General features: G+C 41.4%; 2 protein-coding genes and 2 pseudogenes across 5 annotated transcripts; all 4 read right to left on the reverse strand.

Moving 5' to 3' along the window:
* Window positions 1-29,510: 29,510 nt before the first annotated feature.
* On the reverse strand, window positions 29,511-31,259 carry LOC118884657 (annotated as a pseudogene).
* Window positions 31,260-38,971: 7,712 nt separating this feature from the next.
* Window positions 38,972-54,313, reverse strand: LOC118884653 (zinc finger protein 233-like). Of its 4 annotated transcripts, none has more exons than XM_036832373.1 (5): window positions 54,236-54,313; window positions 46,072-46,386; window positions 43,365-43,491; window positions 42,733-42,828; window positions 38,972-41,400 (listed from the first exon to the last, which is right to left on the reverse strand). In XM_036832373.1, the coding sequence occupies exons 3-5, from the start codon at window positions 43,396-43,398 to the stop codon at window positions 39,527-39,529; spliced, it is 2,004 nt and encodes a 667-aa protein (XP_036688268.1). In that variant the 5' UTR covers window positions 43,399-43,491; window positions 46,072-46,386; window positions 54,236-54,313; the 3' UTR covers window positions 38,972-39,526. The 4 variants fall into 4 exon arrangements, with proteins under 4 accessions (XP_036688268.1, XP_036688267.1, XP_036688270.1 ...); XM_036832372.1 differs by having other exon boundaries at window positions 38,988-41,400; window positions 46,325-46,386; window positions 54,236-54,304; XM_036832375.1 differs by lacking the exon at window positions 43,365-43,491 and having other exon boundaries at window positions 38,988-41,400; window positions 46,325-46,386; window positions 54,236-54,301.
* Window positions 54,314-56,964: 2,651 nt separating this feature from the next.
* LOC118884660 (zinc finger protein 226-like) lies at window positions 56,965-98,293 on the reverse strand. The gene is given in 7 exon segments (XM_036832386.1): window positions 56,965-58,984; window positions 88,309-89,671; window positions 89,674-90,351; window positions 93,591-93,717; window positions 95,389-95,434; window positions 97,522-97,572; window positions 98,048-98,293. Coding segments are annotated over 7 exon segments (3,726 nt in total). The 5' UTR covers window positions 98,083-98,293; the 3' UTR covers window positions 56,965-57,558.
* A 7,350-nt stretch (window positions 98,294-105,643) lies between these two features.
* On the reverse strand, window positions 105,644-120,975 carry LOC118884659 (annotated as a pseudogene).
* Between the last annotated feature and the right edge of the window lie 4,656 nt (window positions 120,976-125,631).

The following is a 125,631-nucleotide window of genomic DNA, read 5'->3' on the forward strand; positions in this document are numbered from 1 at the left end:
AACGGCCCATAAGGCATGCTGACGCATAGATAGTGGCGCATAGATAGTGGCGCATAGATAGTGGCGACAGAATTATGTGGAAATACAAGGTTTACTGATTTGTTGTCTGGTATTCGTTCCGTACTAAACCTATATATACATTCATGCTCTTTGAATAAACTTGCCTTGCAACCATCCGTTGTCTTGGCCCTTCTGACCCCATACTGGTGCTTTTCAGTTCCTTACCCCTCACCGCCAGGAACTTCTAGCTTTCTGCAGCCGGTCTGCGGCAGATGGACCTATAGAATCTGTCATACAGAGTGAAGTAAGTCAGAAAGAGAAAAACAAATACCATATGCTAAGGCATATATATGGAATCTAAAAAAAAAAATGGTACTGATGAACCTAGTTGCGGGGCAGGAATAAAGAGGTAGACATAGAGAATGGACTTGATGCCATGGGGTGGGAGGGCAAAGCTGGGGTGAAGTGAGAGTAGCATCGACGTATATACACTACCGAATGTAAAATAGTTGGCTGGTGGAAAGCAGCAGCATAGCACAGGGAGATTGGCTTCGTGCTTTGTGATGACCTAGAGCGGTGGGATAGGGAGGCTCAAGAGGGAGGGGATATGGGGACATATGTATGCATATGGCTGATTTGCTTTGTTATACAGCAGAAACTAACACGATATTGTGAAGCAATTATACTCCAATAATGATCCATCAAAAAATATATATATGGAAATATTAGGACCCAAACAGTGCCAAACCTGACCCTGATCTCACAGAAACATCTAAAAACTTACTACCTGGTAACTGAGTGTATGTTAAGACTCTCCCACAGGACCGGAAGCCATTAAGTGCGATCTGGACGGGGCTACACCAAGTCCTGTTGACCATCCCCATGGCGGCAAAAGTCCAAGGCTTCACCCCTTGGATTCACATATCCAGACTGAAAGCAGCTCCTCCCCCTGAAGAACGAAACCCCCAGGAGGTAGAAAAATTGCCGGACCCAACGTCTAGCTGCGGAACTCTGGAAGGTCTTCGCTTCCTTTTCAAAAAAGGACCAGGTGATGTCTCCTCCTTGCTTTCTGGATCTTGAGAAACTGATTTACAACTGTTTCATTTTCCTTGTTATTTTCTGGGCCATTTCATTTCTGCTTGCACTTATCACCCTCCCTTGCAGTGCGGTTCCCTAGTATTCCAGGGACTGCCTAGCTAGGATGGCACGGATCTAACGCCAATAACCTCACTTCCTTCTAATACTAATGTACACTTTAAGATAGCTACTAAATCTGCTCTTTCCATTGACCCCTATACACCAGCTTTCAATTTCCCCTTTTGGACTTGATTTCTACTGGGCGTTGCTGAAAGACATAAATTCCCAAGAGTCTCGGTTACACTTAACGGCCCCCAAATTATCAGAGACAATACATATTACAATTATCGTGGGACAGAATCCTCCAAGGGGACTTCCAAGATTATACACCACAACAGGCCCATTGCCTTTTAAACCTAGGCCCTCTGGGTACATGAACTCACCATTCCCACAGTTGGCAGAAGCAACAGGCCTACTGTACCTCCTGACTTTTCTCGTTGTGCTTGCCCTTCTCCTATTCTGCATATCGTCATAAAATGAATTCGCACACTGTCTCTTACTTCCCTAATGTGGCATTTCTTCTTACAGTTACTGGACTTTGCTCTTTTCCCTTCATTTCTCCATATCCCCGTCATCTGCTGACACCATAAATCAAGTCGCAAAATTAACTAATAAAACCAACTGTTGGATATGCCCCAGGGGAACTCAAAACTTAGAGGAACTCTACTTATTGGCCCTCCCTACCTCCATCAAACAGTTGTATAATCTATTAGGCCAATATTATGGGATGGATTACCTTTTGTACGGAGGCCAAAGGCAGGTAGAACCTGAGGCTTTTGGCACAGGTCTAGTTGTCTGTGTAGGTACAGTTTCCAGGCCCTTAGGAAAGGCACAGCTCTGTTTCCAAAACCTACATGGATGGGGGGACCCATTTTGGGCTGGCTAAATGACTCTTTGTAATTACACTCTTAGTTTTAATCAGACTAGCCTGGAATGGGACCCCTGGTCAGAGGAAGATGAATATGATGTACACAAAGGTAATTTCACTTTATGTTGGGGAAATTCAAGGAAAAATGTGACTAAGAAATATATTAATGAAGACCATATCCCCATAAACAGCTCGGGAACTAAATAGGTGGGGATCGGTGTGACCACCGGACACTTACTTAGTTTAACCTCCCGACAAGATTCTCCTCCAAAATATAACATAATTCAGCTAATATTCAGAAATTTGTTATGCCAATTCCCCGGTCACACTCATCAGTCAGAGCCTGGATTCTCCCCTTCAAGTATAGATGATTACTTCCACAGAGTTTGGCCTTCCCAATATAATCCCAGGCCATGGGACCCCAGTCTATTTCCAGAGGAAAACTTCCAAAAGGTCAGGGCCTGGCTCTGGGGACCCACAACGGGGGTATCCTTGAGGTGCACTGGATTTTCATTTCTATGTGGTAACGGGGTCTATCTAGATCTTCCCACACTTTGGAGGGGCTCCTGCACAATTATTGCTGTGGTCCCAGAGGTGACCATTATGACTACAAAGGATTTAGCTTCCTCAGGAGGCATTCCCAACCTTGGGTCCTTCCTCAAGGAGGCCTTAAGACCTGTCTGGGAGAGACAAAAATGAACCACTGATTGAAGGGGACATGCTTATGATAACCCAATTCTTGATCAGCCTGAAATAATACACAGTGTCTTTAGAGGGCTCTCCTGGTTTGTAGGCATACCCCTTAGAGAGGAGCGTTCTCCACCCCACCATCATGGTCCAGGAACCTTGGAAGGCTACGGTAGCAGCCACCAAGGAACAGCAGTCAGCCCTAGGCTCTCTGGCCAAAGTGGTTTTACAAAATAGGAGGGCCCTTAGTGTCATAACAGCTGAGACGGGGGGTGTCTGTGCCCTACTAAATGAGACAGGCTGCTTCTATATTAATACCTCTGGCCAGGTTGAAGACAACCTTCAGATTCTAAAGAAAGACATCAAATTAATAGAAGATTTAAAAGAGACAGCAGGACAGGGCCCCAAGCTGGCTTTCCAGCCTCCTCTCCTCTATGGGGATCCAGATATGTACATGGCTATTGCTCTTGTTGGGACCATTAATCCTGATAGCCTTTGTTTTGTTGTTTGACCCCTGCATTATTAACACATTGTCTAGGTTCATCTCCCAACAGGTTCAAAAGATTCAATTCCAGATGGTGCTACAACAAGGGTACCAGCCAGTTGGCACGTGGACTACGTTGGAACAGGCTGCCTTTTCATTCCAAGGGCTCTCATCTCCCTGTGTAAATACACCCTGACAGGGAGCGGGCACTGGGACCCAGGGCCCCACGATGCCCCCGTCCAGCAGGAAGAAGCTAGGAATGGTCATCGCCCCTTTCCCCAGTGACCTGGGTTCCTATGGCCCAAGACGGGGATAGGTAGATAGTTAGTCATGAGCGGGGTGTTAAGGGGCCAAAGATTTGGCCCATAAATAAAAAGAGAGGGAAATGTGGAGCCCTATATCGAGGGCACAGGACAAAAATCTCCGGAATTAACCGAGCCCCCATAGCAACTGTTGCCATGGGCTCTCCTGACCTAAACTGGACAGCCCCCGACTCCATATCAGGTAAAATATTCACCATGTAGCATCCTGACCAATCACCTAATGCCATCCTGGCAGCAGGAGTTTTGTCTTGACGCTATAAAAGTTGGCTACCAGCCCACAAAGGGGATCGGCTCTCCCTGGTCTATCAGGAGGTCGGCCCGCTGTATTTGCAGCACCCCTCACTAACTCTGCTCTTTGTTCCCAATAAACTCACTCTCATCTAAAAATACTTTGTGTCTGGAAATTCTTCCAACCCGCGCACGGACCACAACAACAATCTCTCTAAAGAATGAAATGCTTAGGTATAAATCTAACAACATGTATAGAATTTGTGTGCCAAACATTACAAAGTACTGATAGAATGAAACCAAAGAACACCTAAATAACTGAAGAGATATACAGTGTTCATGAATTAGAATACGCAACACAGTAAATGTGTCAATTATCCCCAAATTGATTTACAGATTTAATGCAATATTAGTCAAAGTTCTAGCAGCATTTTTGTAGATATAGACTAGCTCATTCTAAAATTTATACAGAAAAGCAAAGGAACTTAAATAGACCCAAATTTTATTTTAAAAGAAGAATAAATTGGAAGAATCATAATACTTGATGTTGAGAGATATTCTAAAGCTACAGTAGTCAAGAATATGGTGATAGTGAAGGGACAGATACATAGATTAGTGGAAAATAGAAAGTCCAGAAATGTATGCATATATATATGGCAAATTAACTTTGACAAAGATGCAAAAGGAAGGACATTCTTTCAACAAATGGTGTTTGAACAATTGACCCTCTGTGTGCAAAATGAAATGAGCCTTAACCTAAACATACACCTTATGCAAAAATTAGCAGTTATTTATAGATCTGACTACAAAATGCAAAACTACAAAAATTTTAAAAGAAGACATAAGAAGATATATGTATATGTATAACTGATTCACTTTGCTGTATGCCTGAAACCAACACAACATTGTAAATCAACTATACTCCAATAAATTTTTTTTTAATGAAGAAAAAATATAAAAAGAAAACATAAGAGAAAATCTTTGGAACCTGAGGTTAAGCAAAGAGTTCTTAGACTTGACACCAAAAGTGCAATCCATACAAAAACACATTAATAAATTCAACCTTATCCAATTTTAAAACTTACGTAAAAGACCATATTAAGAGAATGAAAGAAAATGAGCTATAGACAGGAATATTTGCAAATCACATATTCAAAAAAATCTTCTCTCCATAATATATAAAGAACTTTCAAAACTCAACAAAAAGAACTTTAAAACTCAACAGAAACAACACAACTGAAAATTGGAGGGGGGAAGGGAGGGTGGGACGAATTGGGAGATTAGGATTGACATATATACACTACCATGTGTAAAGTAGATAGCTAGTGGGAACATGCTATAAAGCACAGGAAGCTCAGCTCGGTGCTCTGTGATGACCTAGATGTGTGGGATGGCAGCAGGAAGGGAGGTCCAAGAGGAGGGGATATAGGTACACATATAGCTGATTCACTTCATTTTACAAGAGAAACTAACAACATTGTAAAGAAATTACACTCCAATAAAAAAAAAAGACATCAACATACACTTCCCCAAGGCAGATATAATGATGACAAATAAGTACAAGAAAATATATACAACATCATTAGCAATTAAGGAAATTACAAGTTAAACCACAATTAGACTCCACTACACACCTATTAGAATGCCTTAAATAAAAAATAGGAACAATATCAAGCTGTCATGAGGTCCCAGAGCAACTGGAACTCTCATATATTGCTGGCAGGTGGCGGGGGGAATGCAAAAGGGTACAGACACTTTGCTGGAAAACAATTTGAAAATTTATAACAAAATTAAAAATACTCTTGAGTACTCTTCTCAGCAGTCTTCCCTCAAGAAATGAGAACTTATGCTCATACTAAAACCTGTACATGAATGTTTATACCAGCGTTATTCATAATTTTCAATACCTGGAAATAACCCAAATGCCCTTCAATGGGAGGATGGATTAATAAACTGCAGTACATCCACACAATGGAATACCACTCAGCAATAAAAAGGAACCAACCATTGATATACACAACAACTCTGATGAATCTTAAAGACAGTACCTTAAATGAAAGAACCCAGTCACATAGCGTTAAGTACTATATGATTTCATTTATATGGCATTCTCTAAAAAACAATACGAGGCTTCTCTGGTGGCGCAGTGGCTAAGAATCCACCTGCCAATGCACGGGACATGGGTTCGAGCCCTGGTCTGGGAAGATCCCACATGCCGCAGAGCAACTAAGCCCGTATGCCACAACTACTGAGCCTGCTCTCTAGAGCCCGCAAGCCACAACTACTGAGCCCACATGCCACAACTACTGAAGCCCACGTGCCTAGAGCCCGTGCTCCGCAACAAGAGAAGCCACCACAATGAGAAGCCCACGCACTGCAATGAACAGTAGCCCCCACTTGCCTCAACTAGAGAAAGCCTGCACGCAGCAATGAAGACCCAACACAGCCAAAAATAAATAAATAAAATAAAAAAACAATACCACGGTGATAGAGAGCATATCATTGGTTTTGAGGGGTTATCAATGTGGTGAGGAGTGGCTATAAAGAGATAGCATGAGGAAGTTTTTGGTGTGAAGGAAACGTTTTGTATCCTGAAGTACAATGATGGTTACACAAATCTATACATGTGTTAAAATTCACAGAATTAAACACCAAAGTTAAAAAGGTCATTTTTATTGTATGATAATTTTTAAGTAAACTTTGAAGAAATGAATTGACTATTTGAAGCAGAAATATTTTTTGAAATTTATTACATATGTAGGGTAAAATGTATAATGATAGCACAAAAGACAGAAGGCAGAAACTAGAAGTGTAGAGTTGTAGTGATCTGACATTGTACTTTAAGCAGTATAGTATTGCTTTAAGGTAGATTATAATGTTGTAAACTGTGTATTGTAAAAAGAAGTATAAAAGCAAAACAAAGGGGTATAACTAATAAGTCAATAATGGAGATAAAATGGAATCATAAAAATACTCAAGCCAACAGAAAACAGGAAAAAAGGAAAGAAGAACACATGAAATATAAAGCAGGTAGGAAGATGCTAGATTTAAATCCAAACATGTAAATAGTCATATTACGTGTAAAAGGTCTAAACACCCAATTAAAAGGCAAAGATTCTAATATTGTATTTAAAAACAAAGCAAGCCCCAACTGTATGTTGTATACAAAAAACCTATTTTAAATATAAAGATACAGGTAGGAAAAATAAAAGAATAGAAAGAGACATGTCATACAAATGCTAGTCCAAAAAAGCTAGTGTGTCTATATTATTATAAGAGTAGACTTTAGAACAAGAAATATTAACAGGTATAAATAAAGGTATTCCACAATGATAAAGGGGTAACTTTATCAAGAAGACATGACAATTGCAAATTTGTATACATCTAATAAGGTGCTTCAAAATACATGAAGCAATAAAGACTTAAACATAAGACATAACACCATAAAATTCCTAGAAGAGAACATAGACAAAACATTCTCTGACATAAATCGTACCAATGTTTTCTTAGGTCAGTCTTCCAAGGCAATAGAAATAAAAACAAAAATAAACAAATGGGACCTAATCAAACTTACAAGCTTTTACATAGCAAAGGAAACCATAAAGAAAAAAAAAAGACAACCTATGGAATGGGAGAAAATATTTGCAAATGATGTAACTGACAAGGGTCTCCAAAATATATAAACAGCTCACACAAGTCAACAACAACAAAAAAACAAACAACCCAATCGAAAAATGAGCAGAAGACCTTAATAGACATTTCTCCAAAGAAGACATACAGATGGACATTAGGCACATGAAAATATGCTCAACATCAGTAATTATTAAAGAAATGCAAATCAAAACTACAATGAGGTACCACCTCACACGGGTCAGAATGGCCATCACTAAAAAGTCTACAGAGGGGATGGAGTCAAGACAGCAGACTAGGAGGACGTGGACTTTGCATCTCTGCACAACTAGGGCACCTACCAGGCACTGGTGGGGGACCATGGACACCTAAGGGGATGGGAGGAACCCCCAAGCAACCAGGTAGGACATGACAGGGAGGAAGGGAGAGGAGTGGAGGCAGGACAGGAGTGGCACCCCTGAGGGACGGCTGGGGGAGTGGAGGGGTTCCCACGCCCAGAGGGGCCCACCCATGGTTAAGGGATCAACTGGGACAGGGGAGACCCTCGGGAGAGCAGAGGATGGGAAGGGAACATGGCCAGTGTTTACCCTGCCCACTTGGGCCCCGGGAGCCTGCTGAGGTCCAGGCAAATCCTCTGCTCTGAGGCTCCCTCCAGCTGCGCTGAACCTAAGCCCCTCCCCCACACCCCACCCAGGGCCTTACCTCTAAACTCCACACTCCTGAGGCCCCCCATGGGCGTGCTGCCTTTCCTGGCCACAGGGGTCCTGAGCCTAAGCACTGTCCCTGCCCTAAGCCCCGCCCCCTCCTAAGCCCTGTGTAAGCTCCACCCCACCCCACAGCCAAGGCCTTTTCCAGCCTTTTTTTCTTTGCGGTTGTGGTTGTTTTACCTTCTTGTTGTTTCATTTATGTATTTTTCCTAATACATTTTTTATTTTTCTAATTTTATTTCTTATTCTTTGTTATTGGACTGCTCCTTTTTCTTTCTTTTCTTTTGCTGTGCCACACGGCTTGCAGGATCTTGGTTCCCAGGCTGGGGGTCAAGCCTGAGCTCCTGTGGTGGGAGCACCAAGTCCAAACTGCTGGACCAACAGAGAACCTCAGACCCCAGGGAATGTTAATTGGAGTGAGGTCTCCCGGAGGTCCTCATCTCAGCACCAAGACTTGACTCTACTCAACTGCCTGCAAACTCCAGTGCTGGACGCCTCAGGCCATACAACCAGTAAGACAGGAATACAGCCCCACCCATCAAAAAAAATGAGACCACAAAAAAATATCTTACAGACGAAGGAGCAAGGTAAAAACCTACAGGACCAAATAAATAAAGAGGAAATAGGCAACCTACCTGAAAAAGAATTCAGAGTAATGATAGTAAAGATGATCCAAAATCTCAGAAATAGAATGGAGGCACGGATCGAGAAAATACAAGACATGTTTAACAAAGACCTAGAAGAACTAAAGAGCAAACACACAGTGATAAACAACACAATAACTGAAATGAAAAATACACCAGAAGGAATCAATAGTAGAATACCTGAGGCAGAAGAACAAATAAATGAGCTGGAAGATAGAATGGTGGAAATTACTGCCGAGGAGCAGAATAAAGAAAAAAGAATGAAAAGAATTGAGGACAGTCTCAGAGACATCTGGGACAACAATAAATGCACCAACATTCGAATTATAGGGGTCCCAGAAGAAGAGAAAAAAAAGGGGCTGAGAAAATATTTGAAGAAATTATAGTCAAAAACTTCCCTAACATGGGAAAGGAAATAACCACCCAAGTCCAGGAAGCACAGAGAGTCCCATACAGGATAAAACCTAGGAGAAACACACCAAGACACATATCAATCAAACTAACAAAAATTAAATTCAAAGAAAAAAATATTCAAAGCAGCAAGGGAAAAATCAACAAATAACATACAAGGGAATCCCCATAAGGTTATCAGCTGATTTTTCAGCAGAAACTCTGCAGGCCAGAAGGGAGTGGCAGGATATATTTAAAGTGATGAAAGGGAAAAATCTACTACCAAGATTTCTCTACCCAGCAAGGATCTCATTCAGATTTGACAGAGAAATCAAAAGCTTTACAGACAAGCAAAAGCTAAGAGAATTCAGCACCACAAAACCAGCTTTACAACAAATGCTAAAGGAACTTCTCTAGGTGGGAAACACAAGAGAAGAAAAAGACCCACAAAAACAAACCCAAATCAATTAAGAAAATGGTAACAGGAACATACATTATCAATAATCATCTTGAATGTAAATGGATTAAATGCTTCACCCAAAAGACACAGTATGGCTGAATGGATACAAAAGCAAGACCTGTATATATGCTGTCTACAAGAGACCCACATCAGACCTAGGGACACATACATACTGAAAGTGAGGGGATGGAAAAATATATTCCATGCAAATGAAAGTCACAAGAAAACTGGAGTAGCAATACTTGTATCAGATAAAATAGACTTTAAAATAAAGACTGTTACAAGACATAAGGAAGGACACTACATAATGATCAAGGGATCAGTCCAAGAAGAAAACATAAAAATTATAAATATTTATGCACCCAACATAGGAGCACCTCAATACATAAGGCAAATGCTAACAGCCATAAAAAGGGAAATCGACAGTAACACAGTAATAGTGGGGGACTTTAACACCCCACTTACACCAATGGACAGATCATCCAAACAGAAAATAAATAAGGAAACACAAGCTTTAAATGACACAATATCAATTAATTGATATTTATAGGACATTCCACCTGAAAGTGGAAGAATACATTTTCTTTTCAAGTGCACATGGAACATCCTCCAGGATAGATCACATCTTGGGTCACAAATCAAGCCTTGGAAAATTTAAGAAAGTTGATATCATATCCAACATCTTTTCCAACCACAACACTATGAGATTAGAAATCAATCACAGGCAAAAAACTGTAAAAAACACAAACACATGGAGGCTAAACAGTGCTCTGCTAAATAACCAAGAGATCACTGAGGAAATCAAAGAAGAAATTTTAAAAAAATACCTAGAAACAAATGACAATGAAAACATGATGATCCAAAACCTATGGGACACAGCAAAAACTGTTCTAAGAGGGAAGTCTATAGCAATTCAACCTCACCCTAAGAAACAAGAAAAACCTCAATCTAACCTTACACCTAAAACAACCAGAAAAAGAACAAAGAAAACCCAAAATTAGTAGAAGGAAAGAAATCATGAAGATCAGAGCAGAAACAAATGAAATAGAAAAGAAGAAAACAATAGCAATGATCAATAAAACTAAAAGTTGGTTCTTTGAGAAGATAAACAAAATTGATAAACCTTTAGCCAGACTCATAAGAAAAAAAAGAAGACTCAAATCAATAAAATTAGAAATGACAAAGGAGAAATTACAACTGACACCACAGAAATACAAAGGATCATAAGAGACTACTACAAGCAACTATATGCCAATACAACGGACAACCTGGAAGAAATGGACAAATTCTTGGAAAGGTACAACTTTCCAAGACTGAACCAGGAAGAATTAGAAAATATAAACAGACCAATGAAATTGAAACTGTAATTAAAAATCTTCCAACCAACAAAAGTCCAGGACCGATGGCTTCACAGGTGAATTCTATCAAACATTTAGAGAAGAGTTAACACCTATCTTTCTCAAACTCTTGCAAAAAAGTGCAGAGGGAGGAACACTCCCAAACTCGTTCTATGAGACCACCATCACCCTGATACAAAAACCAGACAAAAAATATCACAAAAAAAGAAAATTACAGACCAAATCACTGATGAACATAGACACAAAAATCCTCAACAAAATACTAGCAAACTGAATCCAACAACACATTAAAAAGATCATACAGGGACTTCCCTTGTGGCACAGTGGTTAAGAATCCGCCTGCCAATGCAGGGGACACAGGTTCAATCCCTGGTCCGGGAAGATCCCACATGCCGTGGAGCAACTAATCCCGTGCGCCACAACTACTGAGCCCGTGCTCTAGAGCTCGTGAGCCACAACTACTGAGCCCACGTGCTCCAACTACTGAAGCCTGCACACCTAGAGCCTGTGCTCTGCAACAAGAGAAGCCACCACAATGAGATGCCCATGCACCACAAGGAAGAGCAGTCTCAGCTCGCTGCAACTAGAGAAGCCTGTGCACAGCAACAAAGACCAACACAGCCAAAAATAAAATTAATTAATTAAAAAGAAATTTAGTAACCATTTCTCTCGTTAAAATAATTCACCATGTTAATAAGAGACTAAAAAAAATGACCATATGGCCGTTTCAATAGCTATACGAAAAGTATTTGACAAAACTGAACACCGATTCATGATTAACACTCTCAATAAACTACGAATAGAAAGGCAACTTCCTCAAACTGATAAACGATATCTATAAGAACACTACAGCTAGCATCATATTTAATATTGAAAGAATGAATACTTTTATGATGTCCAATCTCACTACTTCTATTCAATGTTGGACTGAAGGTCCAAGTTAGTGCAAAAACTAATAGGTGTACAAATTGGAAAGAAAGAAAACTACTTACAGATGACATGATCATGTTTTAAAATACAGTGTGTTAATAGAAAAGTTGAAGTACAGTAAGGCCAACAGATCAGGAGAAAATTGCCATTGAAAAAATATAGACAATTAACATCTTGGTGTGTTTCTTGGGTCAAGGTGTTAGGTATGGCAGTTGTGCTCTTGGAGGATACGAACTGATAGTTGGGTAAAGTATATGTAAAGATTCGTGATGTTTGTGTGCAACTGAGGAGAAGGTTTGTGTGCAACCTATTTCTGTTGCAAATAGGTTTTAAACCATATGGCCTGATTTGAGTGTATGTCGTTAACACATTATTGACTGGGGGATTTTTGCAGAAACTAATGCCTGTGGCCGTAATAGGTCTCTGGTCAAAAATGTGTTAATAGGGTGTCAGGTCATTTGCCAATTGAAATATCCAGCATTAGCCTGTAGGCAGGTCCTCTAATTTGACCAATTACTGTGGTACTTTGACCTCAAGGGCAAAGGATTTGTTGGTGGTAGGCAAGCTGGCAAGGTCTTTGGATCATAGGGCCTGTATCAACAAAACTTGATGGCATGCAGGCCTCAGCATTTGTCATGTGTGGTTGAAACAATGGCTTCCTTGGAGGGTTTGAGTCTCTTGACTGCAAACCAATGAAAGCACCCAAACCCACAGTAACCAGACCAACAGTCAACAGTAGGGTGTGCAGCTGCACTTGAGAGGCTGTGTCGTATGATGCTGAGTTTCCTTGGCACATGTAACTATCAAGGAAGGTTTGTCTGGCTTCATCATTATCTGATACGGTGTTGTTATGGGTGGAATTGTGTTCACCCCCTTCCCAACAAAGTCCTATGTTGAAGTCCCAACATCCAGTACCTCAGAATGTGACCCTCTTTGGAGAGAAGGTCTTTAAAGAGGTGATTATGTTAAAATGAGGTCTTTGGTGGGCGTGGGGGTCTGAATACAATATGACTGGTATCCTTATAAGGGGAGGAAATTTAGACACACACAGAGACACCAGGTATGCATCACACAAAGAAAAGGCCATGTGAGGACAGAGCAAGACGGGGCCAACTGCAAGGCAGAGGGAGACGTCCCAGAAGAAAACAGACCTGCTGACACCTTGATCTTGGACTTCTAGCACCCAGAACTGGGATAAGATAAATCTGTTGTCTAAGCCACCCAGTTTATGGTATTTTGTTAATGATAGCCACAGTAAATTAATAGTGTTGAATAAATTATGTCCAAACGTGATTTTTTTTTTTTAATGTACTAAGTGGAGTTTTCTATCGCCCTTTTTTGGTAGTCCACCCTGTCTGTGGGGATGGCCCTGGAATACTAATTTAATTTCCTGAAGAGGACTGGAGGGAGAGCACAAATTATCAACCCCTTATAACCAGAACATTTAGCAAAGTTTTGGGGTGGTGGAATTTTAGGCTCAAATGGGTCGCAGGAGAGTATGCACCCTCAATCCGGTTTCCAGCCCTTATTGGGTGGGGGGGGGCAAGATAAAACATTTATAAAGACAGGGGGTGATATTATTAAAGGGCCTCATATATAATGAGTCTTTATATACATGGAGGTCAGACACAACCCACTTTTTTTTTTTTTTTTGCCACCACACAGCATATAAGATCTTAGTTCCCGGACCACAGATTGAACCCATGCCCCCTGCAGTGGAAGTGTGGAGTCTTAACTACTGGACTGCCAGGGAAGTCCCCATAACACACTTTAAATATGGGAAAGGGCGCCGAGAAAGGTTTTTAATGTTGGTGTGAATCAGCCAAGGAGCTCTGAATTAAGATAAAGTAAGGTCTGGGACAAGACAGAGACCCATTTATGAATCCATTTGCTGAACTGGAATTTGAAAAGGAGTTGTTTGAGGTGACCTTTCTGTTTTTTAATTAAATGGGCTACCTGGGACCCATCAGGGACATGAGTTCCATTGAATGCCTTTTCCAAGAGCTAGCAATGTGTATTTTGGAAAGTGAAATGTGTGTCTTGGTTACTATCAGTAAGTTCTATAATTCTGAAGATAAAGAGTGCCCTGGCAAGGCCCTGTATCGTGGCTTTAGTGTATGTAGAGACACGTGTGATTCGATTTATGTCCTGGGCATCTGTAAGGCAAGAGATTCTCAGAGTCCTTTACCCTAGAGCAAACAATTTTTAGGCAGTGGTCCAGCAGTTTGATAAATGTGAAGATGGTTCCATTTGTTGGCCAGGGCATCCAGCACTGAGAAGACTGCCTGAAGTTTGACCAAGTGTGTTGATGCTTGGGTCCCATCCTTCATCAGGGACTTCCTGGCTAAGGGATGGAAAGCAGCAGCATCGCCCTGAGCTCCATCACGTGGGTGGTGGCAGCACCCTCACGTAGTCCACCATCTCCCACTGCTGTTCACTCAGTTCATCCCAAGGCAGCCAAGGGATCTGGCAGGTGATGGAGGATAGGGTAGGTCACCCCCTCCTATAGGTGCAATATGACAGAAGACTATCATTTGTATCCTATATAATACACTAACCAAACTTAAAGGAGACTAGACCTATGTAAATGGAGAGATGTCATTTTTCTTGGATAAGACAGATTGTTAAAATGTCAATTCTCCCTAGATTGATCTATAGCTGTGACACAGTCACCTTCAAAATCTCCTCTGGCTTTCCTGTAGATATTGACAAGTGGATTCTAGAATTTACATGGAAAAATTGGGACTTCCCTGGTGGTCCAGTGGTTAAGACTCTGCCCTTCTACTGCAGGGGGCACCGGTTCCATCCCTGTTCAGGGAACTAAGATCTCACATGCCATGGGGTGCGGCCCATAAAAAAAGGCTGTTGATTGTTGATTCATAAACACACAAGCCCAAGCTATGTAGAGGGCAATGCTGGGTGACCCATTTATAGAAAAGACCACATCATTTACTAAATAAATAAATAGGGCTTCCATGGTGGCACAGTGGATAAGAATCCACCTGCCAATGCAGGGGACATGGATTCGAGCCCTAGTCCATGAAGATCCCACATGCCGCAGAGCAACTGAGCCGATGTGCCACAACTACTGAGCCTGCGCTCTAGAGCCTGTGAGCCACAACTACCGAGCCCGAGTGCCACAACTACTGAAACCCGCACACCTAGAGCCCATGCTCTGCAACGAGAAGCCACCACAATGAGAGGCCCGTGCACCGCAACAAAGAGTAGCCCACGTTTGCCGCAACTAGAGAAAAGCCCCTGCGCAGCAACGAAGACCCAACACAGCCAAAAATAAATAAAAATAAAAATAAAAATTTTTTTAAATAAATAAAAATTTATGTGGAAAAATCATAGGATTTAGAACATCTCTAACAATTTTTAAAAAGAAAATTAGAAGACACACTGCTTAATTTCAGGACTTACTTTAAAGCTATGGCAATCAAGACAGGTTGATATTAGGATGGAAATAGACATATAGCTCAATGAAACAGAGTAGAAAATCCATTAACTAGTATCACATATATACTGTCAGTTAATTTTTGACAAAAGTACCAAGGTAATTCAATGGAGAAAGTTGTTTTTCAACAAATGTTACTGGAATAATTGGACAACCTTATGTTAAAATATATGAGCCTTGATCCTTTGTACCATATTTACAAATTTACTCAGAATGTATCATAGACCTACATGTAAAACGGGAGCTATAAAGCTTATAACATAGAAGAAAACCTTGATGAACATGGGTTAGTCAGATTTCTTATACTGGACACAGAAAGGATGAAGTCAAAAGACACTCAATAAGCTTGATAAATTCTATTTCATTAAAGATACTATTTCAAAGTTTAAAAGTTAAGATGCATAATGAGAAATATTTATAAGACATAAATCTGATGAAGGACTTGTACCCAGAATATACAAGGAACTCTTGCAATTCAATGAAGACAAATAATCCATTTTTTTTAATGGAAAAAATATTTGAACATTTTCAAAAGACACAGGAATGGCCAATAAGCACATGAATGTGCTCAACATCATTAGTCAATAAGGAAATGCAAATTAAAACCACAGTAGTATACTACTACACACCTATTAGAATGGATCAAATTGGAAGGGTGGGAGGGAGGGAGGGAGGAAAGAAGGAAGGACAGTTTATTATCAAGTTGACTAAAAAGTACCCTAAAACCCGGCAATCTCACTCCTAGGTAGTTACCCAAAAGAAATGAAAACACACATCCAAAAATCTGTATGCAATGTTTATAGCAGCTTTATTCATAAGTGCCAACTGAAAGCTCCATCAGCTGGTTAATAAACAAATTGAGATAAATCCATACCATAAATTTAATCCATACCATACTATGAAATAGAATTTTAAGAGGAATGAATATTAATGAAATATTGATGAATACCATTTATGTTAAATGTAGTAAGTCATACTTGAAAGTATAATTCAATTATGACATTTCAATTGTTTGATTCAGTTCATGTGACATTATAAAGATATGAATCATCTGGAAACCTCAAATGTTTGTATTGTAAGTGGTACAACTTTGGGGGGAAAAGGTCTGGCCGTTTTTTAAAAACCTTAATATACTATCTCTCCCGTGGCCCAGTGATTACCCTCCTGGGTGTTGATCTAGGATAAATGAAAACATAAATCCACGAAAATACTTATACAGAAACATTCAGCAAACATGGTAGAGTTAAGGACCTCTGAAAGTTCACTCTACGTAAAAGTAATGAAAAAATTGGCAGCTACAGAATTGACTTTTTTCCCAGAACTCTGGAAATTAACTAAAGGCTTGCAGCAGCCCAGGTGTATTTAGTCAAGAAAAAACAGCTGAATCTCAGTAAGAAGAGCAAGGTCTGTGGTTTTAACTTAGCTTAGGCCCATCTCCCATTCCCCAGCTCAGCAGTAGCCTTGGAAGCTGAGAGACTGCATTTCCATTACTGGAGGAAGCAGAGTAGACCTAGGGCTCTTTCATATCCTCCTTCCCAAATTATTATTGGGTCAATTGGTTGATTCCCTTGAAGGTCCACCCCATGCAATGTTTTCACATCATGGTGGTCTGAGGCAGTTCAGCTGGGGCAGATAATGAACCAATCACAAAGCTTAAAAGGAAAAGCTGAGGAGTGAAATATCCCTTAGGTGCTCCTGTCAACCAAAAAATAATGCAGGAATCTGCAAATAAGTAAAGAGTTTATTTGGCATCTTTAAGAACTGCAATGTGGGAGACACAGATTCAGGCAACCACGAAAGAGTGTTCCAAGGAAGAGAAAGAGTCATGGGCTTATAAAGACAAAAAGCTACGAAGGTTGTTAACAAGTTGCTGGGTGACTTGCAGCGATATGGATGCAAGTAGAGATGATCATACTAAGTGAAGTAAGTCAGAAAGAGAAAGACAAATACCATATGATGTCACTTCTATGTGGAATCTAAAATATGATACAAACTAATCTACGAAACAGAAACAGACTCATAGACATAGAGAACAGACTTGTGGTTGCCAAGGGGGACTTGGTTGAGGGAAGGAAAGATTGGGAGCTTGGGATTAGCAGATGCAAACGATTATATATAGGATAGATAAACAAGGTCCTACTGTATAGCACAGAGAACTATTTTCAATATCCTATGATAAACCATAATGGAAAAGAATATGAAAAAGAATGTATATATATATATATGTATAGCTGATTCACTTTGCTGTACAGCAGAAACTAACGCAACTTTGTAAATCAACTATACTTCAGTTTTAAAAAAAAATGGAGAAAAAAACGTTGCTGGGTGAGAACTGCAGTGGATTCTGACGTGAGTCAGAAAATATTTGTTCTTAGGAATCATGAGGTGATTTTTTTTTTTAGTGTAAGCGTTGGTAAGTCGACAGGCATGAATTTCTGGCAGAGGTTCTAGATAGCTGCATCAGATCAAAAGGTCAGATTCCAACCAGGCTGAGATGTGCTTATGACTTATGTCACTTTCTCAATGGCCTCCTGGCTCTATTTTAGCGAGTGCTCTTAGCAATACCAACTCCATTTTTTTTTTCCTGGCTGCGTTGGGTCTTTGTTGCTGTACGCAGGCTTTCTCTAGTTGAGGCGAGTGGGGGCTACTCTTCATTGCGGTGCGCAGGCTTCTCATTGCGTCGGCTTCTCTTGTTGTGGAGCACGGACTCTAGACTCACAGGCTTCAGTAGTTGTGGCACGTGGGCTCAGTAGTTGTGGCTCACGGGCTCTAGAGCACAGGCTCAGTAGTTGTGGTGCACGGGCTTAGTTGCTCTGTGGCATGTGGCATCTTCCCGGACCAGGGCTCAAACCCGTGTCCCCTGCATTGGCAGGCAGATTCTTAACGACTGCACTGCCAGGGAAGTCCCAAAGTCGCTGTTTTCTGATATTAGTAATGAACACTCCAGCTCTCAGTTACTGTTTGCACGATGTCTTTTCCCATCCTTTCACTTTCAGCCTATTTGTGTCCTTTGAAGTGTGAAAGGAAAATTAAAATGGAGTTGGGGGACTTCCCTGGTGGTGCAGTGGTTGAGAATCCGCCTGCCAATGCAGGGGACACGGGTTTGAGCCCTGGTCCAGGAAGATCCCACATGCTGTGGAGCAACTAAGCCTGTGCGCCACAACTACTGAGCCTGCGCTCTGGAGCCCATGAGCCACAACTACTGAGCCCACGTGCCACAACTACTGAAGCCCACGCGCCTAGAGCCCGTGCTCTGCAATAAGAGAAGCCACCGCAATGAGAAGCCCGCACACCAACGAAGAGTAGCCCCCGCTCACCTCAACTAGAGAAAGCCTGCACATAGCAAAGACCCAATGCAGCCAAATTAATTAAACAAAAAAAAAAAAGAAAACACCGGCTTTGACAAAAATTGTTACCAGACACAGAGAAGGACATTTTATAATGATAAAAGGGACAATCCAACAGATTTTTCAACTTTACTGTTTGCAAACTGTAGTAAAATGAAAAAGGGAGACCCAAGAGACATAGAAAATAACAACGAAATCAAAGAGACATCACATCTAACTACAACAGCAAAAACCCAGAATAGGCAAATCTATTTTATGATGAATAATACATCAGAACAGTGTTTAGTCTGGTTATGCAGGAGAGGAGCATGAGGGAAGAGCCTGGGAAGGGGCATTACAAACTCCCTGGGATAATTCTTTATACTGCTAGGGGCTCCAATTGACTGCACACATATTCAGATTTTGGAACTCAATGAATAGTTCACTTAAGATATGTGCATTTTGATGTATGTCAGTTTTACCTCAAAAGAAAAAATATCCATACACAAATATTGAACTCTTGTTAATGATACGGATACTGAAATACTTGGGAGGAAATATCTTCAACTTACTTTGAAATGCATCAACATAAGATGTTTGAAGGTTAGAATACTCACACTTTCTGATCAAAACTTCAAAGCAACAGCAGCCAAGATAATGTGTTGGGGCTTCCCTGGTGGCGCAGTGGTTGAGAATCTGCCTGCCAATGCAGGGGACACGGGTTCGAGCCCTGGTCTGGGAAGATCCCACATGCCGCAGAGCAACTAGGCCCGTGAGCCACAATTACTGAGCCTGCGTGTCTGGAGCCTGTGCTCCACAACAAGAGAGGCCGCGATAATGAGAGGCCTGCGCACCGCGATGAAGAGTGGTCCCCACTTGCCACAACTAGAGAAAGCCCTCGCACAGAAACGAAGACCCAACACAGCCATAAATAAATTAAATAAATAAAAATAAATAAATAATTTAAAAAGGAAAAAAAAACTTCGCATTTCATTTAAAAAAAAAAAAAGATAATGTGGTACTGGCATAACGATGGATATATAGATCAATGGGATGGAATTCAGAGTCCAGAGATAAAACCTTATGTCTGTGGTCAACTGGTTTTCAAACAAGGGTGCCACAATCATTCAATGGGGAAAGAAAAATCTTTTCAACAAATAGTGCTGGACAACTGGATAGCCACGTGTAAAAGAATGAAACTAGATACTTACTTCCGATTTTATACAAAATTAGCTCAAAATTGACCTAAGACCTACATGTGAGAGTTAAAGCTAGAAGTATTTCCAAAGAAAACAGGTGAATACGCAAGACCTCGGATTTGGGAATGGATTCTTAGAACATGAGCAACAACGAAAAATGATACCTTGGATTTCATCAGAATTAAACATTTTTGTGCAAAAGACATTATGAAGAAAATGGAAAGACAACATACAGAATGGGAGAAAATATTTGCAAATCATGTATCTGATAAGGGACTAGTATCTAGAACATATGAGGTACTCTTACAACTCAATAATACAAAGTCAAATAACTCAGTTTTAAAATGAGCAGATTAGTTGTTAGGAAAAGGCAGATCAAAACCACAAATACCACCTTCACACCCACTAGAATAGCTAGAATGAAAAAAAAAGTCAAGTAATAACCAGTGTTGGCAAAGATGTGGAGAAATTGGAAACATGGCTTGCAGGATTGTAAAATGGTGCAGCCACTTTGGAAAAGAGTCTGGCAGCTTCTCAAACATTTAAACATAGTTACTACAATGTCAGGGACTATTTATGTCTATTCACTGTTCTATTCTCAGCCCCTAGTAGCATTCTGGAAAATAGAGTAGGCAAATAATAAATATCTGTGGATGAAATAGCTAAAGGAATGAATCTCTCCATATTTCCATATTCTCATTTTCTAAAACTTTGGTTATCTTTGATCACCTTTTCATATGACAATGGTTTTATTATATTGTTTTCTATATAGAAAATGAAAAAGTACTTTTTCTTTTCTGTAATCTAGTTATTCAATTTATTTTTCCTATTGCTAGTTTATAAAAAGTTTATTTGGGCTCCACAACTTGTTTTAGTAATGTCATATAAACTTTTAGGATCGTTGCCAAATTCAGGAAGTCCCCTACCAAGTTTCTTTCATGTATGAGGTGCAAGATTACAAGGTATCTGAAGATCTCTTGTTCAGCGACAAACCTTAAAAACTCTGCATTGTCAACATTCATTAACAGTTTGCAGAGGGAGAGTTCCTGGAAACCATTCCTACACTGAGACAACAGGCAATAACTTAATTATATATAAAAGTGATTGCAAACCACATAAATACATATCACTAAATCCAAAAATAAATAAATAAATAAACATAGAGTTACTAGATGATGCAGCAACTCTACTTCTACCCAAGAGACATGTCCAAGACAAACAAAAACATATGCACATAAAAACTTGTATACAGAGGTTTACAGTAGCATTATACATAGCAGCCAGAAGGTGGAAACAATCCAAACCGATGAATTAAGCAAAATGTGCTACATCCATAAATGGAATATTATTCAGTCATAAAAAGGGACGGAGTAGTGATACATGCCACACATGGATAAACCTTGAAAGCATTACACCAAATCACAGAGGCCAGTCATAAAAAGACTACATAGGGCTTCCCTGGTGGCGCAGTGGTTGAGAGTCTGCCTGCTAATGCAGGGGACACGGGTTCGAGCCCTGGTCTGGGAAGATCCCACATGCTGCAGAGCAGCTAGGCCCGTGAGCCACAATTACTGAGCCTGCGCGTCTGGAGCCTGTGCTCCGCAACAAGAGAGGCCGCGGGTGGTGAGAGGCCCGCGCGCCGCGATGAGGAGTGGCCCCCGCTTGCCACAACTAGAGAAAGCCCTCGCACAGAAAGGAAGACCCAACACAGCCATAAATAAATAAATAAATAATTTAAAAAAAAAAGAAGACTACATATTATATGATTCCATTTTTACGAGGGATGGAGGGGTATAGTAGCTAAAAGGTATAGTGTTAATTTGAGGTGATGAAAATGTTCTAAGATTAACTGTGGTGATAGTTGCACATATCTGTGCTTATATTAAAAACTTTTGAATTTTACACTTTAAGTGGATTTATTATACAGTATGTGAATTGTATCTCAATCAAGCAGTTATAAAAAGTAAGTAGAGAAAGCACTATTCAAAATCATTTTCTATTATTGCAAATATAGTTAGGAATGCCTATTTTAAGAAGAGCATTGAAAACAACTGGTTTGGGAGAGGGATAAATTGGGAGTATGCGATTAACAGATGCACTCTACCATATAGAAAATAGCTGAACAACAAAGATTTACTGTATAGCACAGGGAACTATATTCAATATCTTGCAATAAACTATAATGAAAAAGAATTGAAAAAAGAATATAGATATATACATATGCATAACTGAGTCAGTTTGCTGTACACCTGAAACAATATTGTATATCAACTATACTTCGATAACAAATAAATAAATAAAAATTCAAGTCAGAAAACAACTGGTTTGTAAGGCAAGTAGTAAATGTAGAAATTTTTAAATTCACTTCTACACTATTATTTGGGAAACAAAAATGAGAACAAACAAAACGAACAAATGAAATTGCATCATAAAAGGCAAATGCCCGGTGCATCACAAATACTAAATATTTGGTATCGTCTTTCACCCTCCAAGAAATCAGAAAAGACGCGGCCACTCACTGCAAAACAAGATACGAAAACGCAACTCACCTGGAACTTGGTGGTTTTCTCCTTTCTCTGGGGAAGGGCAGAATCACGAGAAGACAGAGCTGGAGAAAGGAAAGGAAGTCGTAAGAAAAAAGGCAGGAATCCCCTAGGCTGCTTGGCATCTTTGTGAAAATTACAGGAAGGTTCCCCTTCCACCGAGCAGACACAGCCCCTGGTGAGCAGAGTGTGGGCTGGGGTCCTGCAGCCTCTAGCTCACCTTCGACAAGCACCATCAGTGCCAACAGCTGGTCCTCAGAGCGCCCAGGCCAGCCGTCCCACCCCAGGAAATGTGGGGCAGGGGAGGCAATAGAATATATTTTGGGGCTGGGGCCAAAAATGCCCACGTTCAGGGGACTTCCCTGGCTGTCCAGTGGTTAAAACTTCACCTTCCAATGCAGGGGGTGTGGGTTCAATCCCTGGTCAGGGAGCTAATATCCCACACACCTCGTGGCCAAAAAACCAAAACATAAAACAGAAGCAATATTGTAACAAATTCAATAAAGACTTTAAAAATGGTCCACATCTTCAAAAAAAACAAAACAAGAAACAAAAACCAAAAAAACCTCAAAATGCCCGAGTTCAAATCATGGCCGCGCTACTCACTGGTCAAGTAATTGGTTTATGTTAATTCGTCATCTGCGAGTTGAGGATTCCAACAGAGCCTACCTCTCAGGATAGTTGTGAGGATTAACATGTGGGCAGGTGCAAAGCTGTTCTAATTCTACTCGGGGGACCCCCTTTCCTGGTAGCTTCATAGAAGCAGATGCTATTTCTGCATGGTAAAGCTGTCTTTGCCAATGTGCTTGTCAGACACCCGAACATCAGACTGTAATCTTTGAAAAGTGTGAAATTCTGGCTAGCAGCTTTACTTATTTGTTGCTTAGTAATTTTTTTGATGTTCATATTTGTTTTATAAAAAGGAATCATTGTGGGAATTCCCTGGCGGTCCAGTGGTTAGGACTCTGAACTTTCATTGCCAAGGGCCTGGGTTCGACCCCTGCTCAGTGCAAAAAAAAAAAAAAAAAAAAAGAATCATTGCTGGTGAATTTTCTTCCTGAAGCCAGAAAAGGCTCAATGACACATCCCTCTCCTATGTTCATGGACTAATGGACCTCTGACATATCTTAATCTGTCGTGTTAAAACAAAAACATTGCTAGTCTCTGTTTCATTTAATGGTACTTGAGTAGTGATGACAAAACCCAACCCACATAGTTGTTCTGGAGATTTTGTGAGCTTATCTATGCGAGGCTCAGTGCCTGGCACATTAGATAAATTCTCAATAACTAATGAGGATCAGGATGACTTTTGCTCCCATTTAATAGATAGGAAGGCTGAGGTTCAATGAGAGTAAGGCACCCGGGTCACAGAGTTGACAATAGGCAGTGGCTGGGCCTGAATCCAGCTCTGACTCAAAAGCCCGTGCTCTTCACCATGTCTCCGTGCTGCTCTAAAGACAAACACAAGACAAGAAGGGGGGAATTCTCATGGAATCAGGAAAGGACAGTCGAGGAGTGGATTCATTTCCTATGGCTGCTGTGGAAAATTATCACAAACTAGCTTTAAACAACACAAATGTGTTCTCTTACAGTTCTGGAGGTCAGAGATCCAAAGCGAGTATGGCTAAAATCAAGGTGTTGGGCAGGGCTGATCCTGGGGGGCTCCAGGGAAGGAGCCGTTCGTTCCTTGCCTCTTCCAGCTTCTAGAGGCGGCTTGTGACCCCTCCCACCATCCTCAAAGCCAGCTGCATGGAATGTTCTCTCTAACAGCCTGCCTTCCTCTTATAAGCCTCTTGTGATTACATTGGGTCCACCTGGATCATCCAAGATCATCTCCCCATCTCAAGACATTGATTACACCTGCAAAGTCCCTCTTGCCATATAAGGGAACATATGCATAGGTTCTGGGGATCAGGATGTGGGTGTCTTTGTGGGGGGCACTACTCAGCCATCCCCAGGGAGTGAAGGACAGACCCACGGAAGAGGGAGAAAGCTCCTGCTGACATAGGATCTGCTTGCCGGAGAGTATAACGCAGGGAGGAGCGTGGTTTCTGGAGCCACATCGCTGAGGGTTTAACACGGACTCGTTACCTCTCTGTGCCTCATCTGTGTGAAAGGAAGATCGTAACCTCCTCGCAGGGTCATCAGGAGGCACAATGCTGTGAATACACATAAAACACAGCACCGGGCCACGCACAGTGTAAGCATTTGAGACACGTTCCCTATTCTCGTTAACATCTCCCCTTACTGGGAGAAGCGTCCCCTCACAACACCTAACTTCTCTGTGCCTCAACGACCATCAGAAGCCCTCCTCCCAGTAACGGGCAGTTGCATGGAGATCTGACAATTCTGGGGGTTTAGTGGGAAAACCTCACTGGACCAAATAAGGGTTTGGTTCACCTGGCTCGGTTTTGTCCGTGACGTCCAGCAGGGTCCCTTTTCTAGACCCGACTTTCCAGACTTGGCCTTTCCTGAGTCCTCAAGTCCTCACACTCCTTTACGTGGGCCATTGTTTCCACCCGGAAGACCCTCTTTCCCTTTATTTTCCTGGAAAACTTTCATGTGCCCTTAAAAACCTACTCAGCTGTTGCCTTCAGGAAGCCCTCCATCACCCTCCAGGGATATCTTATTTTATTTATTTATTTTTAAATTTATTATCATTATTATTTTTTTGGCTGTGCCCCGAGGCATGCGGGATCTTAGTTCCCCCGCCAGGGATCCAACCCCCGCCCCCTGCAGTGGAAGCACGGAGTCTTAACCACTGGACCGCCAGGGAAATCCCATCCAGGGATATTTGATTAATTAACTTCCTGTGTTGCCTGAGAGGTGATCAGTTCTTACTCAGCTTCGTATCGCCAGTCCCCAAGATAAAAGGGTGGAATCCACAATGAATGGACGAGTGAATGAACCCACAAGTGAACAGGGGAGCTGTGGCCCGGGTGAGAGTTGAGGTTCCCCAGTCAGAGGATTTGGAGAACCGCAGTTTTATTTTCTGGGTTTCTTACCGTATCTACTGTTCTCAAGCATCTCGAGGACATCCGTGGGATGTCTTTGAAGGCAATAAACATTTCTCGTTGAAGCCCTGACTTGGCCACCGGCTCCTCCCCCACAAAGTTCCTGCCAGCCTTTCTTACCCCGCCTTAGAAAAGCCCTTTTCTGTTTAAATTTGAGACACTTGCAGATTTCTGAAATCGGAGTGTTCTCCCTACCACAAGTCCTTTTTTTTTTTAACATCTTTATTGGAGTATAATTGCTTTACATTGTTGTGTTAGTTTCTGCCGTATAACTAACTGAATCAGCTCTACGTATACATATATCCCCGTATGTCTTCCCTCTTGCGTCTCCCTCCCACCCTCCCTATCTCACCCCTCTAGGTGGTCACAGAGCACCGAGCTGATCTCCCTGTGCTATGCGGCTGCTTCCCACTAGCTACCTATTTTACATTTGGTAGTGTATATATGCAAGTCCTTTTGAATGAAATCTGTCCTTATTGAGGTTCAGATGTGTTTTGATTTGACAGGCAGGGCTCAAAAGTGATGAATGCTATCAGAGTGTGGATAAGCAGCTTAGTTTCAGACGGTCTCATCTGGCGATAAGCCTTTCCTGTGGGTGTTTCCATGTGACCCAGTGGGTCCAGCAGCTTCCATGATATTTTTTTCACTTTCTTTTTAAAAAGAAATAAGATATATTTGACTTACAACACTGTGTAGATTTAAGGTGTACAACAGATTGGTTGGATACACTTATATTGCAAAATGATTGCCCTTGTGGTGTTAGTTAATACCTCTATCACGTCACATAATTATTTCTTCTAGTGGTGGGAACAATTAATGTTTATAATACAGTTTTGTTGTCTATAATCACTATATCATGTATTAGGTCTCCAGGACTTATTTATTACTAGTTATATGTACCCTTAAACAATATCTCTCCCATATCCTCCACCCCCCAGCCCCTGGTAACCACCATTTTACTCTGTTTTTATAATTTGGGGTTTTTGTTATTTTTAATTTTTTTTAAGGTGGGGGGGCAGGGTCTTATTTAAACTTATCTGAACTTTTTAATGACCTGTCTAATCAATTTTTTCCATTTTCCTTTTTTAAATTTAATTTAAATAATTTTTTATTGCGGTATAGTTGATTTACAGTATTATATTAGTTTCAGGTGTACAACATAGTGATTCAAAATTTTTATAGATTATATTCCATCTATAGTTATTATAAAATATTGGCTATATTCCCTATGCTGTACAATATATCCTTGTGGCATGTTTATTTTATACATAATCGTTTGAACCTCTTAATGCCCTACCCCTATTTGGCCTCTCCCCCTTCCCTCTCCCCACTGGTAACCACTAGTTCGTTCTCTATATCTGTGATTCTGTTTCCTTTTTGTTATATTCACTACTTTGTTTTACTTGTTAGATTCCACATATACATGACAACATACAGTATTTGTCTTTCTCTGTCTGACTTATCTCGCTTAGCATAATGCCCCCCAAGTCCATCCATGTTGTCCCAAATGGAAGAATTTCCTTTTCTCTCATGACTGAATAACATTCCATTGTACACATAACACCACATCATCTTTATCCATTCATTCACTGACAGACACTTAGGTTGTTTCCATATCTTGGCTGTTGTGAATAACGCTGCAATGAACATGGAAGTACAGGTGTCTCTTCAGTAACCTGTCTTCATTTCCTTTGGATCTGTGCCCAGAAGTGGGAGCACCCATGCTGTTTTGTCACAGTTTAGGGTCCCCCTAGAGGGGTGTCCTAAGTCTGCCACAGTTGCATAGTCTGAGGCAGTTTTTTGAGTGAAGAAATTCCATCCCATTTCAATTAAGCACAGCACGTGCTGGGGCTGAAACACTCAGGTAGGTAGTCTCGGGTTTCAGCTCAGAGGCAGGTCCAGGCAGATAGCATCTGTGATTTCAGGATTCCCAAAAAAGCCAGCTGCTTTTCTTTGGCAGCAGCAAAGCCGAGACTCAGTAGGGCCAGACAGCTATGTTCTAAGTCCAGGTAAGGCTTTCCTGAACCCCTTCCTCTTTGTCGTTCTTAAGAGTCCAAACTGACCCTCTAGAAAACATGCACACCAGGCTGGAGACGCATCAGCCTCTCAGGGTCAGACATCTGATTTCCCAAGAGCCCAGTAGCAACTGAAAACGGCTTTTGAAATCTCCGAAAAGTGTATCTCCATCTGGAGATTGCCTCCCTTTTCATGTTGTCTCCTTTTTTCCCCAGAGGTTCCTATAGGCAAGACACATCTCTGTTCTTCAAACTCAGAGATTAAGTTTCAACCTGCCCACTGGCAGCAGAAATCCAGGGCGCTGTGGCCCCTGACACTTTTTCTTTGCAGCTTTCCCTGACTGAGATGATCCCACATCTAGGTGTAATAGCCAAAATACAAACCCACGCTTTTAAAAGTTTCCCTCTTTCCCCCTCAAACCCCTAAGCAATAAATTCAGCACTTACAAGGTTAACATTACAGTTGGGGGTTGAAGGGAGGGACGCTGTGCCAACTCTGTGAAGTTATCAAGGAAGCTAAGCATTTTCCTCCTAGGCCCTCTTTTTTTCTCTGGTTTATCTGAAGTTTTGTTCCTTGGGGTGAAGTCTGGAGAAAACCAGTCTGACACAGTTAATTCCCTAGCAACAACTGTGACAACACGTGTGAAGTGTGTCCACCAGGAAAGCCCATCAGACACACATTGCCCAAGCTTCCCACTGTAGGCTGGTCATGCAGTCACGCTCTGCCGAGCACGAACTCAAATTCCCGGCGCCCAGAAGGAAAGCAGGTGTTCAGCATAAGCCACATTATTTGTACAAACAGTCAAGGCACAGTGAATCCCCATTAGCAGGAAATGGTGAGGGAACCCTACCAAAATCCAAGTTCCCAGATGTCGTTCATGACCTCGAAACAGGCCTTTCTACAGACAGTGGTCTCAGACCTGCTATTAACTCTTTTCCGCAGAGGAGCTCTTTGCTGGGAAGGGAGAAAACAGAATGCACCTGTGGTTTGGGATTAACGTTGGAGGTACTGGTGTCAATTTATGCTTTTCAATATATACAGTTGACCCTTGAACAACTTGGGGTTAGGAGCGCTGATGCTCCACTCAGTCAAAAATCTGAGTATAACTTATAGCTGGCCCTCCATATCCACAGGCCCTCCATATCGGAAGTTCCCCATCTGTGGATTCAACCAACTGTGGATTGTGTATTACTGTACTACTTACTATTTTTTTTCATTAATGACTAAATGGCCACATTTAATTCCAGGTAAATGTTAGAACCTCTTGGATTACAACTATAAATACATTTTTTTAATAAAAAGGAACACACAGAAATAACTATCAACAGTGTCTGAGAACAGAGACTAAGTCAATGTACGTTGCATGTATTGCAGGCAAGACAGAGGCATTTTTTTTAAAGCTTTTGCAGACTTCAAACAATCTTAAAAGAAATATGCAGGCCTTTACAAGATTTGACTTGCTGAAATCAAAACACCTTCCACTCATGAAAAGTCATAAGACTTCAGCTTTTAAAGAAAATAATAAAATAAAAAGAACAGTTCCAGCCTTAGACCAAAAAGACCTGGAGGAGTATGATAATTAGATTAAACAAGCATGGTCAGGCTTGGCACCTGAATGTACTTAAGAGCAAACGCTCAAAGGGGGTGGGGAGGAGAACGATCTATTTGGTAACAAAGGTGTATTATATATACTGTGATATAAAAAAGGTATGGTGAAAATGTACCTTTTACTAAAGCTTATACAAGTTCCTTGGTCCATAAAAACTATGTTAGATTTTCATCTTCTAGTTTGATTACCTTTTACTCCAGCCACATCTCTATTTCTTGCCCATTTAAACAAAACCAAACACAAACCAACTAAACAAAAATAACAGCTGAAAAAAATCAATTTCCAAAAGTTTGTACATTTTGATGTTTTTTTTTGTTTGTTTTACTGTGGCTTCTGCACTTCAAATCAGCTCTTGCAGGTAATGGGCTTTTTGAATAGTATCACCGAGTATGAAAAGTTTTCCCAAGAAACCACAAAAGATTGTTCATTTTTTTATTTCTTTCTTTTGTCAACATTTTGCTGCACTCAAGTCAGTGTACGTCCTAGCAAAAAGACGGTAGTTAGGACACAACTGTTGCTGTAGATGATGTGACATTGGTTGAATTTGTGCTGACATTTGTGTAATTCCCCTCGCTGTTTGTGTTTGACTCATTAGGGGGCACTTGGCTGGAGCTGGCTCGAAGGATTGCTCCTGCCGCACTGCAATGTGGCCGTGGCGCCAGTTCTGGGGTGTAGGGCCCCGGTTCTGGGGTGTTGGTGGAATAAATGATTTCATCATTACGGACCAAAGTCACTGGAACCTGGACTGGCTGCCAGACCCCTCTCCAGCCTTCTCAGAATGCAGAAATGTCTGGGACAGCACAGAGCATACTCTCTCCACATCTGTACATAGTTTCAGCTTCTACATCCCCAAACCACACTCGTAAATTTGGAGTGAAATTCTGTCCTGTAAGTTCAAGCATTGCTACGTCCCCACCGCCATTCACCTGAAGACTGTCTACAACAGGCACGGGTATGACTGGGGCAAGGACAGGGCCCATCGCCTCGTAAAATGTATACTCTGCCTTATTCGTACTAATGATTGTCCAGGAAGCGCCATCATTTATCATCTCTTTATTTGGCTCTTTTGGGCATGGAGTGGCCTGAAACTGAATTATTCTTTCTTGAGAAAGGCACAAGTACATTCTTTCTGTATCCTTAAGGTAAAATGCACATTTATGGAGCTGTGACACAGGATCATCTGCATCCAGTAATGCGGTCTGCTTATCAACTTTCCTAATTATCAATCTTGGGAGTGCCATGCCAGTAACTGAACACACAAGTTTGACTGTTTGTCCATAACAGATGTATCCCTCGCGGTCTGTGAATTCTTCACCTTCTGATTCATCATCATCTAAGAGATGAATGTAAAATGCTCCCCACTGCTGAGAACCGGCATGGAAATTACCTCCTTCTACATGCAAGTATCTGGTACTAACTGTCTGGGATCGAAGTCAATTAAACAGAGCCACCTTTGTTCCTGAGGCAATGTATAAGTCAGCATTTTCAATGACTGCTTCTTTTTGGAAGGTTTGGAGATGACTTTTATCCGCTTGCTGAGGAACACACCAAAGTCATCACTATTGCCATGGAACATGTTTACAGACAGCATGAAGTGCTTCCTCTTGTCTGAATCAGATATATACAATGTTTTGGCCGTGCAATAGTTCTTTCCTTCCAAGTTCAGCTGCTGCATTTCTTGGTCACTATTTCCTATTCCAGTAAATGCACATGGTTGAGACTCTTGTTCAGAACAACCATCGCGTTCCATTTGTTCTTTTTTTTTTTTTCTTCCATCCACTGCCCATAAGATACACATAAGGAGGAGGCAGAAAAACCTTTTTTCATTTCCATATGACTTCTGTGCAACTTCTGCATGAAGAATAAGTACTGTTTGATCCCCTCGCTCTTTTAAATAATTTCGCATAGCTTCCCTAGTAAGTCGTTTAGATGGAGGCCACTCACCAAATTTTCTTTTAATCCACGCCATGGTACTTCAAGAACATGTTAAGGTAAGCCACAGGCTGGAACACTTCGATGCCCCTCAAAACACCTCAGCCGGTGTATCTGTATCATTCTTCTTTCCTTTTGAGATAATAATGGTTCCGAAGAACTATAATGCTTCCATTTGAATGATAGTTTCATAATTTTAATGACTCATTAACATAACAAAAGACACCTTTACCACTCAGGAAGTTCCATGGGTTTTAGGAGCTGTGAGCCAGGAACCTGTCACATCAGGCGCCATCTTCCACAAACTCTCGCCAAAACTCCAACCCTCCTGTGCTATTTACTATTGAAAAAAATCCACGTGTAAGTGGACCCATGCAGTCCAAACCCAAGTTCAAGGGTCAACTGTATGAAGAAATATAGAAAAAAAAATGTGTATTGGGACTTTCCTGGCGGCCCAGTGGTTAAGACTCCTTGCTTCCACTGCAGGGGGCACAGGTTCGACCCCTGGTTGGGGAACTAAGATCCTGCATGCTGTGCAGCATGGCCAAAAACAAACAAACAAAAATGTGTAAACACAATCACACACTCATCCCCTGCCAGTTCTGGGTATGAGAGAGCCCGGGAGCTGTGACTCTACAGTAATGAGTACACCTAGTACCCATATTTTGGCCTCTAATCACCATTCCCCACTACACAGAAGAAGGCTTCCTTGTTAAAAGGAGGGGCTAAGTTGGAGAAGGTCATTTCGAGGATGTGACCACTGGTTGACCCATGAGTTGGACTTGGGCAATTGGAGGCTCCTTGCCCCCTCCCCTGTCTTTGGAATATGCAGTCCACTTGCCCCCTCCCCACTAGAAGCTGCCTCCAGGACACAGCCTTGAGACAGTAAGATGTTGTTAAGACCATCTGGATTGAATACATGACTGAACCCAGTTACGGCCTCTATATAAACTTTTAAGATTCTGGCAGGTGGGTGCAGAGACCTATTTGTCTTGCAGTCACCAAAGACAAGCCTTGTATGTGAGTTCCCTTATTAACCCTGCCACCTCCCAACCTGAAGTGATCTGCCTCTTTCTTCGGTCTCTCCCTGCCCTCTGTGTCTGGGGCTCCTGTTTCAGATTTCACATAGGAGACTCCCGAGGGTGCAAATCAACAGGCTGGGAAAGTACAAGGTGAGCCTCACATGTCTTGTGCCAGAAAGTAAGGGGGTGATTAAAGAATGATGGGGACAAATCAAAAGGACACAGAAGCCAGCCTAAAGGGTTCCCATGGCCAAATCTGGGTTAATTTAAGGATCAAAACAAGTGACAGAAACTGATCATAACACACTGAATAGATTAGAAATCCAGGAGTCTAGATTATATTAATAAATCAGTTAATGAGAGTTTAATGAAAAGCAGATATTTTCATGAACTCAAAGTACCACTCCACACACTACTTCCTGATTATAATGGAAAAAACTAGTAACTTTACAGTGAAAGGTCTAGCAGACATCATATGGGTCCAGTAATCAAAATTAACATCACCACAAATGGGATAAATAAAACTGTATGCCAAAAGAGCACATCATCACTTCTGTGATATTCTGGCCAAAGATGCATAAGCTGAATCTAATCACGAGGAAATATCAGACAAGTCCAAATTAAGGGATGTTCTACACAAGAACAAAAATAACTAGCATGTAATCTTCTAAAGTGTCAAGCTCATGGAAGTCTGAGAAACTATTCCATACTGAAGGAGCCTAAGGTGCTATGATGACTAAACACATTGTGTGATCCTAGATTGGATAATTTTGCTATAAAGGACATTGTTGAGGCAATTGATGAAATGTGAATGGAATATGTGGATTAGATGGTAGTAATGTACAAATATTAATCTCCTGATTTTGGTTGTTATAAAATGATTGTGTAGAAAAATATCCATATTTGTAATAATATACACAGAAGTATCCAGGGGTGATGGGGCATCATGCTAGTCTCAGAGTTCAGGGAAGGAAAATCCTTTGTTACTGTACTTGTAACTTTTATGTAAGTTTGAAAATAATTGTTTCAAAAATTTAAGGGGGGGATTGTAGAGTTACCTTCCTGTGTAATTATGAAATCAGCTGCTACTAAGACTTTTGTACTGGTTAGGATAGACTTATCTTAATACTTCAGATAATCCCTGAAATCTCAGTGGCTTAGTGCAAAAAAGATTTCTCACTCAAGTGATGTCTAAAAGAGGTCAGGCAGTCCTTCATCTTGTAGCTACATAATATGGAACAGGTGGCACCCATAATTCATGGCTAGAGATCACTGTGGAAGAGGAAGGAGTCACTTGGAATATTTTTATGGGCAATGCCAGGAAGTGGTGCACATAATTTTTGTCCTCACTCCATTGGCCAGAATTCAATCATATGGCTCCAATCCATATTGGAGGATGTGAACGTAGTCTTCTTGTGTGCCCATAAAGAGAAAACAGTGTGTTGACCATATAGCAGTGTTTCTGTGATACTCTTAAAACATCACTTCGATAAACTTTCTCTCATGTGGTGGAGACTAATGAATTTAAGGGCCTACACATTGATTAAAGTTCTCACCACATTTTATTTATTTTATGAATACACTCTCTGATAACTTGTATGACCTGACATTAGAAAAAGAACATTAGGTTATTTTTCTAATACGGTCTTTTTAATAAATCTGAAGACTCACCCCAATTACAATTTTCTTCCTGTGTAGAAGGTATGATAGCAGTTTGAGCATTGACGATAGCCATGGCTACAACCATCACATTTATGGATTTTGTTCTGCATAGATGTTTAATGATTGGGGAGACCAGAGGTATCTCTGGAATCCTTGCCATGCATGATACCAATAGAGTCCATCAACAGTGTAGGAAAACTGATGTCTTCCAAGGGTGGAGTGCTAACTGTAGCCCTTCCTGTAGCACGACCTACATGGATTGGACATAAATAAGTGTGCATGCTGTTTACTAAGACTTGAGGTGCAAATGAGGCCCCTACAACACTGTGCTATATTGTCTGTTGGTCACATGACATCATCACTTCTTTTTACGACTGAATCTGTTAAGGGCGCCTGTATTAAAAGAGAAGACAGGAACAGCATAGCTCAGAATCCCCTTCCCCAGATGTTTCTTGGTTATAGTTGACCATTGAAAACGCACTCACGTGAGACTTAGGAAGCATAGGAAGAAAAGGCATTATTCTCTGGAGGCAATTGCAGGAGGAATCGTGGACAGGCATGAGCTTCCAAGCATCCAAGTGAGCTTCTTAAAAATCATACAGGGAATTCCCTGGTGGTTCAGTGGTTAGGAGTCTGTGCTTTCACTGTTGAGGGCCCGGGTTCAATCCCTGGTTGGGGAGCTAAGATCCCACAAGCCTCGCGGTGTGGCCAAAAAAAAAAAAAAGAATCATCCATATTGATGCTGCTCTGAGTGCAACTGCTGTGTATGCTGAGCCACAGCTGTCATGCCAGCCAGGTGCAAAGCCAGCTTAGCTACTGAGGCTATTCTAGACCACAGCTTAGTTCCTTTTTCAGGCGCATTTGCTTTTGCTTTTTGTTGAATGATTCCAATTATAAATAAAGCTTTTAATACTTAAAAAAATATATCACCCATATTGGTACTATAGACTGAGATAGCTTGTGGGGCTTTCCACATCTTCAGCAGCTTCAGAGAAAATCCCTGAGTATCACTCATGTTGCTGCTGTAGACTGAGATTCTTGAGATTGGCAGCAGCTTCTAAGAAAGCTCTTGAGAACCCAGTTTGGCGCTGCAGGCTGGTGTTGGCTTTCCTGATCAACGTTCCCTTAGCTCTTCCAAACGTGTGCGTGCCTCTTATTGCCTATATTAAAAGCATTCATGCCTGCAGAAACTAACACAACGTTGTAAGTCCACTATACTCCAATAAGAATTATTATTCCATGGGAATTTCCTGGTGGTCCAGTGGTTAGGGTTCCGTGCTTCCACTGCAGGGGGCACGAGTTTGATCCCCGGTTGAGGAACTAAGATCTAGCATGCCATGCGGCAGGGCAAAAAATATATATATTACTCCCCACCCCTCTCCCTCCCACCCCCCAAAAAAAGCATTCATGCCTAGAATATACAGAGTGGCATCTGGTTCTCTACTGAACCCTGACAGGTCAATTACTGACCATATGTATAGAATTTCTGTCCTCTTGTGCAGACTCTGATGAGTAAGAAGGTCTGAACTATTATTCAAAATAATAAACTCTTCACATGTATATGGTTTTCTTTTCCTCATGCACCTCTGATGAATAAGATGAGCTTCACATGAAGTCCTAAGTATCTTTTTCCTATGTATGGAAGCTTCTCTCCCATGTGGGTTCTGAGATGGACACGAAGATCTGAACTCCAAATAAGCCCTTACTCCATTCATCCCATTCATGGCTGTTTTCATTCTTATCACATTCATTATATTTACAGGATTCATCCCCTGAGAGAACACTCAGATGAGTGTGAAAACTCAGCTATATGCAAAAATCCTTTCCACACACATAGCACTTGTAGGGCTTCTCCTCCTTATGGACTCCAGTGAATATGAAGGTATTTGCTCTCTCTGAAGCTCTTTCCACTGCTATTCACAGTAAGTCCTCCCTCCTGAGTGAAAACTAAGTGGACTTGAGGAATATCACTTGAACTGAACTTGAAGAAACACTTTGCAGTCTCACCTCATTTTAGGATTTCTCTCCAATGTTCACCCTCTAGTGGACATGATGAGAGTTCTGGGCAAATCCCTCTCCACATTCCTCACTTGTTTAGAATTTCTTTCCTATACCCCTGAAACACAAATAAGTGACCTAAAGCCAAATCTCTTACCATGCACACTATACCTGTAAAACTATTATTCCCATGTGAACTCAATGACGGCTGTAAGAGATGACTCCCTCCTAAAGCCCTTACCACATTTATACTGTTTTCTCCCTGAGAGAACAAATTGATGTCTGGGAATATATGAGCTGATCAAAATCATACCAACTATGTTCTCTGATCATAATGGAATCAAACTAGAAATTAAACTAAGAAACAAAACAGACAACTCTCCAAACATTTGGAAATGGAATGAAAATAAAAATACAACATATTCAAATCTAGGGGTGCTGAAAGGGAAATTCATGCCACTAAATGTTTACCTTAGTAAAGAGGAAAGGTCTCAAAACAATAGTCAAAATCCCACTCAGATAACTAGGAAAAGAGCAAAATAAATCAAAAGCAAGCACAAGAAAGGAAATAATAAAGAGCAGAAATAAGTACAATTAAAAACAGAAAAATAACGGAAAATCAATGAAACAGAAAGCCGATTCTTTGAAAAGATCCATAAAATTGATAAGCTTCTAGCAAGACAAAGACATTACCAATATCAAGGATAAAATGGGGGATATAATTACAGATGTTGCAGCCAATAAAAACTTAATAAAGGACTTCTATGAACAACTCTATCCAGGTAAATTCAACAACTTAAGAGAAATAGACCAACTCTTTGAAAACCAAACTACCCAAATTCACCCAATATGAAATAATCTCAATAGTCCTATAACTATTGAAGAAATGTAATCCATAATTTTAAAACTTCCAAAAAAAGAAATCTCTAAGCCCAGATAGTTTCACTGGAGAATTCTACTAAACATTTGAAGAAGCATCAGCACCAATTATACACAATCTCTTCCAGAAAATAGAAGCCAATATTATCCTGATACCAAAATTAGAGACAGTACAAAAGAAAGGAAGAAAGAACGAAAGGAAGGAAGAAAGAAAGAAAGAAAGAAAAGAGTTTATTTAGTCTGTAGCTAAGTGAAAACTTGAAGCAATCATAGAAATGTGACTGTTAATTATGTTAGGTGTGATAATAGCTTTCTGATTTTGTAAAAAATAGTCTATATTTAAGAGATGCCTATAGGTGTAAGAGATGCCATCAGGGATTTGCTTTAAATTATTTCAGCATGTAAGATAAAAAGGAAAAAGGGATAGATTAAGCAAATGTGGCAAAATCTTGACCATTGTTAAATTTGGGTGATGAGTATTTTCTCTTTTTGATTATTTTGGACGTTTTTCATAATTAAGAATTAAAATCTTGAATTTTTAAAGCCTGAATTTTACCAACACTGCTACTTGTGTGAACTAGGGCAATGGTTTAACCCTTCCTCATGTTACAATGGGAATAATATCACTTACCTCACTGAGGCTTCAACCTAGTAGGAATGGTGATCTTGAAGTATCCCTCAACGGATGTTAAGCTCTCTTTGTAAGAGTCATATCCCTTCTGAGAATGGACAAGATGTTTAACCAAGAAAGGAAATACTACTTCCTGGAATTTACTGAACTATCCTCCTTCTGGAAAAGGAGAAGGCAAATATGACAGAAGAGCCCATAATACTAGGTCAGTGGGGCTGAATGGAGAGCTGAATTCCCACTCCCCACCTCCCCACCTCACTCCCACCACCCACAGAGGTGAGGCAGTCCTAGGCAGTGCTCTAGGCTGAATGGGGACAGCTGAACTTTCAGCAGCAAGGAGGTAGAGGCAGTTGGCCCTCTGCCACCCCCCACCAGCTCCCCCGCTCCCACACACACAGTGTCAAAAGGGCCCAGAGGGAAGGTGAACTTCCATTCCCATTTGGACCTGTGTACTACACCTAAACAGGTGACTTCCTGCCAAAAAGATCAAATGGGATCCAAAGTCTTGCAACATTGTACCCCAAATATCCAGGATACAATAAAAAAAAAAAATCACCCATTATACCAAGAGCTAGAACAATCAGAACTTGAATGAGAAAAAACAATCAACAGACATCAATACCAAGACAATTTAGATGTTGGGATTATCTGAAAAGGGTTTTGAAGTAATTACATAATCCTCCTTTTTGTCTCAGCTAGTTTGAGTTGGGTTTTCTATTTCTTACAACTGAGAACATCCTAACGGTTATAAACATCCATGAGCTCCGGTAGCCTACCCCAGTGTCTGGTGTTGGCCCTGGATTTCTGATGGTAACATGAAACTTGAGATACCATAGAACTTAAGTAACCAGTGTCCTGGAAGGTAAGGTCCAGAAGAAAAAAAAAATGTGGGAACAACAAGGTCCTACAGTATATAGCACAGGGAACTCTACTCAATATTCTGTAATAACCTATAATGGAAAAGAATCTGAAAAAGAATATATATATATATATATGAATTACTTTGCTGTGCAGTTGAAACTAACACAACATTGCAAATCAGCTATACTCCAAAAAAACAAAGCAAAACAGCTGTGGGAAACTGTCCACTACCTCCAGTAAATATACACCTGAGTAAACCGTTCAACCAAGCAAACTTGAAAAATACAGAAGCACCTGAGAAGCATGGGGTGCTGTCCAAAATGCTCTGTGCCTTAACAGCTCAGTTCAACATCCAAAATGCATATTATAATATGTTCCCCCTTCTTTGTAGACCCCTTGCCAGGAAGCTTTATGGAATGAAAACCAAGTTTCTCTTTTTCCATTCAGTCTGTTCCTGTCACCAAAGACCCAACAAAAGAAAAATAGTGAAACTTACACCATACACAACTGATGGTACACTGTCCAGAGAAAGTCTTAAATGATGTGATAAAAAATCGAGCCCTGGGCTTCCCTGGTGGTGCAGTGGTTGAGAATCTGCCTGCCAATGCAGGGGACACGGGTTCGAGCCCAGGTCTGGGAAGATCCCACGTGCCGCGGAGCAACTAGGACCGTGAGCCACAACTACTGAGCCTGCGCGTCTGGAGCCTGTGCTCCGCAACAAGAGAGGCCGCGATAGTGAGAGGCCCGCGCACCACAATGAAGAGTGGCCCCCGCTTGCCGCAACTAGAGAAAGCCCTTGCACAGAAACGAAGACCCAACACAGCCAAAAATAAATAAATAAATAAATAAAAATTAAAAAAAAAAAGCAAGGAAGAAGAGTATTACTGAGTTAAAAAAAAAATCGAGTCCTTTACTGCTTGAAAAGTGAAGCTGAGGAGGACAGGAGCCAATGGCAAAAATCTAACACTCAAATTGTAGACTGCATGATTTAACATATTTTTATTAAATTATCATTTCCTTGAATTAATTTTTAAGGCTTCTTCCAAGAATCCTTTTCCTAGTACAATTTATCGTGACTACTTGGGATTGAGCTCACTAACATTTTCAAATGTTTGTCCTATTCCTCTCCTTCAAGTGAGACAAAGTCCAGGGCACCTGCTCTGTTCGGCACTGGTTCCAGGTCACGGTCATACAAGCAGTAAACAGACTTCCTGCCCCCATGGAGCTTATATTCTAGTGGACATGGATTTTGTCATGTCCATCATTATACTTTTCCTAAAGTCCTGATGGTACTTCTCATTTTTAAAGCTTCTCCCCCGTGTAGATTCTATTGAATGTAAAGGTTCTGACTGAAATCTACTGCACCATCCTTACAAGGTTTCTCTGCTGTGCATTCTCTTGAGAATTGTGACATTTTTGGCTCTGCTGGACACACTGGCCATACTCATACAACAAACAGGTCTCCTCCAATGGAATTCGGATGACTGTAAAAAAAAAGCAGCTCCCTCTTGAATGCTTAAAATACAACATTTTATAAATAGCCCCTGTTGTGGGCGTTTTCTGATGAAAATGAGAAGTCTACATTCTGAAGAACACTTTTATCACACTCTCTGCGTGTACTGGATTGATCACCACTATGGACTCTCTGATGAACCTGAAGACATGAACTCTTGCTAAAGCCCTTACCACAGTCAAAACATTTGTAGGGTTTCTCTCCTGTATGGACCCTGCGATGGGCTTGAAGATGGGAGGTCTGACTGAAGCTCTTCCCACAAGTGCCACACTTATAGGGTTTCTCTCCCGTGTGGATCCTCTGATGAACGTGAAGGTACGAGTTCCAGATGAAGCCTTTCCCACATTCTTCACACTTGTAGGGTTTCTCCCCTGTATGGACTCTCTGATGGGCTTGAAGATGGGAGCTCCAACTGAAACCCTTCCCACACACATCGCACGTGTAGGGTTTCTCTCCGGTGTGGACCCGCTGGTGGTCTTGAAGATGTGAGCTCTGACTGAAGCCTTTCCCACATGTGTCACATCTGTAGGGCTTCTCTCCTGTGTGGACTCTCTGATGGGCCTGAAGATGGGAAATCTGACTGAAGTCCTTCCCACATGTGTCACATCTGTAGGGTTTCTCTCCCGTGTGGACTCTCTGATGGGCCTGAAGATGGGAATTCCGGCTGAAGTTCTTATCACACACATCACATTTGTAGGGTTTCTCGCCGGTGTGGATTCTCTGATGGGCTTGAAGGTTGGAGGCCTTACTGAAGTCTTTCCCACATACCTCACATTTATATGGTTTCTCTCCAGTGTGAACTCTCTGAAGAGGACCAGGGCTCTGACTGAATATCTTGTCACACGCCTTCCATTTGGACGTTTTGTCTTGAGGGTAGGCTGTCTGATGGGCTTGAATTTGTGATGTCTCATTGAAGCCTTTACCACACAGCTCACACTTCCAGGATTTCTCTCCAGTGTTGTCTACACAGTGACTGTTGAGGTCCAAGCTATGACTGGAGCCCTTCCCACACCTGCCACCCCTACACAGATTCTCCCCCGGGTGAATGGGCTCATGAGTGGGAAGGGAGGAGTTCTGATTGAAGCTCTCAGCAGCACACACCCCACATCTGTAGGGTTTCTCCCCTGGGTTGGCTCTCTGACGGGTCTGCGGATGTGAGCTCTGACCCAAGTCCACCCCACACTCATCATTCCCACTGCGTTTCCCTCCTCTGTGAACACTGTAATGAATGTGAAACACTGAGTTATACGTGGTGCCCTTCCCACACTCACTACACACATGGGGCTTCTCTCCTACATGCAACTGCTGATGAAGTTCCACATCATAGCCAAGGCTGACATCTTTTCCAGTCTCATCAGAGGTCTGCTCTCCTGAGTGGATGATGCTATGCTGGGATGTGTTCTTCACAAAGTCTTTTCCATGATTATTGTGGCCACAAGCCTTCTCGCTTTTGTGTACTTCCTGATTGCCATGGTGATGAGAGATCCTTCTCATGACACAGTGATCACACTGACACAGTTTATCTTTTATGTCAATTTGCTGACACCTACTCTGATAATTCTGTGACTCTCTCAGATACATTTTCCTCCAGAAATCCCAGGAGGTCTGAGTTGGAGACTCTTGATTTTTGATACTTGTGAAACTCTCCCCTTGAAGCTTTCCTATATAGTTCTCATCTTCAGGAACCTGAGTAGACTCTCCTGACCATGCCTCACAGGAGGAATCATCTTGTTTTGGCAACTTCTTGCCTTGCAGCTTTATCATTGAGTCCTGAGTTCTGGTTAATTTACTTGTAAACTGTTCCCATATCTGCCAGCACATAAGGCCTTCATGTAAAAGCTGTCTTAATCCTGCTTCTTGAAGAGTCTCTATCTCATTTTGGTTCCCGTGTCCTGGAAGGATAAAGAGAATTCAGAGATGAAAGTGAGGACAAGTTCAGGGACAAAAAAATATTTCACAGGTCGACCGTGCTGGGAGACCCTATTCAACCAGTGGAGAGTTCAGCTGGACTCTTAGTTTTTTCATGCTTACGGAAACAAAGAGCTGATAAGTAGCCTCCTATTCACTACGTGTTAATGAAACTCATTTAGAACTAATGTACGAGGTCAAAATTAGAAATACAGTGTTACAGAGCAGGGGACGTGCTCAGCAAAAGTGAAAAGAAAAGATTTGCAAAGGGAAACATCTCCTCTGTCCTGATAATGAACCCATCAGATGATAACTTTATTTCCTTAATTTAGCCATTATATGCACATGTTAATACATAAGCTAGATATGAGAGAATTCCTCTTTATTTCAATGATGTCCTAATATATAACATTCAACTTGTGAACATTATAACTGGGAATAAAAACTAGAAAACTTATTCCCTTAACTGACACATCCTATGGGAGTAAAAAATCCTATGATAATTATTGCCACTTAATTTGGCTGAATTTTCTGATAAGCCTGAATGGCTAATATTATCTTCCAGGTTTTGTAGATATGAATCTGCAAATACCAAAAGTTGCTGTGGTAGCCAGCATCCAAGACAGTCCCCAGGAGGTATCCACACCCTATTGAAGTCCCCTCCACAACCTTTCAGGATTGGCCTGCGAAGCCAACAGGATATGGCAGACGGAATGGTATGTCACTTCCAAGGTTATGTCATAAAAGACACTGTGATTTCTGCCTTCTACTCCCTTGGGTGTAATTAGCTTGGGGAAACCAGCTGCCACGTTTTGAGGACATTCAGGCAGCCCTAGGGAGAGGCCTGTTTGGCAAAGAACTGAGGCCTCCTGCCAACAGCCAGGGAAGAATTGAGGCCTCCTGTCAACAACCCTGTGAATGAGCCCATCTTGGAAGCACATCCCTTGAGGCCCGTCAAGCCTTCAGAGGATTGCAGCTCATGCAGACTCCTTGAGATCTTATGAGATCATGAGCCAGAACTACCCTGCTAAGCTGCCCCCAGATTCCTGACTCACAGAAACTATAATGCCTGTAGTTCTAAGCTGCAAAGTTTAAGAGCAATTTGTTATACAGCAATTGATGGCTAATACAATACAAGTACCATAGAAATCAAAATTAGATTAGACATTCATCAGAAGATTAACAGTGTTCTGAAATAATCCTTTCATCATACTGATATATTCTCCACTCATGAGCTGTCTGCAGGAGTGGACAGTGAGATCCACTTAGCACCATTCTCTGTGAGCTGCAAGGACTCAGACCTGCATGGTTCTCACCTGAACACCCAGCTCCTTGGGTTTCTGGCTCCATCACCCAAAGCTTCTCTTTTCTCCCCAGCTGTAGTATCATATCTAATTTGAAAGGCTGATATCCTGTGAAAAAGAAATGGCACATGTGTAAGGTGAGTACACTAAAGGCAAAATTTTTAATTCCAATGCTATAGTCTTTATGCACTATAAGTAGTATTTTTCCAAATTCTGATCGTGACCTGTTGTAATAAATACCTCTTATGCTGTGATCTGGTAGACAAATACACAGATGTACATCACCGAATCGAGGGATCGATGACTCGATCCTAACCACTATCTACTTTTATCACATCTCCTTTCCTGCCTTAACTCACAATTTCTGTTGCACTATATGCAGTTCCTGACAAGAAGCTATGCTATTCCATCCTATTTCATTAAATGAAATAATGATGCAATTTGCTAATTGACTTTAAAACCCCACCAAGATGTTGCAACTACAGTTTAAGAAAATAGACAAGGTAGAGACGAGATGTCCCACTGGGATGAGGAAATTCAGGCCCCCAGATTCAGGGAAGCATTTCAAGAGCCCCAAGTCTTAAATGTTTGAAACCAAGGCACTCCTGAGGGTTGACACTGAGTCACAGGGTGCCCGTCCTCACCCACTGAGACCAGGTTCTGGAAGTTCTCCAGCATCACGTCTCGGTACAGCTTCCTCTGGGTGGAGTCCAGCAGCCCCAGCTCCTCCTTGGTGAAGGTCACAGCCACGTCCTTGAAGGACACTGGCTCCTACGACATCAAGCACACACACAGCCTCAATCTTATGATCAGTGGCCACTGGGAGAGGGACGGCACTTAGTGGGTGGAGAGGGTGGGTGGGAAGTTGTTCTAGATCCTGGGAACCTTGAGTCTACCTTATGTAGTTTCCTCCTCTTCTCCATCATGCATGTTAATGCCACATGCTAAATATTGAAATATATTTATGATCATCGACTTTTTTTTTTTTTGGCCGTGCCTCGCGGCATGCAGGATGTGGGATCTTAGTTCCCTGACCAGGGATGGAACCTGTGCCCCCTGCAGTGGAAGTAAGGAGTCCTAACCACTGGACCGCTGGGGAATTCCCTTATGATAGTTGCTTTAAAATCCTGATCAAATGGATGAAACTTGAAGACATTATGCTAAGTGAAGCCAGGCAGTCACAAAAGGATTATGTGTATGATTCCACTTATATGAGATACCCAGAGTAGTCAAATATATAGAGACAGGAAGTAAAGTGATGTTTGCAAGAGATTGGGGGGTGTGGGGGGATAGGGAATTACTGTTTAATGGGTATGAAATTTCACTTTGAGAAGATGAAAAAAGTTCTGGAGGTGTGTGGTGGTGATGGTTGCACAACAGTGTGAATGTACTTAATACCACTGAACTGTACACTTAAAAATAGTTTGAATGGTAAATTTTATGTTATGTATATATATATTTTGAAATTATTTTATTTTAGGCTGCACTGGGTCTTAGTTGTGACACACGGGATCTTTAGTTGCGGCATGCAGGCTCTTAGTTGCAGCATGCAGGCAGGATCTGGTTCCCCGACCAGGGATTGAACCCGGGCCCCCTGCATTGGGAGCATGGAGTCTTATTCACTGGACCACCAGGAAAGTCCCTGTTATGTATATTTTCCCACAATAAAAAATGTCCATCAAGAGGTGAATGAATAACCAAATTGTGGTATATCCATACAATGAAATACTATGCAGCAATAAAAAGGAACAAACTGTTGACCTGTATTCAAAAACATTCTGATGAACAAATGAAGCCAGACACAAAAAGAGCATATACCGTATAATTCCATTAAGGTGAAACTCAAGAAACGATGAATCTGATCTGTAGTGACATAAAGTAAATCAGTTATTGCCTACAGTCAGGGATGTGGGATTGGGATTAACTGGGGCACCAGGTAACCTTTTTGGTGATGGAAATGGTCTACATCTAGATTGTGGCAGTGGTCACGTGGGTATGTATATTTGTCAAAATTGATCAAATACATTTATTATATGTATATTACATGTAAATTTTACCTCAAAATGATTTTAAAAGATACAATTAAGAAAACAAATTGACAAATCACAGAATGGGAAAAAATTACAGTACGTATATCTAACAAAGGGCTTGAACTCACAAAACATAAAGAACCCCTCAATAATAAAAAGTAGAAGCCACATTTTTAAATGGGCAAATGACTTTAACAAACTTTTTATAAAGGATATGCCAATTGCAAAAACCCATGAAAAAGTATTCAACGTCCTGTATCACGAGGGAAATACAAATTACAGTCATGGTGAGATGTCATTTCATTAGAATGGCTAAAATAAAAAAGATCTACAACACCAAATGACGGCAAAGAGGTAGAACAAACTGGAACTTTCATGCACCATTGATGAGTTGTTAAATGGTACAAGCACTGTGGAAAACAGTTTATATTCACCTACCACTTCTAGATGTTTACCCAAGAGATATGAAAACATATGTCCTCAAGACCTGCGCAGAATGCTCATGGGAGCTTTATGCATTAACAATTAAAAGCTGCAAACAACTCAAAGGTCCTTCAAAAGGATAAGCAAACTGATATATTCATAAAATGGAATATAATAAAAAGGAGTGAATTATTGACTCCTGCAACAGCACAGATGAATCTCAAAAACTTTATGCGGGGTGAAAGAAGCCAGACACAAGAGTACATACAGTATGATTTCACTGATTATATTTAATTTGAAAACAAGTAAATCTAGTGATATGATGACAGATCAGAACAGCAGATGCCTCCCAGGGGTAAGAAACTGTCTTGAAAGAGACATGAGAGAACTTTTGGGGGTAATGTAGGTAATGTAAATGTTCTACTTCTTGTTTTGTGTAGTGGGCTAATGCAATTATACAACTTGCAAAATGGGGTATACAACTGTCATTGACCTGTAATTTTTGTAAGTAAATTACATTCCATTTTTAAAAGCCCTATGCAAAAGTGTTATGAATCAAAGCAAAACTTATTCAGAGGTGCAGCAGTCTGTATGCTTAACTGTAGCTTCTGAAATGTTAGACAAAAAATAGAAACCCTTCTCAGACAATACATAGAAGAACGCTGAGTCATAAAAATTCAAGTGTTAACATTAAGTGAAAAAATAAAATTGAAAATTATACATATACTGTGATTATAATTATATTAAGTATAACTGATTTACAAGCAGTGTAGTAGTTTGGGTTTTTAAAATTTCTGCTATCCATGGATTTCTGTACTCTTATTTGTGAAATGAAGATGATAAAATAAAACAAACCAAAACCAAAAATAAAAACTAGAACCAATAAAAAAGCAAGTACCTGGGAATTCCCTGGTGGTCCAGTGGTTAGAACTCAGCATTTTTACTGCAGTGGGCTCGGGTTCGATCCTTGGTCAGGGAACTAAGATCTCGCAAGCACGCATGGCACGGCCAAAAAGAAAAAAAACAAAAAGGCAAGTACCTGGCATATAACGAACACGTTTTCTTCCCTTATCCTTCCCATGGGAGAGAAAAAGGATGTGTCTAATCTTTGAGAAAAGAGATGTAATTTTAAGAGATAAAAATCAACTCACCTGGAACTTGGTCATTTTCTCCAGCCCTTTCTGGGGAAGGGCAGAGTCCTGGGAAGACACAACTGGCAAAAGAGAAGGAAGCCATGAGACGTAGGTCCAAGCCCAAGTGGTGGCTCTGTGTGAATCACCAGCCCCCCAGCCAGGGGCTCCTGTGCAGTGAACAATCTGCTCAAGTCTAAGCAGTGAGGCTCACACAAGAGTCCCTTGTGGTGGCTCCCAGGGTTCAGGGTCATCATTCTTGCCCTGGGTATCAGGGGAAATGAAAGGCAGTGGAATGTACTGGTATGAGAGTGCACTCTGGGGCCAACAGGTCTGGGGTCAATCCTGGTACTGCTACTGTGACGTAATATACTGGTTTCCGCCCCCAGCTCCTGACACGGGGCTCCTGAAATCCTTGTAATTTCCTGGATGCTAGGAGTGTCTTTTGTTCTAATGAGGTGACTCTTGGGGGGCTCCTGGATGGGGACTGGTCAGCAGAAAGACCAAAGCTTGATTAGATGGCTTGGAATGTTCAGCCGCACCCCCTACTGTCCAGGGAGAGGAGAGGGGCTGGAAATGGAGCTAAGAGTTCATCATGCCCAAGTGAGGAAGCGTCCATAAAATCCCAATAGTATGGGATTCGCCTTATGTCATATCCTTTAACAAACTAGCAAATGTTAAGCGTTTCTCTGAGTTCTGTGAGCCGCACCAGCAAATAACTGACTCCAAAGTGGAAGAGTCTTGCAAACCTCTGATTTGCAGCCAAGTCAGACAGAAGTTGTGGGTAACCTGGGGGCCTTCTACTTGCAAACAGCATCTGAGGTGGGGGAGGGCGATCTCGTGGGACTGAGCCCTTAACCTATGGGATCTGAAGCTATCTCCAGGAAAAGAGTGTCCGAATTGAGCTAAGTTGTAGGGCACCCAGCTGGTAAAGTAGAATTGCTTGGCGTGGGGAAAAACCCACCCACATCTGGTGTCAGAAATGTTGTGAAGGTGCTAGGAGTGTGAGAATAGAGAGGGACACAGGAGGAAGACTGAATTGTTCTTACAGAGCTACTAACGCTGCTTAAGTTAATTAACCTCCCTCTGCCTCAAATCTGTCACCTGCAAAATGAGAACAGTTCTTCCTTACAGGATTGCTCAAATGTGCGAGTCAAACGTGTGAAGAGATGGAAACTTATAACTGATTCCACTTCAGAAAAGCAGGTAAATGTTATACATCATAAAACTGCTCTTGCAAATGTCCTTTGCCATCATTTCCAATAAAGGGGTCTTTTTAAAAAAATTTATTTTATTTATTTATTTTTGGCTGCATTGGGTCTTCATTGTGCTGTGCGGGCTTCTCATTGCAGTGGCTTCTCTTGTTGGGGAGCATGGGCTCCAGGTACGTAGGTTTCAGTAGTTGTGGTACATGGGCTCAGTAGTTGTGGCTCGCAGGCTCTAGAGCACAGGCTCAGTAGTTGTGGCACCTGGGCTTAGTTGCTCCGCGGCATGTGGGATCTTCCCGGACCAGGGCTTGAACCCGTGTCCCCTGCATTGGCAGGCGGATTCTTAACCGCTGCGCCACCAGGGAAGCCCCAAGGGGTCTTTTTTAACATCCAGATTTCAGAGACTGTACAATGCTTTGTCTTAAGAAATTCACCTTTATCTCTGACAAGTCCATAGTTCTGATTGGCTATATTACTTAATAATTTCTGGCCCTGTAATGATGGTTCATTGATACCAGTATCTGGTTTTGTAAAAGGTATAAATACTTGCGAATTTTCTTCATGCAGCCAGAAGAGTCTCAATGGCACATCCCCCTCTGCCATGCTGACTGTAGTAAAGAAAAACTATTTTAAAATATGACTGCTAGTTTTATTTTTTCATTTTAAACAAAAGTCCGACAGAATGTCTCAATGAACAATACTGTAGTGGCCATAACAGATCCTAATTTATAAGGGTGCTTTGGGGATTAAGTGAGCAAGTCCAAGAGCCCCGAATAGGCAAGTCCATCCAGACAGAGAGTAAATTAGTGGCTGCCAGGGGCTGGGAGGGCAGCAAGTGAGAAGTGACAGCTCAGGGGCACGGGGTTTCTTTTGGGGATGAGGAAAATGTTCTGCAATTAGCCGGTGGTGATGGCTGTACAACCTTGTGAATATCCTAAAAACCAGTGAGTTGTATACTTTAAGGGTGACTAAAGCAGACTTTAGTATACTAAAGGGTGACTCTTATGATATGTGAATTACATCTCAAGTTAAAAAATAGGGGGAAGAAAAGGCCTTGGCTCAGTGCCTGGCACATAATACAAGCTCTCAGTAAGTGATGGTATGATGATTATTGCTCCCATTTAATGGATGAGGAAGCTGAGGATTCACGAGATTAAGTTACTGATAATCACAGAGCTGGTGAGACCTGACTAACCTGAAATCCAACTCTGACTCCGGAGCCCATGCTCTTAATCCAGTCACTGTGTCTCTAATCACAAACACACAGAAGAGATGGGAGGGGTGTCCTTGGGGAGGAGAGAAAGGGGAGTTGGAAGGTACACACTCTGCTGAAAGTGACCTGCTGAGCACTCTTCTGACAGCTCTTTGCGTCTATTTCCACATCTATACAACGGGGATAAGGAGAATATCGAGCTCATAGGGGTGACAAGAGGTTTCAGTGAATACATGCAAATAAGCGTTAAATGCATGATAGCGCCTCATGTTCGTGGGTCCTGCTGCTTTAGGCAGAAGCACTCCTGTAGGGATAAGACCAATGTATCCGCTCCCCAAAGCTTGGAAGACAGATCATTCATAACCCCCAACTCGCTCGCGCTGGCCCTATACTTGCTGCACTCTGCTGCTCTGCTCTGCTCAGCAACACGGTTTTGCAAGCAGACCTGACATTTCGCCGTATTTAGGAGAAGAAAGCAAGTGGGGTCTGGGGTGCCTGGCTCAGCTCTGCTCACCTCTCACCCTTCAAATCCCAGTCCCCAGAAGTCTTCTATCGCCTGGGGGAGGTTGAGAGGATGGTGAGCGGTGAAGCATCTGTTTTGCTTCTGAGATGATTAACACACTTTTTTAATCCCAGCGCCTAGAATATAATGAGTGCTCAAAACACATGGAATCAAAGGATGACTGAAGACACACTTTGTTGGGCAAGGATCAGACTGGTCCATCTCAGAGGTTCCTCTGAGCTGTAAAATTCTGTGGCTGTTCCTGATTGGGAGGAGGAGAGGATGAATTGTATCTTCCAATTTTTTCCTCTGGGTTTCTTTTTTTTTTTTTGGCCATGCCGCACACCTTGCAGGATCTTAGTTCCCCACCAGGGATTGAACCCGTGCCCCGTGCAAGTGGAAGCGCGGAGTCCTAATCACTGGTTTTGCTCAAGCAACACTAAGGTCATCCTTAAAAGTAAAATACTCACAGACTTTCCTGGTGGTCCAGCGGTTAAGACTCTGTGCTCCCAATGCAGGGGGCCCAGGTTCGATCCCTGGTCAGGGAACTAGATCCCATGTGCCGCAACTAAGACCCAGCGCAGCCAAATAAATAAATAAAAAGTAAAATATTGATAAAAGGAATAATTATGGGCTCTGGATAAGGCAACCCCTATTGATTGATTGATTGATTGATTTAAAAACATTCATTCACTCAACATGATCAGGTATTTACTCAAATGTCATTGTCCTCAGAGTTCTTCCATGGACATGTTTTATATACTTTAAATCCCCTGCTCCACTGCTTCCCTTCTTCTCCAGTTCACTGCCCTTTTATTCGGGTCATCCCTCTCTATCTTATTAATGTACATCTTATTTTTTTGTTTTTTTTTGGTCCATGCCTCGCAGCATGTGGGATCTTAGTTCCCCAACCAGGGATCGAACCTGGGCTCCCTGCAGCAGAAGCACAGAGTCTTAACCACTGGACCGACAGGAAAGTCCCTAATGTACATTTTAGTTATTCATCTTGCTTATATCAATCCACGTTTTTGCAGTGTAGGCCGCATTGTTTTAGTCTCTTTCTCCAGTGCCTAGAACAGTTCATGGCATGAAGCAGGCACTCAACACAGATTTGTTTAAACAAACAAAAAAAGGTGAATGACTGAGGGGACTTCCCTGGTGGTCCAGGGGTTAGGACTCCGTGCTTCCATTACAGGAGGCGCGAGTTCGATCCCTGGTCAGGGAACTAAGATTCTGTCTGCCACGAGGGGCAGCCAAAAAAAAAAAAAAGGTGAATGACTGAATGAGTAGTTGATAAAGATACATCCTGTATTATATTAGCTGAGCGCTTCATTACTATTCACCAGGATCTTTCACTCATTCATTCATTCAACAAATACTTACTGATTATCTAGCATGTACCAGGCACAATTCTATATATTAAAGATACAGCAGTGGATAAAATCCCTGCTGTCATGAAGCTGATATTATAGTAGAGGATAGGTAATAAGCCAACCAACAGATAAGTATATAATGTGCAAGCCAGTGGTAGACACTGCTAAGAAAAATATGGCAGGGAAAACGGGGATGGAGAGAGATGGGTAGGTGCTATTTTAGGAAGGACGGTTTCAATTCTAGTGCTATAGTTCCTGGGTGAGTGACGTTGTGCAGATCAATTATCCTCTTGTGCCTCATTTGTAATAACATGGGGATAATAACAGGGATGTTTTGAGGAATAAATGAGTTAATACATGAAAAGCACTGGAAACTCTGCCTGAGTCGTAATAAGCTCCCAATAAACTCCACCAGGTTATTGTTATGACTTGGTGATGAATACAGAAATGGTGCATTACTCCTGGTTTGTTCTAAGTAAGTTTGTTTTAGGACATGAAAAGCATTACCAATAACTCTATATCAACTTGTAAATACTCTGAAAAGCTGTGGCTTCTGAGTATAGCCAAGAGTGAGTGAGATAAAGGAGAAGTAATACCTACGTGGATCGTTTTTATTGTTTTGTCACTTAATCCATTTTCAGGAATTCAAAAAACCATCTCTCAGAGCTGCAGGCCCCTGTAGCCATCTACCAACTGAACACCTGTACCAGCCACAAACACTTAACTGAATAACTTCTCTCTGTAAACCTTGTCACGGTGCTGGGCACACTGGAAAGAATACAACACAGTCCCCAAAACATAGGAATCAAGACCGATTGGAAACCATGAGCAAATTAAATTCCAAATGAGAAACAAAATCCATAACCTTCTTTAACTGCAACTCTTTCAGGGGGCCCCCTAGCTTTCTCACTAGCCACCATTCTCCTAGTTACTATGTGAAAACTTTGGAACTGTTAATGTCCTCTCTCTCTCTTGACCTCTATATATTTATGATAATCTAGTATAAATCGTCTTCACTCAAGGTCTGGATTTTGTATTAAAATACTCAAGCAAAAAAAAAAGGAGGGTGGATTATGTAAGATTGACAAACGGTATACAACAGTTGAAGGTTGACAAGGGTTGATGGCTATGTGAGAATTCATTATATTATTTCCTGTATGTTTGTGCTAGAAAATGTTCATAATTACAAGTTACCAAATATAAAAGTACTACAAGTATAATAAAATTTTTGAGAAGCATAGAAAGATATATATACAAAGAAATAACTAAAGAGAAATACATTAACATGTTATAGTTATCTCTACATTCTGGTTAATTATGGATAATTATTGGCTTTCTTCATCTATTTCTCGTATTTTCTATGAAGAGCACAAATTACTTCTATAATCAAAATATGAATGTGACATCATATAAAATTACAAGAAATTAATTAGGACTTCCCTGGTGGCGCAGTGGTTAAGAATCCGTCTGCCAATGCAGGAGACACAGGTTCGAGCCCTGGTCCGGGAAGATCCCACATGCCACGGAGCAACTCAGCCCATGAGCCACAACTACTGAGCCTGCGCTCTAGAGCCCGCGAGCCACAACTACTGAGCCCACGTGCCACAACTACTGAAGCCCATGCGCCTAGAGCCTGTGCTCCGCAACAAGAGAAGCCACTGCAGTGAGAAGCCCGCACACCGCAACAAAGAGTAGCCCCTGCTCGCTGCAACTAGGGAAAGTCTGCACACAGCAACAAAGACCCAACACAGCCATAAATAAATAAATAAAATAAATTTTTAAAAAAGAAATTAATTAAATGAGCACAGCCTTCAGGTCCCCTAAGGTCCTAAATTATTACCAAACGACCCTCCCTCCTTCATTCACAGGGGTTATTTACCACGTTAGGGCTGAAGGAGAGTGTTACCCAACCGACACGCAGCAAAGCCAGTCTACTGACACCAGGTGGTGGTGAAGGAAAGTACAGCATTTACTGCAGGATGCCAAGCAAGGAGAACAGGCAGCTCATGTTCAAAAGACCCAAACTCTCTGATAGATTTCAGTGAAGGTTTTTTAAAGACAGTGTGAGGGAGGGGGGTCACAGGTGTGTGATCAGCTCATGCACAATTCTCTGACTGGCTGATGGTGAGGTAACAGGGTGCTGTTTTGGGAATCTCAATCATCAACCTGGTTCCAACACATCTGGGATCTACCTGCTGGTGGTCAGCATGCAGTTAACTTCCTCCACCTGGTGGGGGGTTTAGTATCCGCAAAACAACTCAAGGATGTGGCTCAGGATATTATCTTTAGCTCTTGAGGAGGAACTAAAGGTCCTCCCTGACTTTGTTTTATGGCTAAACTATTATTTTTGTCTTGCTTGACTGTTTTCCTTTGTTTCTGCGTTTTCTCGCTTATCTGACTAAATTTGCTCTTTGGAACTCAGGGAAGGCCTAGGAGACTAAAGCTTTTTTATAAACAAGAGGTGAGGGACACACGGTGGGTAGGGGAGGTCTGTCCCCAGGAAGGCCCCAGAGTGTCCCGCTCAGTTTCAAGAGTATGGCTTAAAGGTCAAGAACGCAGGCTGCCTGGGTTCAAATTCCCAGTTCTGTCTCTTCTCTGTTGTTTGACTTTGAGAAAATTACTTAAATTCTTCACCTATCAATGTTCTCATCTGTAAAATACATATAATAACCACATCTTTGTCATGAAGATTAAGCTAATTAATGCATATAAAGGCTGTAGAAGAGTACCTGGCATTCACTATGTTAACAAATTATTATTACTCATTCATCAACACGTCTCATCCAACCTCCCATTTATTCTATAAACATTCGACATTTGCCCAGGAGTAAAAATCTGCTAATGAATGAAGGAAATCTGTTGCCCAACTGAGAGTAGAAATGACACAGCAGGATAAATTCTCTCACTTTGGGACAATGTTGCCAGGAGTCATGGGTCATTCCCTCCTCTCTGCAACCTCTTTGAGAAATCAGGGCCGGGAAAAGAAAGATATCATAATCGTGTCTCAGGTCCAGGATAAATCACAGCGGACATCCCCAGGCACCAGCTGGGGGTGAGACCCATTCCTTCCTTTAAAAAAGGTCGTGGGGTCATTAGGAATCCACGAAAAACCCCTCTTCCCGCAGGGGTCAGAGAAGAGCCAGTGGCTCTGCAGCTGGAGCTCAGAACCCACCGCGGGCTCACAGAGGCTTTCAAGGACTGAGCGCTTCTCGAAAGAAATAAGACTGAGAACGACCGACCGCCTTTTCGCAGGTGCCAGCAACCGGTTCTAAGCATTTTCACATCACGTAAATCTCACCACATGCTTACTAGGGAGGCACTACTATTAACTCCACTTTGCAGACGAGAAATGGAAAAGTGAAATAACTCTACGAAGAGTACATCCCGAAGTGACCGCAGAGCGTGCAGAAAGTAGGGGAGGCGAGGGAAACCGAGCGCCCGGAGACTCTCAAACCCGGAGATCGCGACCCCTGCCCGCCTACAACTCGGGTACGCGCGAAACGCCCCAAACACCGAGGTGACGAAAACCGTCGCCCCTGCCCTCCACGGCTTCCATTCCCCAGGGCGAGGGTGGCACCTGCGGATTCCACGCCCAGGCAGGCTCGGAAGAGACTCGGGTTCTAGGCACTGACTCACCTCCCAGCAGGTACTGATGACCGCGGCCTCTCACTCCTGTAGCGGAAGGGCCCGGACTACACGCCGCTCCTGGACCACACTTCCCAGAATCCCTCAGCGGAACAAGGGCTACACCTCCTCCCTTCGAGAGCGGAAGTGGCTCTGACTACCCGGCGCTGCGGGACTACACTCCCCAGAATCCTCGGCAAAGTAATGCCACGTTTTTTTTTTTTGTTTGCTTTGTTTTGTTTTTAAATATAAGCCGGTTCAGTTCGGTCAGTTTGGAGGCGCTATTACTGCTTGATCTTTTTCTTTTCCTTCCTTCCTTCTATTCTGGAGGGGTTTTTGTTGTTGTTGTTTTAATTACATTACTAATAAGTGCGACTGAAAAGTAAATGTGGCTGTATAGCAAAGAAAGGCGAGGAGAGGATCTCAAACTCGGTTTATTGCCTTCTTTACTCTCCTTGTGCCTGGATGCATGTAGACCCCTGACAATGTTTACCTGGCATGAGCTATTCATTCCAAGATGCTAAAGACTCACGAGAAGGAAAAGTAACCTTTGATCAAGCCACAAAATAAATAACGACTTTCCCACTTTTGTTGGTTTTAATTGCTCATTTTGAAATCTGGAGTTTTCCGGCAAACGAAAGAAGATGCATTAGCAAGAAGTGAAGGAAATACTGTACTTTGAAAAAGAAAAGTCTAGAATACAGGCATACCTTGGAGATATTTGGTGTTAGATTCCAGACCATTGCAATAAAGCAAATATCGAAATAAACTGAGTTCTATGAATTTTTCAGTTTCCCACTGCATATAAGTTATGTTTACACTATAATGTAATCTAAGTGTGCAATTACATTATGTTAAACAATAATGTACACAACTTAATATAAAAACAATGCTGTTGGAAAAATGGCACCAGTAGACTTGACACAGGTTTGCCACAAACCTTCAATTTGTAAAATTACCATAATAAATAAAATCACCATAAATACAATAGGAAAATAAGTAAATACAATAGAATGTTTTATTTTTCTTCAGGATGGTCTAAATCAATGAGCCACGATTATTTAAAAAGTAGGTGCGGAAGTGGGGTATCCTGCTCAGATAACGGTAACAAATTCAACTTTTTTCAGCTTTATGAGGTATAATTGACAAAATTGTAATATATTTAAAGTATATGTGATGAATTGATATACATATACATTGTGAAAGGACTCCCACAAGTGAATTAATTAACACATTCATCACTTCACATAGCTAACTCTTTTGGGGAGAGAGGAGTGAGAACCTTTAATATCTACTCTCTTAGCAAATTTAAACTATACAATACTGCATTATCAACTGTAGTCACCATAGATTAGATCCTCAGACCTTATTCATCTTAAAGCTGAAAGTTTGTACCCTTTTTATAACCAACCTCTCCCCATTCCCCAGGCAACCACCACCATCACACTAAATGTTTCTAAGTTTGACCTTTTTTTCCCCTTAGATTCCACATATAACTGATAACATGCATTATTTTTCTCTTATTTCATTTAGCATATGCCCTACAGTTTTATTCATGTTGTCACAAATATTTCTCCATATGTATTTCCTGTGTACCAGTGGTTAGAATTAGAGGTTCAATTTGATTCAGGTTTATTTTTTTTTGGAAAGCATACTTCATGGGTGGTTAGAATTAGAGGTTCAATTTGATTCAGGTTTATTTTTTTTTGGAAAGCATACTTCATGGGTGGTTCTGTTTGTGTCTCCTATTACCCTAACTGGAAGCTGCCAAGACACCTAAAAAGAGAGCAAGATGAGAAAATGTTTTCTATCAAATATCAAGACTCGTTGCAAAGCTATGGTAACTGAAGCAGTGTGGTATTGGTAAAATTATTGAAAAGTAGACCAATCAAAGGGAATTGAGAGTCAAGACATCCATCTAATCATATATAGATTACTGATTTTCTTCAAAAGTGGCACTGCAAAGTAGTGGGGAATAAGGGAAATGTTCAGTAACTGGTATAGGAACAACTGGATAGTCATATGGTGAATAATCAAATTATGTGGAAGGCAAACATAGACCTTTCTTTGAAGATTTGTTGATAAGTTGATTTTAATTCTATCACCTACCAAAAAAATAAAGAAATAGGAAAGAGAGAGGGAGGGAGGAGGGGGAGAGGGAGAGAGAGAGAGACAACTGCTAAAATTTGAATAAGGTCTGGAGGTTAGACGTTATGTATCAATATTCAATTTTCCTGAATGCTATACTTGCGCTGTAGATATGTAAGTAAATACCCTTGTTCTTACAGTATTACTTAAGTATTCAGATGCAAAGGCTAAGAGGTCTGGAACATACTCATGGTTAAAAAAAAAAGCATATGTCAGTATGTGTGTGCATATATACACGTTCACATACATTAAGAGAATGATGACTCAAACATGTTAACTGGTGAATCTGAGTACAGGGTACATGAGAGATTTTATATAATTTTTACAATATTTGGAAAGTTTTAATTATTTCAAAACAAGAAGTTTAAAGAAATGTAAAAATTTATGTCAAGCAAAATCCCATCATTTAGAGATAAGTAAAAATAAATATTTTTTTTTTTTTTTTTTTTTTAATGAGATCACACAAAAATCCCATGCTTTGTGTTTTTCCAGGTTAATGTATTCTGGACATCTTCCAACATCCATAGCAACAATTTGCACTGGATAAGTAAATCATAAAATACTTTGGCAACCCAACTGATTATTTCTCTGTTTGCTATTATAAACAATAATGCAATGAACATTCCTTTATATACATCTGTGGCAGATACGTATTTACTTCTGAAGATCAAAGGTTCATCTCTGGGGATCTATTCCTTAATTTTAATCCAATATATCATACGAAATAAAGCAATCATATTACAAATTCTTGGCTACAGGAAATTTTTAGTAATTTTATTCATTTCATTTTTCATAGTTTTACAGCTTTAGTAAAAATAACAGTCACTGTAAACAAGTATAAAATGGAAGTTGATGGAAAAATAACCCCAAAGCCCTCCTTGACATCCCCCCTCAAAAAAACCGAGTTAGTATACGGCAAATATCCTTTTCACACACTGTCTTTAGGCATATATTCACTTTGAGAGATCATTTATATCAAGTGGATCTTACCAAGAGGGTTACAACCTATTTCTCCCCTGTTACTATGTATGGTTCTATGTCACCATTTTAATGGATTTGCTGGGAAGATTCCATCTGAAGGAATCCCTTTCCACTCTCAATACTTCATAGAGTTTATCAGCAGCATTGACTCTCCAAAACCTTGAAGACGTGCATCCTGACTGAAGTCATTAACAGACCTCTCACTTTTAAAGACTCTTGCCAGTGTGGACTTTCTGATGGTATGTAAGCCGTGAACGGTGACTGAAGTCCTTACCACATATGTCACACTTGTATGGTTTTTCTCCTGTGTGGATCCTCTGGTGGGCTTGAAGCCGAGAACTCTGACTGAAGCCCTTCCCACACTCCTCACATTTAAACAGTTTCTCCCGAGTGTGAACACTCAGATGGACTCTAAGATTGGAGGGGAGACTGAAGGCCTTCCCACACTCCTCACACTTGTGGGGTTTCTCTCCTGTGTGGACCCTCTGGTGATGGCGAAGATTCAGGCTCCGCCCAAAGGCTTTCCCACACTCCTCACATTTGTAAGGCTTTTCACCAGTGTGGCCCCTCTGGTGGTATATAAACTGTGAACTGTAACGAAAGCCCTTTCCACACACGTCGCATCTGTAGGGCTTCTCCCCAGTATGGACCCTCTGATGGGACTGAAGACCAGAGGACTGGCTGAAGCCCTTCCCACAGACACTACACTTGTAGGGTTTCTCGCCCGTGTGGACTCTCTGATGGACCCGGAAATCTATGGCCTGACTGAAGCTCTTATCACATGCCTCACATTTGTAGGGTTTCTCTCCTGAGTGGACTCTCTGATGAGCGTGAAGGTTTGATCTCCAACTGAAGCCCTTCCCGCACTCCTCACATTTATACGGTTTTTCTCCAGTGTGAATGACTTGGTGCAGTTTAAGATTTGAACTGTAACTGAAGTCCTTACCGCACATGTCGCATCTGTAGGGCTTTTCCCCTGTGTGGACTCTCTGGTGGGTCTGAAGCTTTGATGACTGACTGAAGCCCTTCCCACATGTCTCGCATTTGTATCGTTTCTCCCCGGTGTGGACGTTCTGGTGGACTTGCAAATTGGAAGCCTGACTGAAGCCCTTCCCGCACTCCTTGCATTTGTAGGGTTTCTCTCCCGTGTGGACACGGAAGTGGATGTGAAGATCTGTGTTACGGGTGAAGCCCTTCCCGCACGCCTCACATCTGTACGGTTTCTCTCCAGTGTGGACCCTCCGGTGGCATATCAAAGGGGAATTGTGACTGAACCCCTTGCCGCAGACATCGCATTTGTAGGGTTTCTCCCCGGTGTGGACCCTCTGATGTATGTGATAATGCGCGGCCTGCGTGAAGCCCTTCCCACACTCCTCACACTTATAGGGTTTCTCACCCCTGTGGACCCTCTGGTGAACACGAAGGTTAACGCTCCAGCCGAAGCCCTTCCCGCACTCGTTGCACTTGTATGGTTTCTCTTCGGTGTGGACTCTCTGATGGCACTGAAAATTTGAACTTTGGCTAAAGCATTTACCGCACTCCTCGCATTTGTAAGGCTTCTCCCCTGTGTGTGTCCTGTAGTGGATGATAAGGCCTGTGCTGCTACTGAATCCCTTGCCACAACTGTCGCACCTATAGGACTTCTCTCCCGTGTGATTAGATTGACGGGGATGAAAGGAGTTCCTACTGAAACCATCGCCGGATTCACGACATTTATCAGCTTTCCCTCGCGGGTGAATTCTTTGATGACTTTGCAGATGGGAGCATTTCTCTCCCAGGAGAACCCTCGGATGAATTGGGAGCACTTCGCTATCACTGAAGCTTTTCCCACACTCTCTACAGGGATAGGGTGTCTCTCCTTTGCAGGGTTTCTGTTCTGTGTCAGTTTTAACAGGATCACTCAGGGGTGATTTCTTCATGAAGGCTTCACATATACGTGGGTTGTTTTTCCCATTCGTTTGCTTACCTCTACTCTGATTCCCTGACTCACTCACATATGTATTCCCACAGGAATCCTGGGTTCTCAAAATCAAAAACTCTTGATTTTCAAGGTAACTGGAACTATCGCCTTTGTGGTTCATCATATGGTTCTCATTTTCAGAAACCTGAAGAGAATCACCTTGTAGGAAATGGGAAGTCCTCCTCTGAAGACAGCACGTTGAATCACTTGCGACCTGTTTCCAGATTTGCCAGCAAGATGGCTCTTCACATGAAAGGTATTTTAATGTGACTTTTCCAAGAGTCTCCACCTCATGGGGATTCTTGCTGCCTAAAAGAAAAAGCAATATTCAGAGGTGAGGACAAGTAAATGCTTTGTTCAGAAACATCGGGATTTCACACTCAGGGATAAGGCCTTAAAAAACAGGGAAAGGGTCATGTCTGTACCACACCACTTATCCTTTTGTTATGCTTTTTCGTGTAAGTGGAAGCGAAGAACAGGGTCAAGAGACTCTTCTGTAAACGTGACCCATTTAGAACCACAGGTCTAACAGTTTAAGACCTGTAGGTTTGGAATCGGATGGCTGCAGGGCAACAAAGACAACCCACCTTCCAACCTACAGCAACGTCAGTTAAAAGCCTAATCACCTGTTCCTTAGCAGGCTTATGACAAGTGGGCTTCTACTGAATTAGGTTAGGAAAGCACAGACTGTAGGCATTAAACAGTATTTTAGGCCCTGGTAGAAATGATCTTCTAAGAGTAAATTTGGGAAGCGGTTGGGATAATAACATTCATTGTTCTAAGCCTGGGAGTGATTCTGGTCTCTGTAAAAAGAAGGGGGAAAGGGAAAACTAACCTTGGACAGCTGAGAAAGAACTTGGGAGGAGAAGAAAGAGAGCAGATTCTCAAAGGCAACCCTGAACGGAGGAGAGGGAGAGTTATGTTCAGCTTGGAAAGCTTTTGCCCAGGAAGCTGCGAACCTTGCTTTTTCTCTCATTCCCTTCGGGTCTCTCTGCTCAAATGTCACTCAACTGGGTGAGGCCTTCCTATCACCCAGTATAAAATAATTCCTCCCACCCCAACACACCTTCCACTCTTCCCATCTGCCTTACTCTTCTTTCTTTTCCCCCATGGCACTTATTATTTGGTTTACTACATATTTCCTAATTTTTTCCTGCCCATTTAGACGAACTAGGATGTAACAATCATGAGGAAAACAAGCACTTTGATTTCTTCATTGCTTCATCCCCACTGTAACAGAAGTTCTCAAATTGCTGGCATATACTCGTGAACTGTGAAATCCATTCCATACATTGTGACATTTCAAAGAAAAAGAAGTGGGAATTCCCTGGCACTCCAGTGATAAGGACTCTGCGCTTTCACTGCCAGGGCCGGGTTCGATCCTTAGTTGGGGAACTAAGATCCCACAAGCTGCGTGGTGCGGCCAAGTGGGGGGGAAAAACCCTCAATATTCTGTAATAACCTATATGGGAAAAGAATCTGAAAAAGAATGGATATGTGTATATGTATAACTGAACCACTTTGCTGTACACATGAAACTAACACAACATTGTAAATCAACTATATCCAATATAAAATAAAAATTAAATTTAAAACAATAAATAAAAATAAAAGAAATTATGTGGAAAAAAAAATAACATGAAAAGCATATCACAAGCAGTAAGGGTACCACTATATAAAATGCTTGTTTCAGCTGTAGACATACACATAAATATGCACATATGTTACATTTATACTTGGTCAGGATGTAAAATATTTCTTATTGAGGGTCATAGTTAAAAACGTAAGGAAGCCACTGGCTTAAAATGTTTAAAGTGGGTACCAAGTCCTGAATGATTAATTTGCTTAAATAGAAAGCTACATTCAAATAATATAAACTGAACACATTCCAACAGGTATGTGCACATTTCAGGGCATGGTAGGCTAATTGAACATCTTAAAGCTGTCCATGCCCTAATCCCTGGAACCTGCGAACATGTTAATGTACACAGCAAAAGGGACTTCAGATTTGATTAAATTAAGGATCTTGAGATGAGCCCAAAGAAGTCACAAGGGTCCGTATAAAAAGGAGACGGGGGACTTCCCTGGTGGCGCAGTGGTTAAGAATCCACCTGCCAATGCAGGGGACATGGATTTGAGCCCTGGTCTGGGAAGATACCACATGCCGTGGAGCAACTAAGCCTGTGTGCCACAACTACTGAGCCTGCGCTCTAGAGCCTGTGAGCCACAGCTACTGAGCCCACGTGCCACAACTACTGAAGCCCGTGCGCCTATAGCCTGTGCTCCACAACAGGAAAAGCTACGGCGATGAGAAGCCCATGCACTGCAACAAAGAGTAGCCCCCGCTCGCCGCAACTAGAGAAAGCCCATGCGCAGCAATGAAGACCCAATGCGGCCAAAAATAAATAAATACATTAAAAAAAAAAAAAGAACCCCTACAAAAACAAGCCCTTTATTTTGCACTCCAGTGACCTATAAAGAACATTTTAGGTAGTATTTGTACATGGAGCATGGTTGCAAAATCCTGAAACATGCGGATGCTGAAGAGGTCAAAAAAGCCTTTGAGAAAGGGTGGCAGAAAATGCTACCAGATTTGTTAAAAGAGACTTGGTCTATGACACAAAACTGAAGTGTAACAATATGTAGGATCATGATTCCTGAGGTTCAGTTTGCATATAAAAATGAACCCCACTGAAACTAACACAACATTTTAAATCATCTACACTTCAATTTAAAAAAAGAAAAAGAAAAAGAGAATGAGACCCTTTCCAGTAATATTCCTGAATGCATCAAACGTGAAGCAACATGTAGACGTGAGAAGGGAGACGGACAAAAGCAGATGGTTATATCCATTAACCACTCTCAGAATTCAGGGCCTAATCTATCATGTTTGCAGATAAGCTTCTCTCCTTCATTTTTCAGGCAGAGGGAGAGTATATACATTTACATTCCCTAGGAATATCTGATGTTTTTAAATGGGTAGGACTGAGGAATACGCAAATTAAAGAGAAGGTAAGGAAGAGGAGAGAAAGGAAGAGGAGGTCAAAAAGTGAAGTAAACAGTGAGGATCTGAGCGAAGGCAGGAGAACAGAGGGCCTTGAAAGGCTGGGGAGAAAAGTGAAACAGTGGCTGGGGATCCAGAGGATGAGGTGGTCTTCACAGATGAAGAAGGCTGGGGTCATAGGTCAGGAGGAGCTGTGAGGAGAGCTTCCTCACTTTTACTCAAAATAACAGTAATTTTTAAAGTAATATCTTCATTCAACAATTATGTACTGAGCATCTACTATGCAGAAGGCTCACCGGAGGCTTTGGGTAGAGACGGGAAATACAATTGCCCAAATTCCTACTTTCAAGGGAAGACAGATGATGAACAAGTAAATAAAGACAAGTTACGAGGTCAGGAGGTTATCAGTGCTGGGACACAAAATAAGGCAGGGTGAGGGCACGGAGAATGGAGAGAGGATGGCACTGTAAATGGGGCAGACACACAAGGTCTGTCTGATGAGATGAAATTTGAGCAAAGACCTGAGTGAGTAAGGGAGTGGCTGGGGGCCTCTACACTGAGGCAGAGAGCTAGTCGAAGGTTGGGAAACAGAAGAGAACATTCCAAAGGGGCCAGGATGGCATGAATGATCTAAGAAAGGGTAAAAGGATGGGTGATCAAAGAGGAACTCGGTGAGGAGGCCAGATCAGGTAGGGCCCTGCAGTCCACTGCAAGGACTCAGAGTGAAAGGGGAGGCCTTGGGAGGGTTTTGGACAGAGGAAAAGTATGATCTTACTTGCTTTCTAAAGAACCAGTCTGGCTTCCATGTGGAGAAAAGGTTACAGGAGTGCAAGGGCGGAAGCATGGAGACCAGTTTGGAGGAAGCTGTCACAGTCCAGGCAAGAGATGACAGCACGGGGACAAGAGCGGTCGTTACAGACGTGGAGAGAAGCAGATTAGCTGGTACCTGAAATAACAGCTTTGCGGTTCTCACTGGAATGCCCGTTTCTTTGGGTTTCTCTCTCCATCATCCAAAGCTTTTCTTCTGTCTCCAACTGGGACACCACATCTGGCCTGAAGGGAAGATGTCCTATGAAAAGGCAGATATATATATTTAAGATGAACACACAGCTAAAATAGATCTTTGTCCAAGTTCTATAACCCTCAAGTGATCACAAACTGTAATAAGAAATAAATTCAGGGAACTATACTCAATACTCTGTAACAACCTATAAGGGAAAAGAATCTGAAAAAGAATATATATATAATTGAATCATTTTGCTGTACACCTGAAACTAACACAACATTGTAAATCAACTATACTTCAATCAAAAAAAGAAAAACAAATTGAGGTCACAACCTAGTTCATGTCTATATATAGATAAAATTAGATTTAGCCAATGTCTGTTTTTATCATATTTCTTACACCCTCATACCACTTACTGCAAACGGTCACACTTTTTGCTACAATGTGAGGGGGTCTTGATAAGGAACTCTGACAGTTTCTATTCTTATTCCATTTTATTCTATTTCACTGAAAAAAAAAAAAAATAATGCCAGTACAATGAACTAAGTTGACTCCATGATCCACCAAAGTATCTGAAAGACAAAGTATAGAAGCTAAGCTGCCCGTTTATAGTTCATCTAAAACAGGGTTTCTCAGCTGAGGCACTACTGATATTCTGGACTGGCTAATTCTGTGCGGTGGGGGGAGGTGGTCCTGTGCATCGTAGGACGTTTAACAGCACTGCTAGCCACTAGATGCCAGTAGCACCCCTCCCTCAGCTGTGACAAACAAAACTGTCTCCAGACATTGCCAAATGTCCCCAAGGAGGCAAAATCACCCCGGACGGAATTTTGCCTGAGCAGAGAGGGACCAGAAAAACCTATGGATTGGAAAAACTTGTGTCTTCAAGGTCAGGGAACCACTTCACAAGGTCCAAAGCTTTGAACAACTGAGGACCAGACACTCTCAAGAGAGTTGAGGTTCAGGGTCAGAGAGTGCCTGTCCTCACCCACTGAGACCAGGTTCCGGAAGTTCTCCACCATCACATCCTGGTACAGCTTCCTCTGGGCGGAGTCCAGCAGCCCCAGCTCCTCCTCGGTGAAGGTCACGGCCACGTCCTTGAAGGTCACCGCCTCCTACGACATCAAACACATGTCACCTCAATCTCACAACCTCCACTGGAAGAAGGGCAGCATCGAGAAGGATAAAGAAGATTAACCCAAAAAATGGTTACCGATTTGGAGGTACTCCAGGCAGTTTTCAGTCCCAACACTTGCCCCTCTCAGTGACAGTGATGTCACCTCCCTGCTGTCCCACTCTATCTCTGCTTTTAATATTCGCAAAGTTCACAGGCCTTGAGCAACCCTCCAGGACAGGTACACAGCTCCCCATCTGTGCTTTCGAGGCACAAGCCGTGTCCACCTGCTGCCACATGCACAGCTGGTGAAGGCACAGGGTGAGTTCAAATTTCAAGGTTTTAATGACAGGACCCTGGGCAAATTCCTTTACTTCTCACTATCTCAATTTCCTCTTCTCTATAATGGTGTCTAAATCACAAGGTGTTTGAAAGGATTAGACGAGTGAACATATGTAAAGCACTTACAATGGCGCCTGGCACATAAGAAGTGCTCAATAAATTTGAGCAAGCAGTATCATTAAAATCTCTTTCATTCCATTTTGTGACTGCATAGTATAGTATTCCTTAGAACTGATGATGTAGCTTTAATCAATCCAAATAAAGCACAATTAGTTACAGATTTTTACTTATCATCATCTGCTGTAAAGATCCTTTTACAGAGATCTCAACCAAGAAGTAGCAGCTGCACTTTAAAATTTTTGAAAGCATAATGGCAGATTTCCCTCTCAAAAGGTTTTCCCAATTCACCTTTCATATGAGGGAGTACAAATGTTCCTGAATCTCTAGACTGGCCAAATTAAGACATAATTCCTTTTTTAATAAAAAAAGAAAATCTTCCACAATCTAAGTGAAATAAATAAATAGAAAGCTTTTATTAACGTTTGTACACATTTAGTTATTAAATTATTTTCTTCATAAATTTACTTTCCATTATTGTGACGCTCCTATTCTTTCTTTTACTCATATTCCAGTTGGGTCTTACTTTATTTTACTAATTTTAATAAGAATTAGAGATATTAAACCTTTATGCAATGTTTATAAGTATATCCCATCAATTCAAATATTGCAAATATACAGCTGTGAATGCTTGAGGGAAAAGGAATATGAGAAAGTGAAAAGAGGTAGTTTGTAAACAGGGTAGTAGGGTAAGTTATTTTTCTCTATTTCAGATTTCCACAATTTTTCAAAGATTGCTTTGTGAAATAATAAAGATGATAAAATAAACCAAACAAAACGCACAGTCTGGCACACAACATGCACTCAAGGTGTGTCGTGTTCATTAACCTTTCCAAGGAAGAGAAAAAAGGTGTGTCCAATCTTTGAGAAATAAAATCCCTTAGGAGACAGAAAGCAATGCCTTACTTACCTGAAACTCGGTCATTTTCTCCCGCTCCTTCCGGGGAAGGTCAGAGTCCTGAGAAGGCATAATTGGGGAAGGATAAAGAAGCCATGAGATGCAGGCCAGGGCTGTCAGGAGCCCATGCGGATCTTTGCAGAAACTACACATGAGCACTCATACTCCCAGGCAGAGGTGCTCACATACAGCTTGGTAAGCAGAGCTTGGAGGAGACTGCAGCTACTAGCAGGACCGTCAGCCAGCAGCCACTGGATAGTGAACAACCGGCACAACCAAACACAGTCTCCCTACCATAAAGACTTCTGATCCTACCGTAAACAAAATGGAAAGACAATCTATGGACTGGGAGAAAATATTTGCAAATTATGCTACTGACAAGGGATTAATTTCCAAAATATACAAACAGCTCATACAGCTTAATATCAAAAAAGCAAACAACCCAATCAAAAAATGGGCAGAAGACCTAAATAGGCATCTCCAAAAAAGACATACAGATGGCCAAAAGGCACATGAAGAGATGTTCAACATTGCTAATTATTAGAGAAATGCAAATCAAAACTACAATGAGGTATCACCTCACATCAGTCAGAATGGCCATCATTAAAGTCTACAAATAATAAATGCTGGAGAGAGTGTGGAGAAAAGGGAACCCTCCTCCACTGTTGGTGCCAATGTAAACTGGTACGGCCACTATGGACAACAGTATGGAAGTTCCTTAAAAAACTAAAAATAGAGCTACCATAGGATCCAGCAATCTTCCTCCTGGGCATATATCCAGAGAAAACTCTAATTCAAAAAGACACACGCACAATGCTCATAAGTTATTTTTGTAATAAGAAAAAACGGCCCAATAAAAATTACATAAAACATGGGACTTCACTGGTGGCACAGTGGATAAGACTCCGTGCTCCTAATGCAGGGGGCCCAGGTTCGATCCCTGGTCAGGGAACTAGATCCCACACGCATGCTGCAACTAAGAGTTCGCATGCCACAACTAAGGAGCCTGTGTGCTGCAACTAAGGAGCCAGCGAGCCGCAACTAAGGAGCCCGCCTGCTGCAACTAAGACCCCATGCAAGCAAATAAATAAATAAATATTTTTTTAAAAAATGTCCATCAACATAGGAATGGATAAAGAAGATGTGGTACATGTATACAATGGAATATTACTCTGCCATAAAAAGGAATGAAATAGTGCCATTTGCAGAGATGTGGATAAATCTAGACTGTCATACAGAGTGAAGTAAGTCAGAAAGAGAAAAACAAATATTGTATAGTATTGTTTCTATGTGGAATCTAGAAAAATGGTACAGATGAACTTATTTGCAAAGCAGAAATAGAGACACATGTTGAGAACAAACTTACGGATACCAAGGGGGGAAGGGGGGGTGGGATGAACTGGGAGATTCGGATTGACACATATACACTATTATGTATAAAAGAGATAACTAATGAGAACCTACTGTACAGCACAGGAAACTCTACTTAATGACCTGTGGTGACCTAAATGGGAAGGAAATCTAAAAAAAAAGGGATGTATGTATACGTATAGCTGATTCACTTTGCTGTACAGCAGAAACTAACAACATTGTAAAGCAACTATACTCTAATAAAAATTTTTTAAAAAATGATACATGCACCCCAATGTTCATAGCACTATTTACAACAGCTAAGACATGGAAGCAACTTAAATGTCCATCGACAGATGAATGAATAAAGTTGTGGTATGGAATGGAATATTACTCAGCTATTAAAAAGAATGAAATAATGCCATTTTCAGCAACATGGATGGACTTAGAGATTATCATACTAAGTGAAGTAAGCCAGACAAAGACAAATATCATATAATATCACTTATATGTGGAATCTAAAAAAAATGATACAAATGAACTTATTTACAAAACAAATAGACTCACAGACACAGAAAACAAACATGGTTATCAAAGGGGATAGCGGGTGGGGAAAAGAGAGGGGGGAGGAAGGGGGAATAAATTTGGAGTTTCGGATTAACATATAGACACTACTATATATAAAATAGATAAACAACAAGGACCTACTATATAGCACAGGGAACTATACCCAGTACTTTATAATGACCTACGATAGAAAAGAATCTGAAAAAGAATATATATATATAAAAAACTGAATCACTTTACTGTACACTTGAAACTAACACAACATTGTAAATTACCTATACTTCAATAAAAAAAAAAAGAATAATAATGAAAATAAAACCTAAAGAAAAAAAAAAGATTTCTGATCCTGGGGGTGGCAGGAAATGAAAGGCAATGTAACAACAATGTGGGTTTAAAAAAAAGAGTTCTGGAGTCAAACCCCTAGGTTTAAATCCTGGAAAAGATACTACGCATCCGTGTAATATAGGGGTATTACAAAAAACCTCTCTGTGCCTCTCTTCAGTCATCTGCACAACGAGGATAGGATATGAACCTGGCCACTCCTCGTAAACCATACCCACCTCATAGAGTTGTTCCAAGGATTCAAGGAGTAGATGGAAAGTTCTAAAAATACAGGAGTCCCTTTTTCTTGCAGCTGCAAAAAAGCAGATGATCCTTTGCATCATAAACTGTATTTGCAAATGTGTTTTCTAACAATAACAACAAAAGAGACCCGAAAGGCATCTGGATTTTGTGTATGACTGCTCTCCTATGAAAGTCACCTGTATTTTCTGAAAGCCCTGATTCTGACTTAAAATTTCTCCTTATTTAATAATTTGTTGCCCAGTTAATACTATTTTATTCACACTTGTATTAGTTTTCTAAAAAAGTATCATTTTGGGTCAATTTATTTCACTGAAGCCAGAAAAGGCTTATTGGTAAAAGCCTTTCATCCTATGTGCATGGAGATAAAAGAAAAACACACAGAAAAGAAAAAGAGACAAAATAAAAATCAAGAAACATGGAAGATAGATTGAGAGGCTCCAACATTTGTCTAATAGGAGTGTAAGAAGGTAATGGAAGCAACTACAGAGAGGTTTTATTTCAAGAGATAACTGCTGAGTTCACATATAGAAATTCTGAACAGCATAAATAAAAATACATATACTCCTAAACAAATGATAGTGAAACTCAGGAAGGCAAAGGATAAATAATTAACTAAAAACAACAACAAAAATCCTTAAAGCTCCCAGAAAGAAAATATAATTTACCTAATAAAAATGAAAATTAGACTGACAGAAACAGGGAAGCAGAATGGAGATCTAAAATATATGAATGATATTTCCAAAATGAAGAAAAAATATCGAGAATCTTGACTTCTATGCTCAATTAAATGGTTATTTATATGAGAGAGGAAGAAAGACGTTTTAGCTGATTAAAAAAAGAAGAAAATTTACAACTAAATGAACCCTGAAAGAATAGATGGTAAGGAAACACGTAAATATGTTGGTAATATCTTTGTTAAAAGAAAAAAAAAAAACCTAGAACGATATGACAAATTTTGAGGGTGGTTTTAATAAAAAGTAAACCTATAACCTAGCCTGCAGTGAAAAAAAAAAAACAAAAAGGTGGTACGAGGGAGCCATCATCAAATTTCAAGTGTATTTTTATTTAGTTTCTATATTTTTCAGACTGAGAATACATGCTGATTAAATTTAGTATTTGTTGAGACAGATATCGTTTTTAAAAGTTAAAATACAAAACCATACAATTTTCAAATGAGTTGAGGGTAAATAAAAGGAATAAACTGAACTGAAGACAATAAAAGAGAATAAAAGGAAGAAATGTAAAGCATGATGATTTAAAAATATATTTAAAAAATTTTACATAAATCAATGAAGTTATTAGAACACACCCTCACACCATACACAAAAATAAACTCAAAATGGATTAAAAACTTAAATATAAGACAAGACACCATAAAACTCTTAAAAGAGAACATAGGCAAAACATTCTCTGACATAAATCATACCAATGTTTTCCTAGGTCAGTCTCCCAAGGCAAGAGAAATAAAAGAAAAAAATAAACAAATGGGACCTAATCAAGTTTATAAGCTTTTGCACAGCAAGGGAAACCATAAACAAAATGAAAAGAACCTACGGACTGGGAGAAAATATTTGCAAATGATGGGACTCGATAAGGGCTTAATTTCCAAAATATATGAACAGCTTGTACAACTCAAACAACCCAATCGAAAAAGATGCGGAAGACCCAAATAGACATTTCTCCAAAGGAGACATACAGATGGCCAATAGGCATGTGAAAAGATGCTCATCATCGCTAATTATTAGAGAAATGCAAATCAAAACTACAATGAGGTACTACCTCACAATGGTCAGAATGGTCATCATTAAAAAGTCTACAAATAATAAATGCTGGAGAGGGTGTGGAGAAGAGGGAACCCTCTTACATTGTTGGGGGGAATGTAATTTAGTGCAGCCACTATGGAAAACAGTATGGAGGTTCCTCGAAAAACTAAAAGTAGAGTTGCCATATGATCCAGCAATTCCACTCCTGGGCATATACACAGACAAAACTATAATTCGAAAAGATACATGCACCCCAGTGTTAGTAGCAGCACTATTTACAATAGCCAAGCTTATGGAAACAACCTAAATGTCCACTGACAGATGAATGGATAAAGAAGATGTGGTACATATATACAATGGAATATTACTCAACCATTAAAAAGAATGAAATAATGCCATTTGCAGCAACATGGATGGACCTAGAGATTATAATACTAAGCGAAGTCAGAAAGACAAATACCATACAATATCACTTATATGTGGAATCTAAAACACGACACACATGAACTTATCTACGAAACAGAAACAGGCTCACAGACATAGAGAACAGCTTGTGGTTGCCAAGGGGAAGGGGGCTGAGGGAGGGAAGTACTGGGAGTTTGGGATTAACAGAGGCAAACTATTATATATAGAATGGATAAACAACAAGGTCCTCCTGTAGAGCACAGGAAACTATATTCAATATCCTGTGATAAACATAATGGAAACAAATATGAAAAAGAATATAACTGAGTCACTTTGCTGTACAGCAGAAATTTACACAACATTGTAAATCAACTATACTTCAATAAAAATTTTTTTAAATATTTTAAAACATATTTTAAAGTAAATAAAACATTTTATATTTTAAAAAATGTTTATTTATTTTAAAAACACATGTACGTGTGGTAGAAAAACACACGTACATATTAACAAGCAATTAAACATTCTCAGGTGTAGTCAACAGACAACTGATCTTTTTCCTAGTGGTGATTTACTAAGTGAAGGAAACCTGATTAACTGAAAACAGATGACGGACCAAGAAAGACCTTTCAGTAGTATGTACCTGGGGCTATGCTGTGAGGAGCCAAGAGGTCCTTCCTTCCTCCCGTTTCCGAATTCAGGACTGGCGAAGAAAAGGATGTGGTGGAAGAGCACGACTGTATCCGTCTGCCGGATACACTGCCGCGGGACGTCCCCAGGCACTAGCGCGGGGTGACTCGGTGCTTCCTAAAAAACGAGATCAGTAAAAGCTCGGGAAAAGCTCGGGAAGGGCTGTCTCCCGACGGATGTCAGAAGGGCCGTGCCATCGCTCCTCGCTCTCTCCCTTCACTGGGGCGTCCAGTCAAAAGGGCGCTCGTGCGAAAATTAACTGCATCAATAGCAAGAGCCAACCCGTTATGTGCCACCAGCGTTCGAAGCTGTTGACCCGTATGGCCTCACTCGATTCTAATCACAACCCTACCCAGTAGTGACCGTCTCTCCCGCTATCTTACAGAGGAGGAAAGTAGGACGCACGGATAATCAACAACTCGCCATATATTGTACCGATAGAAGTAGCAGCTCTGCTTGGTACGCGGGGGAGGAGAACAGAAGGATGCCGCACTTCCGCCCTCCACCTCTCAGCCTCCGCCGGCGGCCGCGACTTCTCCATCCTAAGACAGCCGGCTAGGTAGCGACTAGTCCCACGCTCAGGCCGAAAAGGCTCGCAGGGGTCTTGGGGGTGCAGGGCCGACTCACCTCCCGTATCGAAAAAAATGGTGGCTGCCTCGCTTTCCCGGAGCGGAAGTGCCTCTGACTACACAGCGCTCGGAACTACACTTCCCAGAAGCCCCGGAGACACGCCGTAGCCCCTCGTTTCCGGATAGAGTCCGGGGGGGAATACACTTCCCAGAGCCCCAGGAGGAGGAAGGGCCGTGTCCTCCCCGTTGGAGCTTTAAAACAAAAGAAAACAACCCCAAACTCTTGGGAGTTCTCGGCCAACGACTTCCAGGATCCCCTTCGTGTGAAGCAGCTCTCTGACGCCGGTAGAGCTTAGCTTTATCTCACTGACAAACAAAACATGATAAACAAATATTGGAAGAGTCATAATCTTAAAAGACTGTAAGAACCAGATCAGTGTAATAGAACTGTACCCCCTCTACCAGAGGAAACAAAAGGGGGGAGAGGGGAAATGATAGGCTTAAAATGCAGTTTTAGACGATTTTTAGACGAGTGAAAGACCCAAAAAATGCAACGGGGCAGATTGTATATGTCTATTTCCACTATTGTTAACAGAACAGTCAAAAAATTCAGAACTTGGCTGCTGAGGACAACACATGGAGTGAAAAGACAAGCTTCAGCGTGGACTGTGTGATCAATTTCTCAATGCAATCAGGGCCATTGTAATCAATCCTCAGGGAGTTTCTGAATTTGAAAGACAAACACGTTGTTGTTAATTAGGTGTTTATACAATAGTCACTACAAAGATTGTTGTTTGTTCAAATATATTGATGGAAGAAATTTGCACATACTGAGGTATGGGGAAGTCATTCTGGCTTTTATGTAATTTAACTTTAAACTTTACCCTAACCAAAACAGCCTGTTTTGTGGCCTAGTAAACATACATCTGCTTTAACCATTAAAGAAAAGGGTGCAGGACTTCCCTGGTGATCCAGTGATTAAGAATCCGCCTGCCAATGCAGGGTACAAAGGTTTGAGCCCTGGTCCGGGAAGATCCCACATGCCGCGGAGCAACTAAGCCCGTGTGCCACAACTACTGAGCCTGTGCTCTAGAGCCCGCGAGCCACAACTACTGAGCCCGCACACCACAACTACTGAAGCCTGAGTGCCTAGAGCCCGTGCTCTGCAACAAGAGAAGCCACCGCAGTGAGAAGCCCGCACACCACAACGTAGAGTAGCCCCAGCTCGCCGCAACTAGAGAAAGCCCGTGCACAGCAACAAAGACCCAATGCAGCCAAAAATAAATAAATAAATAAAAATATATTATTTTTAAAAATTTTAAAAAAAAAGTGTGCAGTGTCCAGAAGTAAAGAATGCCCGTTTTGAAGACAGAAAAACGCCTCCCTTCCTGGGATGTCAATGCTAGCGTTCCTTCAATGATAAGGCTCCCTGGAGCTGAGGCCATGCTGACTCGTAATGTGAGTGCTAATGTCTTTTTTGAAACCTTGAAGGAATATACTCCTGTCATGTTTGATGTTCTTTGTTCTGACAAGATATAAAACTGTGCTGAAAACTATGCTTCTTTGGAACAGTTCCTCAGAGCTATCTGAGAGGCTGTCTCCCAAGCTGCAGTCTTCAGTTTGGCTCAAATAAAATTCTCTTCTATTCTTATTATAGGTTGATTATTGATTATTTCCATTAACAGTATGACAGAATTGATGTTTCAAAGAAATGAGACTGGAGAGAAGAGAGGAATACCTAAAACTATCTATATATCCATGACAATATATTTTTGCATTTCTCATTTCTGAGCATATATTCCTTTTTCTGTTATCCTTAGCAGCTATCTCTTATGGAGCACTGAGTGTGTGCCAGGGACTACTCCCACCTCTTTAGACTCCGGGATCTCACTTCATCTTCACAATTTTTTTTAGGTAAATACTATTATTTCCTCTATTTTACAGTTTACAACGGAGCCAGAGGCAGAGAGAGTTAAGTAATTTGCCCATGTTACTAAATTAGTAAGTACTAGAGCCAGGTTTCAAAATTTGGCATTTGACAACCAGAGCCCGAGAGGTAACCATTACACTAACCACATCTTGTATAATCAACATGAACAGAATGTTTAACTTCAATCAATGTTTTCTCCTTCCTGATGCCAGAAAGCTGTAGCCTAACATGGAAATTCAATCCTTTTCACATGCATGTCTATCCAGTGCCCTTAAGGGAAGGTCCAAATTCTTTGGCCAGCCTCACAAACAGGAATCTTCCATATGCTTGTTTCCCTCTTCAAATCTGCTTTCCACGCTACATGTCCAGCCATGGTGAATCGCTTGTACTCCTACAAAAAACTTTTTTGTATCTGCTGTTCCTTCTTGTCATATACTGCTGCTCTATTCACTTCTAGGTCATAGCTTAAACATTCCCTGCTCCAGTAAGACTTCTTGTGAGTTCTTGTCTTGCAGACTAATACAAACCGTGTATGATAACCACGATCACAGACTTGGACTCAGGCTGCCTAGGTTAAAATACTCGTTCTGCCACTTACTCTGTGAAATCTGTCCCTTCTTCTTCATTTGTAAAATGGAAATAATAATAGGATTGATATGAGGAAGATACATGTAATAAATACATGTAAAAGCACTGGAAACTCTGCCTGACTCACGACCACCTACAACAAGTTAGCAAATATTCTCAGATGATAAACACAGGACACTTAAATTAGAGATAGTCGGTTTCTAAATAAGTTTTCTTTACATCATTAAAATATTGTCAATAATTAATGTATATCAACTTTTGAATGCTGTGAAAAAAATTAGGAGATTCTGCAACCCATTGAAAGTGAGATAAAGGATCAGTAAAGTTTATATTGTTCTCCTTTACTGTTTCCTAAGTCCATTTCAGGAATTTTGAATAAAATCTAACTGAGCTGCAGGCCTCTGTTTCAGGATATTGGGCAGCTACACCAGCCACAAATACTGAAGAATATCTCCCTGCCAGTCTTTGGTGCTAAGTATACTTTAAAGAATATAACATTCTCCCTGCAACAAAGTAGCACACAGCCAAAGGGAGAAACAGATCAGAAACCAAGATTTAGAAGACTGGACTGTTTCAAGTCAAACTTCAAAATAAAGAAACCAAATTCATAATTATTCCTCTCCAACTTTCAATGTTTCTATGTCCCTAAACTTTCTTACCTACATAACTACCATCCTCCTGGCTGCCAGGAATGAAAACCGTGAAGTTAACAGTTGCTTCCCTTTGCTCTTCATATGTAATCAATTTATGTTAATGAATTTTAAATTCTAGTGACTACCTGACTGGGGTTTGTTTTTCGTTTAAATTATTCCATCTTCTCTTCCTCCCAATCTCCCCAAAAGTATTTTGTGTGAGAAGGGGAATGGACACAGTTAGATAGGCAAAACTTTGACAACGGTTGCAGATGACTGATGGGGTGGTGGGCAGGTTTCATTACACTATTTTCTCTGTTTTGTGTATGTTTGGGCCTTTCCTTAATAAAAATTTAGGAAGAAATACCGTGCGTAGTACAGCTCCAATGCAAAATGTTAACAGTGTTATCTCTAAACCTTGAGATTATGGGGAATCTCATTTCTTGCCTTTTTACAGTTCTGTATTTCCTAATCTCTCTATAATGGGCATACATTCCTTTTATAATGAGGATATAAATTACAAAGCCCCAAACCACTTCCAAACCTGGTAGAAAAAAAGACTTCTTTAAACCATTCACATGACTATTTCTGATGATTAAAAAAAAAGAAAAAAAGTACAGCATAGAGATGAAAAACCTAGATTTGAGGCTTCAACTCCTCGGGTTCAAATGGTAGTTCTGCCTCTTACTAGCTATTAAGTCTTGGGCAAATAAGATAAACTCACAAGAGTAAATTTTTAAAAAAAAAAGAATTTTTCCTTGTCCAAAGGGTCTGTTTTTCCTGTCCTTTTTCTTAGAGCAACTCCATAAAAAACCCAGTGCTTTTGGATCCTTTCTTTAACCTTTCCATATGCATGAAAATCTTGTTAGAGGCTAAGGAAGCCCCTTACCAAGTTTACAACGCAGAAGCGTTTTTCAAAGTCCTGGGGGTTTTCCCTTTAGAATGTAAACATCTTAGAAAATAACCCAGCGTCCCAGTCACTGTGGGAGTTTAACGAAGGTGCCTTTCAGTGAGTTGTAAATCTGCTAGCAGGGGAGATCAGATATATTTTATTATTCCTTCAGAGAAAGTCAATTAACAAAACATTCCCAAGTAAATTTAAGATGAATTCATCAAAGAATTTGCAGTAAATGGGGGCAGTCACTTCCTCTTATAGGAAAACAAGATACCGTTAACCCTGAGACTCTATGTACCAAGCAGTCAAAAATAGACTAGCACGTAATTGCCTAACTGTATAAATAGTGTTAAATTTCTTTCTCTGTAATCTCTTTCCACAAATTATCTACAACACTGTACTCTGGAAATGCTTATTCAGTAATAAGATTGGTTTCTTTTCGACACTGTGTAGAGAGGACTTAGTGTGTTAGGCGGGTGCTTTACTTCCCCCAAACAATACCTCCGTTTCCTTATCTGTTAAAAAAAAGAAAAAGGAAAAAAAGCCTAATAGCTTTACCTACCTCATAAGGCTGTTGCGGTCATTTAATGAAGTTAATTTGTATAAAATGATAAGGGACTTATCAATGATTAATGACACTACTTTAGTGATGAGGATAATGAGGCCAAGACAGATTAAGTAACTCGCATAACGTTATACGGCCAGGAAGTGGCAGAGCTGGCTGGTAGGAGAGGGAAGCCGGTTGGAGCGCCGGGAGAACTTCAAACCAGGTGACAAGCGACTCGGGCTGCCCCCAACACAGGGCTGCACGAGCCTCTCCAAACGGGAGGCTCAGCGGAGGGGAACACAAACTTCCCCCAACCCCATACTCTGCATCCGGCAGCAGCTTCTCTTACTCTCCCCGAGGACGAGGGCCAGGGCCTCGCTGGCTCCCCGCCCGGGCTTGGAGGGGCCCCGGGGATCGAAGACCCATTCACCTGAGGGGAAGGTGGGCAGCAGCCCACCCCTCCTACAGCGAAAGCGCCGCCTTCCCACGAGAGGGAACCCGTTGACCACTTCCCAGAATTCCCTAGCCCTGCCGTCCAGAAGCGGAAGTGCTCTGGGCTGCACGGACCTCAGACTACACTTCCCAGAATGCCCGAGAGAAACGACGTCCACGGTCCCGCCCCCTGAAGAGGAAGTACTTCCGAGTACCCTGAGCTTCTAGGCACTGAATTCTTGTAGGGGGTTCCTGAAAACACTCAGGGTAGAGGAATTTTAAGAGCTATTTTTTTTTTTTTTTTTGGTTATAAAATTGCTTTAATTCAGTTCTCTCCGCATTACAAGCCGGCAGTGGCCTGCTATGCTCCTTACAATACTGAGCCTGTAATTGGTGTTATCAAAATATACATCTGTGTCACCGTAAAAAAACCCGCAATTGCTGCCCCTCACGTCTTACAACAAGAAATGCCAGCGCGGAGTTTGGCAAAGTTGTCCAATTTGGCGCTGCTACTGTCTTTCTTGGTGGCTCCTACCCATTCTGTTATTGAAAGCTAAGCATCATTTTAGCCATGGTCAAGGGGCTTGAGAGGAGGTCAGGGTAGGGAGAACAGGAGTCCGTAGTAAAACCTTAAAGAGCTGCCTATAGGAATAAGGATAAAAGGGTAATGGATCGCCTTTGGGGGAGACTGAAACCAAACTCCAAATTACTACTTGAAATTGGATTAGAGTGAAGCTTTTTTGTTAGTATCTTCAATCATCTAACGGAAACAAATGAAAATTCTCTCTAGGGAAGACAGCATCATCATAGGCTTCAAATTATTTCTATAATTTAAAAACATATTAATATTGGACAAAGTAGTCCTTGAAGAAAAAGCATTATAAGATATACAAAGAAACAATAAGTTTCAAATTATCATGAATAACAGTTTCACATAATGTAAAAGCAAACTTGAAAAAGCAAAATTGACAGAACCACAAGAAGAAAAGCAAAATTCTCAGTTAGAATGGGAGTTTTCAATACATATTTAGGAAGAAATGTGGAACTTTAAAAGCATATACTAAAACAGAAGAGAAGCTGAATCTGAAAATTAAAACATCCCCCTCGGGAATTTAATAAACAAATGACAAAAAATACACTAAGTATATGGAGGGAAATGAGATTCATGAAATAGAAAACAAAATAAGTGGATTTTTAAAAAAAGGGCCAAAAGAACATTGTGACTAAAACAATAAAATTGACAAAGTCCAGTAACAGTGATCAAGAAAAAAAGACAGAAATGGCATTATTACCAATTTCAGAAGTTAAAAAGGGAGCATCACTAAAGATTTTAAGAGAACATTTTGAGGAATATTATAATGATAAATTTGAAAATATATGTGAAATGGTTATAAATTCCTAGAACGATCACATTTAAAACTAAAATAAAATGACAGAAAAATTACACATAATACCTAGTGATAAAATGTTGAAATTTTACCTCCAAGAATGAAAATCAGGAGCATTCCTGGCAGTCCAGTGGTTAGGACTCTGTGCTTCCACTGCAGCAGGCCCGGGTTTGATCCCTGGTTGGGGAACTAAGATCCTGCAAGCCACAGCCTACTGATGGTAATGCTCTTAGCTACAAATGCCTGAGGCACTCACCTGGGCTCCGAATTACTCACACAGAGCCCCACAGACATTTCCCCCACTGGGGCCAGTGTTGTGGCTGGGCCAGCCTTTATGGTTCTTATTATTATCACAAGACACACTTCAGCAAAAAACCATTAGGGAAACCATTGGGCTTCCCTGGTGGTGCAGTGGTTAAGAATCCGCCTGCCAATGCAGGGGACACGGGTTCGAACCCTGGTCCAGGAAGATCCCACATGCCACAGAGCAACTAAGCCCATGTGCCACAACTACTGAGCCTGCGAACCACAACTACTGAAGCCCATGTGCCTAGAGCCTGTGCTCCACAACAAGAGAAGCCACCGCGATGAGAAGCCTGCGCACCGCAACAAAGAGTAGCCCCCACTCACCGCAGCTAGAGAAGGCCCGTGCACAGCAACGAAGACCCAATGCAGCCAAAAATAAAATAAATAAAATAAATAAATTAAAAAAAAAACATTAGAGGGCTTCCCTGGTGGCGCAGTGGTTGAGAGTCTGCCTGCTGGTGCGGGGGGCACGGGTTCGAGCCCTGGTCTGGGAGGATCCCGCATGCTGTGGAGCGGCTAGGCCCGTGGGCCACGGCTGCTGAGCCTGCGCGTCTGGAGCCTGTGCTCCGCAGCGGGAGAGGCCGCGATGGTGGGAGGCCCGCGCACCACGATGAAGAGTGGCCCCCGCTTGCCGCAACTGGAGAGGGCCCTTGCGCAGGAACGAGGACCCAGCACAGCCATAGATAAATAAATAAATAAATAAAATAAAGGAGTTCCTTTATTAAGAAAAAAAAATTTAGAGAACTTTGAAAAACAAGATCTATTACTCACAGATACTCTCTACTTTCTACCTTGCTGTGTGGCCTTTAGGCATGCAGAAGTCACTGATCTTATACCATGTTCCTGTTAAAAGTTCCACTTCGATAGCTGGATATGCCTGGATTCTCAGAATTCCTACTTGGTAGAGAGAGCTCGGCCCTGGGGCCCTGCCTTTATTAGGCTTCAGGGGTGGGGTATGTGGGGTTTCACGTAGGTTCACTCATTATTGGCTAACCTGAAGCATAAGAGTGAGAATTAGGGTGTGGGAGAGTGGAGGCAGGCTCACTCAAGTGGTCAGGTATCTAGATTGCCAGGGGCTTCTGAAATGGGAACTTCATGGGTGTGGGTGGCCTAGTGGTTATCCACTAGTGGTTATCCTTATCTGGTTGCTTTGCTAGGAGCTGTGCCATACAGCCGGCAATATGTTTATATAAAATGGATGTCTTTTCATAAATCGTAGCCATGTTCTCTTAGGTCAGTCTCCCAAGGCAATAGAAATAAAAGAAAAAAATAAACAAATGGGACCTAATCAACCTTATAAGCTTTTGCACAGAAGAGGAAACCATAAACAAAATGAAAAGACAACCTACAGACTGGGAGAAAATATCTGCAAATAATGCAACCGAAAAGGGCTTAATTTAAAAAATATACAAACAGCTCATATAACTCAATAACAAAAAAAAAAAGAAAAAAAAACCCAATCAAAGCATGGGCAGGGCTTCCCTGGTGGCGCAGCGGTTGAGAATCTGCCTGCCAATGCAGGGGACACGGTTCGAGCCCTTGTCTGGAAGATCCACATGCGCGCGGAGCAACTAGCCCGTGAGCCACAACTACTGAGCCTGCGCGTCTGGAGCTTGTGCTCTGCAACAGAGAGGCCACGACAGTGAGAGGCCCGTGCACCGCGATGAGAGCGGCCCCCTCTTGCGCACTAGAGAAAGCCCTCGCACAAAAAACGAAGACCCAACACAGCCAAAAATAAAAAATATAATTTAAAAAAAAAAAAAAAAAAAAAAAGCATGGGCAGAAGACCTAAATAGACACTTCTCCAAAGAAGACACACAGATGGCCAAGAGGCACATGAAAAGATGCTCAACATCACTAATTATTAGAGAAATGCAAATCAAAACTACAATGAGGTATCACCTCACACCAGTCAGAATGGCCATCATCAAAAAGTCTACAAATAATAAATGTTGGAGAGGGTGTGGAGGAAAGGGCAACTCTCCTACACTGTTGGTGGGAATGTACATCGGTGCAGCCACTGTGTAAAACAGTATGGAGGTCCCTTAAAAAACCTAAAAATAGAGTTACCATACAATCCAGCAATCCCACTCCTGGGCATATATCAGAGAAAACTCTAATTCAAAAAGATACATGCACCCCATTGTTCACAGCACTATTTACAGTAGCCAAGACATGGAAGCAATCTAAATGTCCATCGACAGATGAATGGATAAAAAAGATGTGATATATATATACACACACACACATACACATATACACAATGGAATACTACTCAGCCATAAAAAGGAATGAAATAATGCCATTTGCAGCAACATGGATGGACCTACAGATTATCAATATTAGTGGAGTAAGTCAAAAGAGAAAGACATATCACAAGATATCACTTATATGTGGTCTCTAAAAATATGATACAAATGAGCTTATTTACAAAACAGAAACAGACTCACAGACATAGAAAACAAACTTACAGTTACCAAAGGGGAAAGGGGGGGAGGGATAAATTAAGAGTTTGGGATTAACAGATACAAACTACTATATATAAAAGAAATAAACAACAAGGTCCTACTTTATAGCACAGGGAACTATATTTACCTTGTAATAAACTATAATGGAAAAAAATATGAAAAAGGATATATATATACATGTATAACTGAATAACCTTGCTGTACACCAGAAACTAACACAACATTGTATATCAACTATACTTCAATTAAAAAACAGAAAAGAAAAAAATAGATGTCTTTTTAAATGGATGCCTTGGCAATCAAAAGCTTAATGTCAGGCACTTACACTACAGGGTTCAATTCCAGTCAGGGTTCAATTAGGAAAGCCACGTCACTATGATTTTAGAGATAAGGGAATTTTTAAATAGGAATTAGACCTTACACAAATGTGGAAGGAGAAATCAGAGCTTGTCGGAATTCTGAGAATCCAGGCATATCTAAGCAGAAGCATGGTACGAGATCAGTGAATTCTGTGAACACAAGCCCAATTGCCACAATTCGTTTTTTGTAAGATGACTTCCCGGGTCACAAGCAATGATGGATGGAATACAATGACAGAGAATAAAGCATTGTGTAAGGTCCACAGATGGTACTTTTATCAGAAGCACTGGGAGAGGAAAGACAGTTCCATATCTACAGCAACTGGTTTTTCCAGTGAAAAGAAAGTGCTGTCCCTTCTATGATGGAAGTGGTCTCATGTAATCAAATTCCCAGCTGGGGGTTGGGGAATCTCCTTTGGAGAACAGCACCCAAATCTTCCTCCTCATTCACCTGATCACATAGAACTTCTCATGAGGTCACAAGGCATGGGCTGCGAGGTGGGAGTCGCTGTAGAAGGAACTGGAGCTCTGGGAATTTGAGCCACTTGCTTGTGCAACTCACTTGTGACTTTGAGCCCAGTCTCATACGTATCACTTCCACCTGATGATGAAGTGCTGCTGGTATGCCCAAATTTATGACTTCATTGCATAACTTTCTGGCTCATGGCCATGTATTTAGTTTTAACTAGTCACCAATAAAACCAGAAGCTGCTTTCACAGAAGGAGTCATGTCACATGCAGAGGACGACATAACTCTCTGCTCCCAAATCCTAAATATCTGTGTTGTGATCTCCATGCAGCATCCCTATCTGTCGCAGACACTGCCTACATTACCAGGTACAGACAACCAGACATTATCAGGGATCATAAAATTATTTTGGTAAAGAGCCATGTAGTAAATGGTTTAGGCTTTGCAGACCACTCAATCTCAGTCACAACTACTCAACTCTGCCATTTTAGCACGAAAGCACCCGTAGGCAATATATAAGAGTGGTCATGGTTGTTTCAATAAAATCTTATTTACAGAAACAAGTGGCAGCCAGATTTGACCCATGGATTGTAGTTTGCCAATTCTTGAACTACACTGTGAAACAAGATTGGACAGTGATGTAGCCTGGAGCTGGGTCAATAAAAATGTGTTGATAGCCCTACCTGATGAAACTGAACTTCAACGGATGATATTTGCTAATAGATATAGAGAAAAAAAAGCACATGTCAGTTCAGTAGCTGCATATGAGGTGCCAGCAGATGTGTTCTCTAGCAATAAAGCCACATCTGGAGCTGCAAATGGCATTAACTCCTAATTAAGTTTACAATAATCCCATGTCATTCTTCAAGATTCACCTGTCTTCTGCTCAGGTCAAATGAGTGAAGTGAATGGGAATATGATGGAAATCATGACCCCTGCAGCTTTCAGGATACTGCTAGTGGCACTAATCTCTTCAATCCTTCCAGTAATATAACACTGCTTTTGGTTTTCTGTTTTGGTATGTACAAGGCAGTTATCACGTTCACTTGTCCTTTCTTATCAAAATTGCCCTTGTACCATGGGCTAGAGAACCAAGGTGAGGATTCTGCCAGTTGGTTATTCCAAATGCAACTCTGCATTCTGGAACTTAGTAAATAACCAGAGGACGAGTTCAGGGATCCATTTAGACCAGCTCATGTGGATGGACCCAAGCAAAAACATCCATTATTTGTCATTTATAAGTTCCTGTACTAACCAGTAGACCACAATGCCATTTTGGGGTCCAGGAGTTAATGTCAGCTCCAGTGTCTAGTGCTTCCTTCATCTTCTGGTGATTTCCACTAACCTAATGCACAACCTCCATAAAATGTGGCTGGAAGTCATGCTGAAGAAGTCTAGGGATGATTTATGGTATTGGTAGTATACCAGGGTATATCCTCCCTCAAGGGGACCCAGCCTGCCCTTCATTCAAGATGCTCTGGAAATGGGAACTGACTCATGTTATGGAATTGGCTTAGGGACCACAACTCTCATGTTGATTCAGGTCAGACATGTTCATCAGACCTAGAGCTTTTCTCCTGATTCAAATCAAGCAGGGTATTAGACTTCCCATTTATTTCAGCCCTAGAGATACCACATGAGCAAATGTAAAAAATCTCTGTGTATCAAACCATTCTAATGATCCCTTTCAGTTTGCTGTTCATTGTGAAAAACACGCTCACTTTATCTCTGCCAATGAAGTGTTTCCACTTGACCAATGATGCCCCACGATCCCATTAGCCTCACTGAATTTAGGGAGCCCATTATGATGACATAATTTCCCTCTCTCATTCCTGGCCTGCAGAGAAGAGTAGCTACAGAGCATTCCAAGACTGCTAACGCTCCCCTCACCAATACGTTTCTTAAACCTCTGGCAAAGGAAGTGTCCTCTGAGCCCTCCTAGGGCACATAGGGGGTTTGGGTAAGCGGATCTTATGTGATAAATCCACTCCAGCGGTCTGGCATTCCTATGCCTTTGTAAACCTTCTACAGCGGTGGTTCTCAGCTGGGGAAACTTTTGGTCCCCCCTCCCAGGAAACATGTGGCAGTGTCTTGAGACTTTTTTCTTTAAGGAGCTGTGTTACGAATGAGCCCCACGTGGCTGGTGCACACGGAGGTATCAAGGCACTTTTTATTGTTACAACTAGGGTGGCAGGGAAGAGTATGTGGTACTGGGCCATCTTACATTGCACAGGACAGCTCCCAACAACAAAGAGCTACCCAGTTCAAAACGTCAGTCACGCCAAGGTTAAGAAATTTTGCTACAACGTACTTAGAAAGTTCTGGCATTTTGGCTTTAGCATACGCTAACTTTGGGTGCAGGCTTCAGTCATTTGAGCAAACTGTTGAAGGCATTCCCAGGTACCCAAGCTAACATGCTGAGTCTGGAATGGGTGTTGAATGCACTCGTATCAACAAATCCAGCCTAATCCAATATTACATTACTTCCACCTGCTTCAATACCTACAAAATCCACAATCACACATTATTTCTCAGGTTCCTATTGATATAAATTATAAAATTTCTTATTTTAGCAGATATAGTGTCTCCTCATGGTCATACTTTATACCCGATGGGTACCCACCCCTTCCCTGCTCCCTTCCCCATGTCAAGGACTCTAGTCTGATTACTAGGTCTAGAAAAACGAGAGGTAGTGGAGGCAAGTCTTGAGGATCTACAGTCCCCTGCAAGGAAACTATCTCAGAGTAGAGGAAGACTTCCTTCTAACAGCACAGGAGGCTCAGCTAAGAGGTCACAGGTCAGAGGTCACAGGCCTCAGCTTTGTTGGAATCTGCCCATGTATTTCCACCTCAAGTTTCCAGGATTCTACTCCTTCCCACTGATGCCCTATGACATAAGAGAATCTACAAGGTTGTGAATCAATGTGTTGTCATTCAGCCACTGACTGAATTTGACTTTGGATCCCCTTAAAAAAAAAAAAAAAAAAGGAAGGAAAGAAAGAAATGCTGATTATAACAAGTCCCCCAAAGCGTTGCTATGTAGCCAAGCTCAAAGCTAAGACAGAAAATCCCCAGAGGTAAAAACAGATTTTGAGCTCATGGTATCAAGTGGGAGTTGAAACTGAAGGCCCTACAAAGGCCAATGGAACTGGATAAAAAGCTAAAGATTTAGTCTTTAGCATAGATGGGAGTCAAGGTTAGAGGAAGCTATGCACTAGGAGTGAGTAGTGGACTACTCAACACCAAGAATGGAAGAGCAGCTCTTTCACTGAATGTGAAGAAAGAAACAGGTAGTCCCTAGTTGCTACCACTGTCTTTGAACCAAACTAAAGAACAAGGTCAACCAGAAGGGCAGATATGAGAATCAAAAAGGAAACCTCTCTGGAATCCTCACTGAACCAAGTCTAAGTTCTGCTCTACTTGTGGTCTTTCACTTACAGAGACAAACCTTTTGGGCTTACCACAGGGATCAACAGACTTTTTCTCTGAAGGGCCAGAAAGTAAATATTTTAGGTTTTGTGGGCCACAGTGCTCATCACAACCACTAAACATGGTCAGCACAATGGGAAACATTCAAAGATGGTAAATAAATGGATGGGCCAATAAAGAGCTTTTATGTTCCAATAAAGCTTTAAAGGCAATGAGCCAGATTGGGCTCACAGGAGGTAGTTTTCCAGCCCTTGACTTAACTCACTAAACTACAAATTACCTTGAGAGTTGGTGGGCTATCCTGATATCTACCAAACAAAACAAAACAGAACATGAAAGGCCTAGGATTTCTGACATCTAATGCAATGCAATTTGAGGTAGCATGGACTTTATATACACACGTGAAGGTGTGGTCTAGGAAACCAATCTTGGAAACCTGCCTCTCACATTAAATACATCTTTTGCTGAGTAAAGCCCTTTAACCAAGTACGTGTTAAACATCAGTGAAATGACTAAGAAGTAGGAAATGGTATGCAAACCTCCTCCTTAACAACTTGTTCCCATCATTCTAGGTTTCTTCCCTATGCACATTTTTCCTTAGGGAATCGTTGATAAATTTTACCTCTAAAACTTACCTATTTCCACTCTCTATCTTCAGGATTTGCCCAATCACTGTTACTTTGTAAACAATTTAAAAAAAATAAAAAATTTGGTAAATTCCTTTTGTCCCACAGCTAATGGTTCTCTGTGTCATAGTGTCTGGAATGACTCAGCTACTTCCGCAGTCAGACCAAACACGTGAAAGGACAAGCCGGTACCCCGGGCTATCCATCCATTCACCCGGTAAGGAAGTCTGACAAGGAGAACTAGGAAGTGTAAATTTCTACTGTTGGAATTAAAACAGAATATTCTGGGCTGCATGGATTTATCCTAAACTTCAAATGCATTAATTTATAAATATATAGTTACAATGACTAATATTCTGTATCTTTAAATAACCATATAAATTTTTTCTTTTTATAACTGATTTCCAGAGGACTATTCCTTAATTTTGGCCATATATATATATATACCTCATGATGATAGGATTTCTTACTGTGAGGGATTAATGTTCTTAGTAATTTTTAATATTACATTTTACATTATTTTACTACCTATGTTACTATAAAAATAACAGTATTTTACTGGAAAATTGATGCTCAATGAAAAATTTAAAATATGGAAGTTAAATGTGGAAAAAATCCCTGAAAATCTTGCCACTTATGTAAATAAGGGTGAATATCCCTTTACAGATGATAGGATGCATTAACACACACACATACATGTTTGATTAAAGTATGTGATGTACCTAAAATACATTAAACTGTTACATGCTTCTGTCATAAGTCTAAGCCATCATTTTAACAGATCTGTTATTACATAAGTATCTCAAAATATAAATTCCTACTGAATATTTCACTTTTACAAAATTTAGTAGCATTGACGTACTACTCACCTTTTCTATTTGAATTTCCTAATTATAAGGTCCTATTCTATGATTTCTATATCAAAGGGATGCACGTTCTATATTTTGATATGTACTCACCAACTTCACTTTGAAAAGTAATTTTTCAATCTACCGCTAGGAAAAAGTGTGCAAGTCAGTCATTGAATAAATATGTTTGATGAAATTACCAAATTTCAACAAATAATTTTTTTCTTTTTATCTCAGGCCAGAGAGAAGGAGTAAGGAGATAGAGAACTTGACAAAAGTAATCTACTTCAAACAGCCTCTTTTCTCTACTTAAGAAGTCTTGATGAAAGTAATGCTAAAACCCTTGGAAGACAATCACATCAAAACCTAGATGGAGGACTTCCCTGGTGGCGCAGTTGTTGAGAGTCTGCCTGCCAATGCAGGGGACACGGGTTTGAGCCCTGGTCCGGGAAGATCCCACATACCGCGGAGCAACTAAGCCCGTGCGCCACAACTACTGTGCCTGCACGTCTGGAGCCTGTGCTCCGCAACGAGAGGCCGCGACAGTGAGAGGCCCGTGCACCGCGATGAAGAGTGGCCCCCGCTCGCCACAACTGGAGAAAGTCCTCACACAGAAACGAAGACCCAACACAGCCAAAAATAAATAAATAAATTTAAAAAAAAAAACCTAGATGGAAATGTGGTGAATAAGAAACCAACTATCAGTTCATTTACTAAGAAATGTTTGTCCTCTGTCACCGTCATTAGTAACTCTTTCTGACACTTAAACCTCTGCCTTGACATTCTTGAAAAGAGGGTCAACAGTATGTTTTCTGTATTGCAAGATGAACAATCCATTTTCAGTAAGTCTATACTGTCACAAAAGATAACTGAATTTGTACTGTGTAAAATTGACAGAATATTAGACAAAGTCCAAGATAAGATCCAACTTGAAGCGAGGCTGGGGGGACAAGAGGAGCTAATCATAACAGGACGATGCCACACTAATATTACAAATTGCAGTACTGAGTGGTTTTCTAACACTTCAACTCTTTGTCTCCCTGAATTACTTTTAAGGCCACACTTAGGTTAACTGCTCTGAATACAAATTTTTAGGAAATTTTGGAGGGGATTGCAACATAATTTTCAAAAGTTTCTCCTCATTCATTAATTTAACAAATATCGAGCACCTACGAAGTAGTTGGCAATGTTCAGACTGTAGATTCAGAACAAAGGTCTCTGCGTCTGTGGAGCTTACATTGTAATGGGCATAAATTTTGGCATGTCCATCATACTTTTGTACAAGGCCTGCTAAAACTCATACTAAGGCTTCTCCCCTGAGTAATATTTAATAGAGGTCAAAGTTCAAACTGAAGTCCTTACTACACCATTTACCAGGGTTCTCTGCTGTGTGGCCTCCTGACTACTGGAACATGCTGAGCTATGGCTGAAACACTGACTTTAATGAAACAAGTGATTTTTTTTCTTTTGAACTTGATGATTGGAAGAATTCACATGACACCTGAGTTTTGTTTTGTTTTTTTTTTAATCATTTTATGGAACTTTTTTCCTGTGTGGGCTCTCTGATGGTCTTACCATTCCTATCACTTTTATAGGATTTATCAGTAGCATGGATTCTGTGATGAATTGTTAGATTGGAGCGCCAACTGAAGCTCTTACCACAGGTCTCACACTTGTAAGGCTTCTCCCCTGTGTGCACTCTCTGATGAGACTGTAACTGTGAAGACCGACTGAAGACCTTACTGCATCTGTCACATCTGTACGGCTTCTCTCCAGTGTGGACACTCTGATGAAGCTGAAGACTTGAGGCCTGACTGAAGTGCTTCCCACACTCCCCACACTTATATGGTTTCTCTCCTGTGTGGACCCTCTGATGCATGTCGAGGTTCAGGCTCCACTTGAAGCCCTTCCCACACTCCTCACATTTGTATGGCTTTTCTCCAGTGTGGACTTTTTGATGGGCTTGAAGGTGTGAACTCCGACCAAAGCTCTTCCCACACTCTTCACATTTGAATGGTTTTTCTCCGCTGTGGACTCTCTGATGGGCCAGAAGATTTGAGGCCTGCCTGAAGACTTTCCCACACTCCTCACAATTATACGGTTTCTCTCCGGTGTGGATTCTGCAGTGAATTTTAAGATCTGCTCTTCGACTGAATCCCTTCCCACACTCTTCACATTTGTATGGTTTCTCACCGGTATGGATCAGCTGGTGAATCTGAAGTCGTGAACTCTGATTGAAGCCTTGCCCACACTCCTCACACTTGTAAGGTTTCTCTATGCTGTGGGCCTTCTGATGGATTTGAAGATATGAACTCTGACTGAAGCCCTTCCCACATACCTCACATTTATAGGGCTTCTCCCCTGTGTGGACAACCAGATGAACTTGATAATGGGAGTTCCTCCTGAAGCTCTTCCCACACTCATCACATTTGTATGGTTTCTCTCCTGTATGGACTCTTTGATGTGCCTGAAGGTTTGAACTCAGAGTAAAGCCTTTACCACACACATTACATATGTATGATTTCTCTCCAGTGTGGACCCCCTGATGGGCCTGAAGACTTGAAGGCCGACTAAAGCCTTTCCCACATTCCTCACATTTGTAGGGTTTTTCTCCTGTGTGGACCCTCTGATGAATGTATAGATTTGAGCTACAAATGAAGCCCTTCCCACACTCCTCACATTTGTATGGCTTCTCTCCCGTATGGACTCTCTGATGAGACTGAAGGTGTGAATTCCGACTGAAGCTCTTATCACACATGTCACATTTGAATGGTTTCTCCCCAGTGTGGACTCTCTGATGGTCCTGAAGGTGAGAGGCCTGACTGAAGGCCCTCCCGCACTCCTCACAATTATAAGGTTTCTCTCCCGTGTGGACTTTACAATGAACAGTAAGTGCTGACCTACGACTGAAGCCTTTCCCACATTCCCCACATTTGAACGGTTTCTCTACAGTGTGGACTTTCTGAGGAGTCTGCAGCTGTGAGCTCTGACTGAACTCCTTGCCACACTCATCACACTCACTGCGTTTCCTCCCACGTGAACTCTCTGATGAATATGAAGAACCGAGCTGTAACGGAAGCCTTTTCCACACTCACTGCACATATGAGACTTCTCTTTTGAGTGTAATTGCTGGTGAAGATCAAAGGGGGAGAGATTGGTGAAGGTTTTTTTATATTCGTTACACTGGTAAGGTTTTTGTCCTGTGTGAATCATAGTTTTCTGATCCAGTGTTGAAACCCTCATGCTATCTTTTCTATAATCACTGTAGCTGTAAGATTTTTGACCCTTGTGTACTCCATGAGCATCAAGGTGATGTGAAATCCAACTGATGGTGTCAACATCCTCTTTACACTGACACAGTTTATTTTTCATGGAAATTTGCTGGTGTCTATTCTGATAATTCTGCAACTCAGTCAATGAAGTTTTCCTCCAGGAATCCTGGGCTCTCAAAGTTGCACACCTTGGATTTCCAGTACTACTGGGATCACCCGCTTTATCATTTAATATATGGTTCTCATCTTCAGAAATTTGAATAGAGAGTCCTGCCCCACCCTGGCAGGGGGAATCACCTTGTTTGTGGAACTGACAACTATTTATCACGGAGTCTTGGCATCTGGTTAAGTCACTTGCAATTTGTTGCCAGATTTGCCGGCAGGAAAGGTCTTCACGTGATCCTCTGTCTTGAACGGCCCTCAACTCACTTTGATTGTTTTCTTCTATAAGGACAGAGAATTCAGAGATGTAGACATGTGAAAGCTTTGTTCAAAGATTCAAGATTTTACACTTAAGACACAGTAGGAGACTTTAATGAACCTCAGGATGGTTCAGCTTATCTTTCGCACCACAAATGAAGTTCTCTGGTTTATATACTGACAGAAACCAAGAGACGGTCCATTAAACTCCCAAATACTTAGCATTAAAGAAACCCATTTAAAACAAAATGACTACCATCTGACATACTATTTAAATCATCTTTCAAAAATTACATGTCATTCCTACCACAATACAGTATCAATAAAGACAAGCATTTTGCTGTGCTCACAGCTTTAACAGTGCCTGGCAGTTAGTCAGGGCTCAAGAAATGCATGTACAGGTGAACCCCAGTTTGATTTCCAGGATTCTCTACAATTCTGAATCCCAGGTTAAGTTTGAACCAAGTCAGAGAAGCAAAAGAGCTTTCACAAGTCAGGTATCAGATATAGGAAAAGGACTGGAAAGTACAGTTTTGCTGAAAAGTTGAAAGGCTGCACCAGAGGCAGCAGTACACCAAGGGGGTTAGTGCTGAGGAGAATATCAAAGGTGCTAAGAATCGGGACTTCCCTGGTGGCGCAGTGGTTAATAATCTGCCTACCAGTGCAGGGGACACGGGTTCGAGCCCTGGTCCGGAAAGATCCCACATGCCGCGGAGCAACTAAGCCCGTGAGCCACAACTACTGAGCCCACGTGCCACAACTACTGAAGCCCGCGCACCTAGAGCCCGTGCTCCGAAACAAGAGAAGCCACCGCAATGAGAAGCCTGCGCACTGCAACGAAGAGCTGCTCCCACTCGCCACAACTAGAGAAAAGGCCGTGTGCAACAACGAAGACCCAATGCAGCCAAAAATTAATTAATTAATTAAAAAAAAGGTTCTAAGAATCAGTGGGGGTAAAAAAAAAGCATGAAAACCTATGCACTGGATCCTTCTGAGGCATCTGTGCTGCCTAATACGTCCCCCCACTCCCCCTGCCAAGTAGGAGTCAAAATTTAGAGGCTAGGGAAGAATGCTGTCTCTTTAAAAACAGCCTGGAAAATTTTTGGACACAGATACATTGGTCTTTAACAAGAATGAGTTCCAAAGTGAAGAATGGGGTTTATGAGTGAGCTGGGAATAAATTCCATAGCTTGTGATAAGTATTGAGAAGAAACAGACTAGAAACTATTAAAGAATCATCAAAGCACTCAAGGTGACATTATCTAAAATACCTTCTACAGGATACGTACGAATCCCCACCCCCACACACAAAATGTTTGTGGAGCTAACAAAGATCGATTTCTTATTAGTGAGGTGGGCTTTGGAGGAAGCAAATGGGACGCAGCGGGGCAAATCTTTTAAGGGAAAGGCTAACTCACCAGCTGGCTGTTTTCTGAGACCTGTTCTCCCCTGGTATAAGGGATAAGGAAATAGAATTTTTTTTCCTTCTATAGGAGAGCTACCTAAGAAGTAGACATATGAATATGCTCTGCTAAAGCGCTCAAGGGAAGTCACAGGGAAAGCGTTTTACTCAGTTTGGTTATAATTACAGGTTCTATACATGTTTTTTGTGCAAGTTGATGAGGGCCAACTTGTACAGAAAGGCAAACACACACATACACATCATGGGCACCTGAGAAGTTAGAATTAGGCTAGGAATTCATTTGAAGACAAAAAAACATTTGGCAATATCCCTTATTCACTTGGATTTGTTCACTGCCTACTAGCTATTTTCATGGAAGGCTAATTTCTCTATCCATTAACTCATTCATTTATTCAAGAAATATTTAAGAGTCCCTGTCATGTACCAAGACTATGCTAAGCACTGAGGCTAGTGAGCAATAAACATAACAGACCAAATTCCTCCTCCACTCCTGGATTACCCTCCAGTGGAAGAAAGAGAGGTGAGAAACAGGTGAACAAAAATGTACATGAGTGAAATGCTTAGAGACAAAACGAGGCAGGGCAGAGAGAGTAAGAAAGAAGACTTTATTTTCCATAGGGTGGTCAGAGGACAGCCCTCTCATCATCTTAAAGGTGAATGACTGAAAGAAGTAAAGAGGCCTAAAAGATTACAGGTGAAAGAGTATTCCAGGCAGAGAGAAGAACAAGGAAAAGGCTCTGTGGCAGAAGCATCCTTTGCAGGTCTGGAAAAGATAGGGTAAGAAGGAGGAGAGGAGATGTATTCAGGGAGGTGGTGAGGAACGAACAACAGCCCACAGAAGACTCTAGAAGCCACTTTAAGTGGTTTTTATTCTAAGTAAAAGAAGCCACAAGAGAATTTTGAAACAAGAACATAACCTGACTTAAAATTACAAAAGATCACTTTGCCACTTAAAGAACAAACTGTGGGAGGAGAAGGATGGGATCAGGTGACCAGTACAAAGACTATGCAATAATCCGGGAAAGAGATTTCCAACTGGGACCAGGTGATGGACAGCACAGGGCTGGTGAGAAGCAAAACAGATGGAGAGCTAACCACAAGAACTCAGGATTGCTTGGTTCTTACCTAAATTTCTATCTGGGTTGCTGAATTCATCAACCAAAGCCTCTCTGCTCTTTCTATATGTTTTGTATCTCGTTTGAAGAAGGAGAACATGCAAAGTCACAAGTTAACATGAACGGGCTAGAGCTAAAGTTTACTAGAAATTTGAGTTCCAACTGCATATTCAAGATATTGAAAGCCGTGTTTTTCAAACTTTGTATCACGACCCAATGAAGAAACAGCATTTATTTCACAACCTAGATACACATGTAGAAGTATACATTACTAAAACGAAGCTTGAATGACCTATTTCTAACCAATGTCTATTTTCATGAAATCTGTTCCCACTGGCTCTCACACCACTCATGCCATTGGCCAGAGTTTTTGCTGCAATGTGTTGTACTCTTCCTAACAAACTCTGATATTCTCTATACTATTTTATTTCATTAAAAAATCGCACGTAGGGCTCAATAAATTGGCTTTATGATCCACTAATGGCAGGAAGGGAAATCTGAAAAAGAATACACAAGGTACAGCAAGATACTATTGATTTACAGTTCTTTTACAAAACAAATGAAAAGGACCTGAAACACACTGTTTAGAAAGACCAGAGACATCCTCTCATGTCCCACAGGAATTGCAAAAGTCTGGTCCCCAAACTCAGGGAACCATCTCAAGGGGCCCAAAGCCTTGAAACACCAAGGTCACAAAGACACTCGCAGAGAAAGGCTGTCCTCACCCACTGAGACCAGGTTCCGGAAGTTTTCTACCATCACATCCTGGTACAGCTTCCTCTGGGCCAAGTCCAGCAGCCCCAGCTCCTCCTCGGTGAAGGCCACGGCCACGTCCTTGAAGGTCACCGCCTCCTACGACAAACAACACCAACTCAATCTTATACCCAGTGGCCAGTGGAAGAGGGGCAGCCCCGAGGACAGGAGGAGGATGGGAAGTTGCTCTGGCTCCTGTGTGGTGTGCAGACTTCCCAGCACCCCCTCCTTCCATCCAGCCAATGCCACACACTGACTTTCCTCAGCCTCGCCGGACGTGCGGCTATGAAAGAGAAAGCTTTGTGTATTTACCTGGGGCTCTCAGACAACTCATAAGTAAACTCCCTAGAATTCTAACTGCTGGATCCTGAACTAAAAAGCTTTCACTTTTTAATTATTATTGCCAAGAGCCCCAGAAACAGTTACCAATTTAGTCCCGGCAGTATTTGATGGCACCTGCTTTCTCATTGAGGTGGGAACCAGCTGAGGAGGAGTGCTATATGTGGAAATTAACCAAAAGGCCATGCCAGGTCTCTGAATGAAAACTCTCTCTTTCCCCGTTTCTGTCTTTCGCTCGAATGCAATACTCTGACTCCAGACCCTTGGTTTTCTGGGTGAGTCTGAGTTGGTTCCTCATTTTTTCACAACCCCTATTCTTTACATTTAAAACAAAGATGAAACCAAGCACCTCTTTATACAATTGTTCTGAGATGTCTATGCAGTGACAAGTGCTTTAAGTACCACTAGACTTTTTAAACTAAGGTTATGTATTACTTGATTAGAAAAATATATAAGACGGAAAAAGAAACAAACCAGTAAATAAAATACACAAAGGGTCTGACTCAAGCATGGGGAAGACTGAATCTAACTCTGGTCGTGAGAAAACTTCTAACAATACATTATGTTTTCTGCATGAAGCAGCAGTTTGATCCTGCTGTGCTGTGCCATATTTGGATATTATACCAAAAAACATCCAAGGCACCACATATAAAACATATCTCTTCAACTCTGAATACCTAAACCTAGTATGTTAAGGGCAAAAAGGGGCAATATTCTTCAGAACAGATATTTTGAGAAAAAGGTTAAATCAGGAACACTGTCACTGTAGTGTTCCTAAAACAGTAAAAGTCTTTAAACTAAATGTCTATGAAAAAAGAATAGTTTAAAAAATAGGTGCATAAGTTTGTGGGAACATGATAAAGCAAATAAAAGTGAATGTTAGCTAGTATTAAGTGAAAAAAAACAATTTAAAATTGTATCTATGTTATAAATACAACTACACAGCTATGAATACATATGATGAAAAGATTACAGAAGTATAAAAGCAGCTCATTTGTAAGCAGGTAAGCAGTAAAGTGGAAGATGTTCTTCATTTCCCTTAATTTTTCTTTTATTGTGAAATAAAAAATGATGAAATAAAACAAAAATTAAAACCGAAACCAATTAAATGTAACAGGAATTTTAAAAAAAGCACACATGGCACACTCAGGTCCTCATATGCTTAGACTCTCCTTGAAAGAGAAAAACCCATATGGAACTATACTCAATATTTTGTAATAACCTATAAGGGAAAAAAATCTGAAAATATATGTATATATATGTAAAACTGAATCACTTTGCTGTACACCTGAAATTAACACAACATTGTAAATCAACTATAGTCCAATCAAAAAAAAAAGAAAAAGAAAAAAAAAAAAAGAGGAAAAACCTGTGTCAAATCTGAGTTAAAAAATGGCATTTTTAACAGCAAGAAAGGCAAGCTCTACTCACCTGGAATGTGCTCATTTTCTCTCTCCTTCTGGGAAAGTGCAGAGTCCTAGGAAGACAGACAGGGAAAGAAGAAGTCAATGGAAACTGGTTAAAAAAAAAAAAAAGTCACTAACCCACGTGGTGCTCATTGTGAATTACCAAGGCTCCCAGTCCTCAGGGTGGCTGCAGCCGAGCATGCTTGATGAGCAGAGTCCCACACGGATACCAGATGCCCCCGTGACCCCTCTCAGCGGCTGTGTGAGGAATGACCTGCCCATCCACACACAGTGGCCCCCTCACAGTGTGCCTGCAGCTTCCACAGTGGTCATTCTTATTCTGGGTATGGTGTAAACAGAGACCATGTAAGTAAGAGTAGGTTTTGGAGTCAATATGCGTGGGCTGCGATCAGGCTACGCCATTCACTAGCAGTGTCATCCTGGGCAAATTATTAACATCTCTTCGCCTCAGTTCTGTCATCTGCAAGTGGGGGAGAACAATGGCATCCACCTCGTGAGATTGCTGTAAGGTAGAAAGCTCTGAGAACACCATCGTCAGGGTTTCTTATTTCTTAGCAACTGCGGTAAAGCTGATGATATTTTAGTTAGAAATTATCCTTAGAGATGTGATTTCTACCAAGAGAACACTGTCAGACATGTGGAGGTCATATGTTGTTGCCCTGTTATGTGAGAGTCTTTAGACTTCTGAAATCTCTGCTCGTCTTCCTAAGGATTTTGTTACTGCAACAATAATATTTAAATTGACGTGAACAACTTTTTACAAAAGGTATAAAAATACATTAAGTTTCTTTTTAAACAGGAAGTACCGTTTTGACAATTATGCACAGAGGTAAAGAGAACTAATAAAAGCCAGGATTCTGCGACAACAATAAAAAATAGTTTGACAATTCATATCTAATTTAAATTAAAAAAAAAAAGGAATCTGAATTGTAATTATATCGTTATAAATATAGGAAAGTTTAAGAAATAAATGGGAGACTTCCTGGTGGTGCAGTGGATAAGACTCCACACCCCCAATGCAGGGGGCCCGGGTTCAATCTAGTACAAAAGATGGCAAAGATTCCACTCCCCAAAGCCTGGGAGAGATATACCTTCACAACTTCTAACGACCTCCATTTTGACTCTACACTTGCTAGCTGTCTTCTGCTCAAGTCAGGATTTTGAAAGGGGCCCTGATAGTTGACAATAATTAGTGCGGGAATAAAATCATTGGACTGAGTAGGGCTTTGGTGAATCCAGCTCGACAAAAAGGCACTAAAACATTAACAACTGTTATCTTTACATCCTAAAGTTATAGATAATTAAAAATTTTCTTTATGGATATATCTGCAGTTTTCCATAATGATTATGCTACTTCTATGATATACATGTTATTTGAAATAAAATAAATGACCCAGTTGAGAAAACCATCTTAAAAACTCATACAATATGGGCTTCCCTGGTGGCGCAGTGGTTGAGAATCTGCCTGCCAATACATGGGTATGAGCCCTGGTCTGGGAAGATCCCACATGCCTCGGAGCAACTAGGCCCGTGAGCCACAACTACTGAGCCTGCGCGTCTGGAGCCCGTGCTCCGCAACAAGAGAGGCCGCGATAGTGAGAGGCCCGCGCACCGCGATGAAGAGTGGCCCCCGCTTGCCGCAACTAGAGAAAGCCCTCGCACAGAAACGAAGACCCAACACAGCCAAAAATATAAAATAAATAAATAAATTAAAAAAAAAAAACTCATGCAGTAGCCTAAACCTTGCTCTCAAGGTCCCCACAATTAAGTCCCAACCTACTTTCATGATATGATTCTAGCCAGTACCCTATGCTCAAGAAGAATATACCAAAGGGATTAGCAAACTCAGGTGCTGGACTCAAACTGCCTGGGTCCCAACCCCAGCTCTGCCTCCTACCATCTGGGTGAGGACGGGCCAACAGGGTTGTGTTCCCTGCCCCCATCTCCTCATCGTTAAAGTAGAGAAAACAGCAGTACCAATTCACAGAGCCACTGCCTGATGGTAATGTGTTCATTTGCATAAAGCTTTTAGAATGGAAATTAGTGACCAAGGCTCAGTTATAATCGTTACCCATGTCCCATACGTTCTACAATTTATATGAATATCTTAAGTAAAAGAATGCCAAGTCCTACTCACGTGGGGCTCTGTTGCCTCTTCCTCCGTGCAGTGCTTTTTGAGAAGTCAGGGCTGGGGAAGGAAAGGAGACTGTGAAATACCAGGGCTGTGTTTCCATTCCCAATAATTCATACCGCACCCCCTCCCGCCCCCGTACCAGCTAGAAGTCCTCTCCTTCCAAAAAAGACCAGCAGTCCAGGACAATTCAGCTTCCTGGGCTCACAGAATCCCGCTAAGAAATGGGTGCCTCCCGAACTAGAGTAGTATTAATAACAACAATGCATCTGGCAGTTGTAGACCTTTTACTTGTGCTATCTCGTTTTTTCTCACAACAGTATATTAAGAAGGCATTTCTTTTTACCCCCTTTTACAGAACAGCAACGTTAGCACAGAGGAGTTAAGCAACTCACCCAGTGTGACGCCGTATATAGTGGTAGGGCTAGCTCATAGGTGGGGGGGCGGGGTCAGGTTAGGGGTGAAGAAAACCAGGGAGACCCTCAAACCCCAGGAGGCACGACCTGAGCCCACCCCATCCCGGGTACGTTACCAAACGCAAAGAAGCTCCGCCCGGGGGACGTACATCACCACTCTAGGCCCTCAAACCTCCGCTTTTAGCCGCTCCTCCTCTTTCTCCCCAAATGAAAGGTCTGGTAATGTTGGCCCTAGGCGCATGTCGTGGAAGCTTGAATGGGTCGTGAAGAGCGGACCTGAAACACCATAATCAGGCAAAAGATGGCTGCTACGTTGTCCTCCTGGGGCGGAAGTGCCTGCGACTAACCCGGAGCTCCTGGACCACATTTCCCAGAATTCCGCGGGGAAACGTTTACAGAGCGGCATTACTGTAGCTGCAGTATATGGGACTACACGAGTTTACGAGCTCTGGACTACATGTCCCAGAATGCAAGGGTGGGTGCGGGTGTGTCTACCGGCACGAGCTCTGGACTACATGTCCCAGAATGCAAGGGTGTGTGTGTGGGTGTGTGTGCCGGCACGAGCTCTGGACTACATGTCCCACAAGGGATTGTGTGTGTGTGTCTGTCTGTCTGTCTGTCTGTGTGCGTGTACCGGCTACAGTATCGCCCTCCTTCACTACACTTCCCCCGAAGGTTCGAGCGGAAAACGGACAGAGCCTCGCTCCCCTGATGCGGAAGTGCCCAACTTACCTGGTTTTCACTTTCCGGAATCCCTGAGAAGGTCTCAGACAGTCTTGACGTTCTACTGTGTCGGCCTCAGAAGAGTGTAGATTCTGTTCATTGAAAGGCGTACAAGCTCAGAACTTTGGACGTCTTCAAGAGGCTAAGCGACATAAAGGCATTACCAGCCACGGAGGCTTCCTGGTAAACCCCAAAGAGTTTCACCATTGGAAAAAGAGGAGAAGGAAACTGGGCTTTCTTTGGCAGGGACTGAAGCCAAACGCCAAAACACCTTTCCCTGAAATTGTGTAAAGGTGAACGTGTTTTGTTAGCATCTTACAACCCGTGCAGAAGCAAGTGAAAATCCTTTCTAGAGACAGACATCAACATCCTAGGTCTGAAGTTATTTCTGTAATTATAAAATATCTGTGACATTGATATTTGACCAAGTGAACTATAAGGGGGAAAAAAAAGCATTACTTGACATACGGAGGGACACTTCACAGTCATAAAACTTTCAAGTTATCAGAAACTAATAACTTCAGCTCATACTTTATAAGGCGAAAATTGACAGAACCATGAAGAGAAACATTCAAATTCATAATTGGATCTGGAGATTTTAACACATATATAGAGGGAAATGTTGAGCCTTAAATGCATATATTAAAGTAGAAAGGAAGTTGAAAATTGATTCGGAAAACATCTCAGGAAGTTAATAAATGAATAATAAAACGGAAGAAGGCAGATGGAAAAAAATAAGAGCAGATTAATGAAATACGAAACAAAATAAAGTAGATCTCACACACACACACAAAACAAAAACCAAACAAAAAAAAAACCAAAAAAAAAAAAAAACCAAAAAAGATCATCCATGGTATAAACAAAGATTTTTCCAAAAATTTGTTCTAAATTCTTTCAGGAAAATATCCTCCAAGAACTATTCTTGACTTAAGGCAACATAGCACACAGGATTTCTTTCCACTACAAGTAAACTGAAATCTTGGATATAGTATGATGAAATACAGTAACATAATTAAAAGTTTTATTTATTCACCTCCTGTTCCCTATGGCACCCTCCACTCCCTTCTCTACCCCGTCAGCTACCATTCTAATTTGTTTGATGTGTTTTCTTTTGGGTGTGTTCTTGTGCAAAATGTGCACTTATGTATATTTTCAATTTATATAAATAATATTGTGTCATAAAATTCATTCTGATGTTTATTTCTTTCATTCAGGGGTGTATTTTTAAGATTCACCCGTCCAATTTGTTTCACAGAATTCCATTTTCTGCACCCACATTTTACCTATACTCTTCCAACTGCCATGCCAATAACAATAAACATCTTCTTACTTTCTGTTTATAGACGTATCTGAGAATTTCTTTGGAATACATACCCAAGAGTGAAATTATTTCATAGCAAATGTGTATACTTTAATAATATAGCCAGATTGACCTCCTGAATGGCTACACTAGCCCAGATTACCAAGAGTTGCGTGTCAGGTTTTTGTGCAACCACTTACCTTCATTTGGACGACTCATCACCCTGTTTTGCTAGTGTATTAAATGTATAGTAGTATCTTGTTTTAGTTAGATTTCTCTGATTTCTAATAAGTTTGATCTTTTTTTCAAATGCTTGGTAGCTTCATCTATAAATGTCTACTTAAACCTTTTGCCCCATTTTCTAATGTGGATGCTATCTTTTTCTTCCTCATTTCTATTACATATTCTGATTATTAATACCTTTTCAGTTTTACCAATTACAAGTATCCTTTCCTAATTGGGCACGTGTTTCTAAAATTTTTCTATTGTGTTCTTCATGGAATAGAAATCTTTAATTATAAGATATAAGATAATAAAACAATAATTTCTTAATATCTGTGCTTCTGAAACTCCTCAGGTGAAAAAAAATATTTCTACCTTTTAAAAATTAACTTTCTAGACTTATCTTTCACATGTAGGTCCTTTAAATATTTTGGAGTCTATTTATGCACATTTTATTACATGGGATCCACTTTTATTTTTCTCCAAGAGAAATTCTTAAAAATAATGATATTCATGGCTTGAAGATTCAATATTACAAAGATATCAGTAATCCCCAAAATGATCTATAGGCTCAATGAAACCCCAATAAAAATATCAGCATTTTTTCCCTTGGAAATTGATGAGATGTTTATAAATATTATGTGGAAAAGCAAAGAGCTAAAAGAAGAGCTGGGACAATCTGAAAGAAGAATGAAAAGAAAGATATTAGTCACATTAAATCTTACTATAAATCTACAATATAAGATAGTCTGGTGTTTGCTCAAGGATAGACAAGATGATAGACATCAAATCCATGTTGAAACAGACATTATAACAACGTGTAAAAAGAAAACACTGCGAGGAGTTCCCTGATGGTCTAGTGGTTAGGATTCGGCGCTTTCACTGTGGTGACCCTGGTTCAATCCCTGGTCGGGGAACTGAGATCCTGCAAGCCACGCAGCACGGCCAAAAGAAAAAAGAAAGAAAAGAAAACACTGCAGCAGAGAGGGAAAAGAAGTCTTGTTAATACAGTTGATCCTTGAACTAGGGTTCGAGGGCGTTAGGGGTGCCACCCTCTGCTAAGTTGAAAATCCAAGTATAACTTATAGTCAGTTCCTCTGTACGTACATGGTTTCTCCCTAATCGGTCAATTCTGCATCTGAGGATTCAACCAACCTTGGATTGTGTAGTAGTGCAGTATTTACTATTGAAAAAAATCCTCGTATAAGTGCACTTGTGTAGTTTAACCCATGTTGTCCAAGGGTCAACTATTGGTTCTCAGTCAGCTGGATATCCATATGGGAAAAATATTAATCATTACGCACAGGATACAAAATATAAATTCCAGAAGATCTGCAGACTTAAATTTGAAAAGTAAACAATGATGCTTAGGAAAGAAACGTAAGAGAACAGCCTTTTTGCCTTGGAGTAGGAAGAATTTCTTAACAAGACCAAAAAAAATCACAAACTGTGAAGAAAAAATTGAAAAAATGGGACTATTTTAAAGTTAAGAAACTGTAAATCCAAACGCACCACTAATGGGCCAAAAGTGAGAGAAAATTTTAAACATCTATGAATAAAAGACTCAGATGCATCCCTAATGCCCATGCATTCTTCAAGGGTCAACTGTATCTACCAAAGTTGAACATATACCCTATAACCCTTGTTTCCACCCATAGAAATATCCCTCAAACAAGTGCACAAGGCACGTTCTAGATTGCTCACATCCACCACTAACTGTGACCCAAGAATGTAAATACCCATACCACCATAATGGGATTAATAGATTTTGATATGTTTACACACTGCAATAATATCCACCATGAAAATGAATCAAAGTTATCCACTCCCAACATATGGATAATGTCATTATATAATGCTGAGCAAATGAAGCCAACACAAAATAGTACCTATTACATGACTCCATTTATATAAAGTACAAAATAGGCTAAGTGAATCTACACCATTACAAATTAGTGGCTACCATAGGGAAAGGAAGGTTACTAGAAAGAGCCAAAAAGGGATGTTTCTAGCGTTTGGGGTTTGTCCTGGTCCTCCAAGAACTAGACGGCAAAGTGCTGAGAAATACCTTAATGAACAAATATTTTATTAGGGAAAACATCTGAGAGAAAATGGCAGGGAGCTCTGGAAGGCTGGCAGAACTATCAGCTCATAGTGCAAGTCTGTCCCTGAGTGAAGATTTGGAAGAAAGATTTGGTAAATCATCCTGGACTGCCTTGTAATCTAAGTAAAATCCTTCAAGGCTGTCAGGGAGTCCTTGAAAAAAGGTCACTGGACAGAGGAATCCTGGTCTCCAAGAAATGGCCTGCCTTAGGATCCCTGCTGTGTTGACTAGGAGCAATCAGGGGAAAGACTGGCCTCTATGCAAACGTGGTGACGGATTTAAGAGCAGCAGCTGGGACCTTTGGTCAGTTATGCTCCCTGTGGTCATAACTGTGAAATAGGAGACTCTCAACTTGGATGCTTCCTTGTGGTAAGAGTTGGTTTATTTCTGTCAGTAATAATACTGAAGCAACGTTGCATCCTTCTCAGTACATCATATCCCAGAGATCTAAAATGTTGGTTTGTTCTGTTATTGATAATGTTCATCTCTTGGCTAAGGTAGTGTTCACCAAATTTATACCTACTGTATTTCCTTTTGTGATTACTACTACTTTGTGGAGAGATATTTTGGGTTTTGTAGCATCCTGTTCCTCATAAACTTTCAACCAGTAGTTTTATAATTCATTGATTATTCTTGCCAGAACGTATAATTACTATGATGGTTGTAAATGATGATTTTTACATTACACCATTCCTTCTATATATTTATGGCTTGGCATTCTATTATGAGAGCCCTTCCTTCCCTTCCTCTTTATTCATATTCTGTATGATAATTATTTATTTTATGGTCAAGTTGCTCAGATTTATCCAGCGTGAGTCTCCTCAAGCTGGATCTTTTTACATGTCCCACCACTCTTTCCTACTTTCTGGCACAGCAAATTTTCTCCAGGATCATTCTATACTTTCCTTGCTCCAGCCCTGAAATAGAAACGTGGATGTACATGCTTATATACACCACATACACATGTGTGTGTTTGTATATCCTCACACTTCCATATCTACTTCTGTAAATACCTAGCATGTGCACTCCCTCCCTCTCTCTCTATAGATGGATGGACGGATGGATGGATGGACGGATCTATATAAATAACTTATGGTCAGACTTCCATATCCGTGGTTCCTCCGTATCTGCAATTCTGCAACCATGGGTTCAACCAACCACAGATCATGTAGTACTGTAGTAATTACTATTAAAAAAAACCCTGCATATAAGTGGACCTGCCCATTTCAAACCCATATTGTTCAAGGGTCAACTGTAACTTGCTAAATAAAGCCCTTTAACCAACTATACTAAAAATACCACCATTGGTCTGAGTATGGAATGGCATCCAAACCTGCTTTGTCCTTACGGGTTCCACATCCAGAGGGTCCTCTGCTATTACACTGAGTTCTCTCCTCATGCGCATCTTTTCAACAAGAGAAACTTTATTTTTTTAAACCTCCAGAATATAGGTATATCCACTTTTGTTTCTAGCTCCAGGATTTTCCCTCTCCCTATAACGGATCTGTAGTTAAAGCACAGCATAAATAATAAAGCTTCGATTGTTGAAACTCATCAATTTTTCTGTGTATGCAAAATAATCTGAGAATTGTTTTGTTTTTGAAATTGGCTTCCAGAGTTCATACCGTAATTTTGATCTTATATGCCTTATGACAATATAGAACAATCATATTATGAGGTCTTAACTGCAAGGGATTAATTATTTAGTACTTTTTCAAATTCTATTGTAATAATTTCCTGCTTTGGCAATATTCACTATTCAATGAAAAAAATATAACATGAAGTTATAAAATGGAAAAATACCACAAAATGCTCCTTGCCTAGGAAAACCACTCTGCAAGAGTACCCCTTTACACATGATCTTATGCATGTACACATACATGTGTGCACACGCACACATACACAAACACTAACAAAGATTTATGGTTGATTATACTATGAAGGCTACAATCAGTGACCTCTCAAAGCCCATATTGTGTATCTCTTGCCATTATGATATCTGTCATAATTTTTTTAAATAAATTTATTTAATTAATTTATTTATTTTTGGCTGCGTTGGGTCTTCGTTGCTGCGTGCGGGCTTTCTCTAGTTGCAGTGAGTGTGGGCTACTCTTCATTGCGGTGCGCGGGATTCTCATTGCAGTGGCTTCTCTTGTTGCAGAGCACAGGCTCTAAGCACATAGGCTTCAGTAGTTGTGGCACACAGCCTCAGTAGTTGTGGCGCACAGCCTCAGTAGTTGTGGCGCACGGGCTTAGTTGCTCCACGGCATGTGGGATCTTCCTGGATCAGGGCTCAAACCCGTGTCCCCTGCATTGGCAGGCGAATTCTTAGCCACTGCACCACCAGGGAAGTCCCTGTCATCATTTTAATGGCTTCAGATTAATATAGGAATATATCAAAACTCAAATTCTTACAGCTGTACACTAATTTCCATTAAAAAATTCAGTGACATCATTGATGTGGTGCTCATCTTTCTGGTATTTTAATCTCATAATCAATAACTTCCAATTATATGATTTCTAGATCAAAGAGATGTACAATCTAATATATTCTGATATATACTCCTTTCCAGAAACCGTGCTTTACTGCTACCAATAGGGAAAAGCACATAAATGTCAGTCTTGTCTCAATAATACATTAGATAACTTTTATCAAATTCCTACAAGTTTTCTGGGTATTTGCCTCATGGATGTGGGGGAAGAATATGGCATAGCCCCTACCTGAGAAGTTTTGATAGAAGAAATGCTACAATAATTAGAAGGCAAACACTTCAAAGTCTGGATGAAAATGCAGAGAATTAGAAATCAGTAAGTTCAAGGTCAACTAAAAATTTTTTTTCTAGGGACAAACGATTTTTGTGACACTTTCAAAGTGTTACAGTAAACCCTGCCTTAACATTGACAGACAAAAAAATCAATTGTATACTAGGCAGTTACTGTTGTTGCAAAGTTAATCATGTTTTTTCAGTCTGTACCATCAGAAAAGAAAAAACATCACAAGATAGTTCAATTTCTACTGAACACAGTCCTTGGAAAACTAGACAGGGCCTCAAATAACCACCCAACTTGAGAACAGAGGCTGCGGGAGGCAAGGAGCCAGTTGCAATAGGCTAATAGCATATTAATATTGAAGATTGGTGGGCTTCCCTGGTGGCGCAGTGGTTAAGAATCTGCCTGCCAATGCAGGGGACACGGGTTTGAGCCCTGGTCTGGGAAGATCCCACATGCTGCGGAGCAACTCAGCCGCGTGCCACAACTACTGAAGCCTGCACGCCTAGAGCCCGTGCTCCACAACAAGAGAAGCCACCGCAATGAGAAGCCCACGCACCGCAATGAAGAGTAACCCCCGCTCACCGCAACTAGAGGAAGCCTGTGTGCAGCAATGAAGACCCAACGCAACCAAAAATAAATTTTAAAAAAATATATTGCAGATTGGTTTTCTGCAGTGGTTTTCAGTATTTCAACAAATGTTCATGTCCTGAATTAATTTTATTTTGCAGGTTTCCTCCTCTGGATACAACTTTCATATATTATACATTTCCCCCTTTCGGTTTATTTAAAACACAAGTACTGAGCACACCTAAAAGCGCTACTCAATGTTAAGGTTGTGTAGATTCAGCAGCCAAGTCCCTGCCCTCATGGAGCACACATTCTCATGGACATCAATTTTGACTAGCTCATCCTTACACTTTTATTAAAGGCCAGACCAAACTCTTTTCCTTTCTAAGTGCTATCTCCTAAGTGACATCTGATAAATGTCAAAGTTCTGAATGCAGCCCTTACTGCAACACTCAGAAGGGGTCCCTGCTGTGTGGTCTGGTGAACACTAGGATCTGTTTAGCTACTGCTTCAACACCAACTAACCTAAAATACTTTCTCTCCTATGAGACCTGATGCTTGCAAGAATTCACGTTGCACATGAGTTTTCTGAAAACATCATTTTGTAGAACTTCTTTCCTCTGACAGTTCCTTGATGCTCTTACCACTCTCGCTGCTTTCATAAAATGTATCCCCAGTATGCATTTTGTGATGACTTACAAGATTGGAGCGCCAACTGAAGCTTTTACCACACATCTCACACTGGTAAGGTTTCTCCCCTGTGTGAACTCGCCTGTGATACTGAAGCTGTGAAGACCGACTAAAGACTTTACCACACACATCACATCTGTACGGCTTCTCTCCAGTGTGGACACTCTGATGAAGCTGAAGACTTGAGGCCTGACTGAAGTGCTTCCCACACTCCCCACACTTATATGGTTTCTCTCCTGTGTGGACCCTCTGATGCATGTCGAGGTTCAGGCTCCACTTGAAGCCCTTCCCACACTCCTCACATTTGTATGGCTTTTCTCCAGTGTGGACTTTTTGATGGGCTTGAAGGTGTGAACTCCGACTGAAGCTCTTCCCACACTCTTCACATTTGAATGGTTTTTCTCCGCTGTGGACTCTCTGATGGGTCAGAAGATGAGACGCCTGACCTAAAACATTCCCACACTCCTCACAATTATAAGGTTTCTCTCCGGTGCTGGATTATTCTCTGCAGTGAATTTTAAGATCTGCTCTCGACTGAATGCCATCCCTCCCCACTCCTTTCATTTGATGGTTTCTCACCGGTAATGGATCAGCTGGTGGATCTGAAGTCGTGAACTCTGGTTGAAGCCCTGCCCACACTCTTCACACTTGTAAGGTTTCTCTATGCTGTGGCCTTCTGATGGATTTAAGATATGAACTCTGACGGAAGCCTTTCCCACATACCTCACATTTATAGGGTTTCTCTCCCGTGTGGATGACCAGATGAACTTGATAATGGATTTTCATCCTGAAGTTCTTCCCACACTCACTGCATCTGTATGGTTTCTCTCCTGTGTGGACCCCTGATGGCTTGAAAACTTGAACTGTAAATGAAGCCCTTACCACACACTTTACAGACATATGGTTTCTCTCCTCTCCCGTGTGGATTCTCCGATGGGCCTGAAATTGTGAAGGCTGAATGAAGCACTTACCGCACTCCTCACATTTATAAGGTTTCTCTCCTGTGTGGACCCTCTGAATGGATATGAAGATTTGAGCTACAAGTGAAACACTTTCACACACTCTCACATTTGTATGGCTTCTCTCCAGTGTGGACCATACAATGACTGTTAAGGGCTGATCTACGGCGGAAGTTCTTACCGCATATATCACATTTGAAACGGTTTCTTCTCCCCAGTGTGGATTCTCTGATGTTCCTGAAGATGTGAAGCATGAATGAAGGCCCTTCCACATTGGTCACAATTATAAGGTTTCTCTCCCATGTGTAATTTACAATGAACAGTAAGTGTTGACCTACGACTGAAGCCTTTCCCACACTGCTCACATCTGAATGGCTTCTCTACGGTGTGGACTTTCTGATGAGCTTGCAGCTGTGAGCTCTGACTGAACTCCTTGCCACACTCATCACACTTATAGCGTTTCTCTCCCGAGTGAACTCTCTGATGAATGCGAAGTGCTGAGCTGTAACAGAAGCTTTTTCCACACTCACCACATGTATGAGACTTCTCTCCTGGGTGTATTTGTTGATGAAGATCAAAGTTGAAGACATCACTGAAAGATTTTGTACATTCATTACACTGATAAGGTTTCTGGCCTGTGTGAGTTTCAGAGAATCCTGCCCCAACCTGGCCGGATGAGTCACCTTGTTGGTGGAATTCAGAACTTTTTATCATGGAGTCTTGACACCTGGTTAAGTCACTTGCAATATGTTGCCAGATCTGCCAGGAGGAAAGCTCTTCATGTGGTCCTGCTTCTGAAACAGTCCTCCATCTCACTTTGGATACTTTCCTTCTGCAAAGAACAAAATTCAGAGATGTGGACACTGAAGGCCTCTGCTCAGTGCTGTCAAAATTTCACATTTAGGAGAGAGTATGAGACTTGAATGAATCCAGAGAATGTTCAGTTCGTCTCTTCAATTGTGTGTCTGTGCTCTGGTTTGCGTGCCAAAGGAAACCAAGAGGTGGCCCAGCTGTCTCCTATCCACTAAGCATAACAAAACCCATTGGTGCAAATTTCCTATGTGAGGCGCAGTTAGACATCAAAAACTTACTTAAAAAATTGATAATTAGATTCAATTGTTCACCTATGGCCATTTCTATTGAATTTCAAAGCGGGCATGAATCTTGGATAGTAATTATATGTGTTAATAAATGATGTAGACAAAAAAGTTATACAGATATAAAATCTGAATCAACTAGAACTTTAAGGAAAAAGCAATAACTTTTCTGTAAACAATATTTGGAAGCAACCAAGATTGTCCTTCGATAGGTGAATGGATAAATAATTGTGGTACCTTCCACACTGTGGAATATTATTCAGTGCTAAATGAAATGTGCTATCAAGCCAGGAAAAATATGTGGAGGAAATGTAAATGCATATTATTAAATAAGAAGAAAGAAAGAAGCCAATCTGAAAAGCCTACATACTGTATGATTCCAACTATTTGATGTTCTGGAAAAGGCAAAAGTATGGAGACAGTAAAAAGGTCAGTGACTGCCAAGGGTTAGGGGGAAGGAGGGATGAATAAGCAAAGCAGAGAAGATTTTTAGGGCAGTGGAAATACTCTGTATGATACTAATAATGATGGATACATGGCGTTAAACATTTGTCCAAATCCATAAAACGTACAACACCAAGAATGAACCCTAATGTAAAGCATAGACTCTGGATGATAACGATGTGTCAATGTAGGCTCATCAGTTGTATCTGGTAGGACATGTCAATGATGTTAAAGGCTGTGAGTGTGAGGAGGGCAAGGGATATATGAGATATCTCTGTACCTTCCTCTCAATTTTGCTGTGAGCCTAAAACTGCTCTAAAAACAAAACAAAACAAAACAGGCTTTTTTTTTTGCTGTGAGATCTCAGTTCTCCAACCAGGGATCGAACCCAAGCCCTCAGCAGTGAAAGCACAGAGTCCTAACCCCTGGAGTGCCAGGGAATCTCCATACAATAAAAAAAAAAAAAGAAGAAGGAGGAGGAGGAGGAGGGAGAAGAGGAAGAGGAGGAAGAGGAAGAGGAAGAAGAAGAAAGAAAATACTTGTGAAGAAATTTTGACAAGTTTCAAAGGAGAAATTCACTCCCCTCCCTTTAAGCTGCCTCCTCTTTGATCCAGTAGACATATGATAAACAGCCTCTCTATAACTCTGCCTTAGGTCATTTTATTGGAAAGTTACTTCAGCGTTGAGGTGACTGGAATGGTTAGAATGGTTTGCAGGTTTGGGAGCAAATATCTAATCACACACCGACTAAAACACAGTGAAAGCAGAGGATGGAACTTCAGCTCCTACTGGCAGGTTTTCTCCATTAGGACAAAAGGGAAACCAAGTTGAACAGATAACATACAGTGTCCTAAACCTGATATTAATTCAGACCTCTAGGAAAAAAAGTAAAAAAGTGGAAGGTAATCTTTTACACAGAGACAGAGACTGAGAAAGGGAGAAGGTGAGGTCACGGTATAAACTCTGAAAGCCAATCCTAAAACGGGAGTTAAATTCTGCCAGGAAGTCTTCTCAGACAGACACCTGGGTGACTCCTCACGTCTTTTAGGTCTCTGCTCAATGTCAACCCACCACCAAGGCCTCTTTACCACCTAATGTAAAATAACCAATCCTGCCCTCACTCAGTCTACCTCTGGCAATGTCCATCCTCCTTGAATCTGTTTATGTTCTACACAGCACTTTTCCCCACGTGACTCACTAAATCATTTGCTGTTTAATATGTCTCTTTCCCACTGCAATGCAGCTTCAAAGCGGGAAGCATTTCACACTTTGTACATGGAACACATTTTTACACTTCCCTACTTTATAATCACTGTCCAGAATCATGCCTGGAGTACAGTGAGTACCCTACAAATGCATGTTGAATGAATAAATGAATCTCGGTTTGACTTTTTTATGAGAGCTTAAGCCAAGTCCTACAGGGAAAACATCTTTTCCAAGTAAGTTATTTGAAATATCAAAGGGACAGAGAACTCAGTTTTGCTGAAAAGCTGTCTCAGAGACCAGGGTACACCAAGCATGTGCTAATAAAGAAAATCAAAGGTGGCAAGAATCCTTTGGGGTGAAAAGAAAGCAAGAGGGCCCATCACTAGTTCCTTCTGAATCTTTTGGACTGTCTCTTTGAAAACAGAACGTGGGGGACTTCCCTGGTGGCGCAGTGGTTAAGGATTCGCCTGCCAGTGCAGGGGACACGGGTTCAAGTCCTGGTCCAGGAAGATCCCACATGCCGTGGAGCAACTAGGCCCGTGAGCCACAACTACTGAGCCTGCGCATCTGGAGCCTGTGCTCTGCAACAGGAGAGGCCGTGATAGTGAGAGGCCCGCGCACCGCGACGAAGAGTGGCCCCCGCTTGCTGCAACTAGAGAAAGCCCTCACACAGAAACGAAGACCCAACACAGCCAAAATATATATATATATATATATAAATTAATTTTAAAAAAGAAAAGAAAAAAAAGAAAGTAGTTGAAACACAAAGTAATTGGAAAAATAAAATAAATAAAATTAAAAATAAAATTAAAAAACGAATAAGAAAAAAAATGAAAGTAATCGGATAGACATTCATCAAAAGACAAAAATGCTCTGCAACCTCCTTCCTTCACTCTGGTTTGCACATGACTAATAGTTATCTCCATGACTCTTGGAGACACGGGGGTCTCCCGTCCCATCCATCAACACGCTCACTAAGTCAACAAATATTTGCAGATGACTGCCACATACCAGGCTGCTCTGGGCACTGAGGACAGAGCACTAAACAGGACAGACAAAACCCTCTCCTGGGTATCACACTTCAGTGCAAAGAGAGAAGTGATAAGCAAGCAAACCAAAGTCTGTGAGACTCAATAAAAGGCAGAACGAGGAGAGTACAGGGACGATGGGATTTTAGAGAGGCCTTTCGCGTGCTGTTAGAACGGAGCGGAGACCTGAAGGCAGTAAGGGAGGGAGCAGGAGGGTCTGAGGTAAAAGGAAGAGAGAGAGCAAGTTGAGGGCTCAGAGGCAGAAGTACCGGCAGTGAGCAGAGTAACTGTCCCCCAAGGAACTCACGTCCTGATTTTTGGAAGCTAGGATATGCTAGGTCACGCGGCAAAGGGGAATTAAGGTTGCAGACGGGATTGAGGCTGCTGATCAGCTGCCTTTAAAAGGGAAGATGGGGGCTTCCCTGGTGGCGCAGTGGTTGAGAGTCTGCCTGCAAATGCAGGGGACACGGGTTCGAGCCCTGGTCTGGGAAGATCCCACATGCCGCGGAGCAGCTGGGCCCGTGAGCCACAACTACTGAGCCTGCGCGTCAGGAGCCTGTGCTCCGCAACAAGAGAGGCCGCGATAGTGAGAGGCCCGCGCACCGTGATGAAGGGTGGCCCCCGCTTGCCGCAACTAGAGAAAGCCCTCACACAGAAACGAAGACCCAACACAGCCAAAAATTAAATAAAAAAAAAAAAAAAAAACACAAATGTTTAAGTACAATTGGTGTCTTAAAAAAAAAAAAAAAAAAAAAAGCCAAGATAGTTATAAAAAAAAAAAAAAAAGGGAAGATGATCCTCTACTATGGGGTGGGGGTGGGGTCTCAATGCAGTCAAAAGGGCCCTTCAAAGCGGAAGTGGGACGCAGAAGGAGAGCGGGAGAGGGGCGTGCAAATACACAGCAAGGGACAGAGAGAAGCGATGTCGCTGGCTGTGAAGATGCAGGAAGGCGGCCACAGGCTAAGAGATTTGGGTGACCACTAGCAGCTGGAAAGGCAGGTTCTCCCCTACAGCCCCCAAGGAGAAACGCAATGGTGCCGACACCTTGATTTCAGCCCCGTGAGAACCACGTTACAGCTCTGACCTCTGGAAGTGTAAGATGATCAACATGTGTTGTGTTAAGCCATGAAGTTTGTGCTGATTTATTAGGGCAGCCACGGGCGATACAGCGTCCCCGGCAGGTCTGAGAACACTGGGGAGGCCGGCAGGGGTGGGAGGGATGCAGCGAGAGAGAAGAGCAGAGGAGAGGAATTGGAGAGGCAGCAGGGGCCCAGGAGCGGACCCTGGAGGACTCCAGAAGCCACTTGAAGAGGTTTTAACTTTAAGAAAAATAAGCCATAAAAGGTTTGGAATAGAGGAATGGCAATCTTTCCTGAGCATCACTTTTGGCTGTGACGTGGAGTATAGACTATAGGAGGGGAAGGGTAGGAGCAGGGCAACCAGTACAAAGGTGTGTGAAAGAAGGGGTCTGGCAGTTTGGACCAGATGACAGCAAAGGACTGGAGAAAAGTAAAAACACGTAGAAGAGCATCTCCAAGGACTCTTATCTGCCTGGTTCTTAGCTGATGTCCCTTCTCTTTGGGTTGCTGTGTTCACCACCCAAAGCCTTTTTTCCTTTTCTAAGTGTAATATATCATGTTTGAAGGGGTGACACCCTGTGAACATGCAGAGTCACATACTTAAAAGGAACACACTAAAGGTACAATTTACTGGAAATTTAGATTCCTGAATTAAATGTTGATCAATGAATCAAAACCAGTGTATTTAAAAAAAAACAAAAAACATGACCTATTTGAAGAAATACCAGTATTTCAAGACCCAGACACATATGTGTAATAAGTATTACAGAAACCGATTTATTGCCAATGTCTATTTTCATTAACTCTCCTCCCATCGGTTCTTACATCACTCATGCAATTGGCAAGAGTTTTTGCTGCAATGTATTCCATTCTTCCCGACAAATCCTGGTATTTTTCTACCTTATTTTATTTCGTTAAAAAATTGTTGGTACAAAAGTGAGGTCCCCAAATGCAGGTGACCATCTCAAGACCCCCAAAGCCTTCAACACCTGAGGACACAAAACCAAACTGGGGAGCTGACATTAGGTTAGAGAGGGTGCCTGTCCTCACCTATTGAGAGCAGGTTCCGGAAGTTCTCCAGCATCACTTCCTGGTACAGCTTCCTCTGGGTGGAGTCCAGCAGCCCCAGCTCCTCCTCCGTGAAGGTCACAGCCACATCCTTGAAGGTCACCACCTCCTACGACACCAAACACATGTAGCCTCAATCTTACAATCAATGGCCACTTGAAAAGGGACAGCTGGGGCTTCCCTGGTAGCACAGTGGTTAAGACTCCACGCTCCCAATGCAGGGGACCCGGGTTCGATCCCTGGTCCAGGAACTAGATCCCACATGCATGCCATAACTAAGAGTTCGCATGCCACAACTAAGGAGCCAGTGAGCCACAACTAAGGAGCCCGCCGGTCACAACTAAGACCCAATGCAACCAAATAAAGAAATAAATATTTAAAAAACAAAAAAGAAAGAAAGAAAAGGGACAGTGCTGAGAAGGTGGAGAGGATGGGAGGGAAGTGAGCCCAGATTCTGAGGAACTTCAGTCAAATCTGTAGACTTCCCAGACCTTCTCCTTTCATCCTGCCAATGTCACACACTGATTTTCCTCAGCCTCACCGAAAGTGTGGCAGTGACAACCGTCCTCGTATTTATTTTGTGCCCTCGTTGGGTCTACTTACAAGTAAGCCTCCCAAAACCCTAAATATATATCCTGGACTACATGCATTTTACTTTTTGTTGAATATTGCCAATTGTCCCCAGAAGAGTTTCGCAATTTAGTCCAAACGTATTTGACAGCAATGGCCTTCTTCCTCTCACACACACGAACCCTGTTGTGATAGAAAAGTTACTACTTTTCTTTATTGTCTGCCAAGCTAACAAGCTTTTAGTAACCTGTGTGGGACATCTATGTAGTTCACCCTATGTAACCTCAAGGTACACTTTTTTTTTTTTTTGAGAAAAAGCTTTATGGCGAGGTCAACCAACAAGGAGACAGGAGGCAAGGCTCTCAAGTTTGTTTCCTCGATCCAGGGTCTGGGGCAAAATTTACGGGGTCAGGGGAATTTCAAACTTGGAAGCTGACTGGCGAGACTTGAATTAGAGTGCATATAAGCTACTCATGCTCCTGGAAGCCAGATTTTCCTATTGAAGGACTTCTTGCTTGGTAAAGGGCTCTGGTAGCAACATTTCTATTCTCTGAGTTCCACAGACTGAAGAGTGTTGGTTCCAGGATCTTCCTAGAGACATGGGGTCCCATCTTGCACACACTACGTCTCTTAATTGCAGCATTCAGTGTCACGCTCTGGATCCAGCAGACTTTGACATGATTCCCAAAGGTCTGCGTGGCCCTTACCCTTACTAGCTGCGTGACTTTGGACAAGCTTGCCTATGTGCCTGGGTTTCCTCTCTGTATAATGGTCCTTACATGACAGAGTTCTTTCAAGGATTAAACAAGGGAATATCCATGGCATTTGGAAGAGTATGTAGCACAGAGTAAGTGCCTGATAAACATTTGCTATTACTCTTATTATTCCTTCCTATTATCAACACCTATTTCATCCCATTTCATGGCTGTGTATTATTTCAGAGAACTGATGATCTACATCTACCTGTTCTAAATAAAGCGTATTTAATTTTATATATTTTTCTCTTTATAGTCCATCCTGCAAAGAACATCATTTTTGTAGATCTTATCTCCCTCATTATTTAAAAATAATTGCAGGACTTCCCTGGTGCTGCAGTGGTTAAGAATCTACCTGCCAATGCAGGGGACACGGGTTCGATCCCTGGTCTGGGAAGATCCCACATGCTGCGAAGCAACTAAGCCCGTGAGCCACAACTACTGAGCCCGTGTGCCACAACTACTGAAGCCCGTGCACCTAGAGCCCGTGCTCCACAGCAAGAGAAGCCACTGCAATGAGAAGCCTGCGCACTGCAACAAAGAGTAGCCCCCACTCACCACAACTAGAGAAAGCTCGCACGCAGCAACAAAGACCCAACGTGGTCAAAAATAAATAAATAAATAAATAAATAAATAAATAATTTTAAATGAAAATTAAAATGTCAAAATAGGCATATTTAAAATTATATTTTTAATTATATATTAAAAATATAAATTATAAAATTATATAATGGCAGATTTTCTTCCCAATTTTTTTCCTACTTCCCTAATCTTTGAAGAGAGTACAAGTACCCTGAATCTCCATATATTGGCCAAGAGCAGGTTATAAATTTTCCCACAGTTTTTGTAATCTGATTTGGAAGAACAATTTGCTTTAGTATTCCCACTTATCTGATTATAAATTAATACTAATACCTTTCCAGATGTTTATTAACCATCTGTATCTGTCCTCTTTAACATACCTGTTCCTGTCCTCATTCATATTCCGCTGGATTTTTTCCTTTGTCCTATGTATAAGATTCTTTATTCTAGATTTTGTCTTTTTTTGGAATCCGTTTGGTAAATACTTTTGCCCCAGGTTGCTATTTTTTCCGGTAATACCATGTAAGGTATCTTTTTGCCACAGAGGAATTTAAATATTTTATACAACGACTGTGCTAACTGCTGTCTTTGTGTGCCTGGAGCGCTGGGCATCTCAGAGTACCTGCGGTGGTACTCAGGTAGAGGAGAGATTCAGGAAGAGAAGAGATGCAACCCAAGAAAGGGGTCGGGGAGGAGCAGCGCCATCTATTGACTGTGGAAATCATCACTCAAAAGGCCCTCCAGACAACAACACTATAAGACACAGGTCTCAAATGAACTTTCTTTCTTCTTGTTTATCTTTCACTTAAGCAGACTGCTTAGCATTCCCGACCCTTGGTTTCCTGTGTCATCGTGAGTAGGTGTGTCATATTTCAAGTGTTTAAGAAGAAAATGAGACAAAATCTCCTCATGCAGCTGCTCTAAAGAGTAAATGCAGAAACAGAACACAAGTTACTGGCAAATCTAGTATCACTGGACATTTTAAGCTAAGGTTACATACTACTTTAGTCAAACTGGTTAATACATAAAAGAACAAAAAAGGACCAATAAATAAAATATACACAAGCCATGACTCAGGCCTGGGGAAGACAGAATTCAGCTCTTCCTGTGTGAAAACCTCCAAATATGTTTGTGCAAAGCAAGTTAGGGCTGTGCCATGCTTGTATTTGGATATTCTACCTAGAAAACAGTCAACATGACACATATCAAATGTACTCTTTCTATACTGAGCTCACAGTACAGTAAGGAGAAAAAACTGACAGACTGTTTTCAGAACTGATTTGGGGGGGCGAAGGTTTAATGTAGGAAAGCTGTCACTGCAGGGTTGCTTAGAACAGTCAAATTCCTAAACCATCTAAACGTCTATAGGTGGGAAGCAGTTATAAATAAAAGGGTACAAAAAAATAAAATAAAAACATACATCAATTCAATGACAAATATGTTGTATCCATTAAAAAAATGAACGTTATCTAATATTAAAGGAAAGAAGTTACAATTTAAAATTAAATGTACACCATAAATACAAAAGAGTTATGAATGCACATGAGAAAAAGAGTAAGAGAAAATAAAAACAGCTAGTTTGTCAGGAGGGAAGTAGTGAAGTGAGAGAGTTGTTCATTTGTAGTCATTTTTCCACTCTATAAAATAAATAATAATAACATAAAATAAACAATAAAAACAAATGCAATGAAAACTCAAAAAGGACAACCTAAGAGCTGGGAGGAGAACAGGCCCTCCCATGTCTCTTGTTCTGCTTGAGTCATCCCAAGACAAACGTGCAACAGTCTGAGTAATGAAATGGAACTTTAAAAGTGAGAAAGGCGGGCCCTACTCACCTTGAACATGGTCATGTTTCCTCCTGTGTCTGGGGATGGGCACAGTCCTGAGTTACACAGATCCTGGGAGGTCAGAACTGCACCTGGCAGAGTGTCTGGGAAGGCAGAAAAAAGAAATGAAAGAGTGACCTGGGTCGCCGCTCACCCATGCAGATGCTTCTTGTGAATGAGCATGTGAATGTTCACAGCACCATTAGTCATAATAACCTAAATCTGGAAACAACCAAAATGTTGGCCTATGCATGAAAGAACAGACAAATTGTGGCATATCCATACAATGGAATATTATGCACCAATGAAAAGGAATGAAGTCCTGATTATGCTACAATGTGGATGAACCCTTGTAAATGTGTGGGGAAGCAAAAGAAGACTGACACAGAAGTCTACATATTGTATGATTCCATTTATATGAAATGTCCAGAATAGGCAAATCTATGGAGACAGAAAGTAGGTTAGTGGTAGCCTGGGTATCTGGGGAGAGAATGGGGGTTAACTAAGGAATCCAACTGGGGAAATGAAAATGTTCCAAATTATCATGGCAATGGTTGCACCACTCAGCAAAGTTACTAAAAATCATTGATTGGTACATCTCAAGTGGGTGAATTCTATGATATGTACAATATACCTCAAGCTGGTAAAAATAAATGTTTATTAATCTACATGTCATTTAGAATACTAATTTATGGATCCTGAGTCCATACTAATATTTATATTTAAATGAATAAATAAATAAGTGGGAGAGAAGTTTCTCTTTATAGTAGAATGCCCACTAATAAATGTATCTCCCCATAAGAAAACTTCAATAATTCTGAAAAACAAGAGTAACTTTACAATGGAGAAATCTGACAGACATTACCTTAGCCTAGTAAACAAAGCTGAGTTTACCAATATAGGGACAAACTGATATCCTTTGGCTCCGGCTATGTTGCAGTGACGAGGACACTTCACCACTTCTGTGGAATCCCTGCCAACAATGCGTAATCTGAAGCTAAACATGGAATATATCAGATGAACCTCAAATGGTCCTCCAAAATAACCTGCCTCTAAACTCCCTAAAAGCATCAAGAACAAAAAAGACAAAACCTGTGGAATCATTCCATGTCAAAGAAGAACATTATGAAAAGTATGAGAAAAATTCTGTAAAATGTTTGTAAACAAATATACACCTTAAGGCAAGGCATAAAATTGGACTTTTTTTTAATGATCAAGTGCATGAGCTTTATTATTGTTTTTTAAATTGAAGTATAATTGGCTTATAATATTAATTTCAGGTGTACGACATAATCATTCTAGTTTTGTATATGTTATAAAATGATTACCACAATAAATCTAGTCACCATACATCACCATACATAATTACAAATTTATGTTTTGTGTGTGAGGAGAAATTTTAGGATCTACTCTTCTAGAAACTTTCAAATGAGCAATACAGTATTATTAACTAGAGTCATAATGATGTACACTATATTTCCATGATTTATTTACCCTATAATTCCCAGTTTGAACCTTTTAACCACTTTCATCCATTTCACCCACCCCCGCCACACCCTGTCTCTGGCAACCACCAATCTGTTCTCTGTATCTGTGAGCTGGGTGTAAAATTGGACTTTGAACTGAGGGGAAAACCAGTTATGAAGACTTCCAATGAAAAACAGAACAAAATACAGGATGTGGACTATATAACAGTATGTTACTTAATATGCTATCTGGCGTTATCTACTGTTACCTATTAACTATGATTAGGAATAACTTAATAGGTATCTAATATATAAACACTATTCTCTAGTATAATATCTAGTATAGGGGCTTCCCTGGTGGTGCAGTGGTTTAAGAATCCACCTGCCAATGCAGGGGACACGGGTTTGAGCCCTGGTCCGGGAAGATCCCACATGCCGCAGAGCAGCTTAGCCCATGCGCCACAACTACTGAGCCTGCGTTCTAGAGCCTGCGAGCTACAACTACTGAGCCCACGTGCCGCAACTACTGAAGCCACATGCCTAGAGCCCGTGCCCTGCAATGAGAAGCCACCGCAGTGAGAAGCCTGCGCACCGCAACAAAGAGTAGCCCCCGCTTGACGCAACTAAAAGCCCACGTGCAGCAACAAAGACCCAACGCAGCCAAAGATAAATTAATTCATTTTAAAAATATATATAGTATAATAGTCTCATATTACCAAGTATGTGATGCTAAAATCCTATAGTCAGCCTTTCCTAAATCCCTCTTACCAAGACACCTCCTGATTACTCATGGTATGTGGGCTTCCTTCATGCAGAAAGCTAAGATGAGCTGTCAGTGAATATAGGTACATTCCTGATGGAGGAACAGAACAGATAGGCAAAATGTAAACAATTGGTGAATTTAGGTAACAAGTATAGGAGAGTCCCTTATACTATTTTGCAACTTTGCTATAGGTTTAAAATTATATAAAAATAAAACTTTCTTAAAAATCAGGAAACAGTCACAGGAATAACAATAATAACGAAAATAGTAAGACTGATCATTAAATTACTTGGAAGTTCATTAGTTTATTCTTTCTTGTCAGTGTTTGCCAATTTCCATAGTTAAAACACATAAGGGAAAAATCACTGAGAAAGGTAGGATAAAAAAAATCTGTAAAATGTTTATAAACAAATACACAAAAAGAATCACTAAACAGAAATACATTAGAAGCTTAACTGTTGCTATCTTTACCCTGGATTAAGAAGTAATTAAAAAATTTTTTTCTCTCAAATTTCTTTAATTTCTGAATGTTCCACAATGATACAGTTCTATGAGAATAAGAAATATTATTTGTAACAAGTGAAACAAAATAGTTGATGATATTTTTTAAAACGCATAGAAAAGTCCAAGCCCATTTTATTTGATTTTAAGGTCCCTCACAATCAAGTCCTGACTAAACTGCTTGATTCCACCTAGTTCCTAAAGCTCAAGGAGAATTACATCCAAAAGATTATGAACTCAAGCTCTGGACTCAGACTGCCTGAATTACAACCCCAGCTCAGCCTCTTACTTGGTGGGTGACTGTGGGCAAATAACTTTCAGCTCCCTAGGTCTCAAGCTCATTTTTCAGAACAGGAAAAAAGCAATATTTCTTCACGGAGCCATGGTGTGACATAATGTATTTATTTGTGTAAAGCCCTCATTACTTAAGTTAACAGTTAAGGATTAATTATTATCAATACTCATGTCCAATTACACATCCTACACATTCTCTGACTGATGTGAAGATCATTGTAAAACAAAACTGTCAAGTTCCACTCACGTGGAGTTTTGCTATCAGTAGCTCAGGAGTCACTCCCTTTACCTCCGTGTGGTCCTTTTTGAGAAATCACGCTGGAGAAAGAAAGAATGCTATGAAGTGCCACGATTGAGTCCCCGTCCCCGATAAAAGTTAAAGCTTCCCCTCCCTCCGAGCAATCTAGAAGCAATCCCGAGCAATCCGGAACCTTCCCCTCCAAAAAAGTCAGAAGGGGTCCGGGATTATCCAGCGTCACGCAGAGATAGAGAGAAGGGCAAGGGTCCTTGAAGCTGGATTTCTGACCCTAACCTGGGGACCTGACCTCTCCTCGAGAAATTAACACCAAGGAGAGATCACCATTCACTACGTGCCAGGAACTAAGACTTCTATTTGTACCACCTTTTTCAATTCCCAAAACAATTCTACTAGGAAGGGCCTAATAGTTTAAAGAAAAGCAACGGGAGGCACGGGAAGATTAACTCCCCACGCGAGTAAGTGGAAGCGCACGTGGAAGGTGGAGGGAGGCGGACTGGGCGAGGTGAGAGCCGCGGAAACTCCCAATCCAGGGGATACGCGAGCAGAGCCAGTCTCCTCTTGGGGTTTCGAGAACGCCCCAAACGCACAGAGGCTCCACCGAGGGGCACGCACACGGCCGCCCTCGCCCCTCCGCACCTGCGTTCTCCGCCGAGGATTCTTTTCCCTTAAATCGATTGCCAGGTGGTTGCGCGACCCAAGCAGAGACCCAGGAAGCTCGCAAGGGCCAGCGAGACGCGGAACAGACGCATGGGCCCACAGAAAACACACCTGCAACCCGCCCACTCCGGGAACGGAAGTGCCTACGAGTCCACCGGGCTTCTGGACTACACTTCCCAGAATTCGTCAGATCCGCCTTCCTGAGCGGAAGTGCAAGCGACTACACAGAGTGCCTGGACTACATTTCCCAGAATGCCGAGGAAAACAATCCAGAGTCTCACTTTCCAGGAACACTACGGGAAGCTCCTTGACTACGGTTCCCAAAATGCCAGAGAGAAAAGAATCCCGCAAGTCCCGACTTCCGGGGTGGTAAGGCGGATTCCTACACTGACAGTCAGCCTTACGTTTCCCCGAGTCCTCCAGCGAAAATGTTCCATAGACACGACTTTCTGAAGTCGAAATGCCTCCAATTATGGCAGGAGTATTGTTGGAAAGGGAACAAGTGAGGAGATGCAATCTTCAAGAAATTAACAGGGTGGGGGACTTCCTTGGCCGTCCAGTGGCTAGGACTGGACGTTCCCACTCCAGGGCCTTGACAAGGGTTTGATCCCTGGTTGGGAATAAGATGCCGCATGCCGCAGGGCGCAGCCAAAAATTTTTTAAAATAAAAAAGAAAGAAGTTAAGGGGGGATGACTGTTTAGGGAACACTAGATGATTGAAAGTAGTTTAATTTGAATATAATCTGACAATATGAGGCTAAAACTGAGAGGTCAAAGAATAGGCGAGGTAGAATGATTTGGGAGGGGCCAGGAGGAGCAAAGAAGGTACCAGACCCTGTGGTACCACTGGTTTGGCAGGAAAAACAACTTGAGAGGGCCAAAGTGGAAGCTTATCCTCATGGAAAAGTGCTCTTCCCTCATTTAAACTTTTCATTGAAGTTATGATCGCTACTTTGGAGGTGAAAACACCAAATTTCAGAGAAGTTAAGAAACTGTCCGCTATCTCAAAGCAAGCATAATGAAGGCTGAAGAGCTTGGCATTGGAGTCATTCTGAGTCCTAAAGCCAAAATGCCAGAGCACTGAGGAGGATTCTATTGGTGAAGGAGGATGCTTTATATTGAGATTTTTCCTTTATATAGTCTGGTTAAAATATCTTTATTATAGTTAACAATTTACAAACACATATGTTGGGACTTCCCTGGTGGTGCAGTGGTTAAGAATCCGCCTGCCAATGCAGGGGACACAGGTCCGAGCCCTGGTCCCGGAAGATCCCACATGCTATGGAGCAACTAAGCCCGTGCGCCACAACTACTGAAGCCGGTGCACCTAGAGCCTGTGCTCAGCAACAAGAGAAGCCACCGCAATGAGGAGCCCGTGCGCTGAAATGAAGAGTAGCCCCCGCTCGATGCAACTAGAGAAAGCCTGTGCACAGCAACGAAGACCCAACGCAGCCAAAGATAAATAAAATAAATTTAAATAAAAATAAAAACACATACGTTATTGGAAGCTAATTAAAAATAGTATAAAGCAAAATGGGGGAGAAGGGGATGCATTAGACTCCTTCCCCTTGAAGATAACCAGATTTTTTTCTCTCCATAAACATGTCAATACATATGCCTATCAACATACATCTTCGTTTTTTAAAATGAAATCTTGTGTTCTGTTATCTATTTTTCTAAACTCAATATAAGCTAGTCATTTTCTAATGTCAGCCACTGAAAATCTAACTCCTTCCAAAAGATGGCTGTATAATGGAGCGTTGAATGTAATGAGAACTAAAAACAAAATACTCCTGACATCTGGAAGCTGGCACGGCACTCACAGGCCAATAGTATTCTCCTTTGGGACATAAATCACAGACTACCATCCTCAAATGAGGTTTCTCTGAAACCACAGTAAAGTGAGACAAAAGGCCACTTCGTAATTTTTAGACAGACAAAAACAAGGTCACTGTGCCACCCACACAATGCCAAACATCCTCCTCTTGGCTAAAAGAGTGATGCTATTTCTTTACCACTTAGAGCTTTATCTTTGTTCTAGTCTGCTCTCCCAAAATATAACATTTATTGAGATACTAAATCTTAAAATCGCTCCTGCTTTCTGGCAGCATCCAATCCGGAGTGAACCCTGCATCCTTAGGCCCTCTCCCAAAACACTTAAATGAAGCCCAAATCCTGTAATAGATTTTTTTCTGACACCCTCTTACCCTCGTGGCACCTCATGGTTCCCCATGGTGGGCGTAATCTCTCACTGCAACGAATAAACCCGATTTATCAAACCACTGCTGTGTTCCTGGATGAATTAAATATGCATTTTGGCACAATCCCTGATGAGTACTAGATTTGCCATTATATAGGAAGCTGCAATGAACACGGTTTTATGTTCTTCTGGGAAAGATACTCAGGTAGAGGAGAGATGCAGGAAGATGCCACAGGAAGGGAGTTATTTATCCGTATCTTTGAGATGGATAGTCTTTACCTCAATGGTTAAAGTAGATGTGCTGTGTGTGTTTGACACGCCATGAGTCAGGCTGCTTTGGCTCACACAGAGTTCAGGCCAAACCACGTATAAGCTAAAATGACTGCCCCATACCTCGATATGTAGACATTTTCTCCATCAAGACTTTTATTCATACCATCCCGTTTAATTCTCAAATCACTGTATTAGGAAGGTAGTGTTAAAAAGGAAAGAACAGGCCCGGTACTTCCCTGGTGGTCCAGTGGTTAAGACTCCGTGCTTCCACTGCAGGGGGCAAGGGTTTGATGTCTGGTGGGGGGAATTAAGATCCCACATGCCCAGAGGCGGCTGAAAAAAAAAAAAGGCCCAAAATGGAGTCATTTGCTACACCCCGCCCCATGACAGCAAACCAAGACTTAACTGCAGTTTCCACCTTACATAGAAATATAATGTTAATCAACGAGGCTGGTATTTTATGGCCAGCACTAACGAGATAATCTATTACAAAGCCCATTTCCATCCCCCAGAGAAGAGGCAATCTTCACGATAAAGCCCTTGCCATTCCCTTCCCCACAAAAAGAAATCCTGACCTAAAAATAATTCTTTCTTTTCTTTTACTAATAATTTCTTTGCCCTACTCTTCTGCCTGAAAAAAAAAAAAACTTTCCATTTTGTACAACCCTTCTATTTACTAGATGGGATGCTGCCCAATTCACCAACTGCTACATAAAGCCAATTAGATCTTCAAATTTACACAGTTGAATTTTGTTTGATTTTGCCTTTTTTGTTTTGTTTTTGGCCCCGCCATGCGGCTTGTGGTATCTTACCTCGCCCACCAGGGATTGAACCCCGGCCCTCGACAGTGAAAGCACAGAGTCCTAACCACTGGACCTTCGGAGTAGTCCCTGAATTTTGATTTTTAAGAGTAGTAATGTCATCCCAATTTTACAAGAAACCATCAGACACAGAAATTTAAGTAATTCACCCAATGTTCTACTGCGGGAAATGACAGAGCAGGGTATTAGGTGCACGGCCTAGGGGATATGTCCTCAAGGCAAGAGCCCTGGAGACCCTCCAACCAGGCCAGGAACGATCCCATCCACCGCACCAAACGCAGAGGACTCCGCCCAAAGGAGCCACCGCCCACGCCCCAGCCTTCAAACCATTGCTCTCTGAAGCAGCTCTTTCCCCCAAATTGATGGCTGGGTTGGACAGGTTCCCAGGGAAATTCCCACGGGTCGCAAAACGCGGAAACAACTCACCAGCGAGAGGGAAGAGATGGAGACTACCTGACCGCCCAGAGCGGCAGGGCCTGAAACCCCGCCCCCAGGCTGCGCTGGGGATACACTTCCCACAATTCCCCTGTCCCAGCGACGCCTGTGCGGAAGCGTCCGAGTCCGAGTCTCTACGGAACTTGTAGACTACACTTCCCAGAAAGCCAGAGGAGAACACAGCCCGAGTTCCCACCCTCTTCCGCCGGAAGTACTTGAGCCACTTCGGAGCTGTTGGACTACAGTTCCCACAAGTCCCTTGGGGACAAAGTTCATATTGCCGAGTTCCTGGGCAGTAAGGTGGTTTCCTACTGGGGGCTAGTGTTACCCTCACCTGAATCCGTGAGCGAAAACTATTGTATGTTGTTTAAACTGCTGTTCGTTTTGTCTCTGTTAGAACAGCAAACCTAGATAATATATCATTGGAAAGTTTAGTTCAAACTCCAGTGGTGAACTTCAGATCCTCTGAAGAATGCACAAGATGAAGGCTCAAGAAGCTGCGCATTTGGAGATCTACATTGCAGAACTGTTGATAAAATATTTTAATTTAAAACTGTATTACAAGGAGTTCCCTGGTGGGCTAGTGGTTAGAATTCTGGCCTTTCACTGCTGTGGCTGGGGTTCAATCCCTGGTCGAGGAAGAGAGATCCCGCAAGCCATGTGGCGTGGCAAAAACAAAACAAAACAGGAAAACTGTATTACAACCTTCATGGGCCCAGGAGAGGTAGAGTAATTTGACTGATTCTTTATTGTGTCTCCTACATGAGTCTGAGTCACCCAAAATCAGTGAGCTCCATTCTGGCAGCGCACTATCAGGCCATGGCCTGCAACATTTGGTTGCAACAATTCATTTACAATAGTCTTTTAAAAATCTATCGACAAAAGTCACCAAAAAAATCATTTCAATTTGAATGGGGGCCACCCCAACAGCAGGCCCACATAAAAAAAACATCCAACAAGCGATGCCACATCTGCCTGGTGACCCCTTTATGGTGGAAGTCCTAGCAACTGTCTTGTGCCCCTTGGAGTCTTTGGACCA

This window comes from Balaenoptera musculus, chromosome 19, assembly GCF_009873245.2.
Source record: "Balaenoptera musculus isolate JJ_BM4_2016_0621 chromosome 19, mBalMus1.pri.v3, whole genome shotgun sequence".
In the NCBI taxonomy this organism is placed as follows: domain Eukaryota; kingdom Metazoa; phylum Chordata; class Mammalia; order Artiodactyla; family Balaenopteridae; genus Balaenoptera; species Balaenoptera musculus.

What these genes read in the sequence shown, in the direction of transcription:
- LOC118884653 (XM_036832372.1), bottom strand. An exon ending in CCAGAACCTGGTCTCAGTGG is followed by an intron (nt 42,829 to 43,364) that starts GTGAGGACGGGC and finishes TCTTTTTCACAG; the next exon opens with GATATCAGCCTTTCAAATTA. An exon ending in CCAAGGAGCTGGGTGTTCAG is followed by an intron (nt 41,401 to 42,732) that starts GTGAGAACCATG and finishes TTATCCTTCCAG; the next exon opens with GACACGGGAACCAAAATGAG.